We start from the raw sequence: 144,179 nt of genomic DNA, 5'->3' as shown, positions 1-144,179 counted from the left end.
AGGAGCAGTGCAAGAAGGTCCTGTGGGGCACATGGAGGAGAGCCAGCTGTCCCTCTTGCCCCATCTCCTTCCTGGCTGTGCCTCCCCTGCCCTGCTGCTGGTGGAGTGGGCACATGCCCACAGCTACTGACAAGAGGAGGGGGCCAGGAGCTCCCCTCCGGCAGCAGTGCGAGAGGCACTCAGAGACAGGGGAGCAATTCAAGAGTGCAGTGGTAGCCTTAGCATGTCAGGGCAGGTTGGAAAAGAGCATTTTGCCTCCTCCCCACAGATGTATCCAATTTTTATCCCTATCTATCACACCCAGTTGCACAGGGCCTGCCTCAGGAGCTAGGGGCAGGAGCCGGCGAGGTCTGGGAATTGATTTTTGGAATAAACTTGAAGTGCAAGTGACTCATATTTCCTTAAAAATATATGTGTGTTTGTTTCTGCCTATCTAAACCCTTCTCAACCTCTCTTCCCCTCCCCCTCCAGCCTCTGTCTAGAGAAGTGGAGGCCAGATGCACTCAGATGCATCCAGATGCATTCAATCTTAGCAGATGGGTTACTTCAGTTCACATGTTTAGGTTCCTAGCATGGACAAAGTGACTTGCTTTTTGTTTTGGAGAAAAGCTGGGGTTACTTACTCTCGTACCCAAGGCCATTGCAAGGGGCTCCCAGGGGTCCCTGCAAGCCTGCTGGTGGCCAGCATTTGGGTCTCCATTGGCCCACCAGGAATCCCCACCACCACAGAGCCCCGCGGGTGCTTCCAGCAGCACGTGCTCCCTTGGGAATGTGGATGCCCCTCTCTGTCCTGCAAGACCAGAGATGTGGTGTAAATGGGGAGGGAGGCCATAGGGCAGGGAGGCAATCTGTCACTGGGAATAGATGGGGACATCTGCAGTCCTTGGTTAGGGCTCGACTACACGCCCCTGTAAGGAGTAAAATTTGAGGTGGAGGGGGTTTGCTGCTGTCTGTGTGGATTATTTCTATCTGGGTAACATTAACTTCAAGTAAACTGCCAGCATGCTCCAGGTCTCACACCACTACAGCAAGCAAGAGCTCAAGACAGGTCCAGCACCACTCCTCCATGTTTATAACACAAGCATATTCTCATGTAATGTAGTAATGAATTTCAATATGGCAGCTGCTTCTTCTCCACAGATTCCCAAATATTCTCCCCTATTGCAGAATCCTGGCTTTGTCCCCCAGACCCCATTAGCAAAGGCTGGGCTCTCTAATTTCATCAATGCTGTCACTAACTCATTTGTTACCTGTTCCTGTTCCTTGTCTTGCAGCACAAAATCTCTTCCTGATCCCAGTAGTATAACTTTTGTGGCCAGAATAAGCTCCTTTATCCCAGAAGAAAATCAAGGTCTGAAGGGTAATGAGGCAGCCTCTGTGTTTTAGCCTTTACCCTGGCTATTTTAGCCTGTCATGGCCCTTCTTGGATGAAGCCAGCACCTGTAATAAAATCACAAATGCCAGCTGACAATTACAGAGACAAAACTGAAGGAGGAGGAGGTTTAGGGCAGACTTCTTCAGGTTGCTTTAGATGCTAAAACCATCCTGGCTAGTGGCATAGGTGGCTGGTGATTTAAATCCAACTATGACAAAAAAGATAGAGTAAAGGTGTCCCTGCCCATATCAGGGCATTGGAACTAGATGAGCATTAAGGTTCCTTCCAATCCAAACGAGTCTATGATTCTAAATAGAAAGGAGAGGATATGAGGGTATGGTACAAGAAAATGGGGAAAACAGCAAAGTTTTGACTCAGGAGGTGTGGAGTATGGCTTTATTTTGCATATTACAGCTTAGCTTCCGGGAACAAGGGCTGCTGAAGTGTAGAAAGAAAGGGAACAGGAAATTTCCTATAGGAACGAGCATATTATTCAAGAGCCGTCAATCATCTCTGCAGCAGTGGTTAGACCAGGCAACAGGAGGGGCTGCAGGACATGGAGGTTTATTGAAAGAGGAAAATGGTGGGAATCACACCTGAGGTGATGTTGGCTGAGGGGTAGTGGGATTAAGAAGGCTTTAACATGTAGAAACACTGAATTAACAGTCCTGTTTTCAGTTAAGACTGGAAACAGAAAACCCAATGCGGTTTTTGCATTAACCCACCATTACATTGCTTAGATGGGCAAAGTATGGATCTCACAAATAGGAACAATTTTATTTGGCTTTCCTTTTCGACAAAGCAAAATAAGGCAGTGTGGAGAGAGACACAAGCTTTGGAAGTCACATGGGGAATCCTGTTAAGGACCTGATAGAGACCTCAAATATAATTTTTTTTTAATTGAACTAAAAATTATCCTTGGAGGAGAAGTGTTGGGAGTTTACAGTTTGTTTGTTATAGCCTAGTTAAGAATAGAAGCTTACAAATGTAGAATGGGCACAACTGCAGGAGCACAATGAAGTAAACCTATGGCCTATCAGGAACACCATCAGGACTATTTATATCTGAATTTATATCTACTAAACACTATATGACAACAGAAAACCTGGAATAGAGACCCTCCTATTTGAAAATATTAGGCAGACCCCAATTCCTGAACCAAAACAGAATGTACATTCTCCTTTTTTTTCTATGTGAAACATGATCTGAATTGTTAAAAAGGCCGAGCTTAAGGCAAGTGGTCTCATCCAGCAGAACACATTTGTACATGCACTAGACAGGTTTTCAGTGCTTTTCTTAAGAGAGAATATGCATTAGTAGTTTAGTCTGCTTTGAACACAATTGTGCATTTGGGACTTAAAAAGACTGTCAAGTTAATGCACATTTATTAAGAGGACAAATTCAGCTTAGCATACTAAATTTACTAGATGATCTTTAAGCTCCCTTCCAACCCTAACCATTCTATAATTCTATGATTTCCTTCTGTGTTCACCCACTGGCTTTGATTTTTTCAAATAGAAATCCTTTCTTTTCCCCCCTCCCTACTCTCACTGCTGTGTGAAAGCACATGCCAATGCCCAATACATGATCCTCACTGGCTCTACAGGAGATGCAGTCTAATTTTTCAACAAAGGTCTGTGACCCGTAAGCTAAACACAGTGAGTAAAACTAAAACAGGAATGTATTTTATCTCCTCTTTTTATTAGCCCAGCTGCTAAAAAGAGTAACAGGTATATAATTTCTAAAGAGAAACAAGGGTTTTTAGTGACAGCATTATCTTTTTCATCCTTTTAATACATCTATTAGGAAACCAAGCATCGTTTTGCACAATAGGTTATCTGAGGCAAAAAGAGATTAAGAATAAAGACCTGCACTTTCCTTCATTATTAATGATTTGGGGTACACTGTTTTCAAAAAGACCCAATAAAAACCTCTTAAAGGGAACATCTCTCTTCCCTTCCAAGGTCTTGGCCTTAACTGAGATCAAATGGAGAGTTTTGCTATTCATCACAGTGGAGGCAGGGTTTCACCCAATATGTTTCTCATTTCCAGCTGACAAGTTCTCTACCTCCTGTGCGCTCAGAGCTCTTCTTGTTGTTATTGTCTGCAGGCATCATACTTATGGGGTTGGGCCCAGCTTGCACATCTGTGCAATGACAGTAGAGATGAGGGTGGTGAGGCCCTGGCACAGGATGCCCAGAGAAGCTGTGGCTGCCCCACCCCTGACAGTGTTCAGACCAGGTTGGATGGGCCTTGGAGCAACGTGGTCTAGTGGAAGGTGTGTAGTGGGGCTGGATAAGCTTGAAGGTCCCTTCCAACCTGAACCAGTCTGTGATTCTGTGATTCTATAAAACAAGAATAAAACTGAGACATGTGAAAAAAAAAAAAATAAAAAAAAAAAGGATACCTGTTTCACCTAGGCTTCACCTCTGTTGGAGCTATTTTTTCTTTTAAATGAGAGAGCTTCATTTCACAATTATTTCATGGCCAAGCATTCCCTAATAAAAGCCTTAGGAAATTGCTCCTGCAAACTTCATTTCTTCTGCAGAAGGCAGTAATTGGTTTTGAGCATCATGTTGAAAAATTAAAATATAATCAAATAAAAAGGGGCCTGTTCCCTCATGGAACATGAACTGGTTGAACAAACACTTTGCAAAAGTCATCCTCTACAGATGACTTCCAATTTTAGAGATTTGTATCTACAATGTGCTCTTAATTCATATGGCACTTTTCAAAGCAATTTAAAATAGTATTTCTTTGAGCCTAAGTAGCATTTTACCAATATGCTCATGGATAAATTGAGGCATAAAATGAGAATTCATCTTTTCAGGATAAAAGAATGGACTAGTAGGATGGGAAGTTCCATTAGTTCAGACCAAGATATGGATATCTGCATCGAGTACTTTCTTCCATCTTTCAGGAGTTCTGACAAATATGTATATCTGGCAGGGTCCTAAGGTGCTCTCTCTTTTGGAGGAGTGTAGAGCACATTTAGGTTGTAAACTTTTCTTCCCCCTTCCCGCCAAGGATGGATGGAGATGGCAAACTGGTTTTCTGCTGGCTTGGTCAGCTGATCCCTCCACATAGCAGCTAATACAAGCACAAAGATAGGGAGTGGGAATGAGAAGATGGAAAGTCAGGAAGAGAAGGGAGGAAAGCATCCCATCTCAGCAGCAGCATGGGCTTATATCAGCTTAAAGTCACTGCAGCCTAAAAACGTCTTTCTTCCAAGGAAGTGGAAGACCCAAGAGTTAATTGGTGTAATTGGGCTTGCTTCAAATCACCTCAGTTCTTAGTCATATAATTTTGCCAGCTCTCAGTCTTCTGGAAGAGAAATTCCCTTTCTATTGAGCAAGGTGACCATGTCTGACAAATCTGCCATGGCAAAAGACAAGTTTGCTGAAGTTGCAGTTTTACTCTGATGAGCTGCCTGACCCACTTCTCAAGCAGCAATCACTAAAGTGTTAAGCCTGACCTAGTAAGATAAACCAAAACTGATTTACTTGAATATCCCAAGGTGCAAACTGCAGTTGGTTATAAGCTCACTAATACATGCATCATACTGTTCTTTTCCACAGCCTGAAACCCTTGCTCCCCATAAACAACCTCCCTGAAGATGAAAGCTAATAACTCACTACATTCTCCACCCATGGACTTATATTTCATCCACACCACCATCCCACAAGTTTCTCTTCCTCTTTCCTTATTTCTTTGTTTTTTAAATGCCTGAAGAACCTTTTGCTATTATTTTAATTTCCTTTGCAAGGTCAAATTCAGCTTGGCTTTTAAGCTGAGCTCTAAGAAATAGCTTGTTTTGATGGTCAGACTTTTTTCCATACCTGAGAGGTCTTTGCTTTTCCCCTGAATGAGAGATTTGACTGGACTTACTGTATATCCCACAGGATTTGTCACTATTGTATGCAGCAGTCCTTGTATTGAATAGAAGCAGTGTTTAAGATGGTCTTATTCTTGCAGCTATTTTTTTTTGTTTATTATTGGGGCATCCTCTTTGAACTCATTGGCATAAGAGTAAGTAATATATCTTCAGACTTCAGGGTGAGTACTAATGGAGCCTTCACTTACCCTGCAAGGAGACTTTTGGGCTTTTCAGAATGGTGCAGTAAAAACTGCCCATTTGGAAGGCTGCATTTTCACTCAGTTTCCAACAATATTTCTGTCAAACCTTCACCACAACCCTTCCAAGTACTAATAAAAGAATTTCTTGTGTAGTTGTTACAACCTCTTCTGAAGTCCTGCAGTTTGGAACAAGATAGTATTTCAGGTTTAGAGAGGACAGAGATGGCTGAGTCTTATGTGTGCCCAGCCATGAGGGTGATAGGAAAAACAGACACACTTGTGTCAGGAAGACGATGACTACATTGCTGACTGCTCAAGCTCCTCTGTGGCACACCAGCCTGCCCAAGCACATCTTGGCCTAGGAAGCTGGCATGTTTTGAAAAGGTGAAGCAAAAATAAGAAGTGAAAAAAAGGAATTCTGGACCAGAGAAAGTGAGGAATGTGTGTGAACCTGGCAAGTCAGATTAGAGCTGGATTTCCTGTAGCTCAGTAGTCCAGCAGGTTAAAACTATTCACCCTTCAATCTACTGCAGCACCAGGAGTGACCTCCTTCCACTCCTTCCCTTCACTGGATTCTGTGGGTTCATGGTACAGAGACTGTAGTTCATCACCCACTCTCAGCTTTGCACAGAGGAAGTTCAGGTCCCAGCTGTTAGCAGGGAGGGTTCCCCAAAGTGAGGAGCCTTTGGCTCCTAGAAAGCCTTAGCTCAGCACCAGGGACAAAGAGAGGTGGCAGCATCACTGTGAGGAATTGCCATCACTGTAGCTCAGCCCTCAGACAGTGACTGGGAACATCAGAGAATCACAGAATTGGGTTGGAAGGGAGCGTAAAGGTCCTTCAACTCCAACCCCTGCCATGGGCAGGGACACCTTCCACTAGACCAGGTTGCTCCAAGCCCCATCCAACCTGGCCTTGAGCACTGCCAGGGATGGGGTAGCCACAGCTTCTCTGGGCAACCTGTGCCAGGGCCTCACCACCCTCACAGGAGATGAAGAACTTCTTCTTCATACCTCATCTAAATCTCCCCTCTGTCAGGTTAAAGCCATTCCCCCTTGTTCTGTCACATGTTTCTGGGCTTTCACAGTTAGTTTTTCCAGGCTGCTCAACATCTTTGTCACTGACGGGTGATCCCTGAGGACACCACTGTCACTGGTCTCCACTTGGACACAGAGTCACTGATGGAAATTCTCTGAGTGTTACCTTCCAGCCAGCTCCTTATCCACTGAGTGGTCCATCCATCAAATCCAGTCCCCTCCTACTGCTTTACAAAATACATTGCTGACAGCTTTAGCCTCTGAAATGTGCTATAGGGACTAGGTGGTCTCACTAGACGCAGGCGTCAGTGAAAAGCATGAGTGTGTTGCCATCTGAACCTGGAAACACATGAGAATGACCAGCCACCCTGCATATGCCTCAGTGCTTATCTGCCATCTCACTTGCCCCTCAGAGTGGACTCAAAGTGTTGGCTGAAAAATTGTTTTTGTGCTGAAGACAAGCAGGTCTTCCCTCTGACACCTGCCCTGGAGGTTCATGTGCTTTCCCAACACAGCCATTTTTTGCTTAGTTTCTGTGGTCTTGAGCTGCTTCCATGTGTGCTGTTTATGCCTGGATTTACTGAGCTTTTCTTCTGTCCTTAAAATCCCATAAATTAATCCACTGTTTATTTGCCTGTCCAGAGACTTGTTTGTTCTTTTCAGCTAAATATTTTGCATGGGTTGTCAAGCAGCTTCTTCCTGCTTCTCCCAAAGAAAGGTCAAGCCACTTTCTGGATTGTGTTTGATGCTAGGAGACACAGCCACTGCCTGCGAGTCAGGCTGCCTGCTTTGGAAGATTATCAAAGTCAGGGCCACAAAGCACCCCACAATTATCTCTGCCCTCTTTGGCCAAGGCCTGCCTTCCAGAATTCTACTCTGTCAATATATCTCCCCTCACACTTCCCTGCCTCATTCTCTTCTGGTTTAGGGTAATACTGGCCAAGTGTGGGCATGGGGAGCAGGGTTTTGCCTCTTCCTCCCTGGAGCCCAGGATGAGCACAGCAACAGAAACAAACATTTGTTACACACATGAGTGGCTCTGGGCATCTCCCTTTTAAATTTCAGAGGGAAAGGCTTCCTTTGCCTTTTGCTCAGTAGTCTAGAGGTATTTATGCAAACAAAAGGGAACCTGCCATTATAAAAAGGTGCAGAGTCTTCACACTAATGTCTTTAAAAAACAGCTTCTACAAAACTTCAGAAGATTTAATGATATATGTGAAGAAAATCCTCCAGAGCATCGCTTCAAAAAAACCTCAAATCCACCAATTTCCTTGTCAAGGCTACATATGTCACCCCAAAATTGTCAGTAAATCAAAGACAGACTATTTTTATTGTTTCAGTTGAGATAAGGGCAAGAAGTGATCAAACAGCATTTCTAGGTGGCAGTAGATTTATTTTTACAATTCTTTAAGGGCCAAGTTAATTCAACTCACCTACACTATAAATACACACATTTGTTTCACCAAGTAACATCTGCTTTTTGACCCTATTGAATGCACAAGCTCTACATATGAAAATATATACGCATATCATAGTATCACAGAATGGTTTGGGTTGGAAGGGACCTTAAAGTGTATCCAACCCCCTGCCATGGACAGGACACCTTCCACTAGACCAGGTTGCTCCAAGCCCCATCCAACCTGGCCTTGAACACTGCCAGGGATGGGGCAGCCGCAGCTTCTCTGGGCAACCTGTGCCAGTGCCTCACCACCCTCACAGGGAAGAACTTCCTCAGATCTCATCTAAATCTCCCCTCTGTCAGGTTAAAGCCATTCCCCTTGTCCTGTCCCTACAGGCCCTTCTAAAAAAAACAACCTACTCCAGATTTCTTGTCAGCCCCTTTAGGCACTGGAAGCTGCTCTAAGGTCTCCCAGGAGCCTTCTCTTCTCCAGGCTGAACAAGCCCAGCTCTCTCAGCCTGTCTCCATAGCAGAGGTGCTCCAGGCCTCAGAGGATCAAAACATCTGTGTGAGCAGTGAGCCGTGTACAGGCATGGCTAGATATGCTATACCTTAGATATGTATGGCTTGTCGCAATAACAAGGGAGCCCCATTACTCAGAGTTTAAAACAATAGAAAAAAGGATGTTACCTAACCACAATGAATTAAAAAAAAAAGAAAAAATAAAAAAGGGGAGGAGAGAGGGAAACAGAAGAAAGAGATAGCCTCATTACGTTTCCTTCAAGTCTCATCTTTCTAGTCTGCTCTCTCTCTTTTTACCACCAAACTCCATGAAAATAGTCATCAGGCCTGTCAGCTGGTGAGGAGACATGCTGACAGCACCATGCACTCATTATAGAACTTAGTGTGCCGGTAGAGAAATGGGATCTGCAGTTACTGTGGCAGTCCACCTCTGATCCTGTCAATCCATGGCAGATAATAGATTATATCCTTGTGTTCACTTCTCTGTTCCCCTCTAGCAGAGTACACAGTGATCAATGAAAACTGCCCAGGCGCTGAGTGGAATATCATGTGTCGGGAGTGCTGTGAATATGACCAAATTGAGTGCATCTGCCCAGGACAGAAGGAAAGAGTGGGCTACACCATTCCCTGTTGCAGAAATGAGGACAACGAGTGTGACTCCTGCTTAATCCATCCAGGTATGTTTTGGGCCACACTGCATTTGCACTGGAACTTTGGCCAAAGCACCAGCACATAAGAGTAGCTGCTTGGGAGGGGAGTAGTAAGGGAAGGCAAATCTCACTGGGGCGTGGGATTGCCCCAGATCTCCTCAGGAGCTTCTTCTGCTACTCCGCTGACAGCAGCAGGACACATGGCAAGGTCCCGTGGAGCAGGTAGTGTTGTTGCTAGAAAAAACCCACCACACTTTCCACTGGCAGTGTTATCCTCTGGGCGTCCTGGGCAAGCTGGGGAGCTGCCAAAGGGCAATGCTGCAGCTGGCTTCACAGCAGGAGCTTTATGTAGGTGCTCTGGGATGGTTTGTGTGCCCAGAGCAAGAAGGGAGAGATGACTAGAGAGTTGGTCTTGTTCAGCCTGAAGAAGAGAAAGCTCAGGGGACATTTTATAACAGTCTGCCCATGGCAGGAGGTTGGAATTAGATGATCTTTAAGGTCCAAACCAGTCTATAGCTCTATGACTTGGAAGTCTGGCTACCAAAGTAGAAAGGGTGAAGTGAAAGGTGAGGGCAGGAGGAGACAGGACCAGGTTAGAAGACATCAAAATCACTTTGAGACTTCTGAGAGAGACATTTACAGTCAGAGCAATAAGATTTAGATGTTTGGACAAGTCAGACTGGGAGTTTGGTTCCAAATCTCAGAGTCTGAGCTGCTTAGCGTTTGGAGGTGGAGGCTGGGTGCAGTTCACAGCAGGGAAGCTGTCAGCACCACAGCAGTCATTAACATAACCAGCATTCTCTGCAGACAAGGAGAGACTGCTCCTCTTCCTGCAGCACAATCTACCTCGGCCGTCATCTAACACTGTGGCTCTCCTTTCAGGCTGCACCATTTTTGAGAACTGCAAGTCCTGCCGCAATGGCTCCTGGGGAGGGACGCTCGATGACTTCTATATCAAAGGGATCTACTGTGCAGCATGCAGAGCTGGCTGGTACGGAGGGGACTGCATGAGTAAGTGTCCTACATGGGCAGGGAGGCATGGCAGGGCCAGGGAGGGGTGGGATGGGGCCAGAGCCATGCTGTGCCTTTCCAGTTATCCCTGAATGGTGACTTTTTAAAGGGCACAGACAGGAGAGGGCAAGCACAAGCAGGCAGTGAGCAGAACTACAGAGGGGAGAACTTTTCTCCCAGTGCTCACAGAATTGGCCTTGGCCCCAAACCACAGGAGGCTGCAACCCTACTAAACTTCTGGTTTGTTTAGGTTTATTTTAAAACTTTAACTACTGTGACTCTGGAAATCTTCTGTTGTCTGCCTTTCTTTGACATTCTTCAGTATAACTGATTCCCCAGTGGCCTTCAGCAAAGCTTAAACATTTACAAGGGCATCAGCTAGATCAAAGAACTTCTCCTCTGTCCTCCTTCAACCCCTGGGCTGCAGAACCAGCCCCAGGCAAGACTCAGTGTTCCCTCCCTCCTTCGAAGAGCTCCAACACACTCCAAGGAAGCTCTGGAAAACAGTATCTTGCAACTGCTAACAGCGCTATGATGGACCAGGAGTGTTGCAGGCTCTGGTAGCAATACCTGAAGGTTTTGTTCACAACAGCATACAAGAACTCCTGCTTTGGATTTTGCTAAGCTGTTGATTCCAATGCTGTCTTTCAGTAGTGAATTCCATAAACTAACTTGATACAGTTTTAGTATTTCTTTTACCAGTTTTCCACCATTTGTATAGATTGTCTCTCTGTTCACCTTTCACTGAAAGATGAAAGCACAGCCTCTTTTTCCTGCTCTGCTCTGTCCATTTTTTTTTCGTATCTTAACTTAACCTCCTTTTAGTCACTGATTTTAAAGCAACAACTGAGCCTCCTTTCCCAGCACAGCCCACAGCCATTCAGGAGGTGAAAGCAAACAAAATAAAATCATTGCTTCAAACAGCAGAATATGGGGAATCAACATGTTTCAGCAACAGGACTAACCCAACCTTGGTGCTTCTGGCGTTGATAAACTGAGTCCCTTGCTGTTGATGGTGTGATTTCTGATAGCACTTTAAAGTCCTGTTTGCTCTGGGTCAATGCTCCCCTGGCACTTTTTACAAGAGCAGAGCTGAGAAAGAATCATTAGCTCAACTAACCCTTCCTCTCCCTGTCTCAGTAGGTCAGCTGCCCACAGTATATTTCAGCCTGTTCTGCCTACTTGTGTTTTAAAGCAAACACACCTCCTCACTGCAGCCTGTCTGGGCACTTTTGCAATACTGATATTTGAAGAGCTTTGCTCTTTTCCTTCCTACTTGCTCTTTTGAGGGAAGCAGTATGACACTGAGGACATGGTCTGTTTTGTGCGGGTCTGTGGTACTTCAGAGGCAGGTTAGGATGGGCAGAACTTTTCCACTCTTAAAAGAGGAGCACAGGGGGCACTTGTGACCTCAGCACACTTCTGAGGTCCCCTGTTCTGCCTCTTACGTCTGTCTCACTTTTAGCCCTGGTGGTAGGCTCAGGCATGCAGAGATTGCTTGTCCAGAAAGCAGTCTGTGACCACGCTGGGTGCAGGCCTGCAGGCTATGTGGCTTTTGGTCTGGAGGCTGGCCAGCAAGTACCCTCTGAAGGGCAGCGTGCACGAGCTGCTGGAGCAGTGGATCTGCTAACATCACATTTTGGAGAGCAAAGGAGGAGGTATTTCTCTTTGGTACCTGCACATAGGATCACATCTGGAATTTTGCAGCCTGCCCTGGGCACCTTTGTAAGTCACAGACTAGTATGGGTTGGAAGGCACCTTAAAGCTCATCCAGTTCCAACCCCCTGCCCAGCCGGTCATTCTACAGTCCACACACAAAGCTTTGCCCCGCACCAGCTCGGTACCTATGGGGAACAGGAAGGGATTGCTCCTCTTGACAGGGCTTCCCCAGCTGAACCTTCTTCCCTGAACGTTACCACCCCCTGCCAAGCGACGCCCGCCTCTACCTTGCCCCTGGCACCGAGGGACAACCACCCGCAGACTTGCACCCCTGCCCGCGCCTGACCGCTGCGGGGCTGCTGCCCAGGGCCCGGGCCGGGGAGGAGGGACGAGCCGGAGGGACGGATAAGCACGTCCCGGGCACCCGACGGGGCTCCGGGTGAACCCGCCGCCGCTGCCCGGAGACCGCTGGGGTTTGTCTCCCTCTCGCGAGCCGAGGGAGGCGTTGCCGCGGAACACCGCTCCCAGCCCCGGACTCTTGCTCCCCGGGCCGGCAAAGATGGCGAGCTGCTCGGGCGGGCTCCGCTGTAACCGAGCAGTACCCCTCCGGCTCCACCCTTTCACTACCGGACCGTCCTTAGAAGCCGCGCAGGGCACGGCCCGCCCCGGTCCTGCCCAGCCCGTCTGGGACTCCCCGCTCCCGGGCTCAGCCTCCGCCCCGCCTCCCCTCCCGCTGCACCATTTCCCTCGGGCGCTCCGGTGCCACGGCACCGCCGCCGCTAGGTGTCAGCCGGGGGCCCTGGAGGAGGACGAGGGCCCCCCGGCCGGTTCCTGTCAGGTGGAAGTGGCGGTGTCCGCACTTCAAGGGGTAAGGGGATGAGTGGGATTCAGTGCCAGCAACAGTGTAGACTGTGGGCAGGATTAATGCCTATTTAACACCGCACTGGTGTGTGTGTGAGGCAGCTGTGGGGCAGGGGCTGGTAAGCACAAGGGGAGCAGCCGTATGGCCCTGGGGTGCCACATCCAGCTCCATGGGCTGGTGGCACTGCCTCAGCCGCAGGGCAGCAGCCAAGGGGCTGCACGCAATGGCGTAGGGCAGGGTGAGGTTTCTGGACACTGCCAGCAAAAGTGGTCATATGCTTGGAGGGCTGTGGTGGGGAATCACAGACTGGTTTGGGTTGGAAGGGACCTTACAGCTCATGTAGTTCTAACTCCCTGCCATGTGCAGGGACACCTTCTACTAGGCCCGGAAGAAGCAGCATGGGCTGGCCTGTGAGGCAGTCTGGTTTGTACTGTCTGCTGGCAGAGCCGAATACATGGACGTGGCTGAAGAACAGCCAAAGGATGGCAGATCATTTGGTAAAAAGGAATTGTATAGGGTAGTCCAAGGGAATGTTAGTACAGAAAAAACACCTGCAGCAAATAGAGTACATTGGAAGAATGCTAGAAGGTTCCAGGGAGAATATTAGAGAGCTTTCAGTGCCTAAAGGGGCTGACAAGAAATCTGGAGAGGGGCTTTTGACAAGGGCCTGTAGTGGCAGGACAAGGGGGAAGGGCTGTAACCTGACAGAGGGGAGATTGAGATGAGATCTGAGGAAGAAGTTCTTCCCTGTGAGGGTGGTGAGGCACTGGCACAGGTTGCCCAGAGAAGCTGTGGCTGCCCCATCCCTGGCAGTGTTCAAAGCCAGGCTGGACACAGGGGCTTGGAGCAACCTGGTCTAGTGGAAGGTGTCCCTGTCCATGGCAGGGGGTTGGAACTGGGTAAGCTTTAAGGTCCCTTCCAACACAAACTGTTCTGTGATTCTATAATAGTTTCCTACTGGGACATTTCCTAATAGCACTGTTTATTGGATAGGACTATCATGCTCTAAAATGCACATCAGAATCTAAACCCAGAAGAACCTGCAGGACCCTTGCTTCTGTACCTTGCATTTCAGCTGCCTTTGTCAATCTCCAATTATCAAGTCACTTGAGAACACATCAAAGCAGGAGACAAGGGTGTTATCTAACAGCTGTCCTCAGCCTTCTTGTCTGGATGTGGTCCTTGTGATGAATAACAGTGCTGGTAGTTTTAGAGACTTTGCAAACATCGATATTTCACATAATACTGGTGACTAACAAGCGACAGGTAGCAACAAGGCATGATGAGGGACATCTGCTTTCCCATATCATCCCATTTATGAATACCAGTAACTCTTCTACTCTCATTCTCCTCGATTCAGTCCTGTTGACCTGTGAAGGAGCCCCACATCAATGCTGTAGCACTTGAACAGCAGATAATGAGTTCTTACCGGAGGTCTCCTGAGGACCTCTCCCTCTGCTGACCCATGGGTCTCTGTGGGCTACAATGTAGAGGTCTTCTGAATTGTTTTGTTTTCTATTAGTAACAAGCCTCAGAGGAAATCTTACTGTGGTCCCGAAAGCTGCCTTTTATTCAGAAACAGGAAAGGGACAAGGATGTTGACACTGCCAAAGTGGATTATTTTTTTGTAAATGAGGCAGAATTTGCCAGCATTTGTGTTTAGGATGTAAATTATTTTTCAGAACTTTCCAGGTCTCCCGCAGATTCTGAATGGGAAGAGAAAAGACTCCTTTTGATCAACAGATGATTGAATAGGGAGTCAGCCTAACTTCTGTTAGAAAGGCTGGAGATACAAGAGCACAGATCTGATGTGATCGCAGAGGTGCTTCATGCAGAGAAGGGCGGTGCAAATCTGAGAACATTCTTTTGGAGACGGTCACTGAATGGCTCCTCTTTAGCCTCTGGACCACCTGCTTTGCTGGCCAAACCTACTTCCTTGGCACCAGTGTTCAGAGAGTTCAGGCTGTACCACTGCAAACAGAAAAGTGCATTTAGTATGCTGTGCGTACAAGTATTTCTGCACCAGTTCTTTGGCTTTTCTTTCTTAAAGGCATCAGCAACTCAAAAGCCCTTCAGGATGAAAGAGAAACTTTCTTTGAGGTGGTCCAAGCCCTTTGTCAAACCATCTGAAGATTTCTAGCAGCTTTGTCTCAGGTTGTTTTTGAGGCAGGAGCCAACAGCAGCACAAGATCCTGTTTCTTGCTGTGGGAAGGAGCATTATCATGTGAACCACAGCAGATCTTTCTGTACTTGCTGAATCCTAATGTGGTTGCTGAGCACAGTCATTAGCCTTGTCTTTTACAGAGGGAACTAAGTGAGCCCCAGAGAAGGATGAAGCACTTCTGAGGAACTCTTCTGAGCAGCATTTCTGTTTCCTTGGGTCCTGCTTAATTAAGGGTAACCAAGGGTAAATGAACAAAGGGTATTTCATTTGAGCAACACTTTCTTAAGAAGAAAGAGGAGTAATTGACCTGCAGTTTTCACTTTTCCCCGTAGACCAGCAGCAGGACTGATTTCCAGCCACTAAGATCAATTGGAACCACAGAGGCTTGGTTCTTTACCAAACCAGGTCACTGTCACCCTCTTTTCCCAAAGGAAAGAAGGGTCCTGAGGCAATTTTTAAAACTCATTTCAGTAGGAAGCATTCACCCTGTGTTACTGGTTAAAAGTTTAGGGTTCCCCTTGGGAAACAAATGGAAGCAGCAGGGATTTCTGTTGGACTAAAGAGGTAAAATGAAGTGAGAGAGTTGCTGTGGAGGTCTTTTGTGTTACTTGTCTTTTCACTTATCCTCATTATTCATGTTATGCAGCCTATCAGAGTTCCCTGGTTTGGCGATGCTGTTAGACTCAATTGGAATTTATGACTTATGGATAGAGCCTCATCCCCTAGCAAAGTACCAGAAGGCTTACCAGGGAATATAGCCATGTGCAAGACTCCATCTGGAAAGATGGAGTCAGAAAAGTAGAAACTGAGAAATTAGCTCTGTTTGGTGTGTAATGTTATAACTACGTTTTGCTGACACTTGCATTTCTAGATCACAGAAGACTCTATAAAAGTCACTAAACAACTATCCTTCCACAGTAAAAATACCATTGGCCATATTTTATTGGGTAAAGGCAGAGGTTACTGAAGGTGAGAGAACTCTGGGCTAAAAATGTTCAGCATCCAAGATGAGGAAATAGGACAGCTATCCCTGGACAGCTGCCTAGGGACAGCTGCAGGGTAGCTGTGTAAAGATTGCTTCCTCAGTGTGCGACCTTGTCTGCTGCTTGTTCAGGTCCTTGTCCTCTAGTGGTTTTCTCAGAGTGGCCACCGGAGTTCTTCATCTTATCCTGTTGATGCTGGGGACTGAAGTGCATTTTATAGTACTGTGAAAAGCTGAGAGTGACAAAAGCAGGATGGGACAGGAGCAGAAGTGTAGGAATATACCTGAGAGAAGGGGTAAGGGCTGTATGACATGTATGTGTTACACTGAGTCACTGGCGGAGGAGCTGTGGTGGTTATGTGTCTCCACTGGCATGGTGGCATTAACACATAAGGAAGGTGTGGTGAATCCTGAGGACAAACAGACATATCCTCTAGGAATAGATCAGCTGGTTTTCTTCCAAGGGTCTCCTTATGAAGGATTTGAAACTATGATGTTGCGTGCAACAGCTTCTCCTCTCACTGTTTCTCTCACTTGAGCTAATTCAAGTGTTCATTGTCGTTTGGCATTTTTCCACCAACTTCCTCAGCTTCAGGTTTTACACAGCTCAACATGAGATCCGTTACAACTCTTCTGAGCTGGAGGGTCAACCAGCTGGGTGGGTGGGCTAATCAAGAGTGGGGCAAAAGCTGTAAGGAATGGCTTCATGGGGCTGCATTGCAAACCAGGAAGAAGCATCAACTAAAACTTTTCTAGGGGTGCTCTTAGCCTAGGCAATACTCTAATTAGAGTCAGAAGTCTTTATAGCCATTTTATGGCTGTGCCTTTATTTTATATACTGCCTGGTAAGAAAGCATTTATCTGGCTAAACCACCCTCTCTTCTCATTCCGGTGTTGTTTCTACACATATTTTCTTCAAATGCCTCTTAAAGGTCCTTTACACAGATATTTTTTTTTATTCCTTTGCTCCCCAGGGTGTGGGCAGGTTCTTCGAGCTTCTAGAGGTCAGATTTTGCTGGAGGGTTACCCGCTGAATGCACGATGTGAATGGACTATTCATGTTCAAGCTGGATTTAACATTGAATTAAGGTAGGTCATACTGACTTACAGCCAGCACTGGTTTCAGTTGGACCTTGGGACATGTGGAGCACCAAAAGTCAATGGTGGCCAACAGCTGGGAGCCTTGGGGCAATGAAGATACCGCCACCACTTTGCATTTGGTACCTCAGCTCTTTTTCCTGGTCTAGCTTGTGATGGGCACAAATTATCCACTGTGTAAATCAACATTGCTGTGCCTTCAATTCCGATTAGGACAGCTGGATGCTCAGGAAAGTTTCTTAGATAGATACTGCGCACAATGTATCTCTCGAGGTCTGTTCAAGACCTTGACACCAAGACACCCAGTGTTTTCTGAAGAGTGTACCAGGCTGAACTAAGACATTCTTTGAAGAAAACCTATAGGAACAGTTTGATATGATGTCTCGTGCTAGGAGAGTTGTCCACGGGACCTGCCTTACATTTAGCCTACATTTTCACTCTTATTTCTTTCACTCATTTTACCAGCCCTGTCCTCTATCACCCTCAGTTACTCTTACCATTCCTATGGAGTATATGATCGGTTCTCTGACCTGTTAGCCCACTGCTGCTGACTCAATCTCACACTTCTTGGTGGGGTATCCTGCCTAGTGCAGGACACTCTCTATTTGGGGTAATTAATACTGGTTTTATGTGTGTGTAGCAGGGAGCTCACACATGCAGAAGGAACCTTGGCAGCGGATTGTATTCAAAACCCACTAACTAATACAATAAAAACAGTAGCTAAAGCCTTCACATCAATATCTCACCAGCTTTGGGCCCCAGGCAAAAGAATGATGCTTTCTTTCTATATGTTTAAAGAGAGACTTAATATTTAATTAGAGGAAATCAATTTAATAGAAGAGCTTGTAGCATTCCCACACTAACAGCTTTTTTCAGATTAAAAATGCAAGCCTTTTATGGAGTTATGAGTAGCTGCAATTATAGAATCACAGAGTTGCAGACTCGTTTGGATTGGAAGGGATCTTAAAGCTCATCTGGTTCCAATCCCCTGCCATGGACAGGGACACCTTCCACTGCACACAACTAAGCATGCTACTAGTCTTCCTCCTGGGTCTGCCATCTGTGCTGAATTATTCCCTTCACTGCATGTTCATATAAAGGTGTTGGTTCCCTCTGTGGTTGCTAACTCTGCTTAGAGCTGTAGTGCACAGCCAGCGTTGTGCTGAGTAAGCACAACTGCTAACAAAGGAACTCCTTTCTTCATTCTCTCTGTGTACAAATCCTGTTTGCTGCCACTCTGATGGCTCGCAAAGGCAGGGGTGAGGACAGCAAGATACAGAAGAGTAACAGAGTGGTTTGTCTCTTCATACAGGGCAGGGAGAGCAAAACTCTCAGGAGCACAGATAAATCTTCCCTTGTTTCAAGCTGTGCCACAAGGTCCTTTGGGGGTTGGCTAAGCAGAGCTGGTTTGATAAATGGTGCCCAGATTGTGGTGGGGGTTTGTGTTCTCTGCTTTTTTTTCCAGCCTTGTTTTTCTGTGGGTTATGATGTATACGCTCCCTCAGCCCGAGCCATCTCAGGTATGTCATACCACAGTAGCAGTAGCTCACAACTTTCAATCATTTTCTTTAATGCCTTAGCAGAGATGCAGTTTTACATATTTTCCATTTGCTAGAAGCTTTCCTCAGAGGGGTTGGTGAATGTACTCACACTGCAGAAACCACAACAAACATGAAACCAAGACAATACTTTGCATTTCATTTTGTATCTGATGACCTGTAGCACTAAATTAGTTTCATAATATCCAAGAGAATTATACTGTAGCTACAGTTTCACAGGTGAAGGAACTGAGGTTAATAACATTGCCTGTACCTGTGATTTAAACAGCAATAGACCTCGTGGTCTGTAAAGGATCCCATCAACTGAGCTGTAGCCAAGAGGTTTTGAAAAGCTTTGGCAGGTTTCCTGACCTAACAGTTATGAGTCTGAGATTCTATTGGTACAGTGTATCTGCTTCTATGCTAAGCTAAATAGAATACAAATCAGACCCCCTATGATTTTCACACCTTCCACTTTGTCTTCATAAATTTTTAAGCAGAGAAAGCAAACAATTAAAGCAGTATTTTGTGTATGGTTCCTTCATTCTCTGCTTTCACTCTGTGTGAGAATCTCTTGATATTCTTTGGTCAGGAACTCACTGCTGGGCAGTTTTACCTTTACATCTATAGATAATGCTGCTCCCATCACAGGGTGGCCATTCCTTCTGTACTTACACACATAATTCTTAATTTTAAGCAGAAATGTACCAGTTTGCAGAACCAGTAAATATTTTTAGGATTGAGTTAGGATAAACTGTAACCTAAGTGTGACAAGGATGAACAGGTTAATTTGTATATCCCTGTAGTTTCCATAAGGGTAGATACCTGGGGTATGATCTGCCATTGAAAGAATGTTTTTAAGGTGTAGTGTATAACCTGATGCCTGTGAGGATGCCTCTGGCAAACCTGACAGAACTAGAATTCAACGAATGCATTTTATGCAAAGCTAAATTGAATTAATGTCTCTCTAATGCATCTATAAAGCAGATGCCATTTTTATTTTTACTCTACATTCCACCAGATGAGGTGCTCTCCTCCATTGCTGGGGCTCTGCTCCATTGATGTAGCTTCCTGCAACTGCTCATTCATTTCTCTGCATGTAGTGTACTCCTGATGCTCTAAAACCAGCCATATGACCTTAACAAGGGTGACTGAATGAAGAAACCTCTTAAGTCAGCTCTTGGGTTGTCAAAGAAAGGTCATTTAACATAATATGGGGGCCTCCTTTGCATAGGGCCTGAGTCCCAAGGAGAGAATAGCAGGAAATAGGGTCCAGTACTCTCTTGCCTCTTTAAGACTCTGTGATCCAGCAGCACGTCCAAAATTTGTCTCACCTCATTGGTGTGAAAACGAGCTCTTTGCAAATCACTAGGCCCACACTGGAATAGGCAGTGTGAGAGACTTTACCTAATCCTAAACACATTTGTCTGCAGCATTAGGAGTTCCCAGGAAAACTAAACACACAACAAGTTTAATTTATTCTGTATTCTGTATTCTGCTGAACAGTCAGCAGCATGGCCTCTCCAGGCCCACATCTTTGCATTCCTATCTGCTGTACCAAGGCAGGGCCCCACGCCTCTGGCCATTGCTTATTCTCCAGAGGCACTTGGTGTTTCTCCCGCTCTTTCTCATTCATATTCCAGTGGGATGCTTTGGCTCTGTGCCCCACCAAATCCAAATGGCAGTATATGACACTGCTGTTAATGAACAGGAGCCTTGTGCAGTGGCTGGATTAAAGCTAGGAAAGACAGACATTGTGGGAAAGGTCTTTAAATATTTCCCTTTTGCCACTAACTCCTGTCCCTTATTTCTGCCCTCAAAAGAAGGGCAAGTGCCAGATATTGGGAATTTACTACCATTTTGCTTTCTGATGCAAAACATGCTGTAGTGTTTCGGATTCCCTTTCTCCGCCTGTTTCTGCTCCTGTCACATCCCCAAGCTTTCCTTGTGTCCCTCATTGCTGACTTCTGAACATCACAATGTAAATAGCTTTTGAGCCTTGGTCTTCGATACTGTCACTTTTGATACTTAGATCCTTGTTTAGGGGAAATAGAACAATTTTTAGCAAATAGCCATATAGAAATATGCCCTCCTGCAGTGTCTGACCCTAGATGAAATTTCTACCATTGTAACATGTTTAGGGACCAGATACGTGCAAACAGACTGTATGGCTTCAATTTAGATTTCACTGTTTTGCACTTAAATATTCTCATGGAGCAATTGGCTTCCAAGGATCCTGATGCAAAAATTGAGATGAAGGGGGACTTCATGTGATTAGAGACTTGTTTATTCATTGAAGGGGGGTAGCACAAACATAACTGAATATCCAAATAAATCAGAGCCAGGGTGCACAGGTGAGAGTATGCAGTCTGACTGTGCATCCTTGTACCCCAAGATTTTCCATGCTGAGCGTGGAGTTTGACTATATGTGCCAGTACGACTATGTGGAGGTCCGTGATGGGGACAATTTGGACAGCCAAATAATTAAGAAATTCTGTGGAAATGAGAGGCCACCTCCCATCCGAAGCACTGGGTCTTCACTCCATGTCCTCTTCCAGTCTGATGGATCCAAGAACTTTGATGGATTTCATGCTGTCTTTGAGGAAATTACAGGTAAAGTAATCCAAAAGTGGAACATGCCACTCTTTCTTATTAATTCAACTGCACTAATCTCCCTGTTTTGCTTCATTAAAAACTTTCATGCTGTGTTGCCAACAGTAACTTACACAAAGTCAGTGCAGGGAAGGTTTGAAAGCCATTAGATGGCATATGAATGTGAGGCTTTTCTAACAAAGACTAAATTCCTTCTACCTGTGAGAAGAACAAGCACATCAGCCAGCATAGAAAAGCTGCTGTTTTGTGAGACTTTTTTGTTTGAATCTGAGCTTTAAGAGCACAGAAGGAAATGGAGAAAGGGGCATATGCATCTGCAATTGCAGAATTGCTCAATGCTGTGGACAGGAGTGGAGTCACTGTCTCAATTAGCAAAAACCTGATGCAAAGCCTCATAATTAGCTCAGCAAAAATGCCCTAACATGACTCTTGTGTTGGCTCATGTGTCATGCCATTAGAGCTTAAAAAAAAAGTGTGTACAAAGGACAGATTATTTTCTTGAAGGAAAAGAAAACAGAGGCATTTTCTGTAGTGTGATGAATTTAGTATTAAGAATGACAGAAGCGGGGCTCCAGAATTACTGTGGTTTTGTTAGAGCTCAGTGCTCGCATCCCCCACACTCCTTTCCATCATTTCTTTCTGGCTGCAAAATAACATTGGAAGCGTAGCCAGTGAAGCAGCCTCTGTGCACTTCCTGCATCTTCCTTATTCAGCTGCATAGGGAATTTTGGTCAAATCTATCCACAACACTCCTGGCACAGAAGGCTAATCAGAGCATGCTGCTTCCATACAGATAAACCCTGCAGGATCCATGACTCACCATAACTCGCTTTCCACACAACCTGGTGCCCCATGCTTCATGAGGTCATCCATGCAGGTTATATCTGCCTTGAGAGGTTTAGTTAGTTTATATAATCTCGATATAAATACACAAACCTAGAGTGGATCAGCATATAGCAATGATCAGGGGTATGTGACAAGCAATCCAGAATGTGCCATTTCTTAGCCTGCCCTGTTCTTCTAGTGTTACTGTTAGTACCTGTCAGGAACGTAGCAGGAGCAGTTAGCTACTCATAGCTCAATAGTACAACAAGAGAGGTGATACAGAACAAATGAATGTTGTGTGGGCTCCTGCATAAGGGCTGCCTACACTCAAGGAACTACCATTATCCATATGGTGCGAGCTGAATGGATTCTGTTTTCTCTGCACAGCAGGGAACACTTGGTATTCCAATACCGTTGAGCACTTTATTTCCGCCCCATTTTTAGTGGTAATTATTCTGAGGCTGGGTTGCTGCAACTGTGGTAATCCACACAAGGCACGTTGCAAAGGGTGGCTTAGAGTTTGTGAGGAGGTCTTGCTGTGCACTTTATTATAAGGCTCTTCTGGCCTAATGTGTAGCTGCCATGAAAGGTTTTTGAAACACTCCCAGTATCTTTTTATGTGAAGTATTAACCTGGCCAGCAGGACAGTTTAGGGGAAGAATACAGCATGCACAGGGCAGTGGGGAGTTGAAAGCAGGGACAGGACAGAATTGAAAGCTCTGGTAGCACACTGCAAATCGAAACCTTTCCCATTAAATTTCCCACTGTGGAAAAACCAAGGTCCCTGAAACAGGTTGCAAAGAGCTTGCTAGAGCAATTCCTGTGCTGCAGGTGAAAGCAGCAGCAGCATATGTGCTTATGAGATGAGGACGAGGCTGTGGAGGTTATCTGATGTTCCCAGCACCTTAGTGATGTGACGAAGAGGACTGAAAAAGCACCTTTTGCTGTCAGAACTGAATTTCTTCCCTTTCTGTCTTCCCTTCCTCTGTGCTGGCTAGTAAGTAACAGCTTTCTGAAGCAGTGGCACTGGCAGCACAGAGGTCACTGGTTCAACTGCCAGAAAGGTATTGATTGATCTAGAATAAGCTGAAAAGCCTAAATCGCCTTCAGGAAAGGTCACTGCATGTGTAGTTGCTAAAGGATAAACCCACACAACCTGCTGCACTGCCTGGTCTGGAAGCAGGGGTTAGGTCCCATCCCATGCCAAGTGTCAAATGGGAACCAGTAATTGGCATGAGTGACTAAAATTCATCCAACAGACTTCAGATGAGGATGGGAGACCAGATGGGGAGTCATCAGGATCTCTTGGGGATTAGACATATGGTGGGTCTAGTTAGATAAAAGCCTGTTATTGAATGTCAGTAACGCTTTCCCTTCTGTACCCTCAACTAGTGATCTCTGACACAACACAGGGGCTCTAACCTTTTGTAGTAACGTCCCATGCTGTTTGCCAGGAAATCAAGGCTCCTTTAAAAAAGAAAAATATTAAGTGCTCTTGAGTATCGGGCATTTTGAAGGACAGTATCTGACAGCAGCTGACAAGGGTGACATGTCAAAAGTAACGTGCCTACTTTTACTGAATTACGAGATGAAGCTGGGGGAAGGACAAAGCTGAAAGTTCACTGGCTTCAGAACAGTAACTACAAAATATCAGTCTGTACAGGCTCTTCTGCTTCTCCTTCCCTTTCTCAGGGATATTTTAGGTTAGTTGGATACAGTACAACTGCCACATATATATTCCTTTTAAGGAATGAATTACTGTCCGTAGTCAGAGCTTAGTCTTCAATGAGCCCTGGAAGGAATTCATTGCCCACTCAGGTACAAATTTCTGTTCTATCACCACCCATATGTGGCATCTATATATTTTTTGTCTCTTAGCATCTGGATATAACAGACTGAAAGACTGTTCTTCAAGTGAAGTCTTTGCAAGCAAACCTGCTGGCTCTGATATCCAGAAAAAGCAGACTTTTTTTGATATTCATTAACACCCTTTACTGTGTCTTTGTAGCTTTTAGTGAGAATGTGTAATTTACTCCAAGACGTAACCATCATGAGAAAAAATAGGTAGGGCCCACATCCTATGAGAGACCATGAATGTTCTTGCTTTTTCTTTTATAGCCTGCTCTTCCTCTCCTTGTCTTCATGATGGAACGTGCATTCTAGACAAAAGTGATACCTACAAATGTGCCTGTCTGGCAGGCTATACGGGGTCTCGCTGTGAAAACTGTGAGTACAGGCTCTATGTGTATGACCAGTATCCACAGTTGTTACTGATGCAGGCTATTCGTTGTTAGGAGTTTCACTAATGTGTAGATTAGGTCAGTCACAGTACCAGAGAATGCACTGAGCTGCTTGTGGCATTTTTTGAGACATTTTGCTTGTAGTTCATGAAGGTTTCCAGTGAATAGTTTTGGAGCTTTATAGCTGTGTAAAAAGGTAAACCAGAATTGGAACTGGGAAACAACACACAAGAAATCTTGTAATGGACTAGCATTATCAGACAGATATATCTGCATGCTAATTTCCACTGTGTGGATCAGCTGTTGACCCTGGTTGAGCCCTGTGCTGAATGCTCTAGCCAGAGCCAATCCTAGGGAGTTCAGCTTCCCTCACAGTCACCTGAGAGGTAGAATTCTGGCACCATGAATAACAGATTTGGGACCAAAATAAATGAAAAAGGGTAGATTATCTCTGCATTGGTGGTTCTCACTGTCTGTACAGTCGTAAACTTGGTTTCGTCCTGCCAAGCATGTTGTAAAATAACTGCATGCAAATGAGTTCAAATCAATTGTCTGTTCTAGTGATTTAATTCCTCATGCTTAAGCAAATGTCTTCATCTAACAGGGTTTGAAAGAGCAAGGAGTAAGAATTGTGCAATATATGCCATGATAAAGGCTATGCCATCTCAACTAGCTGAAAGGAGTCTTGTGCCATATATAAAGTCATATATATACATCCTCCAGCTGACTCTGGAGGATTTCTGTAATGCTAGTGAAATCCACTTGGGATCATATCTGGCCCAAGACAGAAAGCATGGCTTACTGTACCCTGCTGTGGCATTACTCTGGCTGTAAGTCACACAATACCTTGACAGCTTGCAGAGTTTTCAATTCTATGTCTGAGCAGCCAGTATGCACCAAACCTCACTGCTTCAAAATATTTTATCCACACATGCCATTGTCAGGCATGGATTTCTCCCCTGTAATTCCTTTCATGTTGTTGGGAGTTAAATCATAGTGATATGATACCTCCTTGTATGGGGCATTTTGAGATAAAAGACCTTTTGCTTTCTACAGATCCAGGGTAGCTCATAAGACTTGACTTTTCTCCCAGCAAACCAGAGGAGAGGTAGTTTCACATATTCTACAAGCCTGAAAAAGTTCTGGTTCTGAGCAGCCATGCCACGTTGCCAGATTGCAGATTCCTCATGTGCTTTCTAGGGAAGGAGCTGCTGAAAATGGAGGGGCTGATGCAGGTGTTTCTGCTAACAGCCTCTTCTCTGTGAGAAGTTGTTTAGCAGGTCATTTAGGGACTGGAAACTCCCCAGCTCTTTGCAACTGCTCAGTGAGATTAATTCCTGTCTTTAGGAGAGAGTTAAAAAAATGAAAACTCTCCTTTCTGGTTCAGAACCAACTAAATTTAAAATTAATTAAATTCCCAGCAAACCTCAACCCTAGTTTTGGCAGGCTCTGCACCACAGTCAAGGCAAGAAATGAAGCTCATATTCTTTTACTAGTTTTCTTTTGTAATTCCAGAATAGAAACTTCACCCATGCATCGCAGGCAGCAAACAACAGAGGAGGTAGTTGAAAAACAATAGTATGAGACTTCATGAGGATATAGGTAATAACAATAAAAGGGAGGAGACACTTAAAAATACATACAGTGATATTTTTAACTTGACAGAAATCCTGTAGTTTGATTTGTGAAAGAACAGTTCAGATGGATAAAACACTGTTACTTTATGTTTGTGGCTGTATTCTTGCCTTTTGCTTACATTATGAAATATTTTTTCCAGCACCTATATAACAGCCTTCCATAACGTATAGATAAGGGTTCAGTGGCTTTTTTCTTATATGTGGATAGCAAACCTCACAGTGGGAAAACATCACGGCAAATCTCTGTTCTTTCTGGCTTCACAGTTTTTTTCTTAAGATATTTCCTTCAGCTTTGCCAAAATGTATCTGAAGTATTTTCCAGCATATGGGGGGAAAAAGGCAGAAAATTCAAGTTTGATTTGTTTTTTAAGAGCAAAAGGAAGAACTGAAAAAAAATACCTGTGGCTATAATTCTTTAAAAATTAGTCATGTGGTTTCCTGAACAGCACTGCAGTTTAAATGCTAAAGGGAGATCCTGTCATGCTCAGAATCTGTCTGTTGGGTCTTGCAGCAACAGTACTGTCTTGTGAAGTGGAGCCAAGGGAAATAAATATATTTTTGCTGAAAACAATCATAAAATGGTCACTTTTGCAATTCTGACTTCAGACACTGTAAGGCTGATTCTTTCAGTCTGGTTTTCTTGGAGCAAGTCAGGTGCAATCCCATTAAAGTCATTAGATTTATGTTGATGAAATATAAGTGTAAGAGAGAAGAAAATTAGAGCCCCTTAATGTTAAGTTCATATAGGAGATTTGAGGTGGTGTGACAGAAGTTGCCCGAAGAGATACAAGGGTTGTGAAGACATCTAAGGGCCATACTTCAGAGGAAGGGAGACTGTGGGATTATCTCACTGAGGAATACGTTCAGGACAAATTAAACAAATTCAGCAATGGATATTTGATGACAGAATCAGACATTTTCCAAGTCCCTCACCATCCCAGTGCAGCTGTGTCTTTTTGTCCATTATCAAGTTTAGTTTTAAAGATGTGGGAATCACTATTGGAATTACAGAAATCACCTTAATGAGATAAACCACAAGGTTTTCCCTCTGTTAAACTACATTCCACCTGTTTAACAGGATAATCAACACTGGTCAAGCTGCTTTCCTGGAGCAGTATTCAACCCTAATTGCTCTGTCAGTTACAATTTGCAATATTAATAAAATAATTAAAGGCACAGACTACTTATAACTAGCAGTCTCTTTTCTCTTCTACTATGGCATCCAGGAAATGATCTTTTAGTTTACTATATAGTAGTGATTTAAAGGTTTCATCAGCATGAAGTGAAATGCAGGCATGTATCTTTCTAACAGCTGTTAATATTTCATTCAGTCCTGTTTCAGGGCAAAAAATATTTTATTTAAATATGTCTGATTTCACTTCAGAGACTGTATTTTAAAAAAAAGACAACAACAAAACAAACAACAAACCTATGTGAAATTGTAAAACAAATGCTAACCAAAAGAGTGAGATCTTAGGCTTCTTTCTGATCTTAAACTGAATTTGCAGTATACCTGGTTACCCATCACAGTGACCCCTTAGCCATGCTAACGTGTTGGAGGTCAAACTCAGGCTTTTCTGTTTGAGCTTTTTGGATTTTCGTGGAAATAATCCTACAATCAAACTAATTTAAACCCAAACCAAAATCTTGTTCCTTGGCCTGAGATGCCCTGAAAGAGAGTAGCAACTTCCTCAGAAGGTGCACATTAGGGAAAAAGTACCTAGTGGCATCATCATGGTGCTCTGCATGCTAAAAAACATCCACTCAAGTATCAGACTGTCAATAACTGTACAGTGTGACAACTCCTTTTTCAACTCCGACTAAGAAAGGTTTTTTCCAAAGTCTCAGTGTTGAGTTTGCCTGCTGAAGATGCAGCTGTGGAGAGATGGCACTGCTGGTACCCCATGGCAAATGCTCTCCCTCTCTGCTTGTCCTCCTCCTAGGACGGGGTGTTCTGGCTCGAGAGTCCTCCCAGGGCTTGCTGCCCCAAAGCAAGTGACCTTGACCTCCTCCTGCTCTGAAATTTCCTGTTACCTTTATTTCAAACAAAGCCAGGCGAACTAGAGTTCCTATGCAAATAAGAGGAACTTGTGCTGAATGGGGAATTCAGGGCTGAGATCCGATTTCCATTTTTATTCTGTTTCTCGTTCCTGTCTGCCAAGAAGAAGAGGTTTGTTCTGCATCCTAATGAAGGGTCTAACCCAACTGACTAAGCTGAATAAATGAACTCCTTGCTGTTGCCTTTGATTTTGCTAGGGTAATATGTTCCAGCAGGCCTCTGAAAATCATAGAATCGTAGAATCATCATAGAATAACAGAATGGTTTGGAATGGAAGAGACTAAAGGTTATGCAGTTTCAACCCCCTGCCACAGGCAGGGACACCTTCCACTAGACCAGATTGCTCCAAGCCCTGTCCCACCTGGCCTTGAACACCGCCGGGGATGGGGCAGCCACAGCTTCTCTGGGTAGCCTGTGCCAGCGCCTCACCAGCCTCACGGGAGAACTTCTTCCTAATGTCTCATTTCAGTCTCCCCTCTGTCAGGTTAAAGCCATTCCCCCTTGTCCTGTCCCTACAGGCTCTTGTCAAAAGCCCCTCTCCACATTTCTTGTTGGCCCCTTCAGGCACTCGAACCTGCTCTAAGGTCTCCCCAGAGCCTTCACTTCTCCAGGCTGAGAAAGCCCAGCTCTCTCAGCCTGTCTTCATAGCAGAGCTGCTCCAGCCCTTGGAGCATCTTTGTGGCCTCCTCTGGCCTTGCTCCAACAGCTCCACATCCCTCTTGTGTTGTTGCCCCCCCCCCCCCCCAGCTGGACACGGGACTGCAGGATTGATCTCACCAGAGTGCAGTAGAGGAGTAAGAAGGAGTAACCACTCCTTGTCCACTCTGAAGAATACTGATACACCGTTAGTAGCTTCTGGGGTACGAGCATGAAGACTGCATGCTCTTGCAGTACTTCGGGGTAACTTTAAACTACTTTGAAAGTTTGCTGGAATAACCAGCAACCTTAAAAGCTGACAGTTTCATTCTTCCCCCCCCCCCCCCCCAACAAATTTCATTCAGTGGCTTCATTCCTCCTTGAAGATTTTACACTGAAATGTCTCTGAGGGACGTTGCCCTACACACTTCCCTTTGTTGTGCTCATGGGCATGATTTCACTGTCTTACTCGCTGTTTGCAGCTGATACGAACACTGCCAAAAAGAATGGCCCCAGGCAGTGGGAATGCTGACACAATGAGGCAATATCCCTCTTGCTCTTTCTTATGGCTCCCATACTCCTTGGTTGCTTCCAGAGCTCAGGAACTGCATTTCACAGCCAACCAAATTGCCCTGCTGCTTCCTGAGTACTCCCCTGCCTTTTAGTTCCATTCCTTTTTCCCTACACTCTCATCTCAGCACTTGGTAATTTTCCAGGCAATGCCAGATCTTCCTTTCTGTCTGAAGTCCAGCTCACATACCTGCAAAAGGATGAATAAACTACTTTGTCAGCCAGGCTAGAGGGAGTCTATGTTATTAAATGGTGCTTTCCCTTTACAGTTAATGCACTTTCACAAACATTGTGTCAAAGAAATATGCATTTCTTTAGGCTGTTTTTCTCACCCAGAATTGCCTAGACTTTTCCCTGTTTAGCTGGAAAGCTGACATCTCCAAAATGAAGTACCTCAATATGATTTACTCACCTTTGTAATTTGGTAGAATAATGAGCGCATCAGCTTCTCTTAAAAAGAGAAGCCCTAAAATCTTCCACCTGAGCAGACTGTGCTCTCCTCCAGTGCTATATTGTGATGTTTTCTAAGGGACACACTGTGGGACTTACTCTAAATATTAGTTCTTGCCACTGACAGAGAACATGAATGTTGCGCATCATTAGGATGTCACTCCCTCCGGTATCCCATGCAAGTACAAGTCCAGTTGTATAATTAAATAGGCCATCCAAGTACCGGAAAGGTTGCATCCAGAGACACAGCCTTTTAAGGGCTGAGAACAATGCTGATAAAGATCAAGTGGCTAATTGTAAGCAACAACCTCCAAATTGCCTCCGGATGAATAAATCACAGTGGGTGATCCAAGCATATTTTCACATGGATACGGTCTCATTCACAGGAGCAGAGAGCTGGAAAACATCAGGGGTGAGTTTCAATTGGCTGGAAGGGAATGAAAAGATTTGGATTTCAGTAGGGATTATGTCATAGTTTTGTGTAATTATTTCTAGCTGGTGGAACCACTGCAAAAGCGAAGAGGCCCAGAGAGCAGGACTGGAAATCTGCTATCACTGGTACTTGGGGCTGGCTGCTCTTGTTATGACCTCCTTTGACATTTCCAGGATTAATGTGAGGACTGGCAAAATGCAAACATGAGAGAAGATTTGAACTTCCAGGACTCTTTCATGGGGGATAAATTAAGGCAAAAAATCTTTGTGGTGAATTGTCTGTCCTGGCGTTTTTGCATGAGCTGTGGTTGGAGTTGGGCATGGAGCTGGGAGAATGTGTCCTGGGGCATCACAAGTGGCATGAAACAGGGTAGAGACTTTCCTCCCTTTTGAAACACCAGTGAGTGAGGTCAGAGATACTTCATCCAAAATCCTCTCTTACTATCAACCTGAATGGGAGCTACTGCAATGCAGCGGGGCACTTTTGAGGAATAACCCTTGTTACTCTACCAGGACTTTTATACTGAAGGCAAGTTCCCAAGTGACATTTAGGTACCTGTTTTCTCCTTTAGCTACTGAAATCACCGTGACATGGGCACCTTTGTGGAGCTGGCTGTTAGCATCTTAGCCTTGTTGGCTAAAGCACCTGTGATAACGTAGAGGTTGAAGGTACTTCTGAGATCCTCTCATAAAACCTCATGCACTTGTTGCGGCATCTGTGGTGACAGGCATAACCGAGCAGAGCAGTGCTGCTTGGGTGTGTGGCTGTAGCTGTTCAGAGCATCCTTGTTCTTCGCAGTCCAAGAGCTTCCTTATTCCATAAAACACTACCATCACTGTGACCACCTTCCTACCAGAGGTTTTCTTGCCCTTTCCTGTACAAGATCTGCTGCATTGTTTGTATGTATTCTTTGCCTTGAAAGCCTTGCTTTTAAAAAGAGTAGTTTAAAACCCAAACCCTAGTATGTCTGGCTTTCCTTGTTCACCTGATTCTGATTTTTGGTTGTGGAAATTGCAACCACACTCTTTTTCACCTAAAACCAGCCAGCTCCAGGAAGCAAAGGTTCTGAGGGGTAACAAAGAAGACAAGCAAGCATGCTAAACATCATCATCTCCCTCAGATACGGTCCATGCATTTGCTTCAGAGAGTCCTGATCAAGACCACTCATACTCCAAAGCAGTTCAGCTCCCATCAGTCTATTCCTGAAGTGGGGATGAATGATGATCACATCACAAAGCTAAGCCCTCGAGCCACATCCAGCTCTTGCCAGGTTCTGTAGGAGAGCAGCTGAGCTGCTTGTCAGCATGTGGCTTCCTAGTCAGGAGTGCTCTCCAGTGTAGGAGAGGTAGGAGGTTCAGGGAGGTGGTGGCGAGAAGGTCAATGTCCTTATGGTGGATCCCACAGTATTTCCTGCCATTTATTCAGGAGAGCTTGAGGACAATATCAGAAGATGCCAGGCTCTTTCCTGAGTGTAAATGAATTGAGTTCCTAGTAGGAACAAAGCCCGTGCTGAAATGATGGCAGGCTCAGGGAAAGTGTAAGAGGTGTCACAGACAGAAGGACATTCCCACCACAGCTTGCTCTGTGAGGCACTGCAGGACCCCATGAATCCAGTGTTGCTATCAGCAGACTTATGATATGCCCATGATCCCTGCATGTGGAGATCCCTGAAGGCAGACAGGAGCCAGACAAGAACACTGGGACTCCCAGAGCATAAGTCTGGAGTCAGAGCTCCTGCCTCATAGTGTGTGTGAGCTGATACATCCAGGTCTGGCAGCCCTACACAGAGGCAAGTGGCTCAGGATGGCAGGATGGACTCATGCCTCCTAATGCTGTACAGATCACTTAATCTGTTGCCATACTCATACCTTATTGACAGCCCTTCTCACTGCTTATAAGAAGGAATACAAAAGCAGTTCTCCTGAGTTCTCTGAGCCATGACCTCCAGAAATCCCTCACTTCATTCCCTTGTTGTGGACACAATCCTTCCAAAAACATTTTGACAGCCAATGTCCTTATGCTTTTGGCTAAAGTTAGCCTCTGTGGGCTTACGTGTCAGCCATTAACTGTCTCTGGGCTGCTGCACCAAGCTGCAGAGGGATGATGTCTCAGGACAGCCCTCTGAGTCCTCCCCCGTGTCAGCTCTTTTCTGCCAACAAACCCTGTGAGAGCCTGAGGCATCTTCACCTTGTGGACACAGGCTGGGGAGAGAAGGGATAAGCATAGGAATAAATGATATCAGAGATTTACATGGACTGACAGAGCTCATGGGCCGAGGTTAGAAAATAAGCTCTGTTATGGGTGAAGACAACAAATTCTGTAAGTCTGAATTCAGAAAAACTCTTTACTCATTTGCAAAGGGCATCACAGTACACAGCAGTAACTGTTTGTGGCTGTTCTCTCTTTAACTCCTGTGCTTTGCGTTCAGATACACTGGACCATCTGCTCCCATATGGCTCCATCACCTTTGTGTAAAACTGCTGCTGAGAATACTGTATGGATTTCATAATTCTGATTTTTTTTCTGATTTATTTAATGTTGATTTCTGCACAAAGCTGGGTCAGTTTAAATGTAAACGTATTAAGAATAGCAGGAGGTAATAGAACTGTTTCTAGCTCTGCCACTCACTCACTGTTTGCCTTCAGGTAAAATACTTGATATCTCCATGCTATAGCTTTCCCAGCAGTAAAATTCAGACAGACACTGAATTTAGAAAGAAAAAAAAAGTGAAATACAGAGATTATAACCTTTAAGAGCTGTTCCCTTGTCTGATATATTTACATAATGGTACTCAGGTAGTCATGGAATCAGACTTTCCCTCAAAATGAAAGTTAAACCAAGAAAGAGAATTTGATAAGAATGGAGACTTGTGAGTAAAAAGTCAAACCTGATGGGATATACCAAGATTGACTTAAGCTGGCTTGGCCATGGGCAGCAACTGCGAATACCATTGAGCTGCCTGAAGTGCATGTAGGTAGAGCTGGCTGGGAGTTTTCTGTCAGAACAGTTTCATAGCAGTAATTTGTTTTTAAAAATAGATATATACTGCTGCATTTTAAAAATTATTATTATTTTCTTAACCAGAAAGAGAAAAAAGTAAGATCACTTCCACATACTCTGCATGTTATACTCCTTCCAGCTACAGCATCTTGGAGCTGTGATTTCTAGGGCTTCTAGGTTCTCTGGCTCCAGCCACTGCCATGGAGCCGGGAAACCCCAAAGTTTAGGATCCAAAATCATAGAATAACAGAATGGTTTGGGTTGGAAGGGACCTTAAAGCTCAGTTTAAAGCCATTCCCTCTCGTCCTGTCACTACAGCCCTTGTCAAAAGCCCCTCTCCAGGTTTCTTGTTGGCCTCTTTAGGCACTGGAAGCTGCTCTAAGGTCTCCCTGAGCCTTCTCTTCTCCAGGCTAAACAACCTGTTAAAATAGTCAAAAATGTGCTATATACATTAGCATGGGTCAGCCTGAAAGCCAAACTCTGACTTGGGAATATGCAACAAGATAAATTTCTTTAGCAGCAGCAGTATTAAAAAATGCTGTAAGCAAATTAAGAACAAAGCTCCATACAATTACAAGTTCTTGCACCTAGTATTTCAGCAGGGACAAAAACTGAAATGTAAACCTTTTATTAGTACCAGCAATGAGAAATGAGATTTATTTCAGACACCTGATGTATTATTGAAAGGTTGTGCAGAATTTAGAGATAATATATATTATGTGTGAAGGGGTATATATTATTTAATGAGGAAATGGATGAGAGGAAGGCAGGAGGAAAAAATGATGTTCATTTAGTGAAGGGACCCTGGGACAAAAGCAAATGCTAACTCCATCAAGACAGGATTCGAAGAACATTGAAAAGTGTAGCTGAAAAGATCATCAAATTTATATCAGTAGTGGTAAAATGAGCATGAAAACTATTTCTAAATGGCAGCTAATTTGGATCTGAGGAATGACACATAATTTAAAAGAGAGAGAAATTCATAGTGTTATTATTAATAATGGAACATTTTACTTAAAATTTCACGAACTTCATGTTCCTGTAGTTCTGGAAAGTTGTCTATGAAATGTGGAACTATTTTAATATTTCATATGAGACAGAAATATTGGTTTCTTTTTTCCAGGCAACAAAGTAAGAGGCCAGAAGGGTAGTAAGTTTTATCAGGACTCTGTGAGTTTGTTATTTAGAGACTTGAGGCATCTGTGGGGTTTATTCTAACAACTGGGCTGTCACAGTTGAGCATTCCTGTCAGAGGTGCCTGTTGCCGCCTTGTCTTATACATTCCTACTTTGCTTTCTTATGATCTCTACAGAGGTGTATCAGGCCAAAACTAACTCGGACCATATATGCCTTGAAAGATTAATTGTGGAATGTCCCAGGAAAAATTTTGTGTAGCAACATACAGAAAAATTGAATCAAAAATGTTTCTCCAGCTCATAATGAGTTGCTAGTGCAGCCCTGTTCCCTCCAAAGTCCATTCCAGGCTTTTTTTTAGGTGGGGTTTCAATTTTCAGATTAGACTTATATCCTGCTATGCCTTTCAAACATTTGTCAAGGAGACTATATCTAGCATTTTCCTAGAGTAAGAATTCTCCTGTTCTTAACTTTATCCTGCCTGAATATGCTTTTTTGTCTTCCTTAGATCATTTTACTGTATCCTTTCTGGTTTTAGCTTTCAGATTGTTGTATTTTTTAACTTTTGCATCACCAGGGTAGTCATTTTTAGCTCTTAGTCACTCTCAAAATTGTATTTCTGTGACATTAGTTTCACCTTTCCCTGAAACCTCTCCAGTTTTCCTATTGTTTTCTAGGTATAAATTCACCACAATCTTTATAGGTCTGATGACACCATGGCATGAAGAATAGGATTAGCTTGACCCTCTTGGAGTTGCTGAGATACCCAGCCTTTCTTTGGCAGACCTTGAATGAATGTTTTTTATATTTGGCTGTCTATTGCCATCTCATAGTAGAATTTTGCAGCCACCTAGTTCATTTTCTGGGTTCCTCGTGGCTTTTGTCTTCTGTCTGTGGACAGAGAGAGGTGCAGAGACTGAGTGCTGCAACCTGAAATCCTGACACTCTTAGTTCCATGTTGGCAGGGTTCTCTCAAACCCTACAGTTTGGGGTGAGTATTGTAGACTTCACAGTACATTTCAAAGATAATTCTGAAGCTTTCTTTGTTTTTTGCTTCTACTTCTGTCTGCTTTGCAAAGTGCACTTAGAGAAAAGGTAAGGTATTAACCTTGTGAAAACTGGGAATTGCAGAGGGCGTTGCATCAGCACTAGGGAAATGTTGATAAGGCCTCTTAAGTATGATAAGACCTATGGAGTGACAGGACAAAGGGAAATGGCTTTAAAGTGACAGAAGGGAGATTGAGATGAGATCTCAGGCAGAAGTTTTTCCCTGTGAGGGTGGTGAGACGCTGGCACAGGTTGCCCAGAGAAGCTGGGCAGTGTTTGCAGCCAGGTTGGATGGGGCTTGGAGCTACCTGGTCTAGTGGAGGGTGTCCCTGCCTGTTGCAGGGGGTTGGAACTGGGCGTGCTTCACGGTCCCTTCCAATCCAAACCATTCCACGATTCCATGATTCTGTGGCAGGATCAGGCCCATCCTGCCTAGGCAAGCCAACCTGAAATCATATCAAAAGTCTTAGAGAGCTTAAAGACTGAAGAGAATGGGGTCAGCTCAGGTGGTTGGATTTTATGTCTAGTATGTGTACCCAGAGGGTAACGTCAGAGCTAGGTGTGAATCATATTTACAAAATGTTCTTTTATATTCTTTCTGACTTATGAGAAAGATCTGTTGGGGAGTTTGATGTAGTTTTAGACCAGAAGACAATGTTGAAAGACTTCAGTAAAATATCTCAAACAAAGGAGGCTGCCCTAAAATTCAGCGGAATATACTGCACATTATGAAAGATGTAAGAATGAGTCAAATTCACACTCTTGATGGGAAGCTGTCTACAAAAAAAGAAGATAAGAGAACTGGATGAAGCACATGGGGGCTAGGATTCCCTTCACAATAATTGTTTAAAACTCCATTGACTGAAGAGTTCATGAGTAAAGGGAAAAGGTGTAGAAGAGCTGCCTGAAACATATCAGGTGTAAGGGATGAAATGAAAGTCAAACTGAAGAGGGGAAAATGCTACAGACCTCAAACCAAAGAACTAGAGGCCAGTACTGGAGTAACTATGTGACTTTCAGGCTAGATAATACAGCTAAAACCAGAGTTCAGCTGTGGTACTGAGATGCACAGAACATCTCAAGATTCAAATCCATATTTAATTTATAGAGAGAATGGACTTACAAAATGATCCAAAGAAAAGAGTACAATGAATGGCTGTGCCTCCAGGGGCAAAGTTCAAAGAACGTCACAAACCATGAAGGAAGATCCTGTGTTACAGGAGAACAGCCAGCCAGGAGATAAAGGCATGGGTAACAAAAAGGACATGTCTATTAATAATACTTAGCTGTTTCACCATCAGAGAAGCCCCACAGTGACCCTGTGACGCAAGTGAGTATGAGCTTAAGCTTGTAACATCCCTGTGAGGAAAGGGGTGCTCTCATTTGCTAGATACAGCAGACGAAGCAACTTATCCATGGCCACAGTTTTATAGCTATGATTGTATCGCATGACCTTCTGCTTCCATCTCCTCTACTCTAGGCCATACTTCCAGTCCTAAATGAATCTGTGTCCAAAACACTGCACGCAACTAAATTATAAATAAACCCAGAGTTGTTCCAGCTGGGTCACACTGTCATAGAATCTCAAGGAAGTCTGCCAACCAGACCAAATCAAAAAGACTAGAAATGAAATATCTTAATCACACAGGAGACTGACCAAGAACAAATACTTACAGTTTGTAGGAAAAAAGAAAGAAGTGTAGCTTGGTGACATTTTTTCCAGGGTGAACCTAGAACACAAAAGCACTAAAACATTTGTTCTGCAGAGCTGGACTGGATCACAGGCACACCAGAAAACCTGTATTTATGATAAAAGGGAGAAGTCTGAGTGGTGCCCAGATGTTTCTAATCATCTTATTTTCTCGTTTGACAAGCTGAGTGTGACTTTACATTGAAAGACAGAAATATGAATGTAGTGAAAAGAATTTCTACAAAGATTTCTCCCAAAATTTCAGTTCTGAGGAAGATTTGGAGGGAGCGACTGGGAATAGATCATGACTGCAAAGACAAGTGCTCTGAGAATTTAAAACATGTAGAAAATCTATGCTGCCCTTATTTCAATTTCCTTTATGCTTGTGCTTGTGTATACACATCTGCATCTATACATGCATGTATATGTATATGTGCCTATATTTCACACGAGAAACATCAAGGGCTAGGAATTAATTTTGTTGCATTTTTACCATTATTCTTTTGCTAAAGATGACACTGATGCAGAATACTTGCAACCAAGAGGAAATGTTAAGCTCCCCTAACTTGATGTGTTTTGATTTGGAGCAGTGAGTCTGGGCCCTTCTCTAATGCTTCAATGTTAGTTTTTCCTTCCAAGAATTGTGCTTGCTAGTGCACAAAGGATTCTGCCAACTCACTGTTTGATGGTTGTAGTAATCTGTAAACTAAGGGAAATTTCTGTTCTTGAAAATGTTGCTGCTTTAGAACTGTTACTCAATAATCTCTTTCTTATAGGAATAATTGGATGGTCCACAATCCATGTAAATAGATGTGCTCATGTATCTTCTATGTAAGGATTACAAGGCTGAGGCCTTAGAAAAGTTTTTCATCTGGAAACATAAGGATCAAAATTTGTCTATAGGTTAGTAAGCAACTAGCTATGAGGCAAGACAGAAGAAGTCAAGTTCTACAAAGCATAAAGTATAGATGATCTCTTTAGTACTCATCTTCAGTGGAGCACCCCAGGTCCCTGGTAAAAAATCCATAGGCTTATTTAAATCTTGCACTGGGTCCTTTCCTGTGCAATTTTCCACAATGAATGGCCAGGCAAAGCCAGAGACACACAGAGAGATGGATAACTACGTAGGTACTAAAACCTGTGTTTTCCACTTTGTTGTAATTTCTAAATACAGAATACATAGAATTTCTACATACAGAAAATTGTTTTTCAGAAGCACCTTGGAGAAGGTGAATAAGGGTATGGACATTCTCTGTCTTTCATGACAGAAAAGTAGAGATTTAAATGAAATTATCAGATGGCAGGCTAGAAACCAAACCAAGGAAGGCAGTATATGTTTCACACCACACTTAGCTGTAGAACTCATTGCGACAGCACATTGTTCTCACCAAGTGTGTAGGTGAGTTTAAAAAATACTCAGACAAATTAATGTTAAAAGAAAAATATCACCAGGGTATGTTATAGCAAAAATGCCATTGTAGTTCAGGTAGTCCTTCAGCCCCAGATTGCTGACTGCTGACAGAATCTGCCAGGAAAGTATTCTATATGCTTGCTCTGTTTTTATATTCTTCCAGCAAATCTACTATTTACAACTATTGAAGACAGGTTTCTATGCCAGGCAGACCTCTGTTCTGATTTAGTATGACTGCTTTGATGCTCTCAGAGAAATCTTGCTTACACTATTTAATCTGATATTTACTCCTTGCAGTAGTTAAACAGACCATTGTCTGTAAGTATTTTCCCAATAGAGCAAACCCTGTGGAAAGGGTAAATATCACAGTTTGGTAAATATCAAGGTTTTTTAATGTCATTCTGATAATTGATCCACAGAAATATGCTTCAGTATTTCAGTGAGGTTATCTGAAAAACTATATAAAAATGGAATTTGAAAGAATTTCAATATAAGACTTTTAAAGATCTAAATCTTTTCTTGGTCAAGCATGGTAGTTTGTTCAAAAGCCCTGTTAAGCGAGCATTTTGAGCAAATTAGCCCTAATGATACAAACACTTCTGCACATGATCACACTCTGAGTAACCTCACTGAACTGAATGGATCCAGATATGTTTTTAAAAGTGGCGTATATGTAAGTGTGTGTAGAACTGACATCTGAACAACTTTCTAAAGATCATCATATACCTGTCTTGTAATTTTGACTCGTGTGCCCTTTTTAATTGATTTTTCAATGTGCTAAATAAAGAATCCTAACACAGTCCTGTTTTTGTAATAAAGTGGATTTTTTTGAAATATCTGAACTGTCAGTGGTGATGTGTAGGACTCCAGGTGCTCCCGCTCATGGTATTGTGGAAGGAGATGACTTTAAATACGGGGCCCAGATTTACTTCATATGCAACGCAGGTTACAGCTTAAAAGGCAGCCGTGTTGCCTACTGTCAGCTTGATGGGATTTGGTCAACACATCATCCTGAATGTGGTAAGGTCACTTTAACATTCTTATAAAATGTTTTGGCCAATGTATTCTCATGAAACTTGAATATCCAAATTTTGCTTGAAATTTGGTAGAACTGTGGCTTAACATGTTCTTTTGTATGTCTACCTTTAACAAGCAGTAGTGATTCTTTTTCACTCTGATGGAGCCCAAGCCTGCAAGACTTGCTTATATAAAGGTCTGACTGAAACATCAAATGACTGCAAAATAATTTCCTCAAAGACTTTAGGCACATGCCCTTCTTACACACAGTCTGAAAATCTATAAGACTAAAACCTAGTGAGGGACATTGTGCAACAATTAATATCTACTTCCATTACTATGTACCTGTGAAACCTTCTCTGCACAAGTCCTGTGCACTCTGTGGAGGTGATTAGGGGCTACTGCTTGAAGACTAGATCATTTTTTTAACAGAATTCCCACCCTAGATAAAAACTGATAAAAGAGAAACCTCCATTCATCCTGACTGGGCAAGCCAACATTCCTATCATTCAGCTGTGAAATTCAAAGCCCCTTCTTCTCATCCAAAGGGACTTTTAATTTTCCTTTGTTTTGCATAATTTTATTTCCATATTCCAATATTGTATCAATTGGAAGAGTGCTTTTACAAGTGTGTTGTGGCGAACAGTGTAAATTTAGGGGGAGTGTTGTGAAATGGCTGTATATAAGTTCATCTGAAAGAGCAACCTATGGTCATTCTACTATCTAGAGAGAACATCTCCAGTTGCAGTTAGCTGTTTAAGTTCCTGCTTCATGATGTCGCTGGCTAAAGACCTATTGAAAGATTTATCTCTGGACTTGGCTGTTGCAATGCTAGAAGATGAAATTTTGGTCTCTCCTTCCCAGATGTTTTCTCTTTGTATTTAACTCATAAAAAATGTGATAACCCTGAGTTTAGGGAAGTTCAAGTTACTGATAGACATAGGATAAAATAAGACAAGGCCTTCATTGACTTACTTGGTCAAGTTTAGGTACACTTTAGAACATGCACTCCACTCAACAGATGATGCCTCTGGACAGGGAGCAGTTTGCAAATAAAGCATTATATTGTGGATGATTCCCTGTAGTCTTTAGCTGCTCTCAAGTTATCAATCACTTGTGGTTCACAGGTGAGAGAGCCTGTGAAGTACAGAGGAGCCAAACTGAAAGGAGACAGGGCTTTACTTCTCCCTTCCTCCTGCTTAAGAAGAGGTTGAGATGTTTTCTTTCTTTTCTGAATATGACTCATGTGAAAAATATTTAAGTACACATATAACCATCAGCATATGTTAAAATCCAGTGTTGTTAAAGAAAGCACCAAAATATATGCTTAGCTTGAATTACATACTCAATGCTAAGAGCATAGGCTCTTCATTGAGCTTGTACTACTTTGGTTAGCTATGTGCTTCCATGCATTGCTGAGCTAGTGACATGAGGATAAAGGAACAGGACAGGGCCATACCTGCATGCTGTTACTGTGCTGATTCACGGGGATTTAAATAAATGCTTAAGTGCTTTGTTATAAGTTGGTTCTTTTGTGAAATGAGGCTCAGCAGGCAGCTGAGTCTGAAGCAAGGACATGAAGAAGTCATTTCTGGTCAATTGATATCATGGAATCATAGAATCACAGACTGGTTTGAATTGGAAGGGACCTCAAAGTTCATAGTTGTAACCCCCTGCCATAGCCAGGGAAACCTTCTACTAGACCAGGTTGCTTCAAGCCCCATGCAACCTGGCCTTGAGCACTGCCAGGGATGGGGCAGTCACAGCTTCTCTGGGCAACCTGTGCCAGTGCCTCACCACCCTCAACAGGGTGGAAGAACTTCTGCCTAATATCTCATCAAAATCTCCCCTCTGTAAGTTTAAAGCCATTCCCCCTTGTCCTGTCACTACAGACCCTTGTCAAAAGCCCCTCTCCACATTTCTTGTCAGCTCCTTTAGCCACTGGAAACTGCTCTAAGATCTTGCTGGAGCCTTCTCTTCTCAGCCCTCCATAAACAGAGCTGTACCAACACTAGCTGTCTAGCCTAGATGTTCACTGGTTATCATGCACTGAGACATCAGACAGGGGAATTAAATAGTTGCATGTTACTGTCAACCTGACAAGAAAATTGAGGTGAAATCTGAAGCTAAAAACAGAAATACCTTTTTAGCAGCTAAATAGAAAAAGTGGAGAAGTTAAAATATAGATGAAAGCATTTATTAGCATCACGTAGGGAATACTGTCATCCAGATTTAGGCAAAAGTAAAAGTTTACTTAGATGAAAAAAAAAACCAAAACAAAACTCGACAAGAAAGGGGAAAATCTTGGGAAGGAGGAAGTAAAAGTGATTTTATAGGTAGAACCTAGCATGCTTAAGCTTTCCATATTAAATTTTTAGTATCTGTATATATATATGTGTATATATATGTTCTCTTTCAATTCCCATATTTCCCTGAGTTCCTGAGATCTCTCTTTCTGTGCTAAGAAACCAAAATGCAACCAAGCATAAAAGTAAAAAATAAGTAGTTTAATTATCCAAGTCCAGTGCAGTACTGAAAATACAGGAAAGGGAAAAGAATGCCAAGGACCTTTTTTCTGCAAATAGTCCATCTTTTGATGACCTTGAAGTAGCCCTGTTGATGGGAAATTAACTTCATACACAATCCAGGTTCTTTTTCAGGATGGTCAACTATGTTTTAAGGCCTTTAACAATTTGAGCATCTTACACTAAAGTGTAAAAGAATCTTACATTTACACTAAAGATGCTAAGGTGTGTATATAAGCAGACATCTGTATATTATAATTTCTTCTTTACTCTTTGATCTTTCAGAAGACAGATCCCAGATAGGTCTTGAAAAGGCAGCTTTGCTAAAGTGTAGACTGAAGTGTAACCTGAATGAAATGCCAAGCAATCTCATAGGTAAAAGTAATGTAGTGAACCTGATAAAATGGTTACTATTTTTTTTCCCCTATCATTAGTTCTAGATGAAAAAAACTGCTCAGATCCTGGTGGCCCTCTCAATGGCTACAGAAGAGTAGTAGAAGACACTGGGGCCTTGAATGGACGCTATGCAAAAATTGGCACAGTCATTGCTTTCTTTTGTAACAACTCGTATGTTCTTAGTGGGAATGAACAGAGGACCTGCCAAGAGGACGGAGAATGGTCAGGGAAGCAGCCAATCTGCATAAAAGGTAGTTTACAATCTTTTCTTACCACAATTCACAAAAGCTGCTATGTTTTTACTGGAGTTTGTTTTATATAATTTACACTTACTGAACAGTCATTTTTGCTAAGAATAACCCATCTCACTGACACCTCATACTGAGTTTGGTAGTTTGCCAGCTTCACTGGCTGCTAAACTCAGCCAGATAAGATGCCAGCGATTCCAGAAGAGGTTTCCATCTTTAAACATGTAAAGGAATGTTCCCTGAGACCTTTATTACCCCCCTCCTAGAATCAGACCTGTGTAAGACCAAAATAAAAGATCAGGAGCAAATGGAAATAGAAGGAAATAATTGCTCTCATAGGGCCCAGTTCTCCTCTCACAATCCTTTTCAGTCCCAGTCATGGGACAAACAAGCCTGTAGATTGCACCCTTGTAGGTTTGTTTTAGAAAACCACCTGAGGACATGCTTAAACTATATGTGCTTATCAAAACAACAAACCACATCTTTAAATCCTTTGCTAGAAAAGGAATGATGCTGTTCACCTGGAGCTACTCTAAGTGTGTCGGAAACCCTGAATGGATGAGTGAATTTAGCTAAGGAGCTGCCAGATTAATTTTCCCAAAGCAATTGTTTGACACATTTTAATGGATTTTTTTTTAATCGGTAGTAATGATAAATAAGGAAATATGTCTGTCCACTGGGGAATTTGCTTTATTCTGTTATTTTAGATGGAAATACTCTCTCCCTGTAACATATAATCATTTGTAGAAAGCATCTTTATGGATGATGACCATTTATGGAAAATATCCTTATTGATGGGAACTTTGACAGTGACATAAAGGTTAACGTATACAGGAATCATAAAGACCTGGGCATTGTTAAATCTCACAGAGCGTAAGTACTCAGGCATACAGATAAAATCAATCCTGCAAGATTCCTTTCCTTCCACTGTGAGCAGCAGGAAGATGATCCTGGCAGTTATTTGAACTGATAAACCTGAATATTTTATCCAGCTTTTAAAGCAAAGAAACAAAATCAGAAATCCTAGATATCCCTTCTGTTATTTTGGGCATAGTCAGGTAACTGAGGAGTTCCTTTGAATCACAGTCTCCAGCTCCTTCTGGTACACAAGCAAACAGACACTTTGTGACATTTCACAGACTTTCTCTGTATGCTGAGTCACTGGGATAAACTTTGTGTGGCTACACGATGGAAATTAAATATTTTTTTGTCTAATTCCATTATTGTGAAAGTTTACTCAGATTCCAAATCATCAGCCGTAGTGGTATAAACCTGGCATTCAGACACATTGATGGGCAAATCTTCCTTCATGGCTGGAAGTGCCAGTGCAGAAGGCGCTCAGTTGCTTCCACTGTTGTAAATGGGATAGATATGGCGATGTGTGGGGAAGTATTTTTTCCAGTGCTTTAGTTTTTAGGGCCTATCTTCATTTTAATATATGTAACTTACTGCCTCTTTTCTTAACCCAGTCCACTATAGCTAGTAAGAGGAAAGTATGGAAATGTGCATGAACCGTAACTCTTGAGCTGTGAATGTGGAAAAGTACTGTGCAACATTATATTTTTTCTAGCCTGCAGAGAGCCAAAGATCTCTGACCTGGTGAGACAGAAAGTGCTTCCAATGCAGGTCCAGTCAAGGTGAGAATGCAGTATCTCAACTACAGTTTAAAGAGCAAATGTGACTCCTTTCCACCCTGTGTGTTTAGCCTCCACTGACAATGGAGCAATGAGAGCTGCTGGGAGGGGATGGCCGGTTAAGTGCAGGTTTGGAAGCTGCTGGAGGCAGCCAGGAAGAAATGCATGGTTAGAGATGTGCAAACTACTGGATGATGCTGGAATTAGGATTGCAAACTTGTGGCTGGCTATGAGAACAGTCTGAGAGCAGTTCCTTGAAGCTAATGAGGTGACTTAAAACATGAACATGTGCTGTCTTAATGAAGAAATGAGTGGGGAGAACACAAGAAGAGAAGGGGGTATAGCAATGTAATCTGCTCCCATCAAGCTTCACCACCCAAAGCAAAACAGCACAATTGATATAAAATTGTGTTTGAGGTGGGCATGGGGGAGAGAAGAGGAAGTAGGACAGGAGGGAGTAAAGAATGAAATATCAGACCCTGTCTGAGCTTATCCTTTTGCTGATTTCCTGAAATAGGACCAATCTGAATTAGTGATGCTGCAATGTCCAGGTTCATTTTTGTCTAAGTAGTGATTTCTCATTTCAAGATTTTTTTATTTTTTTTTTCCCAGTACACGATTCATTTATTTTTAGATGCAGTGCAAGAACTGGCCTCATCTTTGGTCTTAGGAATGACCATACCAGGTCAGAATAAAGGTCCAGCTCAAGCCATATCCTGCCGTTGGCAATGACTACTAGCAGTTGCCTAGAGACTTTAGGAACGAGGCAAGCACATACCTCCCAAATACTCTCCCACTCTCCAGCTGTGTGATGCATGATTGTAGAGGTGGCCCTGAGAAGCCATCAGGAGGCTTTACTAGTCATCAGGGGATTCTTCTTACTTAAATTTCTTAATTAACTTTTCAACACAGGTCTTTCTCTGCTAAATGTTTCAGATATTAACAAGAGCTGTATGAAATGGCATACATGCCCCCACCTCCATAGCATCATCGCAGCACCTCATGTGTATTGACTCTTACCCCTTGAAGTAGGATCTCCATTTCATAGCTTAATAGTGAGGAGAAGTGTTGACTAAACACTACTGCAAGGTCACATGCAAGTAGGGAATGGGACCCTGGCAGTCTAAGCATGACCGCAGCAGCTCTCATCCTTTGTCCAAAATATAAGAAAATTGTCATTCTGCTTGTTCTTAATAACTTTCCTTGAGTGCTGTCTTGTACTGCCTCACAGATTCTATCTGATAGAAGCAGGCTGTGTCTCTCTGTGATAAAAAATGGAATTGCCACTTGAAAAAACCACATTCTTATGGCTTTTCTGGATGCAACAGTACCAGAATTCCCAAGGGAAGTTAATTTCTTCCTGAAATTTTCAGTCATAAATTTTTTTTTTTTTTTGGGAGTGGGGTGGTTTGTTTTTTTTTTCTGTAGAAATGTACTTTTAAGCATTAGAGTAAGGGACACATTCTAAGTGATGAACATTTAAGTATGACTGTAATCAAGCTTATGGTCTATATCTAGGCCGGTGCATATATCTATTTTTTTTAATTATGTGTCATGTTTCAGCTAATCAGTACAATTTCTAAATAGAAGCTTAGCAACTACTGCAGTCATGAAATCTCTGTGGTGAGACAATTATCTCTGCTAACTGGTAAATCAAGCAACTTTATCAACATGATTTAATCTGAATCAATTCCTGATTCTGCCTATTAAAATGTTCACTAGAGAAAAGATGTGCCCATCTCTTCTCTAGTTAGAGCTAATTATGGCAATGCCAACTTCCAGTGTAATTTCTTTATCTAAAAATGTGGTCTCTCAGTTCTGTTGCGAATGGCAAAAGCTGTTCCACATTCAGAGGCAACTGGTTGCAATCCAGAAACTGTAAAATTTAAAAAAAAAAAAAAAGACACAAGTAGAAAATTTATCAACATATGTGTTTTTTAAATTCAAATGGATATTTATATACATATTTATATGTAAATAAAATAGCTGGGATGTAAATGGGGGTACTGCTAATCCATGTTGGATTGGTATTTTTGTCTTGTTCTTTTACAAGCAAACTTGATATGCTTTTAAATGATACTTAACACAGCTGGTCATAAAGATATGGTAATGATCACTATTCTTCTTCTTCTTCTTCTCATCATCATCATTATTATTATCATAATCGTAATTATTATTATATCATCATAATCATTATCATCATTATTATTACCTTGTGTTCTTTGTGCCTTGAAACAGGGAAACACCTTTACATCAACTTTACTCATCTGCATTCAGCAAGCAAAAGCTTGACATCTATCCCACCAAAAAGCCAGCACCACCGTTTGGAGATCTACCCCCAGGGTACCAGCATCTGCACACCCAGCTTCAGTATGAGTGCATTTCTCCTTTCTACCGCCGCCTGGGCAGCAGCAGGAGGACTTGTCTGAAGACAGGAAAATGGAGTGGGAGAGCCCCTGTGTGTATTCCAAGTGAGTCTCCAAGACAGAAAGAATGCACACATCTCTGTAGGGATGGGAGAACAGGATGTATATTCATCTTAGAAAATAAGGGAGTCTCAGCTGTGCAGGCTGCCTCTGCTTCCAGATGGGGAGATAGGAGCAGCAAAGCTTGGAGGATATGTCAATCAGGGATACTCTTTCCATTTCTTTATGCAGTTGTCTCATTATAGTGCAGCTTGATAAGGTTGTCATGAAAATTCACCTGAGCAAGTGCTAAGTCCACATTCCTACTTCATCCAGGAATTCAGACAATAAGGGGAAAATTGTAAGTTTATTTTTTTAAACTATATAAAATACTCTTATATTATAATTTCACGGGTTGGAGACAAAGGTTAATTAGAGAGCTATCCCTCATGCTAACCATTGCAATTTGGTTTCTTTTGGCACATCCCAAGCAGAAATCAAGAGTGACATTCAGATTTTGTGGTGGGAAAAAGGTGTTACCTCATTCTTGGTTCATGTTTCCTCAGTCTGTGGAAAAGCAGAAAATATCACCCTTCAGAAGACAGTGACCTCTATGAGGTGGCCCTGGCAAGCAGCAATCTATCGGACAGCCAACGGCATGAAGGAGAACAGTCTCCGGAAAGGGGCCTGGATCCTCATCTGCAGTGGGGCTCTGGTGAACGAGCGCACTGTGGTGGTGGCAGCTCACTGTGTCACTGACCTGGGCAAGACCATTGTGCTCAAGGCAGCAGAGCTTAAGGTGGTTCTGGGGAAATTCTATAGAGATGATGACAGGGATGAAAAGACTATCCAGAACCTGCGGGTAAGTCTGCTGGGAGTGGAAAATGATAAGTACAAGCAGATGCTGATCCCATATGTCTTACAGAGGGAGAAGAAGGTTGTCCTTAGAGCAATATATTGGTTTACACATGGTGCTTTCAAATGTATACCTAGAGACTCAGAGGACAGAACAAGGCACAAGGAGGGCATATGCTGCATTTCATTAAATTCCCCTGACACTGTTCAACTCCTATGTTCACCCCCTAACACAGATCACTAAGAAAACAGCTCAGGTTCCATGGGTCATAAAGTCTTGAGTGATATTGCCAGAAAAAAAAAAAAGTAGAAAAGATGCCAGCTACTGTCAAAAGTGATCACCATTATTTATGAGGGAAACACTTGTGCTGTAGATCCTGGTTTGATACCATGAGCACATTTCACATCTCAGCCCCAAGGCTGTACAGCTCTAAACTCAGAAGAAGTTCGTGTCTGACTCCAGCTCCAAAAATAGTACCTCAGGCTCACCACCTGTGTTTTTCAAGTAGAACTGAAAGGCTGGAGTCAAAATGAGGAGAAATACAGCAACTTTGGCTGTGTGTGTCTTTTTCTGGAGTGGCAGGGTATTGAGTGAGTTAGTAGATTTTATCCAAGAAATCAGAGTTAATTTGATTCTTTCCCCCTCTCCCCCGTTTTTAGTTTCTTTCTCTAATTCCAGCTTTTTCAGACTTTTCCTTTTGAGAAATGCATATTATTTACAATATTTCCTTATAGGAATCCTATCTGTTCTTGTAGTGTTTTCATCGAGGTAACTAGCAGTAAAGCTTTAGCCCCAACATAATAGCAGTAAAGCTTCAGCCCCACCATAATAGCAGTATAGCTTCAGCCCCAGTACATAAAATGTATTCTTCCCTAGTGGGAAGATGGTTGAATTTCAATTAGAAAATAACATTTCAATTCAACAACACTGCCACTCCCCCCCCCACTCCCCCACCACTGCTTCAAATTCTCCAGGCTGAAGATAACATGGCAGTTTAAATCTTTTTAGCAAACTGGAAAAACTTGAACTGAACATTAACTCCCCATTTTGATGAGAATAACTTGACTTCTCATCATTAGGAAGAGTTTCAGGCCATAAAAACTGTATTGAAACCCAAGATAAAAAAAAAAATAAAATAGAAGATGCTTGATCTCTTTTTATGCTTCTCATTTGAGTGAACACTATGGTGAAAAAACAGATTGGGATTGGAAGGTCAAGGAGAAGTATGCAAAATGAACTAACATGTATTATAGTACTGTGGAAAGAGTGCTGTTGCCTTGCCACTGCTGTTAACTCTATGATTTTTCCTGCTCCCCAGATTTCTGCCATTATAGTGCATCCCAATTATGACCCTATATTACTTGACTCTGACATAGCTATCATAAAACTCTTGGACAAAGCCAGAATCAGCAGTCGTGTTCAACCCATTTGCTTGTCATCTTCTCATGACTTGACTTCATCCGCAGAGGATTTAAAAATAACGGTTACTGGCTGGAGAGTATTGGCCGATGTTAAAGATCCTGGATACAAGAATGACACAATCCGCATGGGAGCTGTTCGGATGGTGGATTCACTGTTGTGTGAGCAACAGTATGAAGATAATGGGATACAAGTCAGCATCACCGACAGCATGTTCTGTGCCAAACGAGACCACACCACCTTTTCTAATATCTGCCCTGCAGAGACTGGTGGGATTGCAGCTGTAACTTTGCCCGGAAAAGCATCTTCTGAGCTAAGGTGGCACCTGATGGGATTAGTGAGCTGGGGTTATGATAAATCTTGCAGCCTAGAACTCTACAGTGGCTATACCAAAGCTCTTCCTTTCAAAGACTGGATTGAGAAGAATCTGAAATAAAAAGCCATGCCTGGAAATGGCATTTTACAGCTATCATAATATCTCTCTCAGTCTCTGCTGCATTAGGCTTCTTATCCCAGTCATGAATCACATGTGGGATAAGGTTAAGGCAGACAGCCTGGTAATTTGTCCTAGGATCAGATGTTCCATCAGGTTACTTTTATTCAACCCATGACAAAGGGTCTTAGTGCATGAGAAGTTTTTGCCGTATTTTGCCTGTCTCCCCTGGTGGGAGGATGATGCTCTGCTCCTTAGTCTGACACACAGAAACAGGACAGCAAATTCTGACTGAAACTCATCTGTAGTGTGGAGTCCCCTAGAGAAAGCAACAGCAAGCCTCTCCCAAGGATCCATGTGAGCGGATTGAGAAGCTGGAAAAGAGTAGCCTGAATTCATTCGATAGATGAGCTTGTTATAGGGTGTGCTCTCTGTATTGCCATAATACAATGTAATCTTTTTCCCTCCCAAGTACTTTACACATTTAAATAAACCATTGTTTGTTTTTTTTTAACCTACATATCTATGTCTGACATTATGCAGATTCCTTGTTGCTTTATCTGTGTCACACTCGAGAGACGCTCTACTGCTCCTGTCTGTTTGCACATGACTCTCACCTGGGACTCTTCAGGCACACTGAAATGCAGAATTAGCACAAAATTCAATTACTACATGAATAACAACTTTTTTTCAGTTTTTTTTTTTTTTTTAACCCTAATACATCCAGTGCTACTATTGTTGTGCATGATCCATTGCAATGAAATGTACAGGGGAGTTCTCTCCCACTTGTATCTTGAATGGATGAAATCCTAAAACATACTTTTAAAAACATTTTTCCATGTAGATTATTTCAAAGGAATACCTATGAAAAGCTCAGAAGAACTTCTGATTCATATACTGTTGTGGCAAAACAACTCTTCTGTAGCTCTTCAGGGTGAAGAACAATGTCCTTCCTCACGTTTAGCAGAGGCTTTTCTTTACCAGACTGTTTGACATTGAAGTATAAGATTCTCCCATTGGGCATGTAGTGCAGTAGAGAGATTTTGGTGTCCTCGTGGTCCTTAATCACTTCTCCTTTTCATTAAATCGTTCTCCATTCAGTTGTAGCTAAAGATTAGAGATGAGCCCTAGTAAAAGTTGGGGAGTAGGGACGGGGAATATCTTCCATAAGTAATGACTCCTGGATAAGGCATCTCTGACACCATGGTGTTCGTAACACCTCCAAATTATTACAGTGCCCAGAACAGCTCACAGCAATAGTTGCATGTCACGGTTGGGGCTCTGATGAAAGTATTTAGTACTCTCACTAAGAAGGACTCAGCCCCTGAAGATGTGTTGTAGCCTACTGCACTGCTATGGCAATTGTAAGATATAACAACTCTGATTTCAGCTGCAATTCTCTGATGCTGTGAAATCTTGTGAAGAGTTTCTCAGCATTCAGTAGTTTCCACCTACTTTTGAACCTGAAAATTGCTGCTAAAAGGACAATTACTACTGGATGTCACTCCATGTAATTTATTTTTTTGCTTTCCTGGGCAGAAAGATTTAATGCATTATGGTTTTGCACTTTTCTTATTTTCACTGGCAACAGGACCCGGGATGATGTTGCTTGAATCCAACAATGTAAGGGCTACAACTAAAGTATATTGTTTATCTTGTTTCCCAGCCTCCTCCTGCCAGGAGATTATGCTTGGCTGTCAAACTGCGTGGCAACAACAGCACCAAAACTTCATAATTAAATGTGAAAAATAAGACATGTTTCATTCCTCTGCTGAGAGGAACATGTGCCAGTGAACGTGTGGTACTCCCCTGCTGACAGAAGGGGTTAAAGGAAATTAGGTGACAGTTTTGGCAAGAGCAGATTTGCAGAAAGTCAACATGTGTTTCCTCCAACAGTATCAATGAACAGATTGAGAAAGGAATAGAATTGTTTACTGGAGTCTGGCTTGCCCAGTCAGAGATCTTCTGTGATGACATTAAATCAGTCTCCACACTCTAATAGTAAGAGAAATTATCTTCTAAAACAGAAATCATAAAGGTCTGTGGGCTGGTTCTTCTCTCAGTCTTGACTCCATGAGTGCACTGCTCTCCATAACATTACTCTTCACTGCTACAACTGAGAGAAGAAGCCCTAGATGTGGGTTTGTTTTTTTGTTTTCTCTCAGATTTGCCCATCAAAGAACTTGGCAGTCCACACCAATCTGCAAAAGTCTGTCTTAATTCTAGCTTTAGCCCTCACTCTTTTCCTTTCACTAAAAATCAGCCATGCCTAGGGTTATTGATCCTCTTAACTCCTCCTTGGTATTGAATCACATCCCCATTTGGCTTCAAACCACTCACAGATCTGGCAAGGAATAGCTGAAAGTTTCTGGGCAACAATACAGCTGATCACTGGTTGTGTATAAAATGAAAGTATGCTCTTGAAGAGAAACTTGCAGGAATTAAGGGAGTGAAAATCACAGGAGCTTGTGACAGCTGTGTGTGCTCTTCTTTTTACAGTCATGATACTCTTCAAGAAAACAGAAGCAAGAAGTGGTCAGGCTATTTTCAACCCTGGGATTCAGATTTCAGTATAGTCTTTTATAGAAAGATGAATTACCTGTAGCATTTGGTTCTACTTCTGAGCCTCAATGACATTGGAATACTAGATTCAATTCTGGCTAATCTCTAAATTCAAACAATGGTTTTATCTCTGTTGTTGTATGACCTATCATAGAATCATAGAATGGCTTGGGTTGGAAGGGACCTTAAAATTCATCTAATTCCACACCCCTGCCATGGGCAGGGACACCTTCCACTAGACCAGGTTGCTCAAAACAGGGATGAATGTTTGGAAAAACCCAATCAGTGAGAAGGAATCACTAATCCCTTTGATAGCTAGGGTCTGCTTTTGAAATGCAAAGCTATTTCAAACATCTCTTTCTAAACAGGTGAGGATCTAGGCCATCTGTTGGGAGAAGGGTGTGAAACAGCACAACTTGGATAGCAACACATCTTCCCTCTGAGGAAGAGCTGTGCATTCTGGAAAGGCACTAAAGATGTTGCTATGAAAGAAAACCAAAAGACAGCCAAACCACTTTCTGCATTCTTACCCTCTCAAATGGATCTATACTTCTCTCTTTGTATGTATTTGGGGCTGGGGGTGCATTAAATTCCTTCCAAAAGCCAGGGTGCTTAGCTGAAAAATAAGACTGTAAGGCAACAGACATACTGAATACATGCTCTTACCATGCATACCTCCGTGCCTCTAATGGAATTGCCCAGGAAACTTGTTTCCCTTGAAAACCTAAGTCCATGGTAAGATCACAGGAAAAAAAATGTATTTGATTAGGATGAGGGAATGCATGCTAAGCTGCATCCTGCCATTTGTAAGGACAGGATCAGCATGGTTGCAGGAAAGGCATCCTAGGGGAGTGGGAGCAGTGGGCAGGGTCAGGCAGCCTTTGCTCCATGGTGCATCTCCTGCAGCCTTGTGGCTCTGTATTGTGAAAGAGGGATTCCTGCATGGCTGTTGGCTTTGTGCTGCATCCTTGGGACAGAGAGAACAGGCTATGGCAGAAATGTTGGCTCCCTGTGAAACAGGACATCAGGTTCAGAGAATCATAGTCTGGTTTGGGTTGGAAGGGACTTTAAAGCTCAACCTGACACGGGCAGGGACACTTTCCACTAGACCAGGTTGCTCCGAGCCCTATCCAACCTGACCTTGAATACTGCTGGGGATGGGGCAGCCACAGCTGCTCTGGGCAACCTGTGCCAGCGCCTCAGCACCCTCACAGGAAAACACTTCTGTCTAATATCTCATCTCGATCTCCCCTCTGTCAGGTTAAAGCCATTCCCCCTTGTCTTGTCACTACAGGCCCTTGTCAAAAGCCCCTCTCCACATTTCTTGTCAGCCCCTTTAGGCACTGGAAGTTGCTCTAAGGTCTCCCCGGAGCCTCTCTTCTCCAGGCTGAACAAGCCCAGCTCTCACAGCCTGTCTCCACGGCAGAGCTGCTCCAGCCCTTTGAGGGCTTTGAGCATCTTTGTGGCCTCCTCTGGCCTTTCTCCAATAGATCCATGTCCCTCTTGTGTGGTCCCCAGATAGACAGCACCGAGGTTGTCAGGAGGAGCCTCAGCTGCGGGAAACTGAAGCCGAGGTTCACAGCAGTGTCCTGACACGCCACGAGCGACCCGTGCCACAGCACCGGAGCGCAGCTACTGAAACGACGACGTTCCACCCCACGCTGCAATCACAGCCGAGTCTCCTCGGGGCCTCGCTGCTCCGGCCTGGACCCAGCAGGTGGGGCCACCGCGGAGGCGCCTTCCCGGCAGGGGGCAGCACCGCCCGGAGACGCAGGGCCGGGCCGGGCCGGGCAGGGCCGGGGCCCCTAGCTCTCGGTGTAGTCCCTCACGCCCCTCGCCACGGCCCCCGGGTGCTGCTGCCGCGGTCAGCACACAGCACCGGGCCGTCGAGACAGCACGGCCCTCGCGAAGGGCTGAACCGGCCTCGGGAGGCTGCTGCCGCCGCGGCGTGACGGGGCAGGTGCCTCGGCTGCGGGATCGCGGAGTGCCGACCCGCTCACTCGGCAGAGGAAATGCGGCCGCAACCGGACACCCCCGGGGGTGTGTGTGTATTGGACACGCTCCTCCCCGCCGCTCGCGGCCGGCCGCCCCGAGTCCCATTGAGGGGGCCGGGCCTGCCCCGGGGAGGCGGTGGCGGTCGGCAGCGAGTGGGGCAGGTCGCGGTGGGCAGCACCCGACCCTCCCCCTGCGAGGGGGTCCCCCTGCTCCACCCCCTGCCCGCTGCTGGCAAGGAGCGGTCGGGGGCATGTATAGGAGTAACAACGCTCGTGATGTCAGCCCGCGCCTAAAATAGAGAGGGATTGACTGCAAATCCACGGCTCGAGGGCTAAAACCTTCCAATCCTGCCTCCGCCAGCGCCGCGCCGGTGTGAAGACACCCCCACCCCGCGCACACACAGACACACGGACAGACACACGCCCCGCGGCGAGGGGAGGGCGCCGGGGACCGCAGCCCAGGTGCCCGCTCCTCCTCCTTTTCCTCCTCTTCCTCCTCCTCTTCTGGCCGGCGGGCACTGCTGGTCTCCGGGGCACGGCGAGCCCGCGGCGGGGCGGGGGAGCGGCGGGGAGCGGAGCTGCCGGATCCTCGCCCTGCGGAGCCCCCAAGGATTACAAGGAATTGCGTGCTCCTTCGCAGCCGCGAGCTAAGGTTATCCCAGAGAGCCAGCCTCCTCCTGCCGAAAATAACCCCTCGGACTCCCGAGAAGACAGGGGGGCTTTCTGGACCATGGCATCGACGGAAGGGTGAGGGCGACTGTCTGCGGGGAGGGAGGTAACGCGAGGGTGGAGGGTGGTCCGGCATTGTGCTTTGGATAACAGTTTCCAGGCATCTGCTTCATTGTTAGTCCTCGTCATTCCCTAACGGAATAATTCAAGGAGCGAGAGGGAAAGAGAAGCGAACTAACCCCATTCAGGAGAGGGAGAAAGAGAGGGAAAAAAAAGAATTTCAAATATGAGCAACTCGAAAGGTTCTGTTTTTCCTCGCACTACTTCTTTATTTAACCCCTGGAGGGCAGATCAAGCTTATACCACCTGCCTGGAAGAAGAAGACAAGTGAATGGTTAACTCAGGTGGAGGCGGAAGCAGCCTCCTAAGTATAATAATAATAATAATAATAATAATAATAATAATAATAATACATAGTTCAGGAAGAACTGGGGAGCTGTTCCCCCACCCGCCCCTCAAGCAGGCAACAAACAAATCCAACTTCTCAAGGAGTTTTGCAATTTTGCAGTTTTGTGCCAAATGCATTACAGTGCTAGCAAGAGAACTGCTGTGAAGGGTGAAGGGTTATACAAGAGGCTTTAAAGAAAAGCAAACACAGTTCAAGCCCTGGTAACGTCCCTGAGAAGGAAACCCTTCTCCCTACCCATGACAAGATCAGTCACTTGGTCACTTTGATGGGGCTGGGGGCTTTTTCAGTTTACTGGGAGTAAGAAAGAAAAGGAAATGTTTCTTTGATCTCTGGCTGCCCTCTTATAATACTCGCTAGTATTAGAGTGCGTTTGGTGTGAGCCTCCGCCTTATCCCTGGATGTTGTCAGGTTGTATCAGCATGATCTGCTCTGGATAGGACTCTCTGAGGGCAGAGGGCAGAAGGAAGCTCTGTTTATGTTGCTTCTCTGTCTCTTGCGCTGAAAGACTTGCTGAGCTGATTTAAAGAACCTGGCGTGTGTCTGTGAGGGTGTGCGCAAGTGTCCCATTACCTGGACTAAGGAAGGAGCTGGCTCTCTGCGGAGAGGCTGTTGAGCAGTTGGCTTGGCAGGAGTGGAAGGCTGTAAAGTGTAAGCTTTGGCTGCTAAGGAGAAGGACAATGCCCAGGTGTGGCAGAGGGCAGATCTGTGGGGCCCTTCTGGCTCTTCAGAGGGCTGGGATAAAGGGAACCAGCTTATTGTTTGCTGCTGCTGCTTTGTCTTTGTGGGAATTTCTGCTCCAAGTCTGTACGCCCTTGTTTAATAGCAGCCTAGCAGTTTAATCTGCCCTGTAGCATTTCCTCTCACAACAAAAATCACTTAACTAGGTACAGTCAACAAATACTGACAGCCACAAAGAAGAAGCTTGGAGATGGAGGAGCCAGCCTGCATCCATAGGGTTGCAGCTCAGTCTTCTCTGTCCCTGCTGTATCCTTGGTCTACCCCGATTTTCACTCCCCACTGGTGCTCTGGTCACAGAAGGTGGCTGTAGATGTCTCTGCTTGTTTCAGACCAGTGGGGAAATGTGGCACCTGTTGTGCAGGGGTTTAATAAGAGGAGATATGACAAGAGGTGGCTGTGTTTGTGGGATTGTCAGCTTTGGATGAAAAGAAGTTTTAAATGGTTGTAGAAAGAGAGGTTGTTGTAAATGAAGCAGGCTGAACAGGTGGGCTAAAAAACAAGGGCTTCCGCAGATGTACACCTTTCCTTTCCTTAATGGACAGAGCTAAATTGTCAGGATGAGAAAAGAAACAATAAGTTTAGGCTTTGCTTTCAAACATTTTAGGAAACTTATGGAGTCTAAGACAAGCTGAAACTATTTATTTGGTATGATTCAACTAGTGCTCAGCAATAGCTGAAGGAGGTGTGGAGAAGTTGAGTGGGAAGCTTTTCACTTGCCAGTCCCTTTTTGCCAGTGAGAGCCTCTTCCAAAACTGAACTGTTATCTTTCCTTCCCCTCAGGTAAAATGCTGAGGATGGAGATAAGCTTCACACTCTGTCCTAAAGGTCAGCAAACTCAGGCACTATATGGATCCTCAGGGAAAGTGATACTGACCAGACCTGTTCCAGAAAGGCTTTCCACCAGCACTGGCACAATGGAAAAGAGGTAGCAGAAAGTGCCCGCTGCTGCAAGCAGGGCAGTATGTCTCAGACACGCACAGGTACATGGAGAAAGACCTGCTGGAGGTGGGAACACAGCGTTCTCACTCCAGGTTTATCTCTAGTGGCTGTTAGGCTGTTCAAGGTTACTCCCCGTTAGCAGAGATCCAGAGTATATAGAGGCTTTATTTTGTTGTGATAGAACTACTCCAGCCACTTTTGAAGTGTGTTATTTCTCTTCTAACAGGGGAGCTTACATAAAATCCCTAAAGTGGGGATGTTGGGATGTGACAGGATACCTGGCAAAAAGCAAAAGGCCCTGATGTGTACATAGAGGGAGGCAAATCCATATGCCATGGTAAAGAAGCAGTGGTCACTTAGAGCCAGAATTTGCTAGGAAAGATTTCCTTGTCTGCACCTCTGCAGTGTTGTTTTTTTTTTTTTTAAATTTCAGTGTCTTGTTTGGTGAAGCTTATCCACGTATGGAAATTTGCTGCCCAAATCTTTCTGTTCCAGGAGGATGGTGGACAACAGGAAGCTTCAATTGGTTGACAATTAGAAAAGAAATGTCCCCAACATGGCAAAATCAGACCCATGTGTCCTCTGGGTCTACCTTGCCATAGTTCCAGCTAGTGGGGCTTTGGCTTACTGTTGAATACATTGTATCTTGACTGTTAAGTCTTCCCTTATCAAAATCCGTGGATACAGATCTCATTACCAAGATGGATTTTTGGTGGTTAACTGGTGCTGGAAACAGAAAACAGCTGGTTCAAGGAGGAAGGACTAGAGCTGGGTATTGACACTGTTGAGGGTTGCTTGGTTTTATGTACTCTGTTTAAACGTCCTCTGCTGGCCATGACTGCAGGCACTGTGGTGCTGCTAGGAGAAGTGGCCTTCTGATCTATGCTAGCATTGCTTTTCCTGAGTCCTTAACTTGGTTCTAAGATGCAGTGACATCAGTTCATAATCACGGATTGTGGTGCTGGTGTAGTTCTCAGTATGTGGTGGGTTCAACCTGTGGAGACTTACCATAGCGGAGCATTTTAACATTTCCTTTGCTTTTATGGGGTCTGAGAGGACCTAAAGGTTAAATGAGGTGGACTCTGATCCAATTTATGCCCATGCTTGGCTTCAGGCTTTGAGTTAAGTCCTGAACACCTTGCTTCACATGGTTTGTTATGGCACTCGTCTCTCTTTAATGTCACTGTTCCAAAAGAGAAAGGATGAAACACCTTGCTACTGTTAAAAACCTACCAAACAACCCATTTTTGTATAACCTAGAGATAGGTTTTACATGTGAAATCAGAATGTGACTTTGTAACTCAGATATTAAAACCTTGAGTATTTAAATTATTTATGTGATTTTACCTGTTTGAGTGATGCTGATTGAGGTGCTCTAAAAGTCTACAGGTGGTGTTTATATTTTGTATACTATTGAAGAGTGGGAATTTCAGGTGTGATGTTTGGGTTTGGGTCTGTTCCTTAAAGAATATAGCCACTAGGAGACACTATCACTACATTTTTAGCAGTAAATTAAACACAGGCAGAGCAGGTGTGTCTGAGCCAGGAGCTCAACCCTCTGCCTGCAGGTGAGCCTTGGAGCAGTCCCACCATGGCTTTGGCCAGGTAGCCTTCTCCCAGTTCACAGGCATTGTTAGGAAGCTACAGAGATTCCTGTCTGCATATTTGACTTTATCAGTATCTCATTAACAAGAAACAAACAAACAATGCTGTGGTCCATTCCTCCTTTCCAAACTCGATTGTTCCTACATTCTGTAGGTACTCTCTCTCTTCATCCTAAGTTTCACTGTCTCTGACGCTATATATCATGGGTATGGTTTGTCTGTACTACCTGATCAGCAAATGAGTTTTGTCCACATCAGGGAGAATATGATTTGATTTCTCTAAAATTAGACACAGCATGTGGCGTGGAATGTACACAGGTTTTATGCTGGCTGTGGAAAAATGATTATCAGTCAATTAAAGTTTATGCAGGAGGCACAAATAATACATACTTGGCATCCAGCCCCGTGGATGTGAAGTTGACCTGTCAACATTTCTTTAACAAAGTTGAACCTTAAGAATTAATTTATTATACAGGATTAGTGTTTTAGTCATGTGGCTGTGGTGGGTTTAGATCTTGGAGCAGGAGTCCTAAAGCCGTTTGCCAAGCCTAAAGCTGCATCGTCAAAACAAATCCTGGAAGGGAGATTGGCAGCCTGTATTGTATGCCTAGCCCAGAGACAGCAGGACACACCTAGGTGAATCAGAAAGGCTAGCTTAGCATTTCATGGGAGGGTTCAGGCACCTGCATAGGAGAGTGGGCTTTCAGGATCTGCCACAATATGTACAATAAGCACAGATTTCTTGTAATCTGAGTTCTTACTCTGTAATTTACTCACAAAATTCCTCTAAATAGAAATCTGATGAAATGTGCTGGTGCAAATGTTTAGATACTTCAGAGGATGAAATCCTCTAATTGCTGTTACTTTTATGCAGGATTTGTTACTTTTATGCCGCACCGACTCGGGATGGAGATGTTTTATCCTATGCTCTTTCTTCAGCATTTTGTGGGACAGATGGAGTGGATGTAGCCTATTAATTAGACATATCAGCTGGGGCTGTGACCTCATTTCACTGTTGTCCATTGCAAATCCCTCACTGATTTCAATAAAATAGAATTTAAGCTCTACAGAAGATAATTTATGTTCCTTAGAATGCATCTGGTGACATAATAGTTCTCATAGCCCCAAACTTCAGTTTGGCCTTGAAAACTTTGCACTTTCAAAAGGAAAGTGCATTAACTTGATTTTTCTACATATCCAGATTCTTATGTAGATGCACAAGGAATAAAATACTCCTTAGAAAGTCTACAGGGGTTTGGTAATTCTGAACTTTCTGGAAATAGCATATTGGATTAGAATCACAGAATGGTTTGTGCTTCTTCCTAAAATCTCATCTCAATCTCCCCTCTGTCAGGTTAAAGCCATTCCCCCTTGTCCTGTCACTACAGGCCCTTGTCAAAAGTCCCTCTCCAGATTTCTTGTTGGCCCTTTTAGGCACTGGAAGCTGCTCTAAGGTCTCCCTGGAGTCTCCTCTTCTCTTTCTAACCTCCATCCTTTTTCTTGGAGGAGAGGTTCTTTCTCCCCACCCTGTCAAAGCATTATAAACAGTGAATGAACACCAATATAAAATCAGAGGAGAAACTATAGAGCCTAATAAGAGAGATTAGGAAATATATCATTGAGTGTTCTAACTCTGAAAATACAGTTATCCCCTTCTCTAATGCAGACTGCAGCAACACTACTCCTGAGGTTGAAAGCTGAAGTGTCTGGCTCAGAATGGTCCTGATGAGAAGTACATTTTTCATTTTGTTTGCACACTGCTTGTCCTGTACTGTGGTCGTTCTTTGACCACAGTGGCATTGTGGTGTCTCACAGCAATACTGTGGGTCTCTAATAAGCATTGTCATTTTAGTGAGGTCCTGCAGATCAGCCCAGCAAAGTAATTGCCCCCATTTAACACTACAGCTGGCCAGCAGGTGCATATGTAATGGTGCTTTTAATTCTTACAGCATTAGTTTCTTTCTGTGTCCAGTTAATATACTTCACATATTCTAAATCTCTTTGTTGGCCAATGTTTTTCTCATGTTGCTGATATTTCTCTACTCAGAATTATTAGCATTGTCTTGGCAATGCTGAATTTCCTTGGCTCATAGACCTCTGGACTCCAATATACCAGTTTCCTAGGACTTGTTTCTTCTTTTTTTGTATGAGGTTTGGTGAAGTCTATCTGAAACTAATTGAATTTTTTTTAAGTCTGACCTTCCAGAGCAACTGCTGCTGATGGATAAAGTCTGAAAGAGGATAGTGCTTCCTTAAAAAATGGCTAATGTTTTCAAAAGTCTTGCTTTACTGTGAGATAAATCAGAGAATCACAGACTGGTTTAGTTTGAAAAGGACCTTAAGATCATCTAGTTCCATCCCCCTGCCATGGGCAGGGACGCCTTCCACTAGAGCACGTTGCCCAGATAAGCACATATGTACACTCTCCTGCATGGGCGTACATGCAGATATGTATGTACAAGTGCGCATAGAGCGCAGCGTACAAAGCAGTACTGTACTAGCAAATTACTGTGTGTAATTTTTCTCCTTGATCTTCCTGTTTCCCCTTGATCTACAGGCTTCCCTTCCCCAGCCCAATCTGTTGCAATGCCTGCTATTTAGAGCAATTAATTGCATGAGTTCTTGAAAACACTGACTAGATCTGTCAAATCCATTGTCTCGGTTATTGTCTATCTGCTAATGAAATCTCCTTTCTTGCCAAGTCAGTACAATATTTCACGCTTTTAGCCTCTGGGTTATTAGTTTAAAATGCTGTTTCCAGAGGCAGGCAAGCAATAAAAGTAAGTGTGTTTTTATATATTTAATCCTACTTCTATTTAATGTCAAAGCCTCTCAGTGTATATAAAGTTTTAAGACAATTTGCTGCAACATAGGTCTTGGCGCTTGGGTGAGATAACAGACTAGGTTCAAAAGTGATTGTATTTTCTAACTTTTATCCAGAACATATTTGATCCTGTGTAGGCAATTCCAAACTGGGGATCCTTACCAGGAAGAAAACAACCAAGGCATAAAAGAATTAAGGTGCACCCCAGCTAATTATAGGCATCTTTGTAAGGATGGTATGAAATTCACACTAAGACAGTATTTAACGGTCACTGACATGTCTGAGAAATCAAATTAATTGAAGTGTTTTAAAGAAAAGAAGGCAGAGGGAGAATTAAAAAAAAAGAGAAATATATAATTTATACTTCTAAAAAAAATGCTTAGTTTCAGCCCAAACATTTTTATTTCAAGCCTATTTTATTTACAACTGAAAAAAGGCTAATGAAAAAAGGAATACTAAAATGAAGTAGGTGCTCCGATACAAAGGAAAACACTGTGTATTCAGGACACATTTTAGTTGACTAAAAAAATATTTGCCTTTTTTTGTGTTTTGTTTTAAGTTTTGCTGACAAACTTAGAACATATCTTTTTTTAGTGGGACAGCTACTGATCTATTTCTTGTCTTAAAAAAAAAACCAACAAACCACCAATTTAAAAATTAGTATTTTTTTCCAGGCTGCTTTCAGATCTGTAGCCATTTTTACTATTCTCTCAACATGACTTAAACTCTGGGCTATTCCTGTAGCATTAAATATAATCGCAGAATTACAAATTGTTTTGGGTTGGAAGGGACCTTAAAGCTCATCCAGTTCCAACCCCCTGCCATGGGTGGGGACACCTTCCACTAGACCAGGTTGCTCCAAGCCCTGTCCAACCTGGCCTTGAACACTGCCAGAGATTGGGCAGCCACAGCTGCTCTGGGCAACCTCCTCCACAGGGAAGAACCTCTTCCTAAGATCTCATCTCAGTCTCCCCTCTGTCAGGTTAAAGCCATCCCCCCCTTGTCCTGTCATTCTCTAAGGGAAGTGTTTGCATAATTTTAGGCACCACTCTAGTTCCGTCAGGGTGTTGGAGCTAGATGATCTCCAAGGTTCCTTCCAACTCAAACCATTCTATATGTAACATGTAACTGGGAATATGAGAATGGACTAGAAGCTCTCCAGAGGTCACTTGCAACCTTAAATGTTCTGAGATTCTGTATACCACAAATACACAGTGTGTAGCTGTCCCAGTGCAGTGTCTTCCGTCTTAGTTCTTGGGTATTGCTGTGATGCTATGCCTAGCTGGCACATCATTCTATACTGCACCATGTCCATGGTACTTATTTTTCATGAGATTGGCATCAGGCTATGTATACATGAATAGTAGTCCAGCCCTAAAGGAACAGTTGTCCTGTTAAGTCCGCACAACACTGGTTAGTATGTGAAGAGCCTTAGGTATGCTCATAGACTGCATTTCCTGGTGTAGCTGAACCCAAAAGTCATTCAGTGCGTCTGCCCCAACACAGCTGTGCAAGGTAGTGTAGCAGATGGGCTTCATCAGGAAGTTCACTCCAGAAGCTTGCTCCTTATTCAGACTAAATTGCCAATACAAGTTCACCCTCAGGTAAGTGATCTCCACTGGGCAGGTTCCTGGAAGATTCTTGTCGTCTCCTGGATACTCATGTGCATAGCAGCAGTGCAGCCACAAGCTGAGATGCTGCCTTGGCCTGCTGAGACTTTTGCTAGTGAACGGTACATGGCCTGCTTGTCCTGAGAAGCACAGACAGGGCAAAGCATGGCTGGAGGTAAAACATAGTCTCCAGTCATACAGCATGTGGAGGCTTCTGTTGCAAATTCATGCCAAATGTGCAGCTCTTGGCCCCATACAATGGCAGGAGTAGCATATTGAGTATGTCTATATGTACCCTTGACAGGCTGAGAGAGCTGGGTTGCTTCAGCCTGGAGAAGAGAAGGCCCTGGGGAGACCTTAGAGCAGCCTCCAGTGCCTAGAGGGGTTGACAAGAAATCTGGAGAGGGGCTTTTGACAAGGGCCTGTAGTGACAGGACAAGGGGGAATGGCTTTAACCTGACAGAGGGGAGATTGTGAATAGACACTAGGCAGAAGTTCTTCCCTGTGAGGGTGATGAGGTACCAGCACAGGTTGCCCAGAGAAGCTGTGGCTGCCCCATCCATGGCAGTGTTCAAAATCAGGTTGGATGGGGCTTGGAGCAACCTGGTCTAGTAGAAGATGTCCCTGCCTGTGGCAGGGCTTCAGAACTAGATGAGCTTTAAGGTCCCTTCCAACTCAAACTAGGCTGTGATTCTGTAAATCTATGTACGTTTGTAGGACACTTCCTCTGAGGCAGAAAGCTGTCTCATTAATTGAGCGTCTGGTTCTTATTCGTGTAAGAACTACTCTTGCTATAGTAACTGGTAAGAGATTGCCCTTAAAAGCATACATGTATCTAAACACGTCATCCCCACACATGCACGCATATGGGAATTAATTAACACCTGGTTGCTATTTATATCACAGCAATCTAGGGCACGAAGTGAAAAACAGATCAGAATCCCTCACCGAACAGTTTAGGGGGACTAGGCATAAGGCAACGTCCCATTCTGGAAACTGGTAGGAAATACTATCCCTATTAATACAAAAAGTGCCACAGGAAGCTTCACAGTTATGTAGGCCAAGAGCATTACAAAACCTGTCTCACTGTAATACCAAAGCACCTCAGTAGGAAGCCTCCCGCTGCTTCCAGGATTAGCTGTTGCCTTCCTTCTTGCTTTCTTTCCTTAGACATACATCTTTCCCATTTGCAAGCATATGTTCCCTGGTGGTGTATTGAAGGGAGTTCTCAACAGCCATTTCTGTGGGGGACCTGGAGGACCCCCTGAAAGGCATGGCACTGAGCTCAAAGTTTAGGGCAGAATGGCCCCATAGCAGTCACCGTCTCCTCAGGCAAATTGCTTGAGCGCTTTCAGGAGGACATTCCTGTCTCGCTTTTCTGGGAATGGGTTTGTGTCACATGGTGGCACCCTTGCAAACCAAATAAAGCCCAAACTCCAGCTGCAGCTTTCTCAGGGAGGTCTTCACCCTCACCCAGTAACTTGAATGTCTTTCAGAGGCTGTTCCCCTGGTTGTATCTGGCTTGAAATCAGTGACTAGGTGGAAAGACTTACTGGGCAGTGGGAAACATATAATCCAAAAGGGTGTTGTGGTTGTGTAAGCCCCATGTTTTTCAGGTAACCTGGCAAAATCATAGTGCAGAGTAAAATACCATTATGTTGGTTGGTATTTATCACAGCTGGCTATTTTTGCCATTAAAGATACTTTCTTCCCCTTGGTAATATTTAGCAATGGGATGTTACTATCAGTAACACTTGCAAAACACAGAGCAAGAATATATGTGGCTAAATTCAGACTGAAAGAATCCCGTTCTGGCCACTTGGATTCTCGCCAGGTTCCTGACTTAGACGGGGGTATTGTATTACCCAGGGCTCTTAAATAGTTCTGCTGTTTTGCCTTCCCACGATGAGATAGGCTGTTGGGTGTAGGTACCTCAGTTTTGCATTTGTGCATGCTTTGGAAGCCTCTGCAGCTCCAGAGATCAATCTGCTTGAGATCTTGCTATTCATCATTCTGGTGGTGGTGTCCAAAAGCCTGGGCTGGGGATCGGAGCCCAGATGTACATTAGCTGTTACATACGTTCAGAGTGGACAGACTGACAGTTGCCTGCTTTGGTCTTACTACCACAACTTCTGCATTTCTCTAGCTAACAAAAAAGACACCATCGGTTGTTATGGCCTCCATGCGAGAGCAGGAGTAAGGTGGAGTCCAAAACCAGCTCGATTTGTAGGTTTTATTTATTCACTAACCTACAGAGAAACACTTCTAATTCAACATAGCAATGGCGTTAGTTCTTCTGGGTGTATTGTCCAAATCAGGAGAAAAGAATGTATTTTCCTATCTTGAGGGAACAGTAGCGATGTAGTTATAGAAAGGCTCAAATACCAGTATCTTTATTTGTGTTTGTTTTGAACATTGGGCTGCCCCCAAAATATCCTGTGGAGCCCACATATGTAGCCCTTAACAATAAAATAATGAAGAATAATAATATTTCACCAGTGAAGTTGAAATCACTCAATCTAGATTTGCCATTTGCTTTGGTAAGTACAAGAATTTTCTACTGTGTGTTATGCTGTTCAACATACACATGAAACTTTTTCATTGCTTAGACTCCTTAACAAATTCATGTAAGACAGAGTGGGATTGATGTAATTGACTTGAAAAAGTGTTAAGTGACAGTTTAATTCTACTGGGTGGTTACATTTCATAATATTTTCTTTTCAGTCTCTCTGTTGAAGATAGTACATTACTGTGATACCTCAATGAGCATAGCAGCCATCGTATCCCTTCTCTTTGTACAAATACAGGAGGATCTCAAGAGTCAGTACATGTCTGAGATCACAAGGCTGTTCCTGACAGCCACTGAGGTGGCGGTGATAAGAAAGGGGCTCTCACATTAAAGCTGCTGGCTCTACATATGCAGAAGCACTGGAAGTCATCACTTTCAAATGGTCAGAGCTGATGAGAGAAACCTGCCAGAATGGGGCATGGGTTGGATATACACATTGAATGAGAGCTGAAGAAACAGTGGGTGGTGCCTGGAGGTCAGACTTGGCCTCAAGACTGAGGACTGAAAATGGTGGACAAATTAGTCACTGTCTTGTACCCGTGTGTTAATGCATCTTATTACACTGGATTATAAGGTGACCATACATCACAGAATCATAGAATCACCAACTGGTTTGGATTGGAAGAGACTTTAATGTTCATCCAGTTCCAAATTCCTGCCACAGGCAAGGACACCTTCCACTGGACCAGGTTGCTCCAAGCCCCATCCAACCTGACCTTGAACACTGCCAGGGATGGGGCAGCCACAGCTTCTCTGGGCAACCTGTGCTAGTACCTCACCACCATCACAGGGAAGAACTTCTGCCTAATATCAGTTCTCAGTCTCCCCTCTGTCAGGTTACAGCCATTCCCCCTTGTCCTGTCACTACAGGCCCTTGTCAAAAGCCCCTCTACAGATTTGTTTTTTAGCCCCTTTTAAGCACCAGGAGCTGCTCTAAGATCTCCCCGGAGCCTTCTCCAGGCTGAAGCAGCCCAGCTCTCTCAGCTATAGCTTAGACATGTTTGTTTCTTTTTTTCCCTGTTCAGTCATCCACATACGTAGTGGGAATTTCCTACACTTGTTTCATGCCTCTATGAATAGAGCTTGTACTGAAAACCATGTGTGCTCTGCACTCCTTGATGGTTCCTGCAAGTACTGTCTTGTGCGAGTGTGTATTCATGATGACCATGAGTACAAACACATTCATGTTGACACCAGTGTTCACATGCAGTGTCCCACAAGTTTGCCAATATGTTCTAGCATGCCTTAGATCTGAAAATTTTTTACTCTCAGTTCTCTGAACAAACAGTGGCCCCCTGCCAAAAACTGAAATAGTTCTGGCTACCTGCTCTGTTCTGTTTACACTAAAAGCCTCTGTATCATAATTTTTCCTCAGACTATTGGCAATTGTTTGCCACCTGAACTAGAATCAGGCTTGGTAATTGCTAGAACTAATTCATGATGCAGATGTCAGGGTTCTACTGAAAAGGAAGTGAGGAAAAAAGAGCACTGTAGGATTTTCACAGTGCTACCCAAATACTACTTTTAATAAGTGAAAAGTAGGTATTCTGCCCATTTGTTATTTTTCAAATCTTTACTCATTCCAAGAATGAATAAAAATTAATCACAAACGAATGTGATTATGCCAACTGTGCATAGTTTATTTGGGTTTGCCAGTACAGACTGCTGTGTTAACTTCTCATCAGTTAGAGGAAAATTTCATTCTGGGTTTACTCTTCCTTCAGTGAGGCTATTGCCCGTGTGGCTGGCAAGAAGAAATCAGTGTCAGTGGAATATGCTGGACTTTCTGCTGAAGGCCAGACTGTGATAGAATACATGATACATGTCGTGCAAATTCTGGTGCTGTGCTGGGTTACCTGCTAATCTGAAAGTCTCTTCACAAGTCCTCCACAGCTACTCACAGACATGCTAGTGCTCCCTGTGGAAATGTATTGAGTCGCCTACTGGGAAGCAAGCTCTTTGCTTAGTTTTTCTTAGCTGTGCAGCTACTCTGCACTAATTCCTCATGTACTTAGCCAAATCAAAAGTGGAGTAGCTGACTGTACCTTGAAGGTGTAGGATAGCCATCATGGTACCTTTGCCTGTTCTGCCTTAGATTCCCGGTGCGAACAAGCCTCAGAGTTGCAAAGGGTTTGTCATCCTCGAAAAAAATCCCATCTTCTTTCAATCCACTGTGAGTTTCAGGAGCTTCGTTTTCCTTAGCTGGGTTCTGAATGTGACTGCCCAGGTAAGGCCAGAAGATGGGGTTAAAGAATTGGTTTTGACTCTGCTCCTTTCCGACTACCAGCTAGCACTGCATGAGCCACTGGGCAAGTTGGAGCCTGGCTGCTAATGAAACCGCTGGATTTTATGCATAACATGAATTTGACTCATACTTGCTTGTCTTAGAAATACAATGCAGCTGTGTCAGAACAGGCCTTTGCTTGCTGCAGCCTTTGCCTTGTTCCCTTGTGCTGTGGGAGTAAAAGGAGCAGGACACTTGTGCAAACAAATAGCGTGCAATTACTTGTGGCTCTTTGGAAAAAAGCCCGACAGGTAATGCTCGGAAAAACTTATGTGATATACAGAAATGGGGGTAAAGAGCTAACTTTCTCAGTTCTGCCTTCACAGGGCATTTGTTAACAGTAAATTCTGCCATACAGTAATGTATAACCACAAGGACACAAACAGGCTGTATGGAAGGCTGTAATTAGCACTAAAAACACATGACCTGACCGAACCAAAGCAAACGAAGTAGCTGCTTCCCTAATGAGGCTGTAAGGAAAGCACTCACAGATGGCAAGTGGACTTTTTTTTTTTTTTATGAAAAATTACCATAAATAGGCTAATGAAGCTGTGTTTAGGGATACACTGACTACACCATTTCCAACTTGGAGTTGTGGAGTGACTTTTTTCCTGTCTTAGAAAAATACAGACCTGAAATTCAATTCTGCTAGCAGCTGGACAGCAAAGATTCACTGTATAGAAAAACAGAATTCATAATACTCAGATTTGCTTTATAATGCACAATATGATGTGTTTTGAAAACTACGTCTGATTTTCTTTGGGTGTGCCCCAAAGCAGAAAAGAAAGGAAATGGTGGTTCATACCATTCAAACCCAGCTAAACAGCAATTTTTAAGAAGTGAAGAAAGATCAGTCTCTGCTCCTCCCTATTTGCTTAATGCTGCTGTATCTGGATTTCCTAGAATCATAGAACCATAGAACTGTTTGGATTGGACGGAACCTTAAAGGTCATCCAATTCCAACCCCTGCCATGGGCAGGGACACCTTCCACTAGACCAGGTTGCTCCAAGCCCCGTCCAACCTGGCCTTGAACACTGCCAGGGATGGGGCAGCCACAGCTGCTGTGGGCAACCTGTGCCAGGGCCTCAGCACCCTCACAGGGAAGAACTTCTTCCTTGTATCTCAATCTCCCCTCTGTCAACATAAATCCACTCCCTCTTGTCCTGTCACTACCTGCCCTTGTAAAAAGAACCTTTTGAAGTATCCTGTAGGCCCTCTAGGCACTGGAAGGCTGATATAAGGGTACTGGAAGGCTACTATAAGGAGTAACATAGAGAAACATGCTGGTAAAACTTAGACCGGAACAGGCGGGTGAATGCTTGAGGTACAGACAGAGCTAGGCTTGGTCAGAAATGGACTTAGAAAGGTGTACCTTTTGTAGTGCTTCCTCATACTCTCTGTCTGAAGGTGCAGATCTTCCAAACCCTTGCTGCACTGAGGTTGTTCCGCCTGTGCTCTGAATTCATTTTTTATGAACAATGCTAAATGAGCCACCCGGTAGAATAGATTTCAGTGGGTCTTTGTCCATGGGTAGTAAGGTCTCAGTGCTGTTTCAGGCTGTTTCCCGAGAAGCCTTCAACCATATGATCTGTGTATGTTTGAAAAAATCTCATACTGTCTCTTGCAGGGAGTGAATCTCATCCCAACAGACCATTTATCCTTTGGCTTCTCCTTGCTGTGTCTACCACAAATAATGTTTTTGTGGTTTGTGGGAGGACTCCCTAGGAACTGAAATCACTCATTTATCATGTATCACAAAACTGTCATTTGTGGTTGTGCGTTTTGTTCACAGCCAAGCCAGGCTGGACTCGGTCCAGATATGAACCCAGCTCCCCTCCCTTAGGCATCCAGTTCCACTCACTTGCAACAGCAACACCCTACATAAAACTCACTCTGCCTCTCCCAGAATAAAAGTCCTTATGATATTACACTTTGCTGTTGCTACAGCTGTTACAGAAAGGTAGCCCTACTATAGAGAAGCAAGACTGACTGCATGTGTGCAACTCATGCAGTACTGAATTATATGTTGTTAATAATTACATTGAGCTGGTAAAAATGGCTAATAGTTACAAGACCGTCCTTCTGGAATCATGGGCAGCACCACAGAGCATCCTGTGCATTCGTCAGTGCTCTTCCTAACATATCTTCATGCTCTAGGGAGCTGTGCAAAAACGGGAGACAGACTTTTATGGCCAAAGGACACCAACTTGAGCTGTTCTCACTCCACACTGAGGGAGGTTGTATGTGTGTGTGTATGCCCCCATGCAACTTGTGCTCCATTAGGAGAAATAGATCCTAGATTAAATATTAGGAAGAAACTCTTCCCTGTGAGGGTGGTGGGGCACTGGCACAGGTTGCCCAGAGAAGCTGTGGCTGCCCCATCCCTGGCAGTGTTCAAGGCCAGGTTGGATGGGGCTTGGAGTAACCTGGTCTAGTGGAAGGTGTCCCTGCAGGGGGGTGGAATTTTATGATCTTTAAGGTCCCTTCCAACCCAAACCATTCTGTGATTCCATGATTCTATTGTTCTATTATAATATGAACATGAAACCCAGCAAATATTTTCCAGAAAGTGCAGTGAGAAAAATAATGGAAACTAAGAGTATTTATTGTTACTTCCCCTCAGCAAGGGGACCTCAGAGGCAGTGAGATTTATTTTCTGTTCATTGGTCATCACCTTGCTGACTTCAACCCAGTTCTGTCAGTTTACATCAGCAGGGAGGTGACCTTCTGCTCATCTGAAATTTTTACAGGCACCCATCATTCAGTCAGTTGTAGAATGTGTGTTTGATGGGGCAACTTCAGCTCTAGCGTATGCACATCCACCCTTTATCATGACATGCACTGCTCATGTTCAAAGCAGCCTAAATCTGTTTTTATGACTAGATAGCTCAGACATTACTATGGCAACCTAAAGCCAGGAGTAAATTATTAATAGTGTTCAGCAGCAGAAAATGTTAAATCCTGTGTCTGATGGCTGTGACTGTGGTGGTATGTGTTTTATTGAGAAAATAGCACAAGACTTTTGTAGCACTGTTATTTCAAAGTACATTATGTGAGCTATGTGATCTTTATTCTTTCTTTGTATTTTTTTCCTGGAGCTTTGTCATCTACTCTCACGCTTTAAGCCATTTCTCTAACTGTTAACAGACAGGCACAATGGGTTACGTTTAAAAGGGAATCTCTTTCTCCATGCTTCAAAATTCCAATGCACAACTCATTTGTTTTAATTTTTGTAAAGAAAATGACAACTCCTGACATTTCATAAGTTACTATTTTAAATTAGAATTTAAATTTAAATTAGAATAACTATAAAAATCAAAATTTAGGGGGAAAATGTGTCTTATACCTGTTTGGTTTTGATACAGCTTTTCTATGCAGGAATATCATGGTTGTAAATGTATTGCAGAAGATTTTAAGGGTTTTTCAATACATTCAGTAATCCACAAGCTTTTTCTCTGACCATGCATATGTAAAGTAGGGCTGTAGTATTCTAACTTTTAAGAAAATGGAAACTAAATTGATGAGCTCTGAAGTTCTGGTTTTGCACTGTTTATTAACAATGTTTGTGATGCGTTTTCCTTGCTCAGATCTGCCTCCCCAGCATATTTCAAACGTTTTATTTTATAAAATTTTCTGGAAAATCTTTTTAGGGCTTAATATGAAAAGCATCATGGGGATAAGAGGGCATGAAATGAAACATGCCATTGAGAGCAGAATTTTTTCCATCTGTAATACTAAGGTCAGTGCTTTGTGTTGTTGGACTTTACATTACAGCTTTAAAACTACTTAAAGATGAGATCCTGCCTATCAATTTTTCTCATGTATGTATAATCAATTGTCTGTGGTTATTCAGATTGTCTTTATTCTTAGTCTTTTCTCATTAAGGGTTTTGATAGATGATTCCAGATAAGAATTACATTTCTGGCGATGTTGAGTATTTGTTACAAAAAACTTAGAAAGTCTTTAAAATGCAATTTAAGAAACACATAGGTATTAGCCTCCAATCTGAATGGGTTCTAGGAAATTACACGAGTTTAACAGATGCGCTAAGGAGGAAATTTGGTTGATGTAGTTATGCCTAAAAATTGTTATGATCCTAAAATTGTTTGTTGAAACAACAAGATAATTGAGTAAATATCAATCACATATTTTTGTCCACCTAAGACTAATATGCTCCCCAAATAGTCTGTACTAGACAGATAAGTTTTCATGTTAGTTCTGGATGGGTTGTATGTAGGTCTTTCCCTAGGATGCTGCTTCCTTCCCAAATGGGCAGCTGATGAGGGCTCTACATGCCCTTGTAAAAAGTCCCTTTCCAGATTTCTTGACTTTATTTCCTACATCATTATAGATTTTTTTTCTGCATCTTTCCTGTGTCACTGTAGGGTGGTAATTATTGTTGCAACCTTCATTAGTGCAGATTTTTTCCCAGCTGTTCTCTTCCTCTCTTCCCCTTCCAGCTAGGTTTTGATGCGCAGCAATGAGACCAAAGGCTGGTTTTGTGTGCAGGGTTTGGAATACAAAGCTAGTGGTTTAGGACAGATAGTATAACCTCATCAGTCAAACAGACAAGAGCTGTATCTGCCTGGCTGTCCATCATAGGCCCTTAATGAGTCCTTTGGAAAAAAAAGCTAAAACGAGGAAATCAGAGCTGTAAATTTCTTTTGGAAAAAAACTAAAACCAGGAAATCACTTTGCTGAGACACCTGGCAGGTGGCATTGATCATTTCTAGGAAAAACAATAAGCTGAAGAGCAGGCAGCTTTTTCTTTGCCAACTGTTTGAGCCAGATCATGCTTCACTGCAGCTTTATAGAGGTAAATGTGTGATCCCGTTTCAGAGGAAAAGGGAGACTTCAGCAATACAGTGAAGCTGGGAGCAGACCAGGCCAAGCAGCTGACCTCAGATGAGTGGCAGCACAGCAGGCTTCTTGGAGAGACTCAGAGTTCAAAGCGCAGACTCTTGCTTTTTGTCAGGTTTTTGTTAGAAGTAGTTTTTCTGTGGTAGGCTGCCGAAATTCAAGGCAGAAGCAGAGCTGGCCTTTACTGTTATTGCCATGGAAAGGAGAAACAGAGATTTTAGTGGAAGTTTTAAATTGCTGGTGCTTGCCTGAGGACATTTTCCTGCTGAGCCTCTAAACTGAGATGTAGTGCTTGAGGTTGAGACAAGCATTTGTACCAGCAAGAAAGGAATAAAATTAATTTGCTTGGTCCTCATGAGATATAATTGTGGATATTCAGATGGAAAAGAACAAGGGAAAAATGAGCTTGAATTTACTGAAAAAAAACCCCAAACCCGAACCCAAATGTACACAAGGAATCTGGAGAGGGACTTTTTATAAAGGAACGTAGTGACAGGAGAAGGGGGAATGGACAGAGGAGGAGATATGATCTTAGGAAGAAGCTCTTCACTATGAGGGTGGTGAGGCCCTGGCACAGGTTGCCCAGAGAAGCTGTGGCTGCCCCATCCCTGGCAGTGTTCAAGGCCAGGTTGAACGGGGCTTGGAGTAACCTGGTCTAGTGGAAAGTGTCCCCTGTCCATGGCAGGCAGCTGGAACTGGATGAGCTTTAAGGTCCCTTCCAATACAAACCAGTTTGTGATTCTATGATTCTATTTATGTGTTCATTACGAGATTCATTAAACAGTTTGGGAGACTCTCAGGGGAAATAGTGGAAGATAAACTCATTAAAACTTTAATTAGCAGGCTGGACAAATCACCCTAATATATCACAAGGCACACCACCTAAATTGTCTAGAAAGTACCCAGATGACCTACTAAATATCTGATTTAGATCTTTATTTGAGAGGAGAAAGGTCCAAAGGCACTAATGGAACAATTCTTTATCACTGCAGCATCGGCACTACAGTCCAAAAGCTGTCTTTTAGCAGGACAGAAAATATTCCTTCACTATGTAGTGTGCAGTCCATAGTAGAAAATGATCTATATACTTAGGCCAAGGAGTGCTCCTGATATGTAATCTACAGAAAACTAGACATCAGGGAAGAAGAGATATGCCTGTGGGGAATGTGCAGGGCCATAGCATTTGCAGTGGGGTTGTCTTAGCAGATATTTTAGTTATTCAGTAAATCCAGAGAGAATCATGATTCAGGAACATTGAAGGCAACTCCCTCTGGCTTGTGGCTGAAAAAGGAAACATTACAATTCAGATGGCAAAAAGCAAAGAAAATAAGAAGAAAAAGTAAAGAAAAAGAAAGAAGGGAAAGAAAAAGAAAGAACAAGGTAAAGCCGAAGAAAACGAAAAAAATAAAGATCAGTAAGTGTTCATAAAACCCCACAAGGCTTGGGGATCATATGTGTTGCTTGCCTGCTCTGTGATTGCCATTCAGCCTCCAGGGCAAAATGCTACAGTTAGTCTCACTCATAAGATCTAGGAAAATCTTATTAAAGACACTTACTTGCACTTCTCAGGCATTCCATTGCCCCAAATTCAATAAATATCTCAAGCTGAATAGTGCATCTAGGTGTCATTTCACCAAATATGTGAATTATTTGTACTTGTACCTTCTTAGTTCCCTCCCTGAAATGGAGAGGAGGAAAGGAGGATTACTTAAGCATGGGGTGGAAGAGTTCAAGCTGGTTTTGCAATGCCTGCTCTCATAAGCAGTCGCTGTGAGGTTACTTGGAAGAATAAAGGCTGCATTCTTCCTGTCTGCAGAGCACATCAGGAAGCTAAAGCCAAGGTTTTTTTTTCTTACTGAAGAAAATCAGACTAAGGTCTGTGCCTGAGATGTGGTGAAATGGTGTGGTGCTTGCCAGAGCTCCCCATTTCCCACGTGGCCACGACTCCAGTGCAGATTAGGAAAATATCCAGCTGGGAGTAATCCAAGGTCTAGGCTGTCATTCAGAGCAGATGGGGTCAGCTATTTGTCCTCCTCACTACTCTACTGTGTGTGGAACGGCCTTTCCTGTTCCTGTATGCCTACTGTGCACATGTGTGGATTTCTGCCTCTGTAACATTCCTCCCAGTGGAAAAATCCCTCAGGATTATTGCATGATGTCCAAGTGCCCTTTGCCTTTATGCTACCTGCAATAATCATACCACTGTGTTTCCTTGTACAAGGGAAGAGGGCACTCAGGATTAGCAACTGCAAGGCTGTGAACAGAAAAGGCTGTCTGTCTGTCTCTGTCTCATAGGTTCAGGCTGTGGAATTACCAAGCACAGGGTTCAAAGACTCTTGATGGTTTTGGGACTGTTTTTGTTATGTATTAAAATTTAATAGTAATAGGTATCTAAGGTCAAATTGGGCAGGGTTTGGAGCAGCCTGGTCATGTGGAAGCTGTCCCCCCTGTGGCAAGAGGTTGGAACTGGATGAGCTTTAGGGTCCCTTCCAACTCAAACCATTCTGTGATTCTGTGAAAATTGCACCGCTCTGTAAATTGAAATATGTTTCTCCCTCATCCCTTTTTTATTTCAACATCCTAATTAGAGAGTCTAAGATAAAAGCAAGACAATCTGAGCAAGTAAATCTAATGCACAGTTTCCTGTCCCTTTGAGGTGCGCTGAATTTCAGACAAATTCATGTGTAGTAGAGCTGCTAAAAAGACCATGGGAAGAAACACAGCTCAATGTCTGTGGCTCCCCCACCTATTCCAGGCTATCCTCGGATCCAAGGGAAACGCTGCATGCCTTCTGGCTCTGTTCTGTGCCTTCCTTACCCTCTTGTAAGGATAGATATAAAAGAGGATTAATTGAAAAAGCTTTTGGTGTCTTTTCACAGCACACCACCAACCTAAGCTAAGATTTGTCAAGACGTCAGCCTAGTCGGTGGTGCAGCAAAGATTAGTCAGGCTTTAAAATAAAACTCTTTGGAAAAAAAGTCCACTAAAAATAAACTGTCATGCCTTTAGCCACGAATAGGTGCAAGAACTACAAATAGACACCAGGGCTTAGAACAGCATGGAATCACAACGCAGGAATGGGTAAGCACCTCTTTTGTTTTAGGACGTGTAAAATATGAATTTTAGTACTAGATGGAGTGTGGTGGTGCCTTGTGTTTTTGAAGGAAACAGAAATTCTGTGTTATTTCTGATGGTTAAATGACATCATGTTATTAAACAAGCATACATGCAGACATGTCAGTGGGAATCTTCCCACTAATGAGCATCACTGAAATCGTTGGTGCCTAAAAATGCCTTGGTATTTGGAAAATTGATTTAGCTCGTCAAACCTGGTTCACAGAGAGCAGCGCGACTCCTCTGCCCAGCACAAACTGTAAAAACACGTTCACTGGCTGGGGCAGACTGCTAATGAGTGAGAGGTTAAATGCAATCAACCAACCACGTCTTCATTCTTCAGTGACGGATGTCTTCACTATGAAATTCTTCCCTGTGAGGGTGGTGAAGCCCTGGCACAGGTTGCCCAGAGAAGCTGTGGCTGCCCCATCCCTGGCAGTGTTCAAGGTCAGGTTGAACGGGGCTTGGCGCAAACTGATCTAGTGGAAGGTGTCCCTGCCCATGGTAGGGGGTTAGAACTGGATGATTTTTAAGGTCCCTTCCAACCCAAACCAGTCTGGGATTCTTTGATTCTAATATCAGGAAGACATCTTTGTCAACGAGCCTCGTTTTGCCGTATTATGGTGTTTATGTGTCTGGCACTTTAGTCTAAATACAGTGACAGTCTGTCCTTTACACCTCAGTGCAAAATGTTCTCAAAATCACAGACTGTCTTCTGGATATAGAAAAATGAAAAGTGAAGAATTTTGCAAGCTGCAATCAATCATACTGCAGTGTTCACCTATGGGAGTATTGTCATTAGGACAGGAATGGCAGTGCTGTCTTATCTTATTTTTCCACATTTGTTTTCTTTTATTTCTTCTTCTACGTTGTATTACTGGCTGAATTTTGAGTAGAGTCTTGGGTTGAAACCTGATAATCCTCATTGGGAATAAGGGTGACAGCTCAATATAAGCTTGTTACGGATTTAGGTGGCATAGTTGCTTTTCTAATAACTCATTTAATTGTTGTTATTATGCTTAGCCACAAATGGGGTATAATTCGTTAGGCTATCTTAGCTTCCTCTTTGTTTTACCTCTCTAAAGACACCATTTGGGAAGTGTAATTAGAAGACAATAAGAGTTTAGGACGTCGTCTTGATTAAAGCACCATGTTTTGTGATAAAATTTGTCCTAGAATCTGGGAATAAAAGTGCAACGGTGTATTAGGTCAGCAGTAAAGCATGAGAGGAAAATGTTTAGGTGATTTTCTGTTGGCAGTTAAGTAAACTAATGGAGCAGACAGGAAAGTGTTGGTCAGTTTTAGTTTTTTTAGTTAGCAACTTTCTTTATTATTATCATTGTAACACAGTTCCTGGGAACCGTTTCTGATTTGCATTGGGGTCACTGGGATGTAGCATTCTGAAACAGGAAACACAGGATGGGCTGTTATGAAATAAAGTTACTAAGAAGTGCAGTACGATTTGCAGTAGCTTCTCTGTGTAATGTACAGGACCCTGCTTGGTAAGACAGTACCTAGAGTAGCTTACATCTACACAGGCAGTTATACAAAGGGCGTATTGACATCGCATACTCACTTACCTTGCATGACCTTCCCGTGTTGATGATCTTTGAGATATGAGGAATGTGAGTCCTAATTTTAACTTTGTAAAATAAATGCTGCCTAGAAGTGATGTTAATGTCAAGGGAATAGGTTGAGCCAGAAGAAGGTCATGAAACACAGAGACATTATTGAGAAACATCAGAAATTCTCAACAGCACATAATGATGTCTTAGCATTTTCCATACAGGCCTTTACAATCTGTTTTTCTTCCCAAAGTAAAAGGTGGACAGCAACCTTCAATGCAAGGTTGCAGGGCTCATATCTGTGACTGAAATGAGCAAGGTGCACTACAAACTGATTTGGTCTCTAGAAGACTCACAGAAGGAAGTTGAGGGTAAACAAGTGAACACACTGGCTTTTAGTTTATGCGTGTAGAATCATTCAGGGATGCTATGCAAAGACCTTGAATACAGTAATGGTCAGTGTTTGCTTTCATTGGAAGCCAATCTGCAGAGAGCTCTGGACTCCGAAACAGGTACCTTGGCTATTACCACCAGCCCAAGATAAACACTGTGCTGCTGAGCTGTGAGGCTTTCTCCTGGGTCTCTGTTCTGAGGCAGTTATTTGTGTGATTTCCAGGCACAGGAGATTGGCTATAAGATTATAGTGGCAGAAGCCTTGAGGCGTGCTTTCCCCTCTGCTGGCCTCCTCTGCCTGGGAGCAACTTCCCCTGCACCTTTTCAATCAGATGTCCTTATTGAAGCTGAAATAAACTGGCAATAAACCCACTGTATTTCTGTAGTGGTCTTCAAACATGTTTCTGCATTTTAACAAGGCTTTTGTAGGCAGCATTACATTTACTCTGCTGGCAGGTGAAGAGGGGCATGGAGAATTTTGGCAGATCATCAAAGTAACAGTGAACCCATGACAGTTCCATGGACAAATCTAAAAGAATTATAACTCCAAAAAATGCTAGTGAACGAATTCGTCGTTAACTACCTTATCTCTGCTAGTGTCAATAAAGCTGAGATGGCTTATTCCACTCCTAAGTTTCCCTTAGAAATGCCAAATTGTCCTAATGGTTGCCATTATATTTCATAGCCTGATTCAAATTCACAGTAGAAAAAAAGCACTGATGAAAGAACTGGAGTGTGTATCATCATCTTTCAGCATCTGTCTCGTTTCCTCAAAAGCATTTGGTGATGGCTGCAATGAACTGTCTAGAGTTAAGCCTTTGAAATAGTTGCCAGGTATCATAAAATTCCTGCCTAAGTTTCTGGTCCTGGGTCATTCTGTCAGATCTGCCACACATCATCTTTCTGGCTGGTTGACTCTTTTTTTCCAGCGTTCATCAGTTGTGGGGTTTTGGGTTGTCTTTTTTTTTTTTTTTGCCCTGATTTTTAAATGCTAGGCCTATGGGCAAAGCTTCCACTAACCTTCGAGGAAAAAGGATATGATCAGGAATGTGTTTTCCTATAGCCATTGTAGTTCTGCATTTAAAATATGTCCGCATAGGACATGGAATTTAGCTTTTTCTTGGAGTGATTGTTTTAATGTTTCTTTCAAACTGACTATACCTATTTCGAATATTTTTTTTTTTGTCAGATTCTCATGAACTTTGTATTTTTTTTCAATGAAAAAGAAGTAAACAGATGCAGAGATCCTGATTGGTTTCAAATCCAGACTGTGAAGTCTAGAAAGAAGGAACATATCAGCAAAAAGCTATGATGAGAAATGTTTCTAAAGGCAAATGTTTTGAATAACCTGCACACTGCATGTGTAAAACTGAGTAAGATCCTCTCAGCACATCTGGCCTGGTAGTAAATCATGTAGGCACCTCTTGTTCCCTGAAACAAGGGGACTGTCTCATGCTAATAATAGCGCATGCTTTAAGACTAAATATCTTCTTTTACTTGCATTAATCTATACACTCCCCAAAAGTCAGAAGGTGCTCTGCTTAAGGAAGCAATTAAGTATGTATTTGACGCTGCTGTATGGAACCTTTTTTTCCCCAAGACATTACACATCTATGCTCAGTACCCCTAGAAGGAGCTTGTATGGCCAATTACTTCCATGCTCCAGTAACAAAAGTTTGGAGATGGGAGTATTCTTTGATGGCATTGCAGGCCCTAATTGGTGACAGAAAGGTTTGAAGCTCCCCTGTACAGTCTATCAACAGAGAATATTTATATTGTTCTTATTGCTACTTGAAAGCTTCGTAACTGAGCGAGAGAAAACTGAGCTGGGAGTAATTCTTTGGAAGAGGTTTTGCACAGAGGGGAAGAATGGATTAGTATGGGTGAGATTATAGGGAAACACTTCCACACTGAACAGAAACAGAATCACTGCTCTTAATTTCACTAGTCTGACTTTTTGGACAGAGCTTTATGTATTGAAGCCAGTAACATGTGAAGGGGATGAAGAAATTGTTTTTTTTTCCACATTCATATTCCTCATTGTGTGTAAGGGAGTGTTAAGGCACAGATGTACACTAAATGCAATTGTTACACGGTATTTAAGGTGAGTGCAAGAAATGAGGTGGAGGCTTCTTTGTCCTGTGTACACTCAGCTCTAGGTGTCATGGTTTTCATTACAAATGCTAAGATACTACATTTGCTGTCCTATATAGCTTTCTCCAAAACAACCCAATCGCTGTGTATAACAAAATGCCCAGTGGGGCACAGCCAAACCTCTGAGCAGTTTTCACCCCATCACTGTCATTCTTTTATGTCCAGAGGGAGGATGGCATGCTCTCCAGATGTGCTTGCATCCAGGTTGTTTTTATTTTCCAAGCAAGATATAAACCAACATATATTGCTGGCTGCATTGTTTTGCTTGAGAAAATGAGGAAACATTATGCATACACTCAGCAATGAGTGAGTGAGGTTTGTATCTACAAAAGTAAGAATGGGATAGCTCCTTCCTACTCAGGTAAACCTCTTTCCTGGCATACAGCTCAATTTTTTTCAGAGAGCAAGGAGCCCACATCCTCTTCCATAAGGTATCCCTGAGGTTTCAGTACTTCCTCTGAAAATCGCAAAAAGAAATAGGTATCCTCCATTAACTTTAGTATGGTTTGGTTCAGGTTCAGAAGTGTGGAATCTTAGAAGAAGAGAGATCAAGGTTCTGTCTCAAATTGTCTAATCTTCAGCAAGTCACTCGTGTTAGAGCCCTGCGGCTCTAGGTGATTGTGCAGTTCTGGAGAACTGCACCCAAGGGAAATGTGCTCTGCTGACACATGTAGGAGTGCATGGTGTGCTGCCTTCTGCATCTGGTCATCTCGGTTGGCTGGCATGGAATACTGGGGGCCTTCACTCAAGTCCATTTCTGCTTCCTTTGGAGAAGTTACTGCTTGCAAAGAACTCACCTTGTGTAACTTGAGCTTTGGATTTTTCACTAAACTGTAATATAATAGTTGTCATGCAGCTGACAGAAGAGAAAACCACTGACTGGGTCATGCAGCAGCAGCATGATATGCCTTAGAGGGCAGGAGTTTAATATGAGCCCAGGATGGCATAATCTGAATCTATTCACAGAATCATCACAGACTGGTTTATGTTGGAAGGGACCTTAAAACTCATCCAGTTCCAACACCCTTCCGTGGACAGGGACACCTTCCACTAGACCAGGTTGCTCCAAGCCCCATCCAACCTGGCCTTGTGCACTGCCAGGGATGGGGCAGCCACAGCTTCTCTGGGCAACCTGTGCCAGGGCCTCACCACCCTCACAGGGAAGAACTTCTGCCTAAGATCTATTCTCAGTCTCCCCTCTGTCAGGTTAAAGCCATTCCCCCTTGTGCTGTCACTACAGGCCCTTGTCAAAAGCCCCTCTCCACATTTCTTGTCAGCCCCTTTAGGCACTGGAAGCTGGTCTACGGTCTCCCCTTAAAGAGCCTTCTCTTCTCCAGGATGAACAAGCCCAGCTCTCTCAGCCTGTCTCCATAGCAGAGCTGCTCCAGCCCTCAGAGCATCTTTGTGGCCTCCTCTGGCCTTTCTCCAGCAGCTCCACGTCCCTCTTGTTTTGAATGCTAATATTAATCCTGACCAATCGTGACAGTAACTCTTAAGGCTGTTAACTTTATTCTTAATTGCTTGTATATTTTGCTTTTGAGGAGAAAGAGATTTTCCTAGATTGGATGTGCCACCATACCGATGGTTGCACATAACACATATTATGTATTTTTTATATATATAAACCATATATATATTATGTATATATTAAGAAAGAGCCAGCAGCTGTTTTTTTTCAGGGTATTTTTGCTTCATTATGAAGATCCACTACACTTTGACCACCACTATAATTCATGTGACCCCTAGTCAGGAATTTGAAGAGTAGAAATTGTAAATCAACTGTTAATTTAACTTCTTACTGAGGATGTTCGCTGAGGTGTGGTATTACGAATGTGTCTCCTGGCAAGTGGTGATGGTCATATGTTCGTTTAGGTTTTGCATGTTTGCATTTTGGTATACCTCCCAGAATTTTTCTTGCTTATATTTTATGCAAAGAGCACATGAAGGGCATATCTTTCTTTATCAGTATTAGACAACTGACGTGTTTACGATTCTAAGAGAAAAGCATGATATTGCATCAATAATGTTGTAAGTCACAAGTAAACTAAAGCATAGGGTTTGCAGAATTCTAGCCTTTTTCATCTCTTTTGTCAGAGAGATACGGCCCAGGAATTAAGGGTGTTTTAGAAAATCAGGGTAATTTTGTGAATCTGATTTTGTAGCAGATGTTTAAACTGCCTGGAGAGTCTGTGTGAGGGTGGAATGCATAGACAGAGATCTTGAGGCATGCTTTCGTTTCCTACTATGGAAATCTAACCACTTCAAACTAAACTTGGGTCAGAATTACATTGGGTGAATTTTCAAACTCACAATGTGGTCTGCTGTTGTCTTACCATGGCAATTGTAATTTGGGTACCCAGATGGTTTCCGATTCTTCGTAATAGGCTGGGCTAAAGGTCATCTTATGTGTTTGGATGGGAAGAGTGAATCATGTTAATGTCCCTTACACAGATAAAAATATATGTACCTGAGGTAAGGAGAGGCCTTCATTTTAGCATATCTGAAGTATTTTGTGCTGGGAATATGTTCTGAACTTTCTCTCACTGTTTTTTTCTCAAGCCCTGAATTTTGGCTAAGCCCTGAATTAGGAGTAATTAGGGACTCGAGAGACATGGTAAAGTCCCATCTGATAAATTCCTTTGCATTTGGGGAAAAAGATAATTGCTGAGCTTTATGTACTCCTAATTTTGGTCAGTCATAGAGCCAGGTCTTTCCTTCCCATACACATCTATACAACCAAGAGAAGAATCTCTTCCTCTGTAGAAGTGACATGAAAAAAATCCAACAAAGAAAAAAACAAGACAATTCATTAGTGGGATGATGACTTAAAACAAAAAAATTATTGTATAAACTATATGTCTCAGTGTGTGAGAGGTGGCAGCTCAGAAAAGAAATTAAACATAAGGAGATTAAAGAGGCAGGCAAGTGAGAGACAAAAAAGAGATGTACTGACCTTGGTTAACTTGGAAAAGCTAATTAATAAAGGGGGAAAAACATGGTTCAGGATTCAGCCTGAAGGTGGGCTTTCTTTTAGGTGATGCCTATTAACAATCAGGGACATTACAGAATGTATTATTTCTAGTAGAAATAAGTGGGTCTAGACTGCAGAATTCCAGTCCAGTGACTTTGTGGAAAACCTGTGAATAATTTTGTTCTTAGACTCCTAAGCAGAAAAGCTTCTCTTTGGGAAGTGTGGAAGAGCAACCTTTTATATATTCCAAGGTAAGCGCAAAGGGATCTTTGACATAGATATGGATGAAGTAAAGCACTTCTTTTAATTAGACACTGTCCATCTTACAAAATCTTCATGACAGTAACACTTATTTCTGTTATATGTAGAACTGGAAACAAGAAGAAATAACCAAATAGATGTTACCAGGGGCATTGAAATGTGTGGCAGAGGACTGGTTTATACTGAGAGAATGAGGTTATGCCACAAGCTATAAAATCCATTGTGAAGAATTTGCTGTTGTAGAGGGATTTTCAGTCTTTGAGGCAGTGACCCAATTGTAGTACCAGCAGAGAGGTGTAACAACCTACCCTCTTTGGTGAGTTTGTTGGTAGCTGATATATAGAAGAATGGGTGATCATGACTAATTTATATTGGCTACATGCAGTCTAGAAGATACTTGAAGCATTTTGTTTAAGATGACGTGCAGTGGCTTTTTGGGTACACAGTTATCTTGTGCCTAGATGAAGACCTTTGATTTCCGGTGCCTTTCGTCTTCAACTGATGCAGTGTAAACAACTTGTAGTAGATCTTATCAATCATGTAGGGAAACTGCCTAGGGAACAAGTGCTCAGGCCACAGAGCATGTGGGAATTGGCCTTTGGAAAAAATGAAATCTATTGGATTACTGTTGAAGACAAGTGTGTGCTGGACTTACAATCTTTCTACACATACATCAGCTTCTGCTATTTAACAGATGTTTTTCTTATTTTTACTGTTGATAAACTCAGTTCACTAGTACTAATACGAGTGTACAAAATCTCTTCCAATACCAGTATATTGCAAGTAATTGAACTAGACACAACGGCCATTTACAAATTAAACAAAAGGGGGCTCTCTGTAGTCAGCATTTTGTTTTCCAGGTAGGACAGATGCTTCCTTTTATGTAAGAAATCCTTCATCTCTGTTATCTTTTGAGAATCCTTTGTGCTTTCAATGAAGAGCCTTCTGGTTCATTACAAAATTACATGTAGCCCTATCACACATAATAGAGAGGAAAGAAAGGATTTAGAAAATGGCCAAAGACAGTTTCAATTGTACTTAACACTAAGGAGATTCTCTGAGACTGGAGTACTTAAAATTGTATTAGGGCACATTCTGATCCCATGAAATACTGGAATTCAGCTCAACTCTTTTGGTGCCTAATGGACCCTGTGTTGTACAAATGCTTATCAGGGAAGAAGCCCAGGTAACCTTCACAAGAAAAATACTACATGGTCTGCCCATGCCTAGTTTGTTCAAAACAGCAGCTCCTGCTTCAGGCAGATTTTGCTGATTGCTTTGTTTTTGCTTTTGTTTTGCTGATTGCTGATTTGTCTTGCTGATTGCTGCAGTGGCACTTAGTAAACCCAATACTGAAATCTGGACCCCTAGTATTGTGACAAGAGGGGTCTGGAACATGTAAAACGTGGAAAATAACATTAGAAAATGTTGTCTGTTAGGAAGGTCAGAGGTGAAAGACCCAGCAACATCAAGTGTAAGAATTACCATTAAAACTTTTGTACTTCTGTGAGGTGTCTCTCTAATGCTGTCTGGTTCTGCTGTTTAGCAGAACTTGATAAAGCAGGTTGAATAAAAAGCAGATTCTGGGATCTACTTCCTGCCCAAACTTCTGTAAAGATTTTAATAGAAATTAGTGTAAAATCAGGGCAGAACCTGTTGGCATCAAAGATAGCTGGCAGAGGCTTAGATTGCCATAGTTTCCTCTCCTTTCCTTTGTTTCCTGGTAAGTAGCAGTACAAAGTACTTCTGAGAAAGCATGGCCAGACTTTCAACAAGGTGAGGATAAGCCACCTTTATGAAATCTCTGAGCAGTCTCCTGGCAGAGCTGAGCTGCAAGCACATGCTGCAGTATCATAGTGAGCTTCTTGTCATCCAACACCCCCAAGTCCTCCTCCGGGCTGCTCTCCATCCATTCTCCACTCAGCCTGTATTTGTGCTTGGGACTGCCCCAAACCAGGTGCAGGACCTTGCACCTGGTCTTGTTGAAATCCCTGAGACTCGCATGGCCCCACCTCTCCAGCCTGTCCAGGTCCCTCTGGATCCCATCCCTTCCCTCCGGTGTGTCAATTGCACCATACAGCTTGGTGTCATCAGTGAAATTTCTGAGGCTGCACTTGATCCCATTGTTCATGTCACCACCAAGTATGTTGAACAGTGCCAGTCCTAACACCAACCCCTGAGGAACACCACTCGTCACTGTTCTCCACCTGGACATCAAGCCATTGACCATAACTATTTCAGTGCGACCATCCAGCCAATTCTTTATCCACCGAGTGATCCATCCATCAGATCCATGCCTCTTCAGTTTAGAGACAAGGTTGTTGTGTGGGACAGTGTCAGATGCTTTGCAAAGGTACAGATAGATGACGTCAGTTACTCTTTCCTTATCCACCAACACTGTGGTCCCATCATAGGGCATGGTCTATCCTCATCTGGCATAGGGCTGGCTTGTGCTCCCAACATAACATTTTGTGCCCTGGAAAGACCTTAGTGGTTCTCAGTCTGAAGCCCAAAGAGAGATCAAGGAGAGCCTGGGGAATTGCCCCAGATACGTCAGGGCTAAAGAGGAGCCTGAGGTACTCCAGTGATCTTGTTTAATAGAGTGGGTTGTGGGTAACCATCCTGTGGCCTTTGACTTTTCCATGATTAGCGCTAAACTGTTCTAGTACAGTAGATAGTCAAGCTCCATGTTTCTAGAGATGAACAGCTGAAAGAAGGGAAAGCTGAGAAGCATTTTATTTAATAAAAATATACAGTTAAATTGCAAAGGTCCTACGTTGTCATTCAAAGGTGGGATTTCATCTATAAATACAGCAGCGTAAGGCCCTGTTTTCTAACTTTTCTATGCTGTTGTATACTTTCCCAATTATTTGCCTATAGCATGTGTGTTCACCTTTCCTCTTATTTAAGTGTAGATGAAGAATGTTCACATTTTCTGGCCTACCGCCTATGCTTCCTGTTATAAATAATCACTTGCAAAACACCTGTGAGTCATTATTTGTGCTACTAATAAATTTTCAAGCAAGGCAGTATTGAAATGCATGGAAAATGTTGAGCGTATAAAAATCCTTTGCTTTAGTCTTTGCTATGAAAACGATCAAATTGCTGAAACTGAGAGCTGGAGGCAAAAATGCAGAGGTGGTTCATTATTGTTCTCACTAGCTGCCTATTTTGTGAAGGCTGGAGAGTTTAAAGCAGAAGAAGGAAGAAGGAGGCAGAATAGGAATAAATCCAATTACAAAATGATTTAATTGTCACATGGCAATTAAAGCCCAGAACTGGAAAAAAGATTTTTTTTTTTTTAAAAATGAGGAAATCCTGACTGTCACTGAATTCACAGTATTCTGAGCCAAAATTTGAGTTCCATGCAGTCCTTAAGAAACTAGGCTTTGGTTTAGCCCAGTTTGCTTTCTGGCACTGTATATAAATAAAGGAGATACTTGTTTTAGGAAAGCCCATAATTTTTTGCCAGCAAAAGGTGTACCCATTCATCTGCAACAGATTTCTACTGTGTAGCCAGAGGGAGAAGAGATCTTTCTCTTTGTAGGTGGTGCCATCATTGCCAGGCAAAACCCTTCTAAGACTGCTAGTAGTAAAACTTCATATGCCAGGAGAGCTGAAAGTATTGTTGCCAATGGGTCAAGTGAACCCATCAAGAAATATAACAGATGTAATAATTATTGTGAAAGGAGTGATGCATTGGTTCTGGCTTGTAATTTACCGAATGTTGCCCTCAAGCACTCCTAGAGAGTGACTTTTACCTGTGTGACTGACAAGCATATGGTCACAGATACTGGCTTGGGTAAGAACATCTGGCCACTCTCAGAGCAAAGAGGTGATACTTGAGCTGCAGAAACAGCCTAAAGAAGCATTAATAGCAGAAGAAACTGACTAAGTCTTTCAAGAGTGGCAAGACTGGCCTGTTTAATTGTGTTACATGAAAAACTAGTTTTAAGTAATCAGAAAGTAGCAAGGTTAGTGTATGAGACTTGAGCTGGGCAGAAAGAGAGTGGGGAAGAAAACTGAACAAAAAACCATGGTAAGTTCAAGTCAGTGACTCTGTGATGCCTGAGGAAAGCCACAAATGCATGGTCACAGATTTTTCATTCCTAGGCTTTTCAAGTATGTCTGTGGTACAAACTTTGTCCTTTGGTGTTTAACATACAGCATGATACATGGAAAAGGCAGCAGACTTTTAAAGAGCATTTGAAGAGGATGCTTCTTCAATTGGGTTTGTTAAGCAAAAGAAAGTTTCAAAATTTCCCACTTAAATCTGTATACAAAATATTAAGACTCTGCAAGCTTTCTACTTGTACAGCATGTTATACAAAGGTTCCCAATGCCAGTTGGGGCTTGGGCTCTACTTAAGCAATCTGGATTACAAGTTTCACAAGGAAGAATGGAAAAAATTGCTCGTAGCGTGTGCTTGTGCTTTCTTTTTCTAACTTTGTCTTGAAAGAGTCTTACAGTTTATGTGCAGGTAACTCTTGAAATCCACAGTCCACAGGCTGATGAATGCCATGACGATTCTTTGGTAAATACCGTGCTACATGCTCATCTTACAGTCATGTCCTGGGTATCTAGAGCTGGTAACCGTCACAGATTTCAAACTGGGCTAAATGAGCTTTTTAGTTTGACCTGCTTTTGTCTTCATGTGAAATTCATTAGGATGAGGAGCACAGAATAATTTGGAAAATTAACCTTTTCAGTTTTCCACTAACTTTGAAAAATTCAAGTTTTCGTGGTTGAATTTGGCCAAGGTTAGAAAATCCATCCTAGTTTTCACAGAAGCTATTGTGTCCCAATGCAGTGTACCATACAGAAAAACAACTGCTGCATCTCAGGGTAATGCATCATGCTGTTGAGCCTCACGACTTTTAGATATAAAGATTTGTCTTCAACAGTTGTCTAGTAACTGTGCTGCTTGGTCTTGGAGCGTCTCCTCAGGGAGGAACCACAAGGCTGAAATGAAGTAGTTCAGCCAAGGCTACCTAAGGTGTTATACTACAGTCAAGCAGACAATACTAAATAAGCAGCCCAAATAAAATGTTCAAGAAAATGCCTTGCTCAGATAGAGACTTAAGGAATGCCAAAAATAACCTTGTTCCTGCCAGCACTGAAATTCTCTTAGTTCTTTTGCATCCAGTGTAAGCAGACTCGGGGGAGGCAGAGGCAGATCCTTTGGCAGAGTGACACGTGCCATATGTAGAATATAGAAGGTAGGAACCAACCCAATTATCCATCTTCAGGCCCATAATCCTAAATATACACTTCTTTGTGAAAGTTATTTTGTATTTATGAGCTCCATCTTAATACTGTTGTTTTCTGGGTGTAATTTCCCAGCAGACAGATATGTTGGTAAAGAGGGAACAATATAAACAGATCGCCTGAGCAACTTTTTTAGCTGAACGTGCATTCCATTTCATACAGCTACTTGAATAAATTCCTAGACCATATGAATAGGCTACTTCCCCAATAAGGTGGTTGCAGTGTCTTTGCTACCATTTTTCGTTTGTTTTCAAAGCACAATATGAAAAAAGGCTCCAAACCCTAATTACAAAAGCACATGAGACATTGAAGAAGATGCTTTACACTGGGTCAAAATTGTTGCTGCCTCTTAGGATTTCCCCCTGTAAGAAGACTATTTGGTTCCAGCAGATGGCATGCACTCCTCAAAGCTTGCTCTGTGTGACCATAAATACTTCTCCAAAGAGCACTCTGAACTGTACAGCTGAGTGAATGTTATCACAAGTGATTCTATTATGCTATGCTTGATTTCTATAATCTCTTTAACATGCTACAGGAAGTTAGCATGTCTTCAAAACAAAGTTTCTTTGCTTTTTCAGGGCCCAGCCCAAGTAATTTTTTTTTTGAGACTGTTTTCAAGGAAGATAAGCAAAGTTTGAACAGAGCAATTTTGTTGGATCTGTAGTTGCAAATAAAGCAGTCTGAATGTCTAGCATAATAAAAGTGTATTGGCATAAAAAGAGAAGCAGAAAATAGGAAACAACAAAATGAGTAAGAGAAAAGAATGACTAGAAGTTTCTTGAACAGGATGCATTTTAAGATATATAGAATATGACATATGGTGAGAGAAAAAAGCTTAAAATGTCTTTTTTGGTTTTCAGCTTGTCAGATAACATTGTACCGATGAACAAGTATAGTCAATTTATAATGTTATGCTATGATACCTCTGCACTTTCATAGAGGTTTTTCAGTCAGAGACTGCAGTGGTAAATTAGCTTTCCAGTTGTTTAAAATGTCCTTGTAATTCAGATTTTGGCAAACAGCTGGAAAATATGATTATCTATAATCGAAGCAGAGTTAACATCTCTTAGGATACATAGGAGTGAATTGGGGCTTGCAGTTTCCATACACTAATCCAGATTCTGACATTTTCTGCATAGGAATTCAACTGTTTTCTTGTAGGCTCCTTAATAGTTGCTCTTTGTGCAAATGGTTTCTGACTCTGCCCACAATACTTCCTGGAAGAGAGATTTCCCCCACAAGAAGCACTGAGATAGGTTTTAGAACAAAATTAGGTCTGGATTCAGTGCTGTGTGCTGGCTCATTGCCACACATCCCATGGAAATGAATGCATTTTTTAGTGAACTGGTTGCTTTTTATTAAGATTATGTGAAGTCTAACCAAACTTGGATCTCTCTGTGCCCTTTGCAGGGTTTAGAGGGAAATATTGAAAATGTGAAGAATCAGCTGTCTCACACTTTAGCCAATAGAAGTCAGAGAGCAGCTCTGATTTTTAATTTTTTTTTTTTTTTTTACATCTTCAGTTTTCTAGTTTGTGGCTGAATGTGTACAGCAAACCTGGCACTATCCAGCACTGTCTAGCACTGTTGGGTGACGAGAAGCTCCCCATGACCCAGCAGTGTGTGCTTGCAGTCCAGAAACAACCCGTGTCCTGGGCTGCATCACCAGCAGTGTGACCAGCAGGTCAAGGGAGGGGATTTTCCTCCTCTGCTCTGCTCTGGTGAGACCCCCCCAGCAGTGCTGTGTCCAGCTCTGGGGCCCTCAACACAGGAGGGGTGTGGAGCTGTTGGAGCAAGTCCAGAGGAGGCCATGAAGATGCTTTGACGGCTGGAGCACCTCTGCTATGGAGACAGGCTAAGAGAGCTGGGCTTGTTCAGCCTGGAGAAGAGAAGGCTCCAGGGAGACCTTAGAGCAGCTTCCAGTGCCTAAAGCGGTTGACAAGAAATCTGGAGAGGGGCTTTTGACAAGGGCCTGTAGTGACAGGAGAAGGGGGAATGGCTTTAACCTGACAGAGGGGAGGCTGAGAATAGATACTGGGCAGAAGTTCTTCTCTGTGAGGGTGGTGAGGCCCTGGCACAGGCTGTCCAGAGAAGCTGTGGCTGCCCCATCCCTGGCAGTGTTCAAGGCCAGGTTGGATGGGGCTTGGAGAAACCTGGTTTAGTGGAAGGTGTCCCTGCCCGTGGCAGGGGGTTGAAACTGGATGAGCTTTAAGGTGCCTTCCCAACCCAAACCATTCTGTGATTCTGTGATCCAGCCACTTCTCCAAAAATGTTTACAAACTAAAGTTTTTTTCTCAGTCCTTGGAGAAGCAACTGGTTGGATATATAGTTTCTAGAGTACACTCAAAAAGAAAGATGAGAGGACACTTCTGTTTGCAGGTTAAAGCAGTATCATCTGTAGTGACTGGTTTTGGTTGAAAGACACTTTGAAACTGTATTTCTTGAAATCACCTAGAAGTTTTCAGCACATCATTACAGCACATCATTAGTAAGACTCCTAATATGTCTGATGGGTACTTCCATGCCTCTATCAAAGCTATAGGGAATTTTCAAAGTGGATACCAAGAGCGGTAATCATTAAAGGACAGGTAAGTTTTCATCGCTTTTGTATTTTTTTAGCTCACTGTCACATATCATACTTTTGTTAATGAATGGTTAATATACAGATTTGGTAAGAAATTATTAATCAAATAAGTTTGGGTCTTTTTATGCCTAAAAGTGCCTAGATTATGCTAATAATTGTGTTCATATTTAATTAAGACTCAGCTGTAGATCTCTGATGCACCAATTCAGCCATAGCCACTAGAAATTTCTTCTGTACAGGTGATGTGGTCTAAAATCACTGTACAGCTGCTTTCAGTGACAAAACCATTGAGAATTTACCAACAAAAAAGCATTTCAGGAGCCATCACTCAAGAAGTACATTCACAGGAGAACTTGCATTTTGTTTCCCGTTGCCATGCTAAGATTCGTTCTTACTATCTCAATCACAGACTTGTTCAGTGTGCCTTTCTGTGAACTGCTCTGAATTATATAAAGAACACCACCCACACATTTCTACTCCTTTTTGTCCCTAGCCAGCATGTCTAGGATCTGCTGCATTTCTGATCTTCTCACATTCTCACTGGCTTAATCTTTGCTCAGTGCCCTTGAAAACTACGTTAATCCCCAATCATTTCATAGCCTTTTTCTGTGTGCTACCTGGCGCACCCAGAATAGAAGGAAACACAAGATCATGATTTTACTTGTCTCTGAGTTTCTGAGCATGTATGTGGAGAATTTTTTTGCACAAAGCACACCATTATTATATCCTTTGCCACAATAATGTGATTCATCCTTAATTCTATTACTTTTCATCTTTTAGCCTCAGTACATAATTCTGGGGTAATGAAGCATAACAGTTCCCAGATTATTACACCACTATAAAGCCCTATCAGAAATCTGACAGCTAAAAAATGATATTCGGCATGTACATCATTACATAAACAAATTATAAACTTTATGATAGGCATTATACTGTATGGTTTAAAACACAATTTTTTACTTTAGACTCAGAATGACGGATAGAATACAATCCCTGTAGATAGAAATGCACCTTGTTGGTTCCAAGCACAAAATAAACCAGCAGCCCTCCTCCACAAAAAAGTTCTGGAATTTAGAGTAAATCTGAATCTTTAATATGGCATAGTAGGATTTAGGTTGATGAGACGTGAAATTCAGGATATACATGTATAAAGATACAGAGCCAGAGCTCCACATAAACATGGCAGTGCCAAATTTAGGCTTCTTAAAAAAAAAAGTTCATGTCCAGGTCCTCAGCTGGTGTGAATCAGAGGACTTGGCAAATAGGAAGAATTACAGAAGGTTTTTCTTTGTTTGCTAAAATGTGAGCTACATTACAAACTCTATCTTCCTACAAACAACAGCTAATCTCTTCCAAGACAGGGTTATTTCACCCTGGAGATGCTCACAAGGAGAGGAGCATAACACAAGTCTTTGGCCACTCGCTCCACTTTGTAGACTGGTCAGCACATGCAGACACAAGAAGCACCTTTGGGTTTTTCAGATGTTTCTGCCAGGAGTGGATTTCCAGTCACTAAAACTTTTGTCCCAGTAAAGTCTTGGGGATCTTCATCACCAAGGACCATGGAAGTTCATGCGACACCTGTTTTGCGTGAGGTTTGGATAACTACCTTGGCTTTGTTCTTAGGAACTGTAACTTAATCTCCTTCTGTCAGGCTTTGTCATGCCACAGAATTAGAAAGTTAGTTAACTCACTAACATGCCCACACAGACACTCCGACACATAATCTCTTTGAGGTGTTAAAATCAGGTTTTCGTATGACTAGGTAAGAGGTGCCTGAAGGCACTGTTTTTGGGGTCTGGCAGCTGGTGGGTCTGTGGCTGCCTGGTGGAAGGATACCTGTAAGTCTTCCTGTAGCTACCCTACCATCAAATGCACCTGCTGGTGGGCGGACAGTTGTTACAGCTCTCATTTTTGCAACTTACTGCAGAAATTCCTATGTCTCCCTTTCAAACACGTAGGAGTTGTCCCGATTGCTTCTCCCCTGCCTATCTGACACTCCTGAGGCATTTCTAGGCCTTTTGTAAAATACAATACAATACAAAATACAATTACAATACAATCTTTTTTCTAACAGAACCAGTGTGATTCAGTGTGACCTGTTGGCTTTATGGAGTTTATTGTGCAGGATTCCATTAAAACTGAAGTTTTGTTCACAAGCTCTCCATAGGAACTCATTTTCTTTTCCATATAGTATGCCATAAAATGCAATATAAAATCTAAGTTGCAAGTTTATAGGAAAAATTTAGCACAGGAAGAAGCTTGATCTACACACTGCAAACTGTCTGAAGAGGTTATTTATTTAAAGAGGATGAGACCTGACCAGAATGTTTTATTGATATAAAATGCAACATTTAAGAACTGGACATCATAGAGCAGGAGTGCTCTATGTATTTTAGCTGTTTCCCTTGCATGGCCTGTTATGTTGTCGCTGTTTGTGGTGAACTTTATCAGCTCCACTGTGGTTTGAAAAATACATCTAATCCAGGAAAATACCCCCCACACACTACAGCGCATGCCATGGCACAGTGGAACAATATAGTCCCAGACGGTCTCCCAGAAGAAGCTGAACAGATGTTGTCTTGGTGTAATTAATTCTTGTCTTGATGTAACTAACTTAAGCAGCAGCCAGTTATTCCAGCTCAAACTGGAAGTTTCTTGGTAAGCTGATGCTTGCTTGAGCGCTAGTTCCACAAGAGTTGTGACAGACAGTCTGGAGTCCTCACATCCTGCTTGTGAATTCCCTTTTGTCCTGGTGGTGTTCCATATGTTCTTTCCCATTGCTCATCTTTTATCTAGCAACCAGAATAGACCCTATCCCTTTCATATGAGATAGGAATAAGCTGATCATGTGGGGTGGAGGAGAGCCAGACTCCCTCTCCATGTCACGAACACAGCATGTGATCCAAAATCATCAGTGTTACACTGTCTCTCCAGGGAAAGGGGAAGAGATACAACCCTGCTCCAAGCCTAGCTGCTTGACAGATATTCTTAAGGGCAGGTTAAACTCTCATTTACTCCCATGCAATTGCACTGATTGCTAGGACAAGCTCTGTCCAAGATTACTATGCGCCAAACTTCATGATACCCCATCTTGGTTTATTTTTCCCTTCTCCTTAAGAAGGCCAGACTTCCTAGGAAAAACTGCGCAAGTTGTAATGGGCTTTAAATTGAAAGTGGGTAGACTGAGATTAGACATTGGGCAGAATTTTTTCCCTGTGAGGGTGGTGAGGCCCTGGCACAGGTTGCCCAGGGAAGCTGTGGCTGCCCCATCCCTGGCAGTGCTCAAGGCCAGGTTGGACAGGGCTTGGAGCAACCCGGTCTAGTGGAAGGTGTCTCTGCCAGTGGCAGGGGGGTGGAACTGGATGAGCTTTCAGGTCCCTTCCAACCCAAATCACTCCGTGATTCTATGAAGTACTGGCATTTACACTTGCTGTTTACTTATTGCTTTGGAAGAGAACAGTGTTTGGTTTGACAGCAAACATCTAGCTCAAGAGATGGTTTAGACCCTTAACTGGAACTTAAGCCAGTTTGAGTTTGTTTTCTCAAGAATAACTTTTGCTGCCTAGATTGAAGTAATTGCTTCATAACATAAACTGGCACTTTATTCAAGGAAGAAATTTCCCGAAAATCCTTCCTATTTTGCTGAAACCCTGAGTCTCTACTAAATAACCCTTAATAAACACCTAAGAGCTATTTTGCCAGGTCCCAAAAATACCATTATCCTCATTCTGTTGTCCTACTCCAAAATAGCCATTTGGTTTGCTAACAACTGCTCCTCCTCTAAACAGCTTGCTAACTCCCAAACCTGAAGAGACAAATTAACCTCCCAGCAGTATTATGAAAAGCAGAATTTTATACTGAGAATTACCTGCTTGGTTGACACATCTAAGATACCTTATACAGATTAAACACGGTCTCTATATTTGATAGTCACGGAAAAGAAGCAAATGGTTTTTCTGACATTTTAGACCTAGAAATGTCAGTGAGAAAATGAGAAAGAAGCATTTGAAAAGCAATAGAACAGCAGAGTGTCGCAGGGGGAGGTAAAATAAAACCTAAGAGAAATGCTTGGAGGAAATAGGAACAAAGAATCTCAGAGAACTTGGTGTTTTAAGAAAGTGTATTCCTGCGTTTTGACACCATTATGCGTAGCAGCCAACGAGAGAGAGAAACTACAGCTTGAAATTTGCAGTTTAATATTGTTTCATATAGCACTGTATATCTTACATGCAAAACTAGCTGTAAATATTTAGATAAACTAAAATCAAATGCTGATGGACAGATTTTTATTTTTTTCTTGTACCTTGTGCATACCATGTCCATAAGACAACAGTTCATTTGCATGATTCAGAGGTCAAACAGATTTTCATCTTCTAGTCATTGGATGGATAATTTCTGGGGGAAAATCTGGATTTATCAAGCGCTATACAAGAAGCTTCTATTATCCTTTGAAGAAGGTTTTTATTTCTCTGTTATTTCCCCTCCCCTCCTTCTGCAATTTACTCAAAAGCCTGGAACAATACTTTGTCTCTGGTGTGGTGATAAAAATCTCATTTTGAAGAGCAGTGGTAACTGAATTATTATCCTTTGTGGTAACATTTTTTAATGTGATGATATTCATATGTCAACGCTTTTTGTAACACATCCGCATGGTTGTCATGTTTTAGTTATGGGTCTTCTTTTCTTTAAAAACCTCGTGCTAATCAGAATGTCAGTCCATGCTGAAGGTTCATTTACAAAAGAGCTGGAGAGTGTAAAGCCCTTATTTTGCACTTGAGGGAAGCACACAATACAGTATTAAGTTCCTGGAAATTTAGGAATGTCCTTGAAGAGCTTTGTGTTATTTCCTTATCTTCTCAGAGGTTACATGGCTGAACTTTTGAAGAAGATTGTTGCTATCATATAGAAGGTCTGTGTTGTTTGACCACCGTCTACACTTTGGGGTATAATCCTGAAGTAGTCCCTGCAGCTGTACAAATAGGTGCACCATCTCCTCCCTTCATGAACCTGGGTTTGTATGCTGACCAGACTTGAAGTGGAAGGGGTATGTGGCCAGCAAACTATGCTGTCACATAGAAATGGTTGGGAATAGAAATAAGGCTTGAGTACAAGAGCAGGACCAGAGGCTTGCTTATGCATGGAAGGACTTATTTCAGCAGTGGTGCCAGGGGAACGATATGCTTCTGTTGTCTGTGAGTTATAGAAAAGACCCACTGCTTAGAAAGCAGATACATGTGAGGTGGCTTTCATTTGGCATGGTGTCAGGTGGGAAAGGGTCCAGGAAACCAGACTAAACCTAGCACAAAGCAACAGCCTCGAAAGACATATAACATCATCAGCTGCTTCTGTTTACTGATCCATTCCATTAATTAATTAGTCTGATTAATTGCTAATGGAGGAGCCTCTAAGGTTTACTTCTTAATTACTTTCAGCTGTCCATATTTCAGAGTTTCAGTAGCATATCGAATAAACCTGTAGGTCTAAAGAAGTTATACATTTGTGTTCACAGTGCAAGAGAAACTAGATGTGTTCCCTAGTTGCAAAGTTGGGTTCCCAAGTTCCTTGATTTTGTGGCACACTTCCACAGGTGATTTCACGGCTTTGTAGCCTGCGTAGCAGGAATACTGCGGACTTTGCCTCATCTTTCTCATAATTCCTCGGATAACTGCTATGCATATTATCCCCTGGCTAATCCTCATGTATCTCTTCCACTTGCATTCATAAGTCTTCAAGAAGCAGACATGCCTCACATTTAAGTTGTCAGAAGGCGCACTGATATTCTTGTTTGTTATTCCACCAAAGGAGGACATTTCATTGCAACCACCGCTGTCAAATATTTTAAAAGGCACAAAATAAAAATTACAAGACTTAGAGGAATTTTTTGCCCTTAAAAAAAAACCCAAACAACCCCCCTGAAACCAAAACATAATCTCTAATGCATTTTCTGCTGGTGCTACTTTTTTAATATTGGAAAGAAATGCTATTTCACTTTGAAAGGGAAATCATGAAACTATTTGCATCAGAATGGCTGAATTCTTATTACAGGTCTACTAAAAACTTTCTGTTGAGAAACTTTATGAGGACAACTATATATAACAGAAAATGTTTTGATTCGTGAAAGTGGTTTTATTTGAAACTTTATGTAACTTTCAGACCTGTTTAGGTCTGGTTTAGGTCTGTAGACCTCATTCTACTGTTGTAGAGAAAGATTTGGTTTCTTTTTTTCTAAAATCTCATCCTAATCTGGCATAATATAAGAGTGTAAAATGTATATTTACTTGATAATGAAAGAATTTGTTCTTTACCAACTTCTCATATTGACGGAGACAGTCTTAACTTGTAGGGAAACTCTATGTTTTATTTGTAGTAGTGCATTTTAATATCTTGTATATAGAAGGGGAGTCTTGCTAATGATTTCTCAGGTGTTGAGAAAGTTAGAGGCATGGCTTTCGAAGTCATGCACTCATGTCCATATCACTTACTCAAACATATACCGGTGTTAGTCAAAAACCTTTTTCTCTCGCCCTTACAATTAAAAAAAACGAAGGATTTCTTGGGAAATGTGTTGTTTTCTGACTAATATTCAGTAGGGGTTGAAAAAGTTGAACAAGTTGAAAAAAGATTAGAACAAGTTGAAAAAGATTCCTTTGAGATCATTCTGATTATAGTACAATAAAATGTTAATACTGAAATGGAACATTTTGGGAAGATGAAGCAAAATTATGGAATGTATTATTTTACAAATAAATCCTCATTTTAAAACTCTTTTCCTGCATTAGGATTACGCTATTAAAATCTGCATTTTCCTGCTAATAGAAACTTTGTTCTCCAGCCATCTCTCCTACTTTAAGTAGACAGCCATTATTTTGGGAGAAAGTGAATTTTCCAGCTCAAAACCAATAGTTGAGTCCATGAAAGACTTGGAATGATGTGTCCACTGAATTAGTTCTGTTTACATCCCCACCCTTTGAGAGACAATGACAAAAAAAGACATTAAAAGCTACACCTTTAGAGGGACAAGCCGTTGCCATTTCAAAGACTTCTCCATAGCAGTTAATATATAGTGTTTGTGAAATGTGGAAAGCAATGGAACATGCATCAGGTTCCTCAGTTATATGTGGTGGAAGTAATCCAGACTTTCCTCTCACTTCTGTCATCTTGTGCTATAACTTTTGCTTAACTTCCGTTTTTTATTCTAGTGCCAACAATATGCCTAAGCAAGTAGAAGTGCGGATGCATGAAAGTCATTTAAGTCCCGTGGAGCACAGATCCAGGAACATATGTGTTCAGTTCTGCCAGTCACTCCATAGGAATCTGCTCCTGACTCTAACTGTCTTTGGTAAGCTACTTCTGCTGGTCTGAATATGCAGTATGCATCTGTATTTGTCTATGTAGTCCCACAGCCCCAGCTGGAACAGCTGAACAGCCAGAGAGTAGATAGGATGCCCACAAGCATTATCGTAGAATCACCGACTGGTTTGAGTTAGAAGGGACTTTAAAGCTCATCCAGTTCCAGCCCCCTCTCACAGGCAGGGACACCTTCCAACAGACCAGGTTGCTCCAAGCCCCATTCAACCCAGCCTTGACCACTGCCAGGAATGGGGCAGCCACAGCTTCCCTGGGCAACCTGTGCCAGGGCCTCAGCAAGCTCACAGGGAAGAACTTCTGCCTAAGATCTAATCTAAATGTTTCATCTAAATGTCAGGTTAAAGCCATTCCCTCTTGTTCTGTCCCTACAGGCCCTTGTCAAAAGCCCCTCTCCAGATTTTTTGTTGGCCCCTTTAGGCACTGGTAGTTGCTCTAAAGCCTCCCTGCAGCCTTCTCCCTCAAGGATTCTCCACTGCCCCTTTAATTCAGGTGTGCAGAGTGTTACTGACACAACATGGAGCAAACCCATGCCACTGCAATACCTTCTGCATCTGGTATTGAATGGAGTGTGATCTAAGTCCCAAGGCTGGTCAGATCAATGTCGTTCAGTAGAACTAAATGCACTACACATTTTTTTTTTTCTAAGCTCTTTGGGGAGTTTGTGGGGGGAAGACAAAACTCTTCAAATTTTCTTCCCTTCATCTTTTATCTCACAGTTCATCCTCTGCTGCTTTTAAGGTTTGTCCCCTCCTCATATTTGTAAGTCAGCGCTCCATGATCTCATCCTAAATGTTGCCTCTGGCTTTAGCAGCTTCCAAATATGGAACAGTGTGACATTTTACTGTGGTTTACTGGCTCTTTGCCTGTTTCTTTTTCACTGAAAGACTAACAGCCAAATGCAGCAAATTCATACACATAGGCTATTTTGTTATTGTTTTAAAGACCAGCTGCAGCTGGTCTTGAGCTGCAAATTTCACATCCATAATTTTTAGCCTTTGAAACTCATACCACTGAAATGTTTAGACTGTATTTGCATTGAATCATTTTTAGAAGGTGCCTGATGCAGTTCGAGAAAATATTTCAAATACGTATATATTTTCCACTGTATCAAACTGATTCTTCAAAGAGTCATAGTTGCTGCAAATCATAATTCAGGCTTTGCTGTCAAGTTTTATTACACTTGAGAATTTGGCTTGGGACCAGGAAAATAAAGGCATTCTGGATGTAAACATAAAATATCTATTCACAAAGACCATGTTACGGATGTGAACATGGCCTTTTTGTTCCTATAGGCTATTCTTCAACATTCTCAATCTGGAGAGAGGGCTTTAGATCTTCAATGATAACGCCTAAGTGATGAAGGGATTGTTTGTGTTTTGAGAATGTGAGCACAAGGAAAAGGATGCAGACCATTAAAGGGAAGAAGTAATAAATGAGCACTAAGAATCAAGAGGAAGAAATTTTTTACAAGGGTAAAATACTGGTACAGGATTCCCAGAGAGGTGATGGATGCCCCAGCCCTGAAGACATTCAGTGCAAGGCTGGATGTGGTTCTGTACAACCAGATCTAACTGAAGATGTCTCTCCTCATTGCAGGGGGATTGGACTAGATGACCTTCGAAAGTCCCTTCCAACCAAAACCATTCTGTGATACTATGATAAGTTTTCTTCAAGTTATTCCAGATCAGGCACTCCCTTCTAAAACCACCCAAGTGAAACTTGAATCTGTTTCCCTCACAGAACTATTTCCTGCACAAGACAATCTTTCCTGCAGGGTTTTTCTTAGTCTGTAAAATAACTACTCACACTGACCTTGTTTTCAGGTGGTACTATTCTTATATTGAAAGCTAGATGTCATACCCTGAAGAGCTGGGTCCTAAGCCTGCTTTCTTATCAATTCTCTATAGCCTTACAGAAATCACATCTTGGTGCCTGTAGAACAATGATATGAATTATCTGTGACTATCCCTCAATATATTGCAAGGCCTACACAGTGTTAATAAACCTCAGTTAACACTGTGGCTTGCAGCAAATTTGTATTGCAGGATAGTGCATCAGGTGTAAGCTCAGCTGGCAGAAGATTCTACATCAAAACAACTTCTCTTTAATCATAAGATACATGATAAGCGTGTTACAACTTCGTATTAATCAGGGGGATAAGCCTTCCAAAATCTGTGTCTGTACAAAAATCTTCCTCATTACTGCCTCATGTAGCCTTTTTTCTTCCAGGCTATTCTTAAAAGTAATTTATGTATGTTCAGGTATATTTATGTTACCTAGCTGCTCTCTTTTACTCTTCTTCTAGGTGTTATCCTGGGTGCAGTCTGTGGGGGTCTTCTTCGTCTAGCAACTCCTATTGACCCTGACATCATCATGTTAATAGCCTTCCCAGGAGATATACTTATGAGGATGCTAAAAATGCTGATCCTCCCTTTAATTATCTCCAGTTTAATCACAGGTAAGATCTATTAGCCATAAATACTTTAAGATGCTTGCTACAGATACCACCTGGTTTCCTTTTTCCAGTGTAAGAAGAGTAATAGTGTGATCCTGTCAGGGATTTTACAGTTGAAGTGTGTTATTTCAGAGTTACTTTCTAATTAACTTCATTTGCCTTAATGCATAGACGCTCCAGTGATTTATTTTCGAGCACATGTACACGTACACTACCTTCTTGAACATCAGAAATTTCTTAATATGCTGTTTCACCTAATACCTGGGTTGGATCTTACAAATAAGATGTCATGACACTAACAAGCCTAGCCTTCTTAAAGGTGTGGTGTCAGCTTTAATTTTGCAGCAATCAAGGGCAATCAAGGGCAAAGGTAGTAGGATATCTTCTTTATTTATCAGTGTCTCCTCTTAAATGGTTTTCTTCAAATCAGTAGCAGCAGACATTGTTCACAGAAGAACTGGAGGGAGAATCTATCTAGTGGTGAGAATTCTACAAGGACAAAAGTAGGCACCTGTAGGCGGTCATTAAACTTTGCAAAGTATAACAGATTTTATTTGATGATTGTTGAGTTGGATATTGAGCCTCAATATATTTGTTTGTTTCTTAAAATAAAACACCTGCAGGACTGTCTGGTTTAGATGCTAAAGCGAGTGGCCGATTGGGTACAAGAGCCATGGTCTACTACATGTCCACCACTATTATTGCTGCTGTGCTGGGTGTGATTTTGGTTTTAGCCATCCATCCAGGGAATCCAAAACTCAGGAAACAGCTTGGTCAAGGGAAGAAGAACGATGAAGTATCTAGTCTGGATGCTTTCTTGGATCTGATCCGAAACCTGTTCCCTGAAAATTTAGTCCAAGCATGCTTTCAGCAGGTAAATCTTTCTAATCCTTGGTAATGTTTTTTTACACCTTTTACTCACCAGGGTTGTCTATGTTATTGTTTAGGTAAATGACAGAAACGGTGAAGCAAACAGATATACAGGTCTTAATTCTTGAGCAGGTAAATGAAAGAATATTATTTATAGCTGCTTTGTTTTTTATTTAAATTCATAGATTTTTTTAAGAAGATGATTTTAAGTTTGTTATTAAGTAAACTTAATTTTTTCCCCTCACTTTTTACAATATATATGATCATGAATTCTGGCTTAATGAACAGCTGATGCATTATGAGATCTTTAACCCAGGTTGATTTGATCTTGGTTGTTAGTTACAGAGCTGATGGTTTTGCAATGTCCTATTTTTAATATATGAATGATCCTTATTTCAGCTCATTGCCAGTGGACATATACCCCAAACCTCAACCTCTCATAACTTCTATTGCTGTATTAGAGTACAGACCGGGGGGGATCGTCCAGTGAAGTGTTTGACCCACGTGGCTCCATCAGGCCAGGTTTGAGCCATCTGGGATGCCTCAGAAGAAGGATGCTTGCAGCATGTACTGCTTGCTCTGAGGGTGAATAGTTTTGTCAAAAAGGTTTTCACCAATACTTAATCAGAACAGCTTCAATTCAAGGGGTAAAATAAATGACCAATGCCTGATTCCTAATTTCTGCTTATGCATATTTCTTCTATGTAAGCTGTTTTTTCCTACAACTGATTTGTTTCGCAATAATGCAGACTTATTTTCTCTTTCTTTTTTTTTTTTTTTTTTGGTGGAACAGGGTTTGTTGCCAAACCTGCTCTTAAGTGTTTCTATGTGAAATGGCATGATAGCTGGAGCTGTGGTTATGGCCAAAGAATAAAGTGAAGAGGGGATGGGAGAAGAGGCCTTGGGGGATGGAAGAATTGAGGGCAACCTAAGCTGCCAAAAGGGCTTGGATTGCTTCACTTCTTTGGGCTTCCACATAAAAAACACATAGTCCTTGGGGGTTTAAAGACAGAACATTCTCAATATTTCCAAATCATAATTGGAATGTCAGTTATGTGGTCAAACTGTCGGTGGCTAAACATTACATGTAACGTCAAATATATTTTTGCAAAATTAAGTGAGGGGAGAGCAGGGTGCTTAGGGGTTTTTTTCTTCCTTTTCCTCTTTTGAACTGTGGAAGAGAGGAGAATTATATTTCTGGTCAGTTGAAAGTGGTCAATTATCTCAACAAAGCGACTAAAAGCAGGAGAAAGAACAACTAAGCTACCTGTGTCCGATAGTTTCCTTGGATCCTTATTATTGCTTTTTCAGGGTGTGTAATGCCAATGTCCAGGTCATTTCACCGGTTATGGATCACCAAGTCCATTTCAGGTTTTCAAACTTAGTCAAAAAAGCTGCTGAACTTTTTTGGCTTTCCAGTCTTTAATTTTATCTTATTCCAGTCTAATTGCCAGTGAAAGCCTCTGCCGCAAAGCCACATTTAGTTTGCAAAGTCACACTCTTTTCCACATGGAACTTGTGCCTTCTATTAGCCTTAACTTCTTCTTAAGGCATTAGGCTCTACTTCTCTCTCTCTTTATTTAGGAGGATAATTAACTGCTTTTAATGGTGTCAGCATATGTGTTCTCTATCTACACGTATACAGTGTCCCTCCATGAGCGCCCAGTGTTACCAGGTTGCCTTAGGAGGAAGCCATTTGTTGCAGAAATCCTGTGAAGAATGATCTTGAGGAGTGCACAGCAATAGTACTATGTATCTGTTGTTTGTGGGAGAGTTTTAGATGCCTTTCCTTGCAGCCACGTAGAAAGCAATGAAGGGATTCGCTTGCAATTTTGAGACCATTCATTTGCAAACTGCACTCTGGACCATCATGGCTTTTCAATATCTCTTGAATTTTTGTCTGATCCACAAGAAAATCTTAATTATAATGCAAAGGGCTGTTCCATCAAAGACTTAAGATCTTATGTGCCATGAAAGAGAATGGGACTATCATCTATAAATATGACTGTGGCATTTAAATGGTTTTCTGGCATCAGACGTTGTTGTCAGAATCCATATTTGATGTTTAGCTCAGCATTTTTAGTGACTGGCCTTGTTCAAAGAAGGGCTGAAGACCTTTGACTGTTGTGGAATTTGTGAGTGTGTACAGCTTAATGTTTTAAGTTTAATTTCTGGGACTCTATTCTTACATTCTGGATACCTCACATAAAAAAAAATATGTTGACAACATCCCTCAGATAAAATTTAACTCTGAAAAATCATAAGCATAAAGGAATGTTGGGTTGTTTCAAGACAACTGTAGAGTTTCTCATACAAAGCTGTGTAGAATTTCTGTCTATATCCGTCTTTCTAGATTCAGACAGCAGGGTTTGAAAGAAGGGATGTAAGGTATTTTAAAAACTATCAGGTTTTTAAACCACAAGGTTTTTAAAAACTTTTTTTTTAATAACAAAAACTAAAGGAATACAAAAAAGCAAAAAACCAAACAACCGTAAGGTTTTAAAATACATGGATTAAATCTGGATCATCATCCTTAGAACTAAAATGTCCAACTCAAGAGGAAAGAGGTGCACATGTTCTTTGAAAAGCTAATGTACCACTTCTGATGCCTTGCTTAAGCATGTTTCTAGGAACAAGGGAAGTAGGGAGCAGATGGGAAACCATGGCAAACCGGTCATAGCTTTCTAGCCATTTTGCTGGTCCCAAAGCCATGAAGTGACAGGAAAGGCTCAAGGTGTGAAGCAGGAGGAAAATAATAACCCTTCTAAAAACAGCAAGTCACAGATCTCTCTTTTTTTCCACTTCTTCTACCTTTTTTCCTAGCTGTAAACTCAAGCCCATTTCTCCCCTACCATTCCTTTGTAGCTTTCCCTTGACTCTGTCTTTCATGTGCCTGGAAGGTTGCAGATCCATTCAGATGCTGATGTCATCTCTCTTTGAGGTGGTCAGATTTGATTTAATAGGTATCTGGCAGCTTTGATAATTTGTCTTTTATCTGTCACTCACAGTATTTTAATTTGAGAGCTAAGGGGACTGTATATTCCATTCTGAGCTCCTGCAGTCACCAAGTCAAGCGTTGGAAATGGCCTAAGTTTTTGTTTTGACTTAACAATCAAACTATGATAACTTTAGCTGGGCAGACCAAACTGAATAACAAGCCTTGCTGCAGAGTTGCTGCTGTGACTGATCTTAGAGGAGCCTGTCTTTTGGTTCTAAATAAATGGTGTCAATGTGTAACATACAATCTGTGAAGCACCATTTGTGAGCCATTGGGACAAAGGGGCTAACTAGCTGTAAAAGATTACAATGTAGGGGTAAGGAACAAGTATTTGCCATACTTTTCACACTAAAGTCATGAGGAAGACTCCCAGGACTTTGTGACACTTGGAACGATTGAAAAACAAACTTATTTTTGGAAGAGGGGTAAGAGGTTGTGGAATGCATGTCTAATCCTTAAAAAATATAGTTCATTGGAATTTCAAGTGAAGATTGGTTTGATTATTTTTTCCCTATCTCCCATATGGATTGCATTCAGTCTGTTTCCATTCTCATCCTCCCTTTTTATTGTCTTCAGATCCAAACTGTCACCAAGAAAGTGCTGGTGCCACCACCCATAGAAGAAACACCTAATGTCACTGACTCTGCTTTTGCTCTGATGAATGAGACAGTGCGTGAAGCACCACCAGAAGCCCAGATGGTCATTAAGAAGGGCCTTGAATTTAAGGATGGCATGAATGTCCTGGGTAGGAAAACTTTTTGCCTGTCAAATATGTACATCATATTGTATGACACAGCTTTTGGCTGTGACTGGGTAACCAGTGTTTTCTGATTTCCTCTTCAGTGCAAGTTTAATCTCCCCAACTAAACAGCAAATATTACCACCTACTGGGCTGCTCACTGATCTCTGAGATAAAAATCTAACGGTCTTCTGAGAAATATGACTGTGTTACAGAAACAAGCAAGTGAATTATCCCATAGCTTTGCAGGTGTTAACTGGAGTACGGTGGAGAAGTATGCAGGAGGTATCCTTTCATCCTAGAAGTAGCCTACCTAGACTAAAACTAAGACTTACTGGCTGAACAGTATGGGAGAGAGGTTCCAGAGCCACCTCTATCCACCCGCTGAATTTGAGCTCAGCTGTTTCCAGTAGGTGTCTCTGGCACACTGAGCTAGAACTTGGCTTGAGGCAAAGCCTGCAATGAGAGGTGGGGTGTGAACCACACCACCCAGAAAAATCCAGGGAGGCTTGATATGTCTCTGAGTCACAGCTCCCTCCTTTACCAGCTGCAAATGATGAGCAACTGACATTGTGCCATCTTGGCTAGACGAGCCAGCAAGTGGGGTGATATGAAGGCTTTGCCATTTCCCATCCCTTCCCGAGGTACCTGTTTGAGCTGGGGAAGGGGCACACAGGAACGAAGAGCCACCACACCATTTCTGTTTTCTCCTCTGTGTGTAGACTCCCTGTTTTGTCAGCCCAGAAAGGAGTGCTCCTCATTCCCCTTCTTACCTTATGGATGTGGGTGATCTCAGACACAAATTACCCCCCAGTTTGTAGCCTCATTGGCATGTCTACACTTAAAGATACACAAGCTCCGTGGCAGCATGCCCACAGGCTGACACCTGTGTTTATAGAGTCATCCTCAAAGTGGAACAGTGTGTGGCAGTATCTCAGCCACTGCTTAATCTCACTGCTGGGCCATCACTTTTTAGGGGCAAATAAATGGCCCCTTACAGATTCCTTGCAGCTGATGTGCTGCTCCTGCTGACACTGTGGCTGCTGTGCCTGCAGAGCTTCTCCAGGTGTTGGCGAGACAGTTGACAGCAGCTGCTTTGTTTAGTCACAGGAGAAACAGCACCACCAAGCTCATAGAACCATAGGATGGTTTGGATTGGAAGTGACCTCAAAGCTCATCCACTTCCAACCCCCTGCCACGAGCAGGGACACCTTCCACTAGACCAGGTTGCTCCAAGCCCCGTCCAACCTGGCCTTGAACACTGCCAGGGATGGGGCAGCCACAGCTTCTGTGGGCAACCTGTGCCAGGGCCTCATCACCCTCACAGGGAAGAACTTCTGCCCAATATCTATTCTCAGTCTTCCCTCTGTCAGGTTAAAGCCATTCCCCCTTGTCCTGTCACTACAGGCCCTTGTCAAGAGCTGATCAGAGATTACTTGTTTCTCTGTGAAGAAGCTGGCTTTACAAGAGCCACTGTTTCAGCCACCTCCGCAGCTCCTCCTTCCATTCAGTGTCTGTGGGCAGAGGAGCTGCTTTTTTTCAAAGCTGCAAATTGCACCCTGCATGAGGCAACAGATCATTACTCATGCTGTTATCCTCACCTGCTTTTTAATTTTCCAGAGCTTATGCATTAAAATGAGACAGTATTTCTCATGTGAGAGATGCATTGCATTTAGTGCTGGACTTTTCTGTGCAGGAACTGTTATGGATAAGAAAAGAGATAGAAGGCTGAATACAATTCCCACATAAAGGAAATACACAGTTTAGGTGTGGGATTTGCTGTAGTATTTTGACCAATGACTCAAATGTTCCAGAGTTTTGTTTGGTTTTGAATGAAGAAGTGAAAATTGGGGAATTGCCAGCCAGCTTGCATAAACTGTACAAGCCAGGCAAATTCCTGCAAATATGAACCAACTTGACTCTCATGACTAATACAGCAGCTCATTTGGAATTAACGAACAAAACCACCTACTAACATATTCTGGTGCAGTGTCTGAATTCCAGGAAGTTACTTGGTCTTTGACTGAAAAGCTTTTAATAATTTCTCTGCGCTCCACAGCACACAAGCATACACTTCACTTCCTTATTCAAGTGACTCAACAAAGATAGCTTAGTGCTAAGAAATTACTTCATATCCAGGAGATTGGATTAAAAGGGAAGCAGAAAAAAATCTGGTTGCTAAACCCAGTGTGAGGATATGGGACAGCTTGTCTTTTCCCAGAGTGCCAGTAGCTGAAATTCCCTTCTCTTGAATACTTTTGTGTCCTGATGGGTTTTTCCTTAGGAATTTCCCAGTTGAGTTCACACATATTTTAAATGCTGAAATCATATTATGACAGACTAGCCTCAAAGGGTGGCTGAAGATTCAAACTGTTTCAGTATCAGTTACTAATCCCACTGAAAATTGCTGGACGTTAAAGGTTAGCATTGGAGCTACAGCTCCAAAGTAATACATGACAGATGCACTCGGTTTTTCACACTGATAATCCAATGCTCCAGACTTTCACACCTAAGCATTTAAATTTAGGAGCCAAATGTTGCTCTTACTGAATTCTGTGATCATGTATCCCCTGATAGCTGGTTTCAGTGAGATTAATCTGCTTAATGGGAGTTCTGTGGTTTAGCTTAAAGTAAAATCAAAGAATCTTAGAATCCTAGAACAGTTTGGGTTGGAAAGGACCTTAAAGCTCATCCAGTTCCAACCTTCAGTCACAGACAGGGACACCTTCCACTAGACCAGGTTGCTCCAAGCCCCATCCAACCTGGCCTTGAGCACTTCCAGGGATGGGGCAGCCACAGCTTCTCTCGGCAACCTGTGCCAGTGCCTCACCACCCTCACAGGAAAGAACTCCTGCCTAATATCTAATCTAAATGTCTCCTTTAAATGTCAGGTTAAAGCCATTCCCCCTTGTCCTGTCACTACAGGCCCTTGTCAAAAGGCCCTCTCCACATTTCTTGTCAGCCCTTTTAGGCACAGGAAGCCTCTCTAAGGTCTCCTCTTAAGGAGCCTTCTCTTCTCCAGGCTGAACAAGCCAAGGTCCTGGTGCCGCAATAAAGAATACCTGCTTGTCAAAACTTTGTTGGCGCATTCCTGGAGATTTCTCTGAATCAGTCGGAAGAACTTCTTCCTACTAACTAATCTCAATCTCCCCTCTGTCAGTTTAAAGCCATTTCCCCTTGTCCTGTCACTTAATGCTCTTGTCAAAAGTTGCTGTCTGTTCTCCCACCTTCTCCTCCTGCAGCCACTTTCTTCATTTAACTGGAATGCTCCTGGCCTGTGAAATTTATGTTCCAGGGCTGCTTTTGCCTTTCCCTGTACTCTAAGACTGATTATCTAGTCTGTAGGTTGATACTGTCAAGAAGCTTTTGTAAAGGTTGAGGAAAACACTCTTGGTCTCTAGTGACTGTTTTAACAACAATGAAGAGTCACGGTACAGCACTGTATTGCCTCTCCCATCTGCCAGGGGCTATGAGGTTTCTAACAGTTGCATGGCACTGAGAAGATTAGGGTATAGGTATATCTTTGGTGATCGGATCAGTTCAGGAAAAAAGAAAAAAAGAACACCGCATAGTTGGCCTGTGAAATTGGAAGTTAAGTTAGTAAAATACTGAAGAATAAAAGATATTTTGATTATGATCATGCAAGGGGAGAGTGACTTCATTGTAAAAACTCCCAAGAGGTGTGTAATACTTTATAGTTCTGAAAACTGTATTAGCAAGTAGTATCAAGGCATTGACCAGGTTCAAAACCTTCCTAAAATCCATGGATTTATTTGTGCTTTTTTTTTTTTGTCCTGTGTTTTTTTTTCCAATAGGTTTGATAGGATTCTTTATTGCTTTTGGCATTGCTATGGGGAAAATGGGAGAACAGGCTAAGATGATGGTGGATTTCTTCAACATCCTGAATGAGATTGTAATGAAGTTGGTAACTATGATCATGTGGTGAGTTTGAAGTTTTAACTTCTAGAACAAAAAAATATTTGAAACAACTTTATTAACCCTTGATATAGCATATAGTGACCACAATTTGTTAGTAAACAATGTAATTAAGTAGTTCATTTTTTAAAGCCTTAACAGGTGTGTTAGAACCATAGCAGCATTATTTCTAGTGGGTGAGGATTGTTTAGGACTCGATTTGAAAAATTTCTGAATTATTATTAATTAAATCCAAGGCATGCAGGTACCATCAAAGGCCTTCAAATACCACATTGATTGTGGAAGTTCATTACACAGAAAGACACATAAGCAAGCAAGAACACCCCACATCGGAATATCCAAATCTTCCTGGGAGGCTAGCAGGCTATTAGCTAGGAGGTACGATTACAAAGAAGCCTGGAGACGCCCTTTATTCACTACCTTCTGTAGTAAAAATACTTTACCACCAAATAAAATTCCAGCAATTTTCAGTGATGCGTAGTCCCTCCACCCATGGTTTCTGCAGAATCTGTGTCTTACAGCCTTGCCACAATGGGGTCACTGGAAGTATACCCGTTTGTAATAATGGGGCTTTGCTTGCCTTCAGGGGGGTGATTTTACCCAGTTAGGACTGAACCCTTGTTCACATTTCTGGAAGGGGATTCTCTATTTTTTTTTTTCCTTTTCTTGAGGTTTTTCTTCCAAGGGCTTCCCCAGAGCTCTTTGTGCACCGTGCCAAGTGTGGCCATATCGCACAAATCCAGTTTTTCAGAACATAAAAAAGCATTATACCACTGTGTTTCGTATCTCCCAGGTCTTTGAGAGCAGAAATAGGTACTCTATTACAACATGTGTATCATGGCTCGTTGCTCCCTATGATTCCCTGGTGGCCCTGGAAGGTGTTTCCTGAGTTACAGGCCTGCAGTATGCCTCTTCTCTGAGGCTCCAGATGGACACAGTTGGTAGAAAAGGAAGCAGGGTGCCTAAGGTGCAAGTATCCAGCATCATCAGTGTTTCAAAGGGACACTGTTTTGCAAGAGTGATGCAGATAGTGACAGTGATGTGGAAATGTCTAGAACAAAAGAAAGAACATGAAGCAATTACTTTTATTCTTGTTGTGTTTCTGCTTTTCTGTAAGCAATCTTGCTGCATAAAAATGCAGTTGGTTTTATTTACAAAACCTTGCTGTTCTCAAGTCTGTAGAGAGCCAGTGACTATACTCTCGTAACACTTCAAGGGCTATTCTTACTTAGCACCAATTGGTACACAATTGGACACAATACCTTGCCTACAGTATAAATTGTCTCTAGTAGTGTTGCAATAGCAGGAAATCATGCAAGATTCAAGATATTCACTGTTTTTTTTACTGATGTGCTTTTTACTCCTCTTGAGAAAGGAGGCTGATGTTGAGAATTCCACTTGTTCATCTGTGTCTAGAATTTTTAAAGACCTGTTGTGACCAAAAGCAGTTTTTTAAATGTGTGTTTATAAAGACAAATGCACTTCTTTATGCAGGGTTATGTTCTGTTTCATTTATGATTTCTCTGCACAGAGAACTGTAACCCCTGTGGCAACTCCAGACTCTCAGGAGCGTGGCATTGCTACATGAACATAAAGCAGACATCTGGCTCTAACACCATGTAATTCTTTATAAGATATATGTTTTGTCAAGTTCATTGAAACGTGGCTTTTATGATAACTGCTGTAACAGCTGGCCTTGCATTTCAAGTGTGCTTTCAAGGTTTGGGGCACATTGCTTGAGAGACCATGAGATGTTTCTTCAGATGTTTCTTACATAAAACATGAAGCACCTTTATTTTGAAAGTCAGTTTCCTTTCTATGGTTTTTAATTAAGCATCCAAATCACTAATTCCTTTTGAAAAGATGCATTACCATTTATTTTCAGAGAACCAAACCGTAAAGTTTCTCCACTGTTACACACTTTACTTTCCGCTTACATTTTATGAAACAGATACAGGGAATGTCATTTAAAATTATATAAGGTAGTAATCTTTATCAGTGTATGTATAAATGGTCTATCCATGCACTTTCAGGCATTTCTCACTATTAAATTTTTTAAAGAATATCCATTAATTTCAAATCTTTTTACTATCAATCTATGCTACTATTATCACCCTATTTAAAAGTTCTGTTTATGCCATTGGGGAGTAACATGACTGAGGTGACAAAAACCCTGCCCTAAGTAAGGAAAGCACATAATTAATGAAGAATCCATGAACTAAGAAACATTTGTCCAAATTATTTAAAGAACATAACAGAAACAGTTGCAGCCTTCAGGATAAGTGATTCATTTCAACAAATAATTTAACTGAAGAAAATAATGCAACTCTCTGAAACCAGATAAGCAATGGGTTGTAAAAGTTATGTATTAAAAACAAGTACTAAACCAATCTTCATAATGATCCAAGCCTGCGTAACATTATAGTATTTTTGTACAGTGTTATTCCAGGAACGAAGACTTTTCAGGAAATGCATATTCCATTCAATGGGATGGAATAAAATGGAGTAGATAGGGCATTTGCTGGAGATAGCCATTATTTTTTAAAAGATGTGAAAGCTATCCATTGAATTTCCATCAATTCCTGAACTGCATCTCAGTGTTGAGCCTGAGAGCCTCCTACCCTTCCTCCAGTCTCTATTCTGTTGAGGACAATTTTTATGACTACAAGGCAAAGACTGGTTCTTGTTTATGCTTGTTCTCTTTCTCCAGGTACTCCCCTTTGGGCATTGCTTGCCTCATTTGTGGAAAAATCATTGCAATCAAGGACTTAGAAGTAGTTGCTAGACAACTTGGCATGTACATGGTCACTGTGATTGTGGGTCTTCTCATTCATGGAGGGATCTTCCTGCCTCTGCTCTACTTTGTGATAACAAGGAAAAGCCCATTTTCCTTCCTTGCTGGGATTTTCCAGGCATGGATCACAGCGCTAGGCACAGCTTCCAGGTACAATTGGGAAATAATGTCTTGCTTTATTTTTTAGCAGATTCTTAGCTGCTGTTTAGAGGTAGTACATATGCTGTTCTGGTCTTTGCTGCAAAATCATCTTATGCTATTGAATAAAAACTGTTTTTAATCCAGCATGTTGAAATAAACAAACATAACCACACAGCGTCAGGATTTTATAGAGAGGTTGTACAGCCATCTGCAGACAGTTGAGAGACACACTTTTTATTTTCCATTCTGGCATTGACCAAATGACTTGTGCAAATTGTTTTACCCTGTACTTGTACCTCACCTAGGAAACAGTGATAATTCTATTTATTTTGAAAGCATGTTAATACCAGTCTCATTGCATTGGGGGAAAAATATAAACAGTGCTAGATTTCAAGAAAGAAATAAAAAAAAACCCTCATTCTTTTATCTGTTTTAGCAGAGTAAGGGGACTTTAGAGATGAGCACTTTTAGACTCATTGCTAATGAACAGAACAGACTCAACAAAGTATGTAGGCAACTTACCTGTCAGTAATATGTTGATATTTTGCACTGAGGCAGTCAGTAAATTTGTGTTTAAAATATTTTTTCAGTTAAATACCATGTTTTAAAATGTTTTTCTTCAATAAATGTTTTATTTGTGAAGAAAATATAATCTTCGATTTTAATCAAAAAGTTGAAGACAAAAAAGCCTAGTTCAAAACTGACCATCAGAAAAGTAGCATTATGATTTCAGGAATGCCTTGAAAGAATTATAATTCATCTGCCTCTTTTGGCCAACCCAAATCACTCTACTGCATGACTTCTGCCCTGATGAACAAGAGGCTCTGAGGGGATCTTACGTGCGTAAATATCCGATGGGACAGTGTAGAGAAGATGAAGCAAGACTCTTTTCAGTGATGCACAGCAACAGGACGAGAGGCAGTAGGCACAAATTGAAACATACAAAAATTCCATCTGAATACAAGAATAATCTCTTTACTGTGATTTACTGTGACTGGTTGAATGCTGGCACAGGTTGCCCACAGCAGTCATGGAGTCTTTGTCCCTGGAGATACACAAAACCTGTCTGGTCATGGCCTTCTGTAACCTGTCCTAGCTACCCCTGCCTTAAGTAAAGTGGTTGGAATAGGTGACCTCCAGAGGTGCCTTCCAACTTCAATAATTCTGTGGCTCTGTGATAAACAATGCAGATTATAGGAGATATAGTCTGGCCAGGAGGTTCACTAAACCACAATTTCCCTAAGGCTTTTGTTCATTGAAGTGTTTGAGTTTCCACTTAGATTTTCATTACCAGATTTACAGTGTCCATACACAACATTCATGGGGGTTTATTAGCATGAAGTAATGTTTTCCTGCTGGAGCACCAAAGTGGAAAGATATAAGAGATTCTAAGTGTTTCCAGCATATGGATTTTCCTGGACACTACCTTTACCACCTGACTGCTATCCAGATCTGAATTACTGGCTAAGCAGATGTGGACATAGCACCACAGACATGTGATCACAGGACAATTATAACCATCATATGGTCTAACCTGGCACCTCTGGAAGTTGCAGATAGTTCCTTTTCAGCAACCTGTTAAAGCTCTTTGGCCAGGCTGAGGAGTTGTGGAAGGCATCTACAATTTGCTCTTCCAATAAAGAAACCTTGTCTCCATGGCCTGCTCACCTGTCCTTGCTTATAGTGGCAGAACTGAAGGGGAAAGATATTTGTATAGTCCCTGCTTTCCTGAGCCAGCTGGGGTTCATTGCAACAACAGTAGGCCATGGCTGGTACGCATTTTGTACTGATGATCTGATTTGTGACAGTAAATGTAAGACAGAACTTACACTTCTGAAGAAAAAAGAACTGTATCTGGCTGAGTTTCAGTGTGTGTCCGTGAACTACATTTCCTATTCTATTTTTCTGTTGGTAAAATATCAGAATATCTTTTCTGTAGGAGGCAAGGTGATCCTGGAACTGACTTGAAAACTGCCTACTAATTATTGATTAATGACTCACTAGATATTTTCTGCTATCTGCTACAAATATAGGTGCTAGAGTATCTCATGAGAGAATATATTACGTGGTTTTAGAAAGTATGAATTCTCTCTGATTTAGCTAAATGCACAGAATATTAAACATGTGATTATCTATGATTAAATCCACAGTAAAGAAATACAAATATATTTGTAAAAATGCTAAAACGCAAGTGTTTGGTACCGTGTATCTGGCTTATCGAAGTCTGTTAAAAAAATCACGTCTGTGAACAGAGAATGGTCCAATCATTTGAGCACAAGATGGGGATCTAGAAGTTTATATCTTCGAACTCATGTTTCCATAGATGTGGTACAAGAGGAGTGATTTGGGCATCTGCCAGTCCAGAACAGTTTGAGTTTTCCATAGGTCCCATGTGAGATAGGTCAGCCTCATGTGATTCTACCTGATAACCTAGGATGTTTAATATAACACTATAAAGTTATATATAGTTAGGTATCTCAATCATTCCTTAATCTCCCTTTTCCATGGTTTAATTATCTGTAAAATGGAAAGATTGCATTTTTTTGTACCCAATTAGCATCTCTATTGTAGTGGATGAATGAATGAGTTGGAAAGACCCTGAAGTTGCAAGGCACTAGCAAGAATATGTTGTAAGTATTTATGTGAGAAAATATGGTGAGTCTAGTCCTTTACTCTTCTATGAGCAAATTAGTATTTTTATAGGGGCAATGGCACCAGAATGAGTGGGATACAGTAGTGAAGACCTTTGAGAAATTCTGCCCACTGAAGCAAATCAACCACAATAGATTTGCTCCACCAAGTGGAGAGAGAATACAAAAAAGTAAGAAACCAAAACATGTTCCTGTGTTGAGTTTCATGCTTGTTGCAGCAAGTCTTTTGCCTGAGACAGGCAGACCTGATAGTGAAGAAAGTAGGAGATATTTGAATCTACAGGAAAAAAGAATATGTTTGTTTTCAGCAGTAATTTTTGATGAAAGTGAATTTTTGAGGAAGTGCATTTAATAGCCTGAACTGTTCATTGAATGACATACTGGTTTGGGTTGGAAGGGACCTGAAAGCTTATCCAGTTCCAACCCCCTGTCACAGGCAGGGACACCTTCCACTAGATCAGGTTGCTCCAAGGCCTGTCCAGCCTGGCCTTGAGCACTGCCAGGGATGAGGCAGCCACAGCTTCTCTGGGCAACCTGTGCCAGTAGCTCACTACCCTCATAGTGAAGAACTTCTTTCTTATGTTGAACCTTAATCTTCCCTCTTTCATTTTAAATCCAGCAAGGCACTGTGGATCTGTACAAGGAGCTGTTCCTGTCTTCCAGCCGTCTTTCACATCTTTTCCTGTCCTCCAGCTGTGTTTTATATCCTTCCTGTCCTCCAGGGTCTGGGAACTTGATGGGTTGTATCTTTTTGCCTAGCTTTTTCATTCCTTAATGCAACACTGTTTTCTCCAGTCAGAGCAAATTCACATTCAAAGAAATTTAGTATTTGTCCCTATGCTTATAGTTCTGTCCATCAGAAAACATCTGGAACTTGTCCTTTTGAACAAAATACAAGGAATAATCCATAAATGTGTATGAAAAGTTCATCTACACTCTCTCAAGCTCTCATCCCTACTTCAAGTCATGTTCATGTGTTGGCCCACCTCCAGCTAAATGAAGGCTTCATTTAAAAATTGGCTAAAAATCACTTGAATCACAGCAGAAAGTGGAAGTAGAAAGTGTAGACAATGATAGCAGAATATCTGACTTTCCTCCCTTATGTTATACTGTAATTATGCCTTCTCTACTCTTGCTTTCTGTCCTTCAGTGCTGGAACATTACCTGTCACATTCCGGTGCCTTGAAGAAAATCTAGGCATTGATAAGCGTGTAACAAGGTTTGTTCTTCCGGTTGGAGCAACTATTAACATGGATGGAACTGCCCTTTATGAAGCTGTGGCTGCAATCTTCATAGCACAGATGAATGGAATTGAGCTGGATGGAGGCCAGATAGTTACTGTGAGGTCAGTTCAAAATACTCGTAGGCTTTGTCTCCACAGACTGTAAAATGTGAAGCTTTGGGCTGGACGTCTTCTCAGTAGCTGTGATATTCACTTTGAAATCCATGGATTTCTAATAATATATGCAAAGGAATGTCATATACATAGGTCCTGGCTCTCTGGTGACACGCTTCTTCTATCATCTGCAAGCTTAGTCCATGCTGGTGGTGTTCTACAGAGTCTTGCAGTTGACGATACAATGGGAAATACTTAATTCTCTCTCCAGTGCAGTGCCTTTTTTAGTGCAGAGGAATGCTACAAGTGATACATGGGGCATTAACATTCTAGACTGTATCTGTTTATATACAGTCAAAGGAAAAAGTATACCTAAAAATGTACCCATATATTTATGTTTGCCTGTACTTTTACTGTGACTTTGGTGAACAGCAAACAAACTGGCTGAGAATAGCCCAGTCTGAGGTTGAGAATGTCTGCAGTGTGGTCTGGATACTCCCAGACTTTTTATCTCTAACCCAGCAAGTGCTAGCTCTAGTCTTTTTTGTATCGAATTGTCATATCTAAGTCAGCTGAATATCTGAAAGGACAAAGGAATGTAACCATTGAAAATGGATAAATCATAGAATCATAGAATCGTTAGGGTTGGAAAGGACCTTAAGATCATCTAGTTCCAACCCCCCTGCCGTGGGCAGGAACACCTTAGGCTAAATCATATCACCCAAGGCCTCTTCCAACCTGGTCTTGAACACTGCCAGGGATGGAGCATTCACAACCTCCCTCGGCAACCCATTCCAGTGCCTCACCACCCTAACAGGAAAGAATTTCTTGAAGACTGTTTACTGTAATGCAATTTTAAGACCTATTAGGTAGAGTGACTAATAAAAAACAATGGCAAAGTTATGACTGCTACAGCGAAAGTTAATTTACTGTGGAAAACTTGATGAAGACACCAGGCCTAACATTTTGAATAGTTACAAGGGAAACCACAAGTAAAAGCTGCCAAGTTTGCCTTCTTCCTGCAGTTTTCACCCACCCACCTTTCTCTTATTAAAGAACACTAAAGAAACTATTTAACACTAAAGAAACTCCTACAAAGGTATGTCTAATTCCATGTTTCTTTCACAGCTATATTAGTTCCACATTTTCCTTTTTTTTTCACTTCTTACCCCAACCCCTGAAATAATAAAGCCAAGGTTTGTGAAGGGTTCTGGGCTTCTTCTAATGAAGTCAGATGTGAGGCCTGTGTGTTATGTATTTGTTGCTAAGACTGAAAACAGTCATTTCAGAGTTGCCACATATCAAGCTAAATTAGACTATAGAAATTCAAGTCAGGAATCGACTGTTGTCCAGGAAATTTGGTAGGCTTGAGCCCAAGTTACTTCTCTTCATAGAATCCTGGAATGGTTTGGGTTGGAAGGGACCTTAGAGCTCATCCAGTTCCAATCCCCTGCCATGGGCAGGGACACTTTCCACTAGACCAGGTTGCTCAAAGCCCTGTCCAACCTTGCCTTGAACACTGCCAGGGATGGGGCAGCCACAGCTTCTCTGGGCAACCTGTGCCAGGGCCTCACCACCCTCCTCTGAGAGACTGACCTGTTAGCTCTTCCTGATCAACCATTTCAAGGCTGGTGTAGCCAGCTTTGGGACTCATATTTACTGAGCAGGTGGCAACTTTGGGCTAACTGTAAGAAAACAATTGGTTCTCCTCTTCATGCTCTATACCGTTTTTGCTACAACAGTATCACTGTTAGCTGTCTCTTGTGGTGGAAATACAAATGAATGAAAGGTTGTTATGTGTTTTCTGTCAAATCCAGTCTGTGGTACTGAGGATATTCACATCACCCAGACACAGACTCACAAAGACTTAACTAGCCTTTAAACTAGTCCTAGGTACTTCCTATTTGTCATGTAGATCTTCTGATTTCCTCTCCTTTGGGAGAGGATGATACTGGAAATGGTAGCTAAGCCAGCATGGTTAGACCTTAACAGAGGTCTAAAGGCCTTCATTCCACTGCAGCCCTTTAAGTGCTGCTGTGGGACAGCAAAAGCAATCCCTTACCAGTTCAAGCTGGAAGTGCCGGAGGAGCTGGCACCATCTGTGAAGCCTGACCACGGAGCAAACTATCCTGCCTGTATATCTGCTGGACCTACCCAGGTGTTCAGTAGGCCAGGCTGTACTCTAACCCAGACACCTGAGAAACACACCACAACCTGGATTGTCTGGGTCAGCCCCAGCCTTCTGTCAGGCAAAAGATTTGAATATCATAACCAACTTACAGAGTTCAACCTCAAACAGCTCTCTTACAAGTCTCAGAATAAACCCCATAGATCTGGCCTTCCCAAATAAATATTTTCTGAGAAATAGAAGCATGAAAACTGGGGCCTGACATTACCATGGTCTCTCATATAGTCATTAGTTTTTGGGGGAACTCATTAAAAATAAGAGCTTCCTAATGATCACATAAGCATGCAATGAAAGTTTATGTTCCTCTTCCTGCTACCCACATTTGATTTTTGTTTTTGCAGTTTGACTGCCACCCTTGCAAGTGTTGGAGCTGCCAGTATTCCCAGCGCGGGACTTGTCACTATGCTGCTGATCCTTACTGCAGTGGGTCTCCCTACCCAGGACATCAGTTTGCTTGTTGCTGTTGACTGGCTTTTGTAAGTTATGATGACTCTACTGCTTGAAGAAGAAAAAGTAGTGAAGTAATGCTTATCCATAGCACTTTTCAGCTGTAATTCTTATAAAACAATAAGATTCTTCTCTACAGTTAAAGCAAAGGAGAAAATAGGCTATTTGATGACATGAAAAGCAGCTTCTCAGCTGGTGCAAATTGTTTCGGATTGCTACCAAAGTCAGTTTCTATGAGACAAGGATCTTCTTGTAAGACCCTTGGGCTCATGCTTACGTATTTTCTTCTTCCTAATAATGCCTCTCCATCACAGACATAGCTCAAGAGCAGTTTTCCAAACTTTGCTTTCATATTTCTGTTTCTTATAGCTGTGGTCTAAAAACACGGACGAATGCTGAAAATGCAGGTTCCATCAGGATGTTGTCAGGAAGTTACAGGGTGATTTGGGCATTTGTAGAATCAAATATTTCCGTAGGAATTTTTTTATTTTTTTTTACATAAGAGGTTAAATACTTTTAAAAAGAAACTGTTCTCGAGCAGGATATAAACCAAAGACAAGTAAGAAAGAAAACTGAAAGAGAGAGAGGTCATTTCCTAATTTGATTTTACTGACACATCCCTCAAACTGGAAAGACTGACTTTCATTTTCAGAGATGTGAGGCTGAAGTCCTTCAGTGTCATTGCAGGTCCTCTGAGAGTTTCCCAAGGCTTTTGCTCTTCCATAGTTCAATACAGAAGCAGTAAATGTAGAGCATATGCCAAGCCACAAGATTTCCCACGTTGTCATTTGGCAACCTGGATGTCTTTCTGTCATCTGTGCAGAGCTGACAGGACATAGTAGTCCTCCAAGTTGTATCAGCCTCTAGAGGCTTTTATATTGTTCTGTACTGCTGCAGCACAGTATATTCTGGTCAACAGCCATCTTGCCCTAATACTCTTTTATGCAGTAAAGACAGATGTTTCTGTTGTGCCAGCTGTGGTGCCTGGAAGGGGAGATGTAAGTATTATGTACTATTTGTGCGTTTCCTCCTGCACCAGTAGCCTCAGCTGCCAATCTGTGATAGCTTCCAGTCCAAGATACACTACTAAAATTATGCAAGAAGGAATAGCAGAGTTGAGAATGTGAAGGTAAAATAGAAAATTAATTTTCTGTCATCTCTTCAATGTAACAAGAAGAATTTAAGATCCTGACCAATTCTCTGACTTGGTTTTTGGAGCTACTTCTGTACTCTGTTATTACCTATTTGTCACTAAGAGTTAAGAATAGCACAAAGCTCCAATTTCTGCTTCAGGGAAAAATGAAAGAGGAGTTTACTGCTTGGGAAGAGAGAGGGAAAAGATGACTTACATATTTTATATATAACTGAATATCAAGATATCATGACTCAGAATGGTGAAATGAGGAAGGGTTCAGCAGTCAGAGTACAGCTGGCATAGGGAAAAATGTGATATTCTGTGACTATATTTATGAGGTCATAGTTGAAAATGGGAAAGTGGCATAGGAATCTGCAGCTGGGAGTAGGAGGTGCACACTCACTTTAAATATATGTTTCACTGGCTCTCAAAGTTAAGGATAAATAGGTAGGTTTCTGCAGCTGGTAGGAGGATGTGCAAAAGGAGCATGTGACTTGTTTGGTTTTTTTAGGGAAATGTCATTTAAAAATATTTCTGGAGACTGAGAAGCTCTGCCCACACTAGCAAACCTCAGAGATGTAAGTTTACCAGCAGTCCTGATCCACTAGTAGGTGTTGCATTTCAGGCTCAGCTTCAGCATCATTGTTACCACTGACTCATCTAACCCTCATAGAATTATAGAATGGTCTGGGTTGGAAGGGACCTTAAAGCTCATCCAGTTGCAACCCCCCTGCCACGGGCAGGGGCACCTTCCACTAGACCAGGTTGCTCCAAGCCCTGTCCAACCTGGTCTTGAGCACTTCCAGGGATGGGGCAGCCACAGCTTCTCTGGGCAACCTGTGCCAGCACCTCACCACTCTCACAGTAAAGAGCTTCCTCTGGATATCTCATCTCAGTCTCCCCTCTGAAAGTTCAAAGCCATTCTCCCTTGTCCTGTCACTACAGGCCCTTGTCAAAGCCCCTCTCCAGATTTCTTGTCAACCCCTTTAGGCACTGGAAGCTGCTCTAAGGTCTCCCCTTAAAGAGCCTTCTCTTCTCCAGGATGAGTAAGCCCAGCTCTCTCAGCCTGTCTCCAGAGCAGAGCTGCTCCAGCCCTTACAGCATCTTCATGGTCTCCTCTGGACTTGCTCCAACAGCTCCACATCCCTCTTGTGTTGTTGCTCCACAGCTGGATGCAGGACTGCAGTGCAGGTCCCACCAAATTGGAGTAGAGGGGGAGAATCCACTCCCTCGTGCTGCTGATCACACTGCTGGTGATGCAGCCCAGGACAAGGCTGTGGAGCTGCAGCAGTGATGAATCTTAAGTATAGGAAGAATCTTTCAGCACAAATGGTTGGTCCTTCTGACCTAATGATTGGCAGTGCAATTGCAGCATGATTTATAACTGAAAGGTGTAGGGAAAAAGGAAAAGATATGAAAAAGGAGATCACAGGTTCTGTGTCATGCCACTAGTGTTCCGAAGTCAAGACAGAGTTTGTTGGTGAATGTGTTGTGCCAATTAGCATATGTTCAACAGCTAATAGTTTTATTTTCCATCTTCTAATGATTGTGTGGTAGCCACAATAATCTAATGAGATACGGAAAACAATGTTACTGACTTCCCTATGTTAAGAAAAGGCAAGCCAACTTTTGTGCAAGCTTTTGGGCACATAAACCAGACCTAAAATAATCTGAAGTGAAAGGGTATAAAAAGATATTTTCTATACTTACAAACATTGTCTTCTTTCAGTTCTGTAGATATCAGATAACATTACAGCAGTATTTCTAACAGAATGTAGAAGAGAAACTTACCAATTTCAGCCACTTTTCTGGAACTAGTGTGCAAATGCAAACAGCCACGTAGAAATCGTTATATAAGATTTGAGTTCCAGATAATGAAAGCTTTTAAAAAATGTCCTATTCTATGAGTTTTTCAATATTCCTGATGAAAGAAAATGTCAGAACATCAAGTGATTTTACAGTGCTACCATCACCTGAAACTGTGGTCTTACCAAAACCAATTTTGCATGATTTGGTCATGGCGTAACACAAAGCTGACTATTGATTGTCCTTAAACTTGGCATTCTGTCCTTCAAATTTGAGCCAAAAAGTTTTCGTATCAATTTCTCTCAAGTCACTCCAATATCTGGGGGTTAAGTTGCTCAACCTTTTCCCTTCCCATGCATACATGCACAGTGTGAGCTCTTTCACCAGGCAAGTTTCCCAAGATTTCACAATTCTCATAGTTTCTCAGTTTAAAACTAAGCATCACACAGCAGTGACATTTGATAGGGCTGTAAAGACATGCCAAAAGCTGGAATAAAACCAGCTTCTTTTGCTCTAGCCAGAAGTTGGCTACTTTCCAGCTGTAAGACTGACAAGCTCAGAAAACATCATAGCACAAACTCAAATACAGTGGGATTTTGCAGTGAGGAGAGGAATTACAGAAAATGGGCTTGAATGGCTGATCCACTGTTTAAACCTTCATTCGGTATCTCAGAAATAGACTGCTTGACTTCTGACTGTTCCTTAGCTTAGATCTAAATTCAGAATATTCAGAAACAGTTGACATGTGGATGTTATAGATGGGGCCTTGTATGAATTGAATTAAACTATAGAAAACAGGAGCTCTTTCCTATAATCAGAAGTAAGGCAAGTTAAACATGCCACCTGGTCTTTGAATTAGCTGAGATTTTATCTCTTTGCTAAAATCTAGTAAGGTTAATTTACTGGGTTTTCAAGCTTTTCAGGAACAGGAGTAACTTTTTTGCATACTAGCATGCTGTATAGGCACTATAACATTAGTAACAAGGTAGCTTGATTCAGTTCTCATTTTTATCTCTTTCTTCTACATTGTTAAGCTTCCAGTTCTTCTGATTTATGCCAGTTTAAGGAAATTGGGTATTAAATCTTACCGAGATTTAAACATTATTCCAAAACACATTCTTACCAGATACTGAGTTGGCTTTTGAGAGAGAACTTTGACTTTCAGTCCCATTCTTTCTCTCAGAAGCTACTATGGACAATGCAGATGTAGCTATGTTGAGGCAAGTTATTTACTAGACTACAACTTTCCTATATTGATTTTGTTTACAGTGTTCCAGCATAACTGGAATTAGCTGGTTAGGCTTTTTTAACAGAAGAGTACATACAATCTTCTTTGTTCTTCTTAGGGTGTTCTTTGGCCCCAAAAGAGGTCAGTGACACTTTGCTATTGATGCCTGACAGCCAGGACTTTGTCCTTTCTGTTCTGTAAGGAATTTATGTGCTTTCCTTCACAAGTATGGCATGTTCTGTAGAGTGGGCAGCTTGTAGCACTGAACCACTTGGCTAGTAGTACATGCATAGGGGTTGGAGCATCTCCTCAAATGACCCTTTTAGAATTTGTGTCATGCTTCAGTTATATATTCTGTTCACCTTAGTTTTTTTGACATCCTGTACTATCCCTCAATCATGTGGCATCTGTGAGTCCTTTCAACATTTAATGCCATGCATACAAAACCAAATATTAAGCAAGTTTTCTTTTTGTGGAACTGTATTGCTAGGTTCAGTATATTTAGAATCATAGAATAGTTAGGGTTGGAAAGGACCTTAAGATCATCTAGTTCCAACCCACCTGCCATGGGCAGGGACACCTTATACGAAATCATATCACCCAAGGCCTCGTCCAACCTGGTCTTGAACACTGCCAGGGATGGAGCATTCACAACCTCCCTGGGCAACCCATTCCAGTGCCTCACCACCCTAACAGGAAAGAATTTCCTACTTACATCCAATCTAGACTTCCCCTGTTTAAGTTTTAACCCGTTACCCCTTGTCCTGTCACTACAGTCTCTAATGAAGAGTCCCTCTCCAGCATCCCTATAGCCCCCCTTCAGATACTGGAAGGCTGCTATGAGGTCTCCACGCAGCCTTCTCTTCTCCAGGCTGAACAGCCCCAACTTCCTCAGCCTGTCTTCATACGGGAGGTGCTCCAGTCCCCTGATCATCCTCGTGGCCCTTCTCTGGACTTGTTCCAACAGTTCCATGTCCTTTTTATGTTGAGGACACCAGAACTGCACACAATACTCCAGGTGAGGTCTCACAAGAGCAGAGTAGAGGGGCAGGATCGCCTCCTTCGACCTGCTGGTCACGCTCCTTTTGATGCAGCTCAGGATACGGTTGGCTTTCTGGGCTGCAAGCGCACACTGCCAGCCCATGTTCATTTTCTCATCAACCAGCACCCCCAAGTCCTTCTCCACAGGGCTGCTCTGAATCTCTTCTCTGCCCAACCTGTAGCTGTGCCTGGGATTGCTCTGACCCAGGTGTAGGACCTTGCACTTGTTATGGTTAAACCTCATAAGGTTGGCATCAGCCCACCTCACAAGGGTGTCAAGGTCCCTCTGGATGGCATTCCTTCCCTCCAGCGTATCAACCGAACCACACAGCTTGGTGTCATCAGCAAACTTGCTGAGGGCACACTGAATCCCACTGTCCATATCAGCAACAAAGATGTTGAACAAGACCGGTCCCAACACCGATCCCTGAAGGACACCATTCGTTACTGGTCTCCAGCTGGACATTGAGCCATTGACCACAACTCTCTGTGTGCAGCCATCCAGCCAGGTCTTTATCCAATGAGCGGTCCATCCATCAAATTGATGTCTCTCCAATTTAGAGACAAGGATGTCGTGTGGGACAGTGTCAGATGCTTTACACAAGTCCAGGTAGATGACATCAACTGCTCTACCCCTGTCCATCAGTTCTGTAGCCCCATCAGAGAAGGCCACCAAATTGGTCAGGCAGGATTTCCCCTTAGTGAAGCCATGCTGGCTGTCACCAAGCACCTTGTTGTTTTTCATGTGCTTTAGCATGCCTTCCAGGAGAATCTGCTCCAAGATTTTGCCAGGCACAGAGGTGAGACTGACTGGTCTGTAATTCCCCGGGTCATCCATTTTCCCCTTCTTGAAAATAGGGGTTATATTTCCCTTTTTCCAGTTGTCAGGAACTTCACCTGACTGCCATGATTTCTCAAATATGACGGACAGTGGCTTAGCAACTTCATTCACCAGCTCCTTCAGGACCCACGGATGGATCTCATCAGGACCCATGGACTTGTGCACGTTCAGATTTTTAAGATGTTCTCGAACCAGTTCCTCTCCTACAGTGGGCGCAAGGTCTTCATTCTCACAGTCCCTGCGTCTGCCTTCCAAGACTTGGGTGGTGCAGTCAGAGCCTTTGGCAGTGAAGACTGAGGCAAAGAAGTCATTCAGAACCTCAGCCTTCTCCAAATCCTGTGTAGTCAGTTCTCCCGAGAGTTTCCTGAGGGGGCCCACATTCTCCCTAGTCTGTTTTTGATTTAATACCTCTAGCTAAGTTTAATTCTAACTGGGCCTTAGCTTTCCTAACCTGGTCCCTAGCTTCTCGGACAATATCTCTGTACTCTTCCCATGCCACCTGTCCTTGCTTCCACTTATTATAAGCCTCTTTTTTCATTTGAATTTTCCTCAGTAGCTCCTTATCCATCCAAGGAGGTCTCCTGGCCCTCCTGCTGCACTTCCTTCTGGTTGGGATGCAACACTCCTGAGCTTGCAGCAGGTGATCCTTGAATATCAACCAACAGTCTTGGGCCCCTCTGCCCTCTAGGGCTGAATCCCATGGAACCTTCCGAAGCAGGTTCCTGAAGAGGCCAAAGTCTGCTCTTTTGAAGTCCAGGGCAGTGAACTTGCTGCATGCTCTTCTCACTGTCATGAGGATCTCAAATTCGAGCATCTCATGATCGCTGCATCCAAGGCTGCCCTGGAGCGTCACATTTCCAACGAGCCCTTCCCTGTTGGTGAGCACGAGGTCAAGCACGGCACCTCTCCTTGTCGGCTCCTCTATTACTTGCAGAAGGAAGTTGTCTTCCACACAATCGAGGAACCTCCTGGATTGCTTGTGCCGGGCCGTACTGTCCTTCCAACAGATGTCTGAGTGGTTGAAGTCCCCCATGAGGACAAGGGCCTGCGAGTGTGAGGCTTTTCCTATCTGTCTATGGAGTGCTTCATCCACAGGTTCTCCTTGATCAGGCGGTCTGTAACAGATGCCCACAGTAATGTCTCCCATAGCTATATTCCCTTTAACCCAGACAGAGTTCCATACTCTCCAGCCTATCCCTAACGTAAAGGGCAACTCCCCCTCCCCGCCTGCCAGGCCTGTCTTTTCTAAAGAGCCTGAAACCTTCCATTCCAACACTCCAGTCATAGGAGCCATCCCACCATGTTTCTGTGATCCCTATTATATCATACCCCCATAGATGTGCCCGCATCTCTAATTCCTCCTGTTTGTTCCCCATACTGCGGGTGTTCATATAGAGGCATCTGAGCCGAGCTCCAACTGAAGCCGGCTCATTGGCTGGAGCGGCTGGGATATCTCTACATTGCTCCAAGCATTTATTATAGGTTCTGGCAACTGACTGGGTGTGTTGGGATGGAATGATGCCCCCCTCCCCCAACACATCTAGTTTAAAGCCTCCTTGACCAGCCTTGCAAGCCTCCTACCAAAACTGCTCTCAGAGCAGCTCCATCAGCCCTCAGTAGACCTGGCCTACAAGCTTGGGTCCTGTGTTCAGGACACCCAAATCCCTGACTATGACACCACCCTTTTAACCATTTATTAACCTGACCAATCCTCCTAGCTTTTTTTAGGTCCTCCCCTGTATCCTGGAGAATTGATGAAAAGACCACCTGAGCTCCAGAGCCCCTAACCACCTCCCCAGGGCTCTGTAGTCCTTCTTTATGTTCCCCAGGCTACTGCTATCTATATCCCTAGCACCCACATGTATCACCAGAAGTGGGTAATAGCCCGTGGGACTTACTAGAGCAGGCAGCCTCTCTGCCACATCCCTGATCCGTGCCCCCAGTAGGCAACACACCTCCCTTGCGACGGGGTCTGGCCGGCAGACAAGTGCTTCTGTCCCTTTCAGTGTAGAGTCCCCTGCTACTACGACCCGCTGCTTTTTCCTAGCAGCACCAGCAGAGATCTTCTTTAGCAGTGCATCAGCCGGCTGTTTCTGGCTCGAGTGCATTTCCTCATTAGCCCCCTGCAGGACAGCAAAGCGGTTCTGCGTGGGGACAGTGGATTTGGGGGGAAGCCCCTCGCTTTTGGTTGTCCTTTTCCTTCTTTTTTTTTGTTGCCTTTTTTTTTTTGTCACTAATTCCCAGCTTCCCAGGTTAACGGCCTCCTTCTTTCCTTCATGAGGTAGAGGTGAAGCTCGAGGCCCCTGCACAGTTTGGGTGTGAAGCAAGCATTCCTGCTTCCTCTCAGCTTCCCTGACATCTCGCAGCCTATTAACAGCATCCCGCAGCTCAGCCCCTGCTGCAGGAGGACCTCCACCAGGGAGCACCGAGTGCAGCCCTGCCCATTGCGCACCCTCCCCTCACCAGACCAGTGCAGGCACTCTCTACACCCCGAGCTCTGCACTGCAGCCTCCCCTCTCACCGGCTCTGCCTGGGTGCCTACGCTGGCCACCGCCGGAGCAACCAGAGCAGAGCTCCCAGACCGGACCCTGGTCACACGACGAGTGCTCGCCTGCCCGCACAAGTTGCCTCGCCGCTCTCCCTGGGGCAGGTTTTTACCCACTCAGGGCTGGTGCCGCTGCTTCAGGCTCCGCCCCCTGTGAGTCAGCTGCTCGCTCTCGTCAGCTGAGCTGCCGGCTCCTGTCGAGGACTTGAGGCTCCCTGGGTGGCTCTTGTCTCCCAGAGCTGAGGCTCCTGGACGCTGATCTCTCTCCTGCTCCGGTGTTGATTGTCTTAACTCAAAATTACACTCAAAAATTCATCTTCTCCTCTTCTGCCGCTCTGACCAGGTTTAAAGCATCCTTCACAGGCATGGAACAGAAGTGGTTCACACATTTCATCTGTGTGAAGCCAAACTAGAAGGATGATTTCCTCCTATGGGTTGTTGGTTTGTTTGGTTTTGGGGAGAGTTATTGGAGGAGTTTTTTCCTCCGAGGTATTCTTTTGATGACAAAAACATATAAAAGAGCTGTTTCAACTAAGATATTATACCATGAACTTCAAACATATAAGCATGATAATGTAGAGGGGGAAAGGAGAAACCTAAAAGGAAATGCAGTTCCACAGCTGGCAAAAGCAGTTTTACAGATACTTAAAGAATGTTAAAAAGGGCTCAAAATCTTGTATGGCCATAAACAGGCATGTGTAACTAATGTTTTTCAGTTTGGGTGTTATATATTTTGGTCTTTTCCCTTGGTGTTCTACAGGAAAATGAGATGTCACACAAATCTAATACCAAAAATATTAGAAAGGGTGTTTACTAATTAGTCACTGTCTTGGGAAATGAGGTCCTAAATTCTGGGTTTTCTGACACTTGGCAAATGTCCACACTGTTCAACCTCCCATTTGTGTAAATGAGTCTTCGTGGATATACTTGTGAGAATTAATCAGTGTAATCACTTCCCTGACCTATTTGAAAAAGCTAGACATAGTTGTTGGAGTAGTTTTAGTAGTTGCAGTAGCTCAAAATTGAAACCTCAGTCAGAAGGTTTTTAGGAGTCTTGTTTAGTTCAGATATGAAGAGGCAAATTAGATTGTAAATGATTTCAATATGTGCAATACATGGTCAGTAGGAAAGATAGCAGGAGCCCATAGTCCTGCAGTGCTCCGTAGGATCTTCATTTTTTGCAGAATTTGGGGCAGGTTTGGGGCAGAATTGTGAGATCAGGGAGAATCCACAGCAATGGGTTCACTGCTGACAGATTGAGCCACACTCTAAAAAGAAGACAGGAGAAAGATGGTGTGTCTGTCCAATGGCATCCTGTATAGGAAGTGCCAACAAATACATCTCTTTGTAATGAAGCCTGGGAACCTCTGTTGTCATCCTCCTACAACAAAGGGGACTAGTTACTTGTCACAGGCTCATCATTTTGTAGGCCACTTTGGTCATCTCATATGCCAAAGTCTGGCATATGGTAGTGTGAGTGGGCATGGTGCCACACTACCAGATGACCATCTGCAAAGATGGTGCCAGGAGAGGAGCTTTGATGGCCTGAGCTTCATGGAGATATTTCAGGCATTTTTTAACCTGTAGTTTGTTCACTGAGAATAAAGGGAGAGGCCATTTGTTAATCTGTCCCAGAAATGAGAACACTTTGATGAAGTCTTCAGGGTCCAAAATCCTTTCCCCTTGTCTACATTAAGTTCAGTGCTCTGATAAGTTCTCATTAAACCGAGGGCAGTGATGTGAGCCTGGCAGCCTGACATTGAAAACTTCAGCTCCAGAAGCTGGAGAAATTTGTCAAGCACAACTCTGCAGTTTGGCTGTGTCCCTAGCACAAGTTCTTTGCCAAAATCCATGAGTATGAGCAGCTGGGACATGGGAGTTTGCACATCCTCCATCTGAAAAAGTCCCCTGAGAAAACAGGCTTCAAAAACTCCCATGTTTCTCTTCTAAAGATGCCTTAAACTTCCTGGAATAAATACAGTAACTGTAACATGAACAGGGCTGCCATGCCCTACTTTTTCTTCCTTTCATGCCATTCAGTCTCTGCCTTTTGCTTCTTTTGTAGGGACCGGATGAGAACGTCAGTCAATGTAGTGGGGGATTCTTTTGGTGCTGGCATTGTCTACCACCTTTCCAAGGCAGAACTTGACAACATTGATTCCCACCATAAAGGTCATGAAGACATTGAAATGACCAAGACTCAGTCAATCTATGACGACATGAAAAATCATAGGGAAAACAACTCAAACCAATGTGTTTTTGCAGCTCACAACTCAGTCATAGTAGATGAGTGCAAGGTACCTTTCACATTTATGGATATTGAGACATGTATATAGCACTGCATGCTTTATCTTATTTTTTTAACCTGCATGTATTTTTCAAATCGTTCTGCAAATAACAATGTGACAACAAGGTCCATGAACTCGACATTTTGAATGAATTTGAGCAGTTTAAAAGATGGTTTTTGCACTCTTCTTAAAAGTTATCGTTTGAGGGGAAAAAATCATGTACATTGTTTACATATCAAAAGGCAAGATGCAACGTATTATGGAATATGCCAACACACAGAGAATATGGCATCACCTTCTATGGACATTTACTTAATTTTCTATGGCAACAGAGAACTTAATTGCCAACCCAAATGAAGGATAGCTGCAATTCAGATACAGGTGTTTGCATTTGCTGACTGCCTTCATGATATGCTATTCAGAGATGGACATGTTGAATGCACTTTAGCATCAGAATGCTCCTGCACTCCTACAGCATGCTTACACTTTGCTTTCATCATCATTCCTGAGTCATTAAGTCACAAATGTTGTATTCTCTCTCTAATCCTTGCTGTAACTAACATGGATTACTAGTAGTAATAATAACATCTTGATCAGAGGAAAGTGAGCTTGAGAAACCCCACCAGTTGAATGAGAAAACAGTTGGGGAGTTTAGTGGTTTAAAATTTACAAAGCACCCACCATTAGGACAGGACAGTTTAAAATCAAGAGAGTTTTTGAAAAGGGGGAGAAAGAGAGTAGAAAAAAGTGGAAATTCTGACTTCATAGGGGTTTTTCTTTCCTATTATTTATTAATACCTTGATCTGGTCCTGTACACTGTCTTCGACATGGTGAATTTGCCAGTGAACCTACCTCAGCCATTTATTCAGACAGATTCTCTTGTATCTTCCAATTGCCACAACTGAGCCAGTTATCTAACTATAAATGCCTACACTAAGTCCATTAGAAGATCACCATAGGTATTGGAAACGTAATTCCTGTTCTATCACTTTGACCTGTCTCCAACCTGGATGGAAATGTTTTTCAGAATATTTTTTCCTAATGCTTACTTTGAGATAATATCAGGCCAAACCTGAATATTCATGGGGAAATTTAATACTGAATTCAGGACATAAATCCCTTTCATCTTATCCTTATTTTTTTCCCCTGAATCTTCCGAGTTTTTAATAAAATTAGTTTTTAAAATTAAAACAAACATTTTGATCTGATATGGCTCTCCCTTCCTCATCACCCACTCTTTTTCCATGAGAAAAATAAAACGAAGAAAAAGAATTTTGAAATGGAAAGAGAATACATGATACAAAAACTTAAAAAATAATGTCCACAAAAGAGAAAAGGGCATAAAAGAGAAAAATTTGAAGGAAAAAAGAAACTCACTGAAAAGAAAGATCTCATTTGATTAAAGATTTTTTTCATTAAAATAAGCATGCATGCACACACTTTTTGGATAATGTCTTTTGGAACTTTTGGAAAACTCTTTTTTGGTGAAATAGACTATGCTAACTTCAGTGAGTTTAATACAAATTGAGCTATTCTACCTGAATCAGGTTCATGGAACTGAATACGGATGATTTTATCTCCTTCCACTCAGATTTGCACAGAGATAAAAGTAAGCTAGAAAGTAGTAGCCTGTTGATGCAATACTTGCTGCACTTTCTTTCCTCCTTCAGTTTCTCATTTCCATCATTTCCATCAGTTGAGGTAGTAGCTTACCTCAAAAACTTGAATTAATGGTGTGGTAGGTCATCCTCCTAAGCACACCCTTTAATTAAAATTTAGGACCAGTGATTTATTACCTGAAGGTATTTGTCCTTTTTCATTGTTTTAGATTTGCTCTGAGTGTGGTATCTTTTGCACTTTAAAACTCATGAAAAGAGCCAGGGTTTACTGGATTGGGCACAAGACTGACTTTCAGGAGATCATTAGTCTTGTCTGTGTGTCTGTCTGCAAACTGCCAAAAGCATGTGATGTTATGGTCTACTTTATAAGCTATGAGTAGAATATATGCTGGCATTTGCAAAGCATTTGGATCATGTTGGAGAGGTCACAGCTCCCAAGGGTTAAAGGAGCAAATGCAACAGAGTGTAGGATTTGGTGCTTCAAAACAGCCAGCTGTTAAATCTGAAGAGACATCTCTTCATCCTGTCAAATGCACTGGTGGGTTGAAAAGCTTACTGCAACTCTGGTCGGAATTTGGGAAAGCTAATCTACTAGCATGCCGTTTCTATTTACTTTCTGTAATATATTCCATGTATAACTCTAGTAGTTTATAATTTTGCATGGTCAATGTATATTATTAATAAGTAGTTTATATGGGGGTAGAGTGGTTGTTATTGCACGATATTTTTGTATTTTTTTATTACCATATTTCACATGACTCTATGTGATTTTCATTTCTGAATAAGCTGTTCATTCCTGTATTTGCATGCTCCCCCCCTTTCAATTATCTAAGAAAAGCTTGACTTTGCTTCAAAAATCAGTGCATTTCGTCATGTTTCCGTGTCCCCATGCTTCCATGCATCCAGTTTATCCAGCATGGGGAATTTCAGCTCTGTCTTTAAGTTTTCATTTGAAGCTGAGGATGTTAACTTACAAAGGTAAGTTAGGAAAGAGTGAGCCATCCATTTGGAATTAAATGAAAGGTTCTTTCACAGTTATAAAGATCTAGATCACTTTTGTAAAACTAAATTGACATTTTAGCTTATTAGAATTTTTAAAGCCATTTGGCTGGATCTGTCTTTCTTGAAGCATGGATTTATTTATAGTCATTTCTGGGACATATTGGCCAGTGTATACTGTAAGTTGGTAGATCACTATAGGTCTTCTACCATACTTAAAACCTAAAAAAAATGGCAGATATCTTCACAGCAAGAGTGATGTTTTGCTGTATTTTGGGTGAGACAAGCATAGCATTACTATGAATTTGTGGCCTGACTACATGTAAAATCTTTCATTACATTGTTAGAAAGAATGGTATGATGAACAGTGCTTTTACAACATATCTTTTCCTGAATTTCTTTAAAGGTGACGTAATTATAGGTGAGTTTCTATGATTATTCTGGCCTTGAGTATTTTTCATGTCCCTGCATCAGCTATTCTGCTTTGCTAAATTCCACTGAAAAAAAATACGGATTTCTACCTTAAAAAAAAAAAAAGGAAAAAATTGATCTGTTTTTGAAATAATCTAGAGAAAACTAAAGGAGATAGCAAGGTGTAGAATCTGAAGCATTTATTGAAAAAAAAAAAAAGCAAAACAAACAAAAAAACCACACTAAAACCAAAAACCAAACAAAATCTTACAGCAAAGGCTAAGAAAATGTGGAACTTCTTTCCTACTACTAATGTTTTCTAGTCAGTGTGATAAATGAACAGGAGTTTCACTCTTTGGGAGTATTGTGAATTCTGAATAAATACATTTTACATATCTAATAAGTCATGGTGTATGTAATTACTGTAAATATCGTGATCTTCCATGTAAAACTCATGACTTGTCAAAGTGCCTTGGCTTTTAAGTCGGTTGTTGATGATAATTACTTGCAGGTAACACTGGCAACCAATGGCAAATCTGCAGACTTCAGTATTGTCGAAGAAGAGCCTTGGAAACGTGAAAACTGAAGGAAGAGATTTCTAGCTCCATCTTAAATAAGCCCTGAAGCTGTCTTCTGACAAAAGATACCATGAACCAAGAAGATTTCTCTTTTTTTTTTTCTATTTAACATCTACAGTTTCAGCTTACTTAATTTCTTAACTGAAACTTAGGAAAGATCTCATCAGGTCATTGTAGTGTCTTTGCCAAGCAATGATCCATAACCATCTGTCTCCCTTGGGTTACTGTTTGGATGATGCAGCTGGAGAACACTCCATGCAATGCAATGTGCTCTCACCCGCCTCCCCTTTCATTCAAGACACGGAGAATGTCAATGCTGCAAAATGGGAAGATCAAAGTGCCAGTACAGTTCACTATAGGGACTCAGGGTCACACATACAGGAGAAACATAACACCACATAAGCCTTCAAGTGTTTTGGTGACTCTTGTGGCATACCTGATCTATTTAGCACAGTATGGCTAAAATATCTTTTGAAAATCTTCATAAAGATTTCTGTTTGTTTTAATAACAACAAGCACTGTATTTTTATGTCTAGTTGTACTTTAAACTGAACCTAGATCCAGGGGCAAGATTAGTGTATAGAAGTCAGTAAAGTATCACAGGCATTTTGTTAGATCTGTATAGCTAATACTTAGCATCAAGACAAGACGTTAGATTTGTATGTGCACGTGATGGGTTTTTTTTATCAGCTGTCCCAGGGCAGGTGCAGCCTTTATTTTATGATGGGGCTGTGCTGCCTTTTGACCACAATGCATCATACAATACAAGGCAGTATTATTGGAGGGGTAGTAGTTCCTTTACTAAATCTATGCCAGATGTACAAAATCCAGAATACCATGGGCTCAGTTATTCCATTTTTAATCAAAGCAGGTAGCACCTTACTATTCAGCCTACTCCACTGATGTCAGAGGGATTCCTCATGTGGACAGGACTAGCCAAGTAAGGTACTACTAAGACTGCTCATGGATGTCATGATTGGGTGCTTGATAATGAGCTATAAGCAAATTCTGGATCCATTACTCTAAGAAACTGGGAGGTTTTGAATGTGATCATCAGTGACATCTAGGATGAATTGAAAGCCATCTTTCAAATATATGTCGTATTTCAGAGAATGGCTAAATCCTGAATTCATTGCTAAGGCAAATTCCATATGTGTTTAATAGAATTTGGCCAAGGTTAGGACTGAATGAAGAATAAAGCAGAATTTCAGGATTAGTCCAGTACACTGAATAGACATCTCTCTCTTTTTCAGAGTAACAGTTCATGTAACTCTCTAATGTCAGAGAAATGTTTTTAGAGCACATGGCATTTGAATTAACGAGGTGGTGTTTGTCAGCATAGTATAGCTGATTCATCTGGTCAGAAGAAATTACAGTCACAATAATCACCCTGTGAAATGTTTTTAAAGGTGCTTGTTAATACTCAGCAATTTTTAGACACTGATGAATGCCATTACACTATGTTCTATAGCAAAGCTGAGCCATGTGGCCTTGGGGGGCTCCACCCACAGAACAAGTTTTTGTGCAGTTTTGGGGAAAACTCTCGAGGTTCTCAAAAAGAATCAAAACATGAGCGTGAACTTAAAAATGGTAGAAAACACAGTTGAAACGTTTACGGAAATAGGCCATTCAGTGTCTATGCTCAGACCTGTCATGGGTTTAAACAGGAATAATATCTTTAACTGTAGAGAGGTATTTGGCTATGTAGAAGCTATTAAAATATAAACATAATATGCTTTTGCTCATCTGCATTCATATAAGTATCCCCAAAAATGCACACAGACCTTAGCCAGCCCAGGCTACTCATATGATTGATTAATGATGTGCAAGATCAAGTCCATTTCCAGAGTATCCCTCATTTAAGCACTTGTTGTTGTGAAGTATTTTTCTTGCCATTGTATTTTGTCCTCATCTGCATGGCAGAGGTACAATCCTAAGCAAAATGGCCTATATAATTTCACAAATATTGAGCCACTGTGAATTCTCTAGGCCTTCAACATGCATTAGATGTGGAGACCTTTTCCAGGGGCCTCCTGAAGCATCTTAAGCTTTTTCTTTTTCTCTTTTTTTTGTGAGGGATAAAATTGTAGGATATTCAGAGAAGTGGTAGGAAGGTTGCCTTCTCATTTCTGCACTCCTTAGTATTGGCATATCCAGAGTTAACCTATAGAGCTGGATGCTGCTGCTTCTCACAATTTGCATTAAAAGACATTTTTACCACTGTGTTATGTGCCAGAAATGTGCCTGGGATGGTGCGTAGGTGCTCTAAAATGTTACCTACTCTGAGGGTGCTGGCTCACATCAAGTGAAATTTGCTGTGGCTTGAGTCATAGTTATATTCAAGAATAATACACAGTGTTTACTCCGGTTTATATCCAGTATTCTTGAGAGGTTTCACAGCATGGCTTCCCATTAAGAGATGGGTTTCCATCCTCTTCACTGAAGCAGTTTCTTAGGAGCAGTGACTCTGATTTCTTGCCTTGCAACTAGCTTTAGAAAACTGGCCCATATACTTTTAGCTGTCATTTGAAACTGTTTAGCAGTTGGAAACAAACAGGAATGCCAGCAACATGTGACTCGGCAGCTCCACAAAATTGCATATGAAGAAAGACTTAGAACATGCTTACACTTATCCACTTGGGACAGATTGTCCTTTGAAGAACGCTTCTTTGGATGGAGACTAGGGGAGGAAGTCACGATATTAGAGAGACCCCACCCACATAAGGGAGAATAAATCTGGGTCTTTTGATAGGACTAGAATAGCAGACTGTGATTTTAAAATAGTAACTCTGTAGATACAGGAACTCAGGGATGTTTCAAAAGATAATTGTGATGGTATTTCTCTATTTAAATGTGGATGTGGGAGAATAAGAAATGTTGGTTTTGGTATACTCTTCTGCTTTTAGCCTGATGGAATGATTAATATAGTGTTACTCTGGTTCAGCACTGTATTTAACCATCAAAAAGCTATCCATTTCTCTGGGAAAATGTAACTCACTCTTGGCTTGCATTTCTTGATTTGCTCATTCCACAAGGGGCTGGGTTGCTACTTAACTAAACAAACAGAAAATAACACAGGGGCTGGCCATGTCAGCTAATACAAGGCTCACATTCCAGCAGACCATGCTGGTTACTGGCCAGTCTCTTTTTACCTTCACTAGGAGTGTGGATGCACTAATTTGGATCTGGAAAACCTTTTGCATTTGTTCACAGTGCTGGCAAAGTTAAAGGAAAAGCACAGTGGATGGATAGTGACCTGTTTTCTGTGTAGTTCCTAAACAGATATACATTTCTTCGCACATTCGTCTCGTTTGCTGCTCTGCCCCCTTTCCTCCCCTCCCCTGTTGTCTGTGCAACTGCAATATCCTTTGCCCTTTGGCTTGCTGACAGCACACTGGCATATGGATAAGTCTAGACTAGGCAAAGACTCAGTTAATTGCATGCTTAATTAAGTACATGCTTATGCATTTGCTGTCTGCATTTACTGCTGGAGCTAAGTTGGCATCTGTCCGCTGAAACTAAAGCACACTGAACATTGAAACTATGAAAGTGATGGAGCACTTTGTTCGTGAATTTATTTCTCCGTTGCTTCCCTTAAAAGACAAAGGCTGCACCAGCATTGTAAGAAAGATGAAGACGCTTCAAATAGTTAAAGATAAGCCATTTGCACCATATTATGGGACGTGCTCTTTCCGTCTGAATTGGCGTAGAAACTCGGTATGTCTTTGAAAAACTGTTTGTTGAAGTAAAACCTGTGTCTTCAATGCTCTTACTACATGAAAACCCCACTGAAATCTATGGGAGTCATGGGCTTCCAGGAAAGGTCAAGTCACTTCCTGGCTCCGTTAAGTTATAAGACATTTCACAATCCCATCCCAGGGAATAGTCTTTGTCTGCTATTTATAATCACGTTGATTATCACATCCAAAAGATTTCTGTCAAGATGCTGCTTTTTTGTCTAATTGTTTCTATGCTACAAGTCCAGCAATGAGTTTAAAACTCAGCACAAAAATAAAGGGTTTTTGCATTTCTTCCTGGAGATACAGTGGATCTCCGTTTCTTTCTCAAAGCACATGGAATTCCAAACTTTGTGCCACTTTAAAGAATATAGTGTAGATTTCTGATTTGTTTTCCATCACTCCTAGACTCAAGTCTCCCAGCAATAGATACTCAGAAGAGCAGACTGCTTGTCGAGAAACTGCAGTGACAGTGTTTGAACAGATTTATTCTGACAACTGCCTGGATTTTCTTGTTTCCTTGCTTTTGCTTGTGTTGTTGCAGCCCTGTTGTGGCAACACAGCAGCAATCGCACAAATCCCCCAAACCATAGGCAGTATTAAACCTCACCTCTGACATACACTTCTGCAATCGGCTTTATCTTTAGTACTGGGCTCAAAAAAATCCTTTTGTGGAAATATAAAGATGTAACTATCTCTCATTTCATGAAGTTCCATTATCTGTTTTTATTGATGCATTTGAATTAATTTACAGAAGGATAAGGAAGGGCACTTTATAAAACTGTACTGTAATATTATCCTGTTATGAGCCAGAGGACTATCCTTGATTTTTTTACTGTTACTTCTAAGGCCACGATTAAGGTATTTTTCATAGTAGTTATTATGATAGGTGTATAGTCCACTTGGACAATTCGCCTTGGCAATAATTCACCATATATGACTATGTAGAAACTCCTTTTCCTGCACTCTTGGGAAGATGAGTTATTTTCTTCCCTCCAATCATATTGATGACTTTTCTCCCCACATAGGCACTAGGGCTTGCCTCTCTGTGGTCCCCCAGACTGAGTACTGTCTGTACAATGGGTGTCTCCCTCATTTTTTCCTCCTGATCATGTTGGAAGTTAAATTGAAATCTGCTGCTATGAATGAGTCAAACCACTGCTGATGCCCAGGTGATGATAATTCTTTTACATCTTGTTTGAGCAAGCTCCCTGGCACAAGGCTCTGAGGAAACATCCCTTGCATGTGCCCACCTTTCCAGAGACATTTTCACCTGCCTGGGTGAGATCTGGTGACTTCAATATGGGATTGACACAAATCTTAATGGAGAAGGTGTTTCTGCACTTGCAATTATGAGTTTTATGGAAAACCCAGGCTTCAAACACTGAAAAAACGAGAACACGTGATTGAGCCACTGAACTACTAGTTCAGTCTCTACTGGTTCAGGATGGAGATAACCAACAGGCTAAGTAAGTGCAGGATTTGGGGAGGCAAAAAGACTTGCGAGATTTCTCATTTCACTCAGATTTGATCCCCTTTCACATCCAACTGCATCTGCTGTGGAGCTGATGCCAATCAATGCCAGAGTGTCCAATCCCTCTAGTATGAATCACCAAAATTTGGGAGTCCTTAAATTGTTATTAATGATGCTCTGTGGCACACAGCATTACATGAAGGGAAACCATTATAGGCAGCATCACACAACCTGGATTGTCAGGTGCCTGTATATTGCTTTGTACATAAATAGGATATTTCACAGGGATTTTTATATCATTCTTTTATATTTTTTTTGTCCTACAGTTTTTCAAAGACTGGATGCAAACTGTGTTTACAAATTGATTTTGCAGTCAGTACTGTAGAATGTAGCATTTCCATTTTGGTGTTTGTATGGGCTTGTGAGTTCATGAGGACTACAGGTTGACCTTCCTTCTTAAAGACAATTGCATACACTTCCATCCAACATATCTTACTTCTTTCTTAAATATGTCACATTTCCTAGGATCTGATGTGAACTCTCACTTGTAGAATGCATCGGAAAAAGCTGCGTATATATTTATATTGTTAAATATGATATGCTCAATATTGATCTAGTTATTAATACAGGTTTTAGGAGTTTGTACTTGTTCTCTGGAAACTACAGTGTAGACTGAACTAAATTACTTAGTATCTGTACTTTACAGACACACTAATATTTTCTTAGAAGATTTTCTATATACCCATATAAGGTAAGGGATAATCCTTTATAGGCAATTTGTACCTTAGGAGAAAAAAACAGTTTTCTTATAACATTTAGGATGGGTGAAATGTTTTTGTGTTATGTTTAGTAATGAATTATAAACAAAGCACAAAATGCAAGAAGCAAATAGGAATTTCAAGATCATAGAATCATACAATCACAGACTGGTTTGGGTTGGAAGGGACCTTAAAGATCATCCAGTTCCAACCCCCTGCCACGGGCAGGGACGCCTTCCCCTAGACCAGGTTGCTTCAAGCCCTGTCCAACCTGGCCTTGAACACTGCCAGGGATGGGGCAACCACAACTGCTCTGGGCAACCTGTGCCAGCGCCTCACCACCCTCACAGGGAAGAACAGCTGCCTAAGATCTCATCTAAATGTCTCCTTTAAATGTCAGGTTAAAGCCATTCCCCCTTGTCCTGTCACTACAGGCCCCTGTAAAAAGCGCCCCTCCAGCTTTCCTGATTCTCTTAGGCACTGGGAGCTGCGCTAAGGTCTCCCCAGAGCCTTCTCTTTTCCAGGCTGAGCAAGCCCAGCTATCAGCCTAAGATGTCCTTTAATGCTGCAGTTCATTACAGAACAATGTTATAGTAATCTGAACAATCTTCTAGATTAACTGTTTTGGGCAATCATCCCTCATTTTTGTCATTTTTCCTGGTGTTACCTTTGCCAGATCTTGCAATTCCTTCTTAGGAGGTGATCACATATAATTGGCTGACTCAGAATACAGCTAAAGAAAACTGGAGATCTGCATAAACAAAAAATATGTTATCAGGTACCCAGTCTATCTTGCTACAGTACATTGTATATGAGTTCAGCCTGTGGAAAGAGCTCATGATTTGGCCACCAACCTTTGCCTTCTTGAAAAGGACCAACATCACCACTTTGGGACCAGTTTAACTGGGTAGCATCTGAACAAATACCTCCTGCTTTCTCATTTATTTTAAGGAGAACAACCACTATATCTTTTGGCCAGGGCAAGTGGCAGTTGCTTCTCTATTATGGTCACCTGTTCCCATTAGGCAAATACCTGCTGACATTAAGGCTGTGTCTATAATAATTTCTAATTAATTAAAAAGGAACTGGGTTTAGATGAATAAAATAAATTAATATAAATATTCATAACAATTATATCACTAAAAATCTTTTATGGCCTACTAGCTCCTTGACTGTCATTTAAAACAAAGCAAACATCAAACAGCAATTACTGCTGTCCCAGTGTGACTTATACTGGGTATGTCTTCAACTATTCAGAAATCCCTGGGGCCATGTTATTCTGCTGAGGTTTTGGAGTCTAAATTCATAGTAGATATATATGTAGGAAGTGTGTTGATATATCCTTGTGTTTTACTCTCTTTCTTGTACTTTGAATCAGATGTACCAGGTATTATCTTAATAGGAACTGCAGGTAGAATAGTTCTGAGTTACTAATAGTTGTAAAACTTTATTGATACCAGTTTTGACATTTTGTTGAAGCATGATGTCCAGTGCCTCTCTGCACTTAGTGTAGATAATGTAGCTATCGACATGTAATTTCAGTGAAATGGTGTATACAGTATGTATAGCAGTGCTCTAATTTCATTTAATTGGTTTCTGTGTGTTGAGTCATAGTAGAAAATTAGACTGTCTTTTAAAATCCTGTTCTACTTTCTGTTTGGCATTTATATCTGTGTTTGTTTCCTTTTGGCCATTCAGTTGATTAGTTTCCACTGCTTAGTGACTGCTTTATCTGTCTATTATGGAGTATCCTGTTCTGATAACATTCAGAATCATGTATGCAGCCGACTTACGGTAAAAATGTTATTTTTAGTTTTCAGCTATCTAACCAGTGTGGTATGTGTTAGTATCTGCATGCGTGTAGTTCCCTGGCAGTGAGTGAAAGTGTTCGCAGCATAGATTTACTGCCTTGTGAATGTAGTTGTTACGACATCAGTAAGAATTAGTGTTTACCTAGAATGATTAGTTTTTGTTTTGTTTTATTCTTGTTTGCTTGAAATGTTGGGACTCTTTATCACCATAAGTTAAGTAAGTCACTGTTTAAATTGGCACAGTGAATAAGGGGAAATCAAATTAACTACATTCCTGCAGGATGCCCTGGCTGCTTTTGACTCTGTGCACTATTCAGCCCTTAGTCACATCATGGCATCACAGGATCCCTCTGAGTCGCTTCCAGGTCCTCCTTGCCTACACATGCCAGGAAATCAAGTGCAGTCACCTGGCTGGGACAGGAAAAGGCTGCATGGGGCTGCCTGTTCTCTCCAGAGTGCCTGAGGGGTCAGAGTAGGAACCTCTGCTTCATTCCCTTGGCAGGAGCACCCTCTGTGAAAGATGGATACACTTGTAGACAAAAAGTGCACTGTTTCTCTCATTGATAAAAAGTGTATTAATAGTTATTTGGAAATGAAATGCAAAGTTAAATGCTTCTCAAGTTACTGTGGTTGTTGTACAGGCCTGTTTGCTAGTCACAAAAAGTATGTCTGATCATAAAACAGACATATGAAGGATATAGTCTGTGGCAAAAATTTTCTGAAATCAGGGCTACAGTTCAGGTATGTGAGAAAAAACAAGACTTTTCTGGTGGTTCTGAAAGAGCTTGGGACAGCAAGAAGAAGCTGGTTCATCCCTAGATATCCTGGGCCTCAATCTCATAGTCATCCTCTGTGAGTGGAAAGAGAGAAAATTAGGCCCCAAAGCACAGGAAGCATCCTGCTTGGTGAAGCATCCCGCTTGATGAACCATCACATTACGGTGCTTCAGTATGAATAATACACTGCCATACTATGTACTGCATATTCATTATCCCTTGCCCCCTCTTAAAAGTGACCAGTTATGAGCTGGAATGTTTTCTGGTGTTTCATGTCAAAAGAATGAAAAGGAAAAACAGTAAGGTTGGTCTTTTCCTTACACTCAAAAAGTTCCCCATTGAAATTGCATGCTGTACAGTATCTACAGTGGAGTTTATTTTAAAATTATCATAAGAGTCATTTAGGTTGGAAAAGACCCTTAAGATCATCAAGGCCAACCATTGTACAACTTCTTTACATCACAGGAAATAAAAGGCACAGGGAGTATGAGTAAGGTGATAATAGTTAAAGCTTATGTTTCAATTCTTTTACTGTAGGGGAAAATTGCTATTTTGCTAGCTGTTAATAACAAGATGATGTTGTTATTACAAAGAAAACACTGAATTTAGAAAAAATGAACAAAGATAATTTCAGCATAATATCTTTTCCTAAGCTATTACGCAGCACAAAAATTGTCTTGATTGTATTTAGCATCCATACAAATCATTCAGATGTTTTAGTACCAGTTATGTTCTCATTTGCATTGATATTCTCTATTTACAACAATGAAACCCCTTACATTTTCTGTCAGTGTAAGAGGAAAAACAAAATCATCCTTCTTTTGAGTGTAAGTTATTTGATTTGGTAAGATACCATAGTTTTGACTAGTTGCTATAAGCAGCTTTTATCAAGGACATTTTCACAAAGAAAAAGGTGGAAAAAGTACTGAAATTTTGAAAACTTACTGTAAGATGCCCACATACCTACGCATATGAATTTCATTTTGATAGTAGTATTATTACAGTGTTTAAGTAGTGGAAGACAATTGGAGATAAAGCCACTATCAGTAATCATTTGCAACTAATACTAGAAGATCTTGAAAGCAGTTACATGGTTTTTATCAGCTTTTCTTTCCTCTCACCACTACAGAAGTACGCTATTTTCTAAAAACAGTCTTTTCTGCAGGAACTCTATCATTCTGGTAATTAATATAGCGACAGAAAAATAGCACTTGATTTTCAGTCCTGCTCTTCCAGAAACTCTGTATTTGCCATTCTTTGAACAACCAGAAACTGAAACTTGTCACCGAAGGATGAAATCTGTATTGAATCACAGAATCTTGAACACAGATGATAAAATTTCTCCCAACTCTGGGCTCTGTTCTTGTAAATTGTAGCTGGAATGCCTCATAGACTGAGTCTGATTTTTTTAGTTCAACAATTGGTAGTCATTTGCTTTTAATGCTTTCTTATGGTGTGAACTGATTTCTGTAACTTACATGTATAAAACAAACTAGACATTCTTTCTATACTGGAAATAGTCATGAATATAATATTTCACTAAGTGTTGTACCTCTTCTGTACATATCAATAAATGTCGATTCATAATTTTCATGGCTTTTATATCTGTGAGTTTTAATGTCAGCCTGGCCTCAGTATGGGTGTGATTTGGGTTTAGATAAAGCAGTCCAATGTGAGAGGCTGCTAGTTCTGAAAACTACAGGCAGGGTGGAGGATGTGTCTGACTGCCAAAGTGTTAGAAATCTCACCCCTCACCACTGTATCCTCTAAATACTCCAGGGTGCTGGCTGCAACTGAGATCATTTACCACAAAGGCCAGGATGCGCTAACTACAGTTCTTGGCGATGAAGTCTAGAGAAGTGGGAAGAGATGTTAGAAGAGTAGGATGATACAATGCCGTGGCTGCTGTTGCTTTAGAAACTTACTTCCCTGCCCTGGATGCTAAAAAAATAAATCTCATAGCCTTTCAAAAAAAAAATAATTAAAAATAAAACCTGTAGCTGAACCCCTGGAGCACTTTGTAGAGAATTCAACTCTTATTTAATACATGCATTTAGAGATGTTCATGGAGTGAACCATGGTCCACAGCACTGGCAGCTGGTAAGTATGGAGAGGAAGCTCTGACATTTATGCTCAGATGGAAATAGCATATCTACCGTTGTGTGATCAAGACACATAACTGAAACCCGGGCTGTGAGGTTTAACAGTCTGCACAGCCCTGGGCTTAGTTCTTACTAATCTAACCAAAGCCAGCACCGCTTCAGTAGTTTCCAAAGAAAATGCAGGCGCGGCAGGAAGTGGCTTTGGCAGCGCTTCAGCTGGCGATCTGCCCTCTGAGTCAGTAACAGACCAAGTCCTAGGAAGATCTTTGGGCTAAAGATAAACCTGAGACCCCGGCTATCTGCTGCCATTTCTGTGCCATGCTGCTGCTTTCTGCCAGAGGCAGAAACATCCTCATCTGGCCTCATCAACAAGTATTGCTGATAAATGCACACTGCTGACGTAAAATTCCCTGATGAAGTTGGTTGCGCTTAGGATTCCACATCACTCGTGTTTTACATTCAAATTCCCTCCTTAAAAGGTGGCTATTCTTTTGCCACACATCATGTCAAAAACTTTGAAATGAAAGGCTCAATGCTGTGACTTATGTTTATTTCTTTTTTAAATCAGTATTTCTGCAGTGACCTAAGAAAACCCCCAATCCATGCAGAAGCCAATTCTGC

At 42.1% G+C, this 144,179-nt stretch overlaps 2 protein-coding genes across 6 annotated transcripts in view; both read left to right on the top strand.

Annotated features, from left to right (window-relative positions):
* The window catches only part of PAMR1 (peptidase domain containing associated with muscle regeneration 1), a 51,374-nt gene extending 1,804 nt beyond the window's left edge, over nt 1-49,570 (top strand). Inside the window, exons 2-12 of one of the 4 annotated variants that reach the window (XM_062620264.1) lie at nt 8,909-9,085; nt 9,941-10,069; nt 16,711-16,825; nt 20,768-20,985; nt 23,929-24,036; nt 38,937-39,137; nt 42,094-42,306; nt 43,874-43,940; nt 46,176-46,408; nt 46,909-47,204; nt 48,517-49,570. In XM_062620264.1, coding sequence (XP_062476248.1) covers nt 8,909-9,085; nt 9,941-10,069; nt 16,711-16,825; nt 20,768-20,985; nt 23,929-24,036; nt 38,937-39,137; nt 42,094-42,306; nt 43,874-43,940; nt 46,176-46,408; nt 46,909-47,204; nt 48,517-49,053 — 2,294 coding nt within the window. In that variant the 3' untranslated portion in view covers nt 49,054-49,570. Of the gene's footprint in view, nt 1-8,905; nt 9,086-9,940; nt 10,070-16,710; nt 16,826-20,767; nt 20,986-23,928; nt 24,037-38,936; nt 39,138-42,093; nt 42,307-43,873; nt 43,941-46,175; nt 46,409-46,908; nt 47,205-48,516 lie in introns of all 4 variants that reach the window. The other 3 variants (XM_062620263.1, XM_062620265.1, XM_062620266.1) reach the window with 3 other exon arrangements.
* Nucleotides 49,571-53,903: 4,333 nt separating this feature from the next.
* SLC1A2 (solute carrier family 1 member 2) lies at nt 53,904-133,509 on the top strand. 2 transcript variants are annotated; one of them, XM_062620273.1, is made up of 11 exons: nt 53,904-54,068; nt 97,685-97,824; nt 100,159-100,311; nt 100,932-101,182; nt 104,753-104,921; nt 108,731-108,857; nt 111,562-111,795; nt 115,588-115,782; nt 118,303-118,437; nt 129,070-129,301; nt 132,834-133,509. In XM_062620273.1, the coding sequence occupies exons 2-11, from the start codon at nt 97,695-97,697 to the stop codon at nt 132,906-132,908; spliced, it is 1,701 nt and encodes a 566-aa protein (XP_062476257.1). In that variant the 5' UTR covers nt 53,904-54,068; nt 97,685-97,694; the 3' UTR covers nt 132,909-133,509. The 2 variants fall into 2 exon arrangements, with proteins under 2 accessions (XP_062476257.1, XP_062476255.1); XM_062620271.1 differs by lacking the exon at nt 53,904-54,068 and adding an exon at nt 54,075-54,353.
* Nucleotides 133,510-144,179: the final 10,670 nt, after the last annotated feature.

This window comes from Pezoporus occidentalis, unplaced genomic scaffold (assembly GCF_034315485.1).
Source record: "Pezoporus occidentalis ecotype Australia unplaced genomic scaffold, CSIRO_AGI_Poc_V1 ctg22, whole genome shotgun sequence".
NCBI classification, from domain to species: Eukaryota; Metazoa; Chordata; class Aves; order Psittaciformes; family Psittacidae; genus Pezoporus; species Pezoporus occidentalis.
The sequence above is the reverse complement of the archived record's forward strand: the minus strand, read 5'-3'. Positions and strand labels throughout refer to the sequence as shown.

Bases quoted from the DNA above. Each gene is read 5' to 3' on its own strand.
- SLC1A2 (XM_062620271.1), top strand. The intron at 104,922-108,730 runs GTAGGAAAACTT...TTTTTCCAATAG, and splicing joins GGATGGCATGAATGTCCTGG to GTTTGATAGGATTCTTTATT. The intron at 111,796-115,587 runs GTACAATTGGGA...TCTGTCCTTCAG, and splicing joins GCGCTAGGCACAGCTTCCAG to TGCTGGAACATTACCTGTCA.